At 40.3% G+C, this 144,179-nt stretch overlaps 1 protein-coding gene across 3 annotated transcripts; it reads right to left on the bottom strand.

The window, feature by feature from the left end:
• Window positions 1–25,984: 25,984 nt before the first annotated feature.
• LOC134532566 (ligand of Numb protein X 2-like) lies at window positions 25,985–136,385 on the bottom strand. 3 transcript variants are annotated; one of them, XM_063369094.1, is made up of 8 exons: window positions 135,969–136,385; window positions 78,267–78,342; window positions 49,737–49,898; window positions 37,086–37,993; window positions 36,404–36,627; window positions 34,955–35,643; window positions 28,466–28,598; window positions 25,985–26,757 (listed from the first exon to the last, which is right to left on the bottom strand). In XM_063369094.1, exons 3-8 carry the CDS (start codon window positions 49,891–49,893, stop codon window positions 26,700–26,702), a joined length of 2,169 nt encoding a protein of 722 aa, XP_063225164.1. In that variant the 5' UTR covers window positions 49,894–49,898; window positions 78,267–78,342; window positions 135,969–136,385; the 3' UTR covers window positions 25,985–26,699. The 3 variants fall into 3 exon arrangements, with proteins under 3 accessions (XP_063225164.1, XP_063225165.1, XP_063225166.1); XM_063369095.1 differs by having other exon boundaries at window positions 78,267–78,327; XM_063369096.1 differs by lacking the exons at window positions 49,737–49,898; window positions 78,267–78,342; window positions 135,969–136,385 and adding an exon at window positions 45,744–45,817.
• Window positions 136,386–144,179: the final 7,794 nt, after the last annotated feature.

The following is a 144,179-nucleotide window of genomic DNA, read 5'->3' as shown; positions in this document are numbered from 1 at the left end:
TGACGAGTTACCGGAGGCTGCATGTTCTGCAGTTCTGTCATCTCTGCAGATTCAGCATCATCGGATGTTTCGTGATATTCTATTACTTTCTTCTCGAAGGCGGGATCAATTGGAGGACCAATACCAATGGGTTCTTCAAGCCACTCGTGAAATGTTGGAACCCAAGCTACTCGTTCGTCTCTGACATGTGTTTCTGCCGGACATTCAAAAAAATCTCTGAATTGCTTTAGATGTTCAATTACTTCCTGCCTAGAAGCTGGATCAAGATACTCAGGCCTTATCTGTTCTTCCACCCAATCGGAAAAGTTCAACATCGCTACCTGTTCATTCTCAGTTTCCTGTTCGCTCTCAATTTCTTGGCTATAATATGAATTAGATTCCAAAATTTCCTCAGAAGACTGGCGATGTGCATTATCATGAAGAGACACTAGTGTCTGAACAATGTCCTCTATCTGTAATGGATCAACATGACCAAGATCTACGTGTTGCTGAAGCCACTCGTGAAAAGTAGGCACCCAGTCCCTTCGTCTGGGTTCAACGTCACCGGTGGCATGCGGACTGATTACACTTCGTTGTCCTTCTGGAATTTGTGATACAGCTTGCTCCAACAAATATAAATTGTCCATTATATCTTGATCAGCACGAACGATACCTAGTTGATCTGCGAGCCACTCAACTAATGTAGGCACCCACACTGGTTGTTCACGTTGTATTGCAGACGATTCTGACTGCACCTCAGATTCACTGTCTTCGGACATTGCGTGGTAGTCCATCACTTTCTGCTCGAAGGAGGTGTCAAGAGGAATACCTCGGTCTAAGTGGTCTTCCAGCCACTCGTGAAACGTGGGAACCCACGCTACTCTTTCGCCATCTTTCATCCTGGCAAAAGGTTCTGCTCGATGGTCGAGCACGTCTCCATGCTGCGACGGGTGTTCGGCAACTTCTCGCCCGAAGTCCAGATCAAGGTCCTCGGGACCTAACTGTTCCTCGACCGACTCGGATGATGTTTCTAGAAAAGCCCATTCTCGCTCATCTTCGTGCTCACCACAGGGAGATGTCGTTGCCGGGGGATCCGCAGTGTCGTCGGATCCACTGTCGTTGTACATGCTCATGTCTCAGTTTACGTTTCGGCAGAGCTCTCTAAAGTATCATTCGTACATACTTGTCGGTTTCTAGTTCATTCCTTCCGGATATTACGTTGCTGTTTGATGCGCATTGAGATGACACAACTGCTCTGCTAAGCCTAGATTTCTTGAAGAAAGCTGGTTGGTGATGTACTTCAATTTTCTGTTGCTATAGAGGTACGGCCACCTTTATTACTTATTAGTGAGGTTACTGGTCGAGATTGTGATCACTGGAAATTTTGACAACATATTAAATAGTGGAAAGTTTATCGCTGTTATGGTTACGTTGCCAATTGTTACGACAATGAATTTATGGCGATTAATTGGCATAGAAAGATTCTAAATAAAATAATATTTTAAAATACTGATAGAAAATATTCGTTATCTCTTCCCAAAATTATTTAACAAAAATAAAATTTAAAAATCTGTACACATATAAATCATTTTAGCATGCAAAGGCATCCGGATATCAATATTGGAGTGGTATATGCTACCAACAAAATATTGAATACAAAAAAAATTAAAAGAAAAAAATTTCGTAATTATTTTTATCGAAATAATGTTATTAGCATGATAAACGTCTGTTAACGTTTTCTGGCGTCTTTGAGATTATAATAAATTTTCAATAAAATAATAATTCGAAAAGTTATGTAAGCACTGTATTGTTCCAACAGGAACGACTCGATGGCTACTACACAATTAGCGCACATTGAGCATGTCTGGTAATTTTAATTGAGCACGCTTCAAAATGTGGCTGCGCAGACATGAAAATTTTCGGATCCCCGAGAAGTATGTTTAATTATGCACATCAGTAACCACGACAAACCATCTGATCCCTTTTTTTTCTCATAAAATTTCTTCCTCCAACCCCCTTCTCTCTCTCTCTCTCTCTCTCTCTCTCTCTCTCTCTCTCTCTCTCTCCGTTTCTTACAATTTTGTCTGCAAAGCTTTGCCGAAAGTCGCCGGCATGAAAGCCTCGTAGCGGCTCAACTATTGCGGGCGAAGGAGAGACAAGAGTTGCATGCTTGTTTGACGTTAAAGGCCCCGTTTATCTGGGCATTCACAAGGTGTGCTGAGCTCGGAAAAACCCACGCGATTTAAAAATTGCACAAAATAACCGAGCGCGGTCTGTTTGTGAAAAGCGTTCAACAAGGCTGATGAGTAGTTCTGTTTCCGTATTTTGTGTTTAGACTGTATCGTTAGAAGAGTGAAACGAGCTAAAACGCTTGTTTTCAGAATGATTTTTAGACATGAAACACCTGGTAAAGATTCTTTAAAGAACCCAAAGACCTTACATTACACCTTTATCTTCATTTCTTCGCTATATAACTATACGGTTACCGCTCAAATTGCATGGTTGCCCTATGCACTCTGTTCAAGAACCTTGCGCTTAGAGGCGATACCAAGCTAAGAAACACCAGTGAGCGTCGCACTTATCATTTTGCCTCACTAACAGAAAAAAAAACTTGACTAGGCGGGCCCCTTAAATCGAACTTATAATAATGTTCTTTTTTTTATCAACCTAGAATCCAGTTCCTTTTACAAAAAATTGAACTACTTGACTGTATAACCTAGCCTACTGATAATTTCTGTTATGCCTGAATGATAGTGAATCGAGACCTATTTATAATGTTTCGCATAGTATACCTGACGTCATAGATTCCTGCTATATTACAGTGATCACTCAGCTAATCCCTGCTTAGGAGCTGAATGTTTAGTGAACTTATTAAAGCAAGCCTTCTCCCAGAAACCCTTAACCCCGTGGTCAGAGTGCATTACTTATCATTCTGGAGTCGAGGTATCACGCTCGTCTTAAGGTAAGTTTGTTTTCACTCCATCCTGCGTTTCCATCAGCATGTTTATATACGCTTACAATAAGTTGCTGAGTCCATTCGTGTATTTGCGTGCCTTAACATACTCATAGCCAATAAATGTCTGTTGAACTATAGTAAAATAATCATTTGTGGTGTATGATTACCTACGGTGGTTAAAAAAAAATAGATATGAATGTTTTGGTTGAACTATATAGTTTCCTGTTATAGCATATGGTATTTATAATTTCTCAAGTTTGTTAACTATCGCATTGCTGACTTTTTTCTGTAAAAACTGAACGTGTGTTTTAACTTTTTCCAGTTGCAATGTGCTTTATGCTCTACCGCATCACTTTGTAGTGACTCGAGTTGCCTAACCATTAGGCCAACCTACGTTTTTGTACACTCTATTCAAAATTCTTTAAGACCTTAGTCATACGAAAACTTTCAAGTAGGAATATTTCCGTATGTGGGATCAATGTGGTAAAAGTTTTAAATTGTAAAAACATATTTGTTCTACTCAAATGTACGTCTAACGTCTCATATTTGTAATTTTGTTCAAAATAATAGAAATACTACAGGGATAGTTAGTAAATTAAAAAAATATATATGCAACCACCACATTATACAGTGTCAAAAACATCCTAAATGTTCTACGTTTACTCTCAAAAATGTTTCACGATGTTTGCAAAATAATCACTTTATTTAAAATATCGTGGGTCACTACAAAACTATTTGGCTTAGGCTACACTAAAAGGATTTTCAATCCTCACAAATTTTTTAGATGACCAGATGTCCTTTCTTTTATAAAAAAAATATAATAACTAGTCTTCGTAGCACGTTCCTTGAAATAAATTACGAGCATATGGTAGCTCAAGTTTTTATTGTTAAGGTTTTCTCGTAAAAGCCACGCCCTCCCCTTAAAAAACATGAAGGCGGTGGCTTGGTTTGAAACATCTCAACATCCCAGTTGTTGGTAACAAATCTGCAATGAATCTTATCTTGCAAACTAGTTTGGCTTCCGGGGAAATCAGACTTGTAGCAACTTGGTTGGAGTTTGTTTGTGGTTTATTGCTTTTTTAACGATCATCACATTACTTCACTGGTTTTATCTAATGGCATTATTATCCCAACCGGTAATCCGATCAGAGTAACGATGCTGAAAACCGGACGTGCGATGTCTGCTCAATAGCAATGGCGTAAGTACAAGTGTCTTTATCTGAGTACCGCAGGACCAACTATATAAATAAAAACAGTTTCCCCATCTTGCAGGTTTCATCGTAGGAGTCCATATCAAAAATGTATTCTTAATAAACCGACATTTATTGAGGTGTGAAGGAGGATGAATAGACTCGAAAACGCCACAATTTTCCTTTTTTTTATTTTCAAAATTTGTCCTCGCAAATAATTTACTTTAAAGCCAAAAATTAATAGATTGTGAAGTCATTTGCGTTTTGCATTGAATTTATGATTGCGAATGTCTACAACTGTAACAATATACACAATTTTATGGACTTTGAAAATCTCTTAATGTGTGATCTTTGCTTAAGGTTTTCGAGTGCCTTGGTGTAATCTTAGAGATTACACATTTTTAAAACATTCAGGTGCGAAAGAAACATACTTGCTTAGCTTTAGACGGTACTGGAAAGTGTGAAGTTTTAACAAAGGATATTAGATTTTAACTTCCTGACCTTCTGTCTTTTTTGTGTGATTATATAACTTGCCATCGTTCTATGCACAGTGTTGTCCTTAAAATTATTTCAAATTAATTCCAGGCTTGCAAGTGACTTGAAACTGGCCGATTTCAGTGAGTATTTCCGGGTGTGAGCTTTCGCCACGACGTGTCTCACAAGATGCGCGCACGCCATAAGTGAACGTCTCGAGGGAGACATTTAAATGCAGCAGAACAAGTTGTGCTTGAGTTATGCTAGGCTCACATAACCCCGCTGCATCCTGCAAGACTGCTTTCGGACCTAAATACGATTTCTAAAGGCAGTCCTATTTCGTTCACTGGCTTGCAAGCACCCAGCAGCTAATTGAAGCAGGCGTAACGTTAGAGGCGTCCGGGGACGTGTCTAACCACCGAGATATGAATATCATAGATGCACTTGATATTGCTCCGCACACCCAGGGTATTAAAAATGCTAAGCATCGAACGGCTGCATATATGTAAAGAAGGGCACTGCAGCGATGCGCGCCACATTTCACGCCTCAGAGCTGTTTCAGCGCCTGCAACTCCGCCGCTCCGCCGAAGTGAAAGCAACTAACTCACTAGCGGTACAGTAAGCTCGCTACACCCGTGTACTGTGTGGCCGCGCACTTGCATGAACACCAGTCGTGCTCGATGGATGCTAAAAGCGTCGCGATACTGTTGTTGACTTTAGACTTAGTAATATATAAAACAGAAAGTAAAAATTATCTTTCAACATATAATTTTTGATGTAACATCTTAGCTCTCAGTGTACGCCATTTGGTTGAAGTAATTTCGTGAAAATGGAACGGAAGTCGATGAACGGAAATAAGCCACAAAGATGATGGACCCACGTGTAGCAACATAAACCCATATATAGTTACTTTCTTAAACATTAGGGGACATCCCAGACGTATTCATGTGCCAAATGAAACTTTATGATAGTGAAGCTACCCTAGAATATATTTGGAAAACTAAAATAGCCATAGTAAAAATAATCACATGTTTTAAAAAACCTAATAAAACTGGCATTACAAATATTATAATACATATTATACTCACAATTCCCCAAGAGGTTTACTGCACAGTGTTAGAGGGTGCGCTTAGTAACATCAAGGGGCGAGATTCAAATATTGTCACTCGAATTTTTTATTTTATGTTGAAAACATTATAATATAATAATATATTTAATCAGCTCAATAAGGTTAAGATTTGTTTGTAGGAAGTATTTACATTCTGATTTCAATCTTTAATGGAAAAAAAAACAAATATAAAAAATATACTTAGAGTTATAATGTGTGTTTTAAAATGTTTCAGGTTAATATTTTAGTAGTCATATAAGTATAACTTCTAACGTGTGCTGAAACACTATAGTATTAACTGTTATTAACTGAAACATACAACTTAGAAACACACAAGATAGAATCTTTTAAGTTATGCCTGTTCTAAGCTGTGTATTTCTAAGTTATGATAGATCTAAGTTTTGTGATTCGGCGTTGTGTGTTTCTAAGTTACGTGTTTCTAAGTTGTGATAGTTCTAAGTTATGACGTTTCTAAGTTGTGTGCTTCTGCGTTGTGTGTTTCTAAGTTAACCTGTTTCCTAATGTTATGACCGTTCTAACTTTTGACAGTTCTAATTTACGTGGATATTTTTCGAGGTTTATAAGATATGACTGTTCTAAGTTATGTGTGGAAGGGTAAGGGGGTTGTGGGGATGTAGGGGGGAGGGTAGGGAAAAGTGTAGCACGGCAGGCGAGCCAGCGGCCGCGCAGGCCAGAGATGACGCAAGTATCCGGATACCCGGGTCGAAGGGTACAAATGCGTGGCCGCCACCGCCATTAGCGAGACGTGTCTCACTGGGGCTGGACGGGGGCGGAGGGGAATAAACAACGCTGCAGTGATATTTTTCCGTGGTCACCGGGGCAGCGGCGTTCCGCATTCTTCCCGCCAGGGCGCCGCGGGTGGGGGTTGGGGGGAGAGGGGCCGTCGTAAAACCAGGAGGCCGTAAGCGGTGTAATCAGTTCCCTGCCGGAATACGGAACACACTTGGCACGCAGTGGCCGGGACGTCCACTGCGTAGCGATACCTCTATTACCAGCTCAATACTTAGTTTTTGAACGTACGTGAAACAAAATGTCGAAAATGTAGTCCTCGTAAGCAAGTTAACTTTTAATTGAATTAGAAAAAATAATATATCCTTTGCTTATTTGTTTGCACAGTTAGCTTACAAGTTAGATTACCAGATTGAAAGCCTTCAGTTTCAAATGAAATAATATGGGCTACTTAACTACATTTGTTTAGTAATTAAATTCTATAACGTTTGTAACTTTCGATTCATATTTAAAATTTAAAAAAAAAACTTACCTGAAAAAATTCCAACCATACCATAAGGTATAATATAATTAAATCAATTTATGATTAACATCAAAAATGTTAAAATTAATAAACTTTGATAATTTGTTAGGCAAAAGTAAAAATAAAAAAATGCAAAAGCAGTCCTACAGAAAATCAATTAAAAAATCCCACCAGAGCTGAAATATGACACATGAAAGTGCAAGCAGTGAAGGGGAGTTCGTAAGATATAGCTTGAAGTATTTTTTTTAAATTACTAGCTACGGTACCCGGCTTCACAAGAGCGTATAAATTCTTAAGTATTTCATGTGAATTAAAAATCACAAAAAATAAAAATAGCATATTACGGCTTTTATTGTTACCCGACTACTTAAAATTGATGGTTGTTTTACACGTATGCCGTAATCGTAATTTTTTCAGTTTGTTCATCCGGTGCCCCAATTTAAATTAAATAACTCTCAATAATCTTGGTAACGTTTTTTTATAATCCCACTGAAACTGTAGGTAGGTACTTACATTTTACAGTAATAAACATTCTGTTTTATTTCAGGGCGCGAATCAACAACGCTAAAATGAAAAAAAAATTGGTTGTCTGTAAAGTTGGTTTACGGACGATAGTTTAACGTGATGATTCTATACTTTTATGAATAAAATTGAATATTTTTTATTGAATTATCACCATTTTGTATGGATATAAAGAAGGAGTGAAATGAAATCTACAATTTAATTGATAAATTTACTTTAATTTGCTCTCATTAATTCAAATATGTTTATTACTTTAACGAACAGATTATTTAAACTATAACTTTTAAACATGTTTGCTATTTAACTTCTTCCAATCTGTGTTATTCTGTTAAGGATAGGACGATGATAGGAAAAGTAGGAAACAAATGGGAGTGTTTCAAGTTTAATGTGCCTCGAAAAAGTCAAATCGATGGTTGCTCCAATCGAGTGGAAGAGAGATAGATGCGGTGCAAGCGTACAATGAGCGTAACGGGACGATGAGTCATCCTTTTTCGTGCGTGCAGACGGCGTTCATCGATTTATTAGACGTTGTCACGTCAAAAAAATCCGTTATACAATTACATAGTTACGTTTTATTACTATCCCACAAGAACTATGCATTTTTTTTCCGGGTTGAAAAGACCTTATGTCCTAATACAGGACCTAAATTAACTATATACCACATCTTATGGAATTCCGTCCAGCCATTAAAGAGTTGAGTGGTAACAAACACACCCACACACACACACAAAACTACCGTGCCTTGCCTCGGCAGTCCGCACGTAGAACACTCTCGCACCACTCTACGGCCTCACCTCGAATGAAAAAAAAAAATTATCAACCGATGGAATAGCTGTTGCTATGCAGACGCAGAAGGTATTAATAGTGAAACGGTCTTTAGCCAATGGATAAAAAAAATAAAGCTTCGACAATATAATAGCGAAATTTATATATCCCTACTAAAAAAATATATATAATAATAATTACCCTACTAATATATAAAAAAGGGGGTTGTCTGCAAAGTCGGTTTAAGGACTATAATTTTACGCGATGTCATAAGAAAACATTGATTAAAAATTGCATACTTCTTTATTTTCAAATTTTTATTACAGTTCTTTGCAAATTTAATTTAAATAATTTGTTTAAATATAATCACGAACAATTAGTTTAAAAAAATGCCCGCCTCAACCTTTTTGATATTATAGAAGATTTTCTCGCACGTTGGTTGGCCGGTTCTTGCACGCTCGGCTCAGGCGGAACGTGACAATTTTTTCGTGCGTGCAGCCGGTTGTTCATCGATTTATAAGATGTTATCACGTCAAAAAATCAATGTTTTGCATGTTTGTATTCTATGCGCTGACGCCATCGTTCATCAGTAGGGGCATGACTATTTCGCGAAAAGATTTCGGGACTAGATGAGAGTTAAAACACTGTAGCATCGTCTGTGTTTCGTGATTGGGAGTGTTTCTTCCAGGTACATATCGATTGTAACAACAGCAATCACAGCGATTCAGTGCGGAAGCAAACGCGTCCTGAGTGGCTCGGTCAAATAAGGCAACGACTTCTCTCACAGACGGCCGCCAATCACAAGGAAGAAACCACAGGCGTGGATATACCTTGTTATCTTTAAAAGATTTGTGCAATGGGAGTGCATGACTTGATGTAAGTTTTTGGACATACGCCATTGCTAAGAACTTTTTCTGTTGAAGAAAAACTAATAAATAAAATAAATAAATAAAAATACTCAAAAAAAGAGACAAAAAACACACAAAATTAAGCAAACAATTGCTGTTGTCAACAAGGATATGAACACCACAAAATATTCCGAAACAGGAATATGGTCAGCAAACAAAGAAAAACAAAGAAAAATGTACTAAGAGAACGAAAAAATCCCCACAAATGGTGACAACACAAAAATATTGAAACCCAAAATAATTCAGCACAAACAGTTGAAGCGAGACAAAAAAACATGACAAAACGAAAAGACAAACAAATACAATAGTTTTACCTAAACAGAAACAAGCTTGTTGCAGTCTAATAATATGTGTTCAGATCTTTTCGCGAAATCTGCACGCCCCTATTCATCCTATTGATTTGAAAGTGTGCCGCAGTTGACCTCCGAGACGAGGGAGCGCCAGGTAGTTGAGGTGCGGTGGTGGCGTGTGGCGGCTCTGCGCTGGAGGAGGGAGGTCTTGTGGTCGTGCGAGGAGGCCCGGTCAGTGTCGCGGTCAGCCGGGGGCGACATCAGGCAAGGTCGCCCGGAGGTCAGCAGCGCCTCTGAGGCGATGCGACGCGACGGGAGGTCGTGGCAGGCGTCGCGCCGGGGCCCACACGGCGACCGCAGGGCGGCTCCCGGGGAAACACGAGGACAGACCCGGCGCTGCAGGCAGCGGTCGGGACCCCGGGTCCATCCTTCCTGCACGCCGCGTCGAATAAAGCTGGCAGATGACGAGGGAAGCCTACCATTCACTCGTCCTTCTGGACATACCCGAATACTCACGTTGGCAAAGCCTTCTTTCAACAGACGAGAGAGTCAAACGTCCGATCGTGCATCTTCGAGGGTTTTTTTTTTTTTTTTTGTTCATTGTAAATAAATATACAACTCATGATAACTAATGGTCAATTAAGTTAGGTTTGCTACATTATTAATACTTTAAAACATTGTGGACGGTTCATTTGGTTAGGATAGCTACATTAAAAATACTGTGAAATCATGTAAACGGTTTCCTAGCCCTGGATAGCTACATATTAAAAAGTTATTTGCTAAGCAACCATAAAATGATTTTACAGTATTTTTAATGTATCTATACTTACCTAATATAACCAACCATCCACAATGTTTTAAAGTGTTTACAATGTAGCTAACCTATCCTAATCGACCGCAAAATTTAATGCCACACCGATTTATACAATGAGATAGAACGGAAAAAAAAAGCGAGCATGAACTTCGGGGAACTTCGGGTTTGGCTCTCTCGTCTGTGAAAAGAATGCTTGCCAGCGTGAGTATTCGGGTATGTCCAGAAAGAGGAGTGAATCGTAGGCTTCCCAGATAACAACGTCTCCAGCGCAGCCGTGTTAAAATATTGGCGGATGCGATCGGCCACTCCGAATCCGTGCCCAAGCGAAAAAACGGGAAATGGCAAACGTTTCCCGTCTCAACGTATCTTTAAAAAACACAGAAGTGAAATACCTAACTAAAATAGGCCTAATGATCGTTTGAAATTCGTATGTGAAATCATTTTGTGTGTTAAAAGGAAATTATGTTCCTGTAATTTCAAAAAAAAAAAATCACGGAACTTTTACTTTTATTGTGTAACTTATGGATTTTTTTATAAATGCTCCAAAAAGAATAACAAGTTCAAAAATTCCATTCAGCACTGTAATACTGGAATTAATTTCAAAATTTAAAAAAAAAGTTTTCTATAGCACAAATAAAAAATAAACTTTGATAGTGTGACATGATTTAAAACACATTTGACAATATATTTCCAAATTTATTTGACGGAGAAAATTGGAAGCCATTTCCTATCCAATACTACCCCTCCAACTCTGTTGTCAATTATATTGGAGACAAATATTTGACAGTGTGGCAGGGCCTTAAGGATCAGGCCATCACCTTGGAGCAAGAGCGTACAGAATTTCATTGGGGGGACAGAGGACCAGTTTGCCTGCTGCTTTTTTTTTCTCTCTTCAAATTCTTTCCTTTTGTTGGTCGGTGTGACAGACTTTTTTTTAGGTTTTCGGAAGTTGAAGAGGTATACCTCCCTCCTGCCTGGGAGCCTCTCTGCTTTTGCGTATGCAGCCAGGACTACCAAAGATAAAACACACCGAACCTAATAAAAGGTTCTACAGACGCTGGCAAAATAACTACAAACATTACAATTCAATTCGTATGTAAAAGAGTAATGTGTACGTTGTTAACGCTTTGAAGTACATTTCCCGTTATAGTATATATAATTAGTTTTCTTCAGCTCAATTTAGTTTTAAAACCTTGCAAATTGCAGTACATGAATAAACATCTTTCAGAATATCTATCGGTAGGGACCGGAAAAATTCGCGGATTCAATGACCTCTAAGATAGCTTCCATTATCCTCTGCATTTCTCAAGTAAACACGCGTGTTCATTGGGTACTAAATTGTGAGGCGTATCCACTGGGTAGCTTGTGATTCGACGTTTCTTTGGTCGATAGTCTCTCATTGGCCCAGAGAGCTCCAGTTAAACTGCGAGCCAATAGCAGAACCAGCAGAATTGTACACATGATTGAATTTCAGCCTATCACGAAATGAATCCGCGAATTTTTCCGGTCTCTATCTATCGGGCATTTATTTATACGTATGCATTCTTACAAACGTGTTGTGTCCTGAAGAATCCAAAAATCTTCCCACCAATTCTATTAATCACGTAGGATAATATCACTTAAATGTTTATATTATAAATTTAGATGCCCTCGGAAAAAAATATATTTATTTGTTTTTGTTGGCAAAGCTTTTATTTTGGTTGGCAGAGCGAAATTAGTTTTGCTATTCGGTAAAATTAATTCTGTCGGCAATAAACTTTGGTTTCTGCAAAAAAAAATAATAATAAACACGTTCGTCCGGCTTTGTGGCACGTTAACGTTTAAATTTTATGAAACCGTTATTTATTTATTTTTTTGCCCCACCAAGAAATGTCAGTTTAAAATAAGTGTGTGTGTCGGCGTGAGCGCGCAGCAAGCGGGCAATTAGCCCGGGCAGCGAACGTGCTCGAGGCATGACGGCCGCGGGGCAGCTTCTCCATGCTGTGGGACCTGTTCCCGATGCACTTGCCCCTCCCCCTCCCCCCTCTTCACATACCCCTCGTGTACACTCGTGTACACACACCGGCGGGCGAGCGGCGCATAAACATCGGCCCGCGCGCCTTGCGGGGAAACCGCCAACATTAATCACCGCGCCGCGAGCGACTCCCACCTCGACAGGGCTGCCCCCGCTGGGAGCCGCCAGCATTTCCACCTGAGGCGTCGCGCCGGCGCCGGACGAACGACCACTCCGCGCTGAACACTCATCACTTCTAGAGACCGGTAAAAAATCGCGGATTTATTTCACGACGGCCTGAAATTCAAATAGTTATACCTCAGTGCTGCCTCTGTCATTGGCTCACAACTCGCCTGGATGACTCCGGGCCATGTGAGAAACACTCAACCGAAGCTGTATCGAATCACAGGCCGCTACGTTGGGACACCTTCACAAGACAGCAGCCAATGAGAGGGTGACATTTGACCGAGTGTACGTAGAACTATGAAGTTTATCCTATAGAGGTCATTGAACCCGCGAATTTTTCCGGTCCCTACGTTATCACGTCAGCCTCCCTGCTCCGGCCAATCAGCTTCCTTTCCAGGTCTGAGGTCGACCATCCGGTCCATTGGCGAGCAACAAAACTACATTATCAACTGCGCACATACATAAATAAGCACGATACAACAGAATAAAATCAAATTGTTGAATATTTGATCATCCTTCCCGTTGTTTCAAAAAAAAAATATGCTTTAATGAAACATCGATTAAAATTAGTGATGGAATTTTCGATACTTCGATACCTCGATACCCTCGATACTTGACGGTATCCAAAAGTATCGAGTATCGAAACTTTAAGTTCGATACATTTTTTCGATACCGGGATGCTTGTTCATTTGTATTGAATTAAGTTTTGAGTCGCCATCGTACAAAATACAACTACATTAGAACCTCGATGATACGTTCCCGTTTCATACATTTTACCGTGTCATACTCCGATTAATTTTGGTCCCGCCGAAAGTACATTTACAATGGTTTACTTTCCCGGAACATACACTTATAAAATCATTAATTTCCCGTTTCATCCATTTTTACGAAGCGGAAAAGTCCAAAAATGCACAATTTTTTTTGTTATATTCATCCTTTTTAGTGCTTTTATTTTGAAAAACGTTCATTGTTTACCTTTGCAAACGTAAGAAAATAACTTTATTACACCATAGATATGGATAATATCAGGAAGTAGCATCTATGGCCAGCACCAAGCGAAACTAGTGGCGCAAACTAGCAATGATTATGAAAATGGTGCACGCGCTTTGCTAAGGCACGGATCTCATATTTTGTGCATTCATTAATCTTTGAACTGAATATACCAGTTTGTTATTGTTTTCTTACGATCGGATTGTTTTGTAATTTAGGTTTCTCAAGTTAAAATTTTATTGAAAATTGTTCTGTTGCATAAAGTTGTTTGTAAAATGAAACAAACAAGCAAAAATTTCTGATTTTCTTTTTACAATAGCCTAATTTTTTTTTATTTCTAATTTAGGCTTGGTGACTTTTCCCCCCCTCCAAGAAAGGACTTCAATCATTTTGTAAGACCACTGTTTCTCATTTTGTATTTCACTTCTATTTTTTTATATTGATTTTTATACTCAAGTATTTAAAGTTGTTTGCAGTTTGTATCTTTGTAATAAAGAGGGAATTTATATAGTCTATTTTAAAACTAATTTATGTTATTTGTAATAATTGTTACTTAATGGGAAAATATTTTTCCCTGGAGTATCGAAAGTATCGAACGTATCGAACTGAAAAAACAATACAGAATCGAGTATCGAAAATGTGGTATCATCCCACCTCTAATTAAAATATAAAATCATGCGACAATTTAAGTACGAAATACTGAGTATTAGCTCATAAAACAAAAATAATCATAGTCATATTATGTTGTACAAAGTTTCACATTTATTTCTTGTAGTATTATAAAAAATACTGGCACAATACTTTAAGTCGTTTCATTTTTGTTTACTTGCTATCACCATACGCGTGATTATCCGTATTAATACTTGGACCCTAGAAAATTAAAGTATAAAATCACTTTAAGTAAAGTCAGCTTTTTAATAATGAATTTCGGATGGAATAAAATTGTCAAAAAACGGGTATATACGTAATTGCTAACTCGACATTTTCTTGAGTGGCACAGTGGTAAGAAATAAAGGTTCCCGACGATTCACTGGTGAGGCGGGAACATAAGGTGCTTCCAGCGCAGTATCGCCTCTAAGCGCAAAACTCTGAAGAGGCGGGCAGTCTTCTCGTTGTGCATAGGACAGATATGGCATTTCAACGGTTACCATTACATTATATGGCAGAGAATTGAAAATTAAAGGTGAAATTGAGTCCCTTGAGTGTTTCAAGAATCTGTACCGGTTTTTTAAGTGTTCTAAAATGACTCTGAAAACACTCGTTTTAGCCATTTTCATTCTTCTAAAAATAAAGTTTGAAAACAAAAAATGCTGAAACAGAATTTCTCTCCCGCCGTCCGCGTGTTCTTGATCGCTATTCGTAAACAGACACCTCTCGGATATCTTGATCAGTTTTCAAAATGCGTGGGTTTACCAGAAGCTCCGAACATACCTGTGCTTCGGCAGGCAGGGTCCTTAAGGGGCTGCCTCCCATTTCAGGTCAAGATTTTATATTTATTTTAATCACTGATACACTTTTCGACTTTTTCAATAATTGTTTAACTTTCACGAAATGAAAAATATATATACAGCACATTATTTTAGCATTATTAGCTGTCAAAGTTATATTTTCAACGTTTTTGGGTTGTACAAATAAGGAGAATTTAATTTATTGCAGAACTGAAACTTTTTAGGTTTAACTGCAATGCCACTGGCTACTTCATGATATGGTTAGCATTTCTATCACAAAAACTCATTTCACGTTTCTTGGCTGTCAAAATCATAACAAATTTGAGAATTTGTAAATTCCAGGTAAAATTAATTAATATTTTCTGATAGAAATTCAAACCATTTCTTGAAGTAGCCAGCGGCATTGCGGTTAAACCCTAAAAAGTTTCAGTTCGGCAATAAATTAAATTGTCCTTATTTTATTTGTACAACCCAAAAACGTTGAAAATGTAACTTGGGCAGCTAATTATGCAAAAAGTATGCCGGTGTATATATATTTTTTCATTTCGTGAAAGTTAAACAATTGAAAAAGTCTACAAGTTTATCTTTAATTACTGTAAATATAAAATCTTGAGCTGAAATGGCAGGCACCCCCTTAAATAAATAAGGCATATCCAACCGCTTCTGGTGGGGTCTCAGCTGCAGGAGAGATAGCGAAGGAAGTGTGCGGCACGTAAGCGCGGATTACAAATCGCGCGCGCGCACGCGACGGTTCCTGTCGAGAGGAGACTCCCGGAATGTGTCCTGGTTACGTCACGTGATAAGGAGCAGGAGATACGTTACGCTACCACTGCGCTATGCGCTTGCTGTGTTTAAGTACGCCCAGATGGAATGTTCGCAGTTGGTTAACTCATCTTCACTAGGTCAGCTCGCTGCAACCCAGAGGTTCCATGTATTACGAACATGCTCTACGAATTCTCTTGATAATAGAAAATACTGTAGAGGGAGAATACAGGACAGCTGTGTACCAATAGCACAGCCGCGCGGGCGAAGAGCGTCAGCGCTGCTACCTAGCGGCTCGGCGTGATAACAGCACCCACGGCCATGCATTCCAAGCCTAAAATGTATTAAATTAAACTCGTCATTGCACCTAGACTAATCAACAGATTCTTTTGAAAAAAAATTGTGTTGACGCTCGTATTCTTTGCGGCCATGCAGATGTAAATTTATTTGCTGAAAAGTTAGTTGCTTTCGATGTAAAAAATAGTTAACAATGAACAGCATATTTTCAAGGAAAATTGAAGTAAAAATTTTCAAAGCATTCTTTTGCTAATCATCGTTCATTTAGGGGAATATCTAATGAATTAATTAAATTATCCAAATTTTTAGTCACTAAATACTATTGATTTGCTATCGTTCAACAGCCTATTGGTTAAAAGATTTTTTTATGAATATGTGCAATATAATGAGTACAGTTGTTCATATAGTGTATAATACGTATATAATAATTATATGTACAGTTAACAGAGATTTGAGCACGAAATTATGAAATTAAATATCATGGACATTTAAATAATATTGAAAATTAAAGGGAGATGAAAAAATACATAATTTCAGTATGACATACATATGTAGAAGTACTTAGCGTTTGACACAATGTAAATAAACAATATAATCCTAAAATTAGAACTTACAATTGCATCATCGTAAGCTACCATAAATATTAAATATGTATTAATACCTCGTTACTTTAAAATAATAATATTTAAATAAATGCATTATTACAATGGTACCAGAGCTCGAACAAGTTTTACAAGATTCACTTCCATTGTAAATGAAAAAGGCAAATAATATACAAGAGACGAATATGCTTGTAAAATTTTATCCATACAATTTACATGTGCATGACTTTTTTTGCTTTTTTGTTTTCTTTACTCCGGGTTCTCCCACATTCATCGTTTACACCTTTTATAAAACAATTGATTATGACATTAAAATATTTGTTAACAAAAATTTTGAAGCATTCGTCACATATTTCGATTTCAGTGGGTTTCTCAATCAATCTAATCATTTTTAATTTGACATTCCTGCAAGAAATATTCAAAATATTTACAAAACAATCATCAAAAATCGCACATATTCTTGTCGACAACTGAATAGGCTTTTTAGGGTACAAAATTTTTGCATAATCATACTGTTTCATAGCTATATGAATGTCCTCTAGAGAGTAAGAATTTTCGTTCGATGAAATTTTGACTTGGGGAAAAATTTTACGTTCTATAAGGCAATAGAATTTTAAAAAAAAAATATTTAATAGTAATTCCTTTCAATTCTGACGGTTACTCTTTGTACTTGAGCGAGTTTAGTTTCAGAGGTTTTCGTATGGCGCGGCCGTGGTCGCGGCAGCTAGGGGCAGTCATCACGCCGAGCCGCGAGAGCGCAGCACCATCGGTTTCTCGCGAAAACGAGCGAGCTGTCCTGTATTCTCCCTCTACAGTATTTGATAATAGACAGTTAATCGCCAAATAACTAGATTCGTGATAGGCTGAAATTCAAACATGTGTACAATTCTGCTGGTTCTGCTATTGGCTCGCAGTTTGACTGGAGCTCTCTGGGCCAATGAGAGACTATCGACCAAAGAAGCATCGAATCACATGCTACCCAGTGGAGACGCCTCACAATTTAGTACCAAATGAACACGCGTGTTTACTTGAGAAATGCAGAGGATAATGGAGGCTATCCTAGAGGTCATTTAATCCGCGAATTTTTCCGGTCCCTACAAATAACGTGAACCCGTAATCGCTATCGTTCATTATAACAACATTTTGTAATACTGACAATATAGGACCCTTTTCTGGGGGGAGGGGGGGAACGCGCGATAGAAGTGATGCCCGCGAACCTGGTGGCGTGGAGTCTACCTAATGCGTGAGACTATATATAGTTACAGTAGCGGCATGTACAGAAACGTGACTCGCGCTTCTCAAATTAACATTTTACGATATTTGTCTTAAGCAGGGCTACGTACTTTTCGTGAAAAGATTTCCAGACCACCTGTGAGTTAAAACATTGTAGCATTGTCTGTGTTTTTTTTTTTTTTTTCGGTTGGCTGGATTTATTTCAGGCGCATGTCTACTGTCGGCACACCAATCCCAGCCATTCAGTGCGGAAGTAAAGGCGTCCTGAGTGGCCCGGCCAAATGGCGTAATGGCTTCTCTAGCAGACGACCGCCAATCACAAGGAAACAATTTATGTCGCTAGTTATAATGCATGCTGCGCGGTGGGCTATTGCAAAGAAACAAGTGAATTAGTGAATTTGTTTTGCTTGTCCATGTTTTTATTATTTTTTAGGCTGGGTGCACAATCTACTGATTCACAATAGCTCACGGGACGGTCGAGGGTGACATGTTGTATGCATAGGTCAATGAATATATATTTATTCTACGGACGCATGGAGCAACAGCCAATGAGAGTAGAGTAGGAAGCCATTTTGGCGGGACTAGAGAACTGTTAATATTTATCAATATTTTGTGGCAAGAAAACATCGAGATGTTACTATGTTCAGTTGAAATTACTACTTTAAAAATTATTTATTGCTATTTATTACTTATGAATGTCAGCAACAAGTAATGTAAATAAAATGTTTCGTGGTTAGAATGGTTAACTAAAATTTTTACATAACCCAAATTAACTAATAAGTTGAAAAACTGCTCAGATCTGCAAAGCAAATTTTTTCACAGTCAAGTTGAATGACTTAAATTCTGTAGTTTTTTTTTTTGTGGTGTCGGGTATTTCCTTGTTGATCTTAATTTCAAACATTAACTACTGTGTAATAGCGTGGTTAAGACGCCTGCCTAAAGCTACGATATTGCGTCATGCGCAAAAAAGAAAAGCATGTTTATACAAAGCTTTTAAAATTTCAATTTAAGTGTCTAAAAGACGAAAAAGGAACGAAATTTTATCCAGAATACTTATTCTTACTTCACCCAGTTTTTGTGGTAGCTAGTCATAAACAGATGTTGATCTCTTGCTCTTGTTTCATGTTCAGATAGCCATTCTAAAAAAAAAAAGTTTATATGCCCTTTTTTAAACGTAAAAACATGCTCTGCAATCTGGTGCACAGCAAACCCTCGTTAAATTCTGTGGCGGGGCTTGGATCGAACAGTAAATCAACACGGAGTGTTAAAATGTTAGAGGATACATCTGCTAATAGCGTGCCACAACTCGACAGGACTGGTTTCTCAAACCGGTTTCCCCCTTAAGGCTTCTGCTCTATTTACGCGCTGTTCTCTTTGGAACAGAGCAGACCTCCTTGGTCGTGACCGATTGGCAAAAAGTAGGCATTGTGAACAAAATACTGGAAGAGTCCACACGAGGCATATTGTGCTAACGAAAGTGAAGCCAATCCAACCGGGTCGTTACCACGTTACCAGGCAACGACGGGACAGTTGCTCTTTCCTCTATGGTGATCATAATATTCTCTCAATGATTTCTTAAGGACAAAGGCAAAAAAAAAAATGTTTATGTCAGCATAACGTAAAAGCTCTCCTACCGTCATTAATAATCTGTCTATATATTAACGCTATGTGATTCTGACAATCGTATTGCTGTCCACAACGATTTTTTTTTCCTTTTTTTACACTTTATTTAACAACTGTTAAATTCTATATTAATGTTACAGTTACCCAGGTGTATCAATTTACAGGTAAGGAACCAGAATTAATTTCACTTTTAAAATAATTACATACATATCTCTGAACAAATACGTATTGACAACAGGGAAAATAATAGTCAAGTATTTGGTCGGCATGAGCAGTACATCTTAAAAAATAAAACGAGGGGGGGGGGGGGGAATTACATCGCTTACTTACACTGGTTCTAGAAATTGAGTCAAGTTTTTGTAGCCAGGCCGCTGTGTTGCTACTAAGTTCTTATCGCTATAACCAACCATGTGTTAATACTATGTTGATTGTGGCTGAGCCTTGAGAAAGCCTTATCACCGTCATATTGGAAAGAAGACAGTGGCTGATCCAGGAGGGGGGGGGGGGGCACCAGGAGCAAGTGCCCCCCCCCCCCCCCCCCCCGAATATCCAGTTGTCTGCTACATTGAAGGCCCGTCTACAATAGCAATGTCCTAAACTATGTCCGAAGGACACTCGTCGCTGATTGGTCCACGTGACCCTCTGACGTCATGCGTCAAGTGGGCGAAGGTCCGAACCTACCTGGTCCGAAGACATTCGTCAATTTGAACTTTTTGTCCTAACCTGTGTACTTCGGACACAGAAAAATAACAGAACACTCACGATATTTGAATTTCCGGTTCCCGTTTGAAAACGTGGTGTTTGTTTTAGTTATTGAAGAAAATGGAAGGTGTTGTAAGTCAAGAAGAGCAAGATGACATTTAAATTAGTGTTGTCCGATTGCTGTGATATAAGTTCATTTTTTAGCATTTACATTTGCCACTTTGCCTTACTGAATAAATATATAAAATTGAACTCCCACAACTTTCAAAAGTTCAATCTCAAACTACAAAGCATCAAAACAGTAAACAAAAACATTTGGTTTGGCACTGCGCTCTGGTAGCAAGGTTAGAAATCAATACATTCGGACATCGGACATCGGACATCGCAATTGTGGACAGGCCAGTTTTCGGTGAGACAGTGTGACGTCACTCACGTTCGGATAAGGACACGGACCACGCATAGGTTCGGACTATTGTAGACGGGCTCTAATATTGCCAACAAAAATGATTGTTTCTGAAACCAATAAAATATTTTAATATAATTAATTTCTTGTAGAATCATAAAATCTTGTGGTTGGATGTTATGTGTAGTGTGAGTAGATTAAATACAAATTTAGTAATTTTAAGACATTTTTTTTTCTGGCTATTCTGAAATCCTAGAGTGCCCCTTCCGAGGTGAACCTCTGGATCCGCCACTGGAAGAAGAAATGGCCGTTAGTTGACCGGCAATAATACGCATTGTTTAGCCTCCCGAAGTTTGTTAATTGTACCACAAATTCGGAAGATCAGTCTTATGTGTTTGGCTCTGAACTGTTTTACCGATAGATATTGCGGCTTCACAGCAGAGAGTCATGCACTTTGCAATAATTGCATTGACCTACTTACTGTAATTATATTTTTAAAAATGGAAATAAAACTAAAATAAACTTTTTTATCTGGGTTGTACCTAATGAATTATAAGCGATATAAAATTCTAAAAATATTTTCCGTATGGTTATAACTAAAAATACATTGCCATAACGAAAATTTATGTTCAGGTAATTCATTTTCTTCTAATTTTATGTGGCTATTAAAAATATAAGTTATGACAAAATAAATCTTAATAAGTATGACTACATACATTAAAAACTATTTTTTAAAATATTAAAATATGTTTTCTTATATGTATATTCTTAAACGTAATAACGATCATATTTTTGAAGCACTATAACAAATGTGTCTATCTAGTCATAATGGCTGGTTTCAAGTTATCTTGCCACTTTTAAAGGTATATAATTTTGTTGTAGAATTAACCTTCGCCTCACTTTTGCTAGCCCATGCTCCAGCGTTTGTACAGAACCAGTTCAATTGATGCGTACATAAATATCGCTGTCGAATGCTCGCTAGCACCTAAAACGCGCCGTGCGCGCACTCTGTCCTCCACTCGATAAACTAACACGTTAGCTCGCTATCTGTTGAGTTCCGAACGTACTACTAGATTTATTAACTACCACTACTGTATAGATAGGTCTGGCAACTTACTTTCATTCTCTATCACTTAGTGAAGCTTGCGGCGGCCTGCTAACTAACGGCGCTAGTGGTAGGTGTCCCCTTCGTTAACATTTGATTAAATATTAGTCATAAAAGTAAGTATATTTTTTAAAAAACGGTTTCGTTTTAAAATGTGGGTAAAGAATTGGGGTTTTAATTCATTTGGAAGCTTTGTAGGGTTTGAATACAGAGCAATAACTTGTAACTTTGCCGCAACTGTCAGTTAAAGTTTTAATCTATAGATAGTTTTTAATCAACATTTTCCCCCCTTAAAAATTCAGCGGCATGATGTAGTGGTAAAATACAAGGGCTGATAATCTGCGAATTCGGGTTTAGTACCCGTTTTTTTTTTTTTTTTTACATTTTCATTTTAATACTTCTCGCAAAATTAAACTATTAATTACAAAAATTAAATATGTTCAAACTGTAAAATTACGTACATAATCTCGAGAGGTTTCAAATAAAATAAACATTCACGAAAATTCTAGCTCGAAATTGTCTACTCTGCTTTGTATTTATTAATAGAAAAAACATTCTCTTTTTTTTTTTTTTTTTTTCCAATTAACTGCTTCCCTGTTCGTAACAATACCAATACCAGAATGTCATTCATATTCAGAGATGAATTATAAATAATTCTTCATAATGTGACTTTTAAAGAAACAATGATTTTACTTTCTTAATATAATTATTTTGACTAACAACATTTTAGTGTTGAGGAAACCACTTAACAAATGTTTTTAAAATAAAGGTGTGAATCAACATTTGTTACACCGACAGGTAGGAGTAATTTTTTAGGTATATTTTGAAGAAAGACTACGTATTGTAGCCATTACCATAGTGCGACTTCCAGAAAATTTCTTTTAGTTGTTTGTTTCATGGTCCATAGACCCCAAGACCATCGATAACTCATATATGTACTATACACACACACATACATATACACATCACATTTTTATGAATCACTTCCAAGCTGATACATAAATATAGTACATTAAATCTCGATCGAGTTCGTTAATGGGCAAAATTCTACCAAAGGGGTATAAATGGGGAAAGTTTTTTGAAAAACAGAAACATTTTTCTACCTCCCATAATATTTCAATAGTGCATATGTTTGAACATATTATAACTCACGGGAGTAATACCAAAAAACGTTTGTTGAGTTAAATTTTTGATATACGACCAATCATAACTGCAAGGGGTGGAAAAAAAAAATGGTTGAAAGTCAAAAAAATTCATAACTTCCATAGTAGGTACACCATTGAATACATTCCAATTGTTTGTTGATTGAATAATTTTTATCGAAAACTTTTGTCTGAAACAATTTTTGATAAAACGAACCATTGCAGCAAGGCAATTACAAAAATGGGCAGGATTTTAAAAAAAATGTATAATTTCCGCACCAAGTACACTATTAAAATCGTTATTATTTATTGTAAAACCTTAAAATATTAGCTACACCTTTTGTCCGAAACAATTTTTTATACGACCAACAATATTATAGCAAGGGGTAGAAATAAAACCAGGATTGAAGGACAAAAAAATTTGTAACTACCTTAGTAAAGAAACTATTAAAATTATTCAGATTGTTTGTAAACCTTAAAAATATTATCAAAAGCTTTTGTCAAAAACATTATTTGATACACCCAAGCATTGCTGCAAAGGGCATAATAAACAGGGGCTCAAGAACAAAAAAAAATCTTAACTCCCTTATTAGGAAAACTATAGCATCTATAACTATTGATTGTAAATTAAAAAAATTAATCTAAATCTTTGGTCTGAAACAATTATGATCAGACGAACCATTACTGCTGCAGGTTGGAATAAAAAACTAAATGAAATTTCCATACCATGTAGACTACTGAATCCATTCTTATTTATTTTAACTTCCTTAATTTGGTCAAAAACTTTTTTTATGCAAATTTTTATATAAACCAGTTATTACTGCAAAGGGTGGTTGAATGACAAAAAAAAAAATAACTTTTTTAGGACGTGTATTATCAAATACATTATAATTTATTGTAAAAACCCTAAATATTATCTGAAACTTGTGGCTGAAACAATTTTTGATGAGACAAATTATTTCAGTAAAAACAGTGTTGTAATTATTAAAAATTAATTCTTCCTTACCATCAAATTTGTTCAAATTTACTTTAAACATCTTAATATTATCACAATAATTAGTCCAAAGCAAATATTTATACACCCACGTGTTAGTGCTAGGTATAAAAAAATTGTGGTTGAAGATCAAAAATATTCACTACTACCTTAGTAGGCATAATATGAAAAATCATTCTAATCTGTTCAATGCTGGATACATTTACCAGTAAAAACATTCAAATAATTTTCGCTGCATGGAATATTAGAAAATGTTTCATTATTTTGCCATATTGGATATTGGAGAACTTAGGTACAGGATGGTATGTACATTAAGTTTTTAAAATGTTCCAGAAGTTTATAGAAGTTTCAGAATTACTAGTACCTACCTACAATATCTGCCTATGCCTAGAGGCTGTGCCGAAAGGGATTTTTAAATTGTGCGTGTGTTTTTCTAATGCCGATCTAATACGTATACTTATTTAAAATAATAAATATAATGCTTAGGTAACTATTAAATACAAACATTTACGTTAAGTTTTGTGTGACCATGTGCATTTGAATGTATCAGTTGATCCTTGAAGACACTAGTTAATGGTAAATATCTATTTGCATATTTGCAGTGTTTGTAGCTAGGTAGTACCTCTTAAAATAAAGCCAATTTTTGTGTGTAGTGCATTAGATGGGCATTTATGTCAATTAATATCGCAAATTTACGAGCCAAAAAAAAACTTGGTTAACCTAGACTACCAACGACCACCACCTTCAGTCTCTAATAATAATAATATTATTATAAAAATCATTAATTTTTATGTCATAAATATCAAGACACTAAAATACAAATCAGACAATATTTTATTAAAACTTATAAATGTATTAAAAGAGACCTAGATTCTGAACACAAAGAATACTAATAATAACCTAGATCCTGATATATTTATTGTGTAATAGATTAATATTAATATGTGGGAACATGAGGCACGCAATAAAAATATGTTAACATAACAGCTGATTTTTGTAAGTTTTTGGAACATTTCTTTTCAAATGCAGAAATAGAAACACAAAACTTGAAAGTTGACAATGCTTCCATTGTGTTCTGCAACTTGCACTTCTTGGTCTTGTGTAGTTTATAAACATGGTCCTGAAGTGCATCATCTCAACAGTCTCGACAGTTGCTTCCTCAATCCTCATTTGACACAACGTATAAAGCCAAATTTAAAAATCCCTTAAGAGAGATCATGCTCTGCTATCATCATTTTGGTAGAAAACTGACAATAATTTGCAGTGTATGGCGCATTATTCAATTTTTTGGTTCAATAAACGACAAGATCAAACTTTGAAACATTGTCAGAGCCAACGTTTGTAGACTAGTGTCTGTTAATTTATACCAGCCTATAACCACATAAATAATATACTAATATTTTATTCGGGCCTAGTAGATTCTTACAAAAAAATTTAAACCAATAATAACAAAACATGTGACATATAGCTTGCTTTTCAAACTTATGCAAACTCTTTCTATTACCAAAATGTTTATGAGGAACCAGTACTTATAACTCCCTTATTTGGTTATTTCTGAACAATTAAAAGAGAAGGATATATATTAATTTTAATTTTAAAAAAGAAGTCGTGTTATTTTTATAAAAATACATTTCTACAATGACTCGAACATAACTATAATAAAAATTATTTTTATTTACTATTTTGGTTCCCTACAATTTAGAATTTTATTTTTATCACCATCCCAAATTTTTAAGTTAAAAATATATCATCAGCACAACTATAAATTTGCATAAACAAACTAAAAAAGTAATTATAGATGACAATTTGTTTATTTAAGTATTGTGAATAAGTGATGTACCTACACAATCTTGAGAGGAATGAAAGTCTGTAGTTATCATTATCATACAATTTATTATAAACTATAAATCTTCATTGAATGTGTAAATATCATTATTTTACTATGTTATAAATGATTAGAAAAATAACACCCAATACTATGTTATGGAAAATGTCACATGATGAAGAAAAGTGTAAATATTTCCAGACTAGAATGAATTGACTTTTCTTTACTAAAGAGTATATTACAAGAAACAGTACTTTTAAAATTGTTATTGTTAATTTTTTTCTGTCATGAAAGAAATTGTTTCATTGGCTTTCATGCACTTAATACAGTAATTGTTCACCCTAACACTGAAACCTTCAATTAAAGGAAATTTCTTACTAATAAATAAAATTTCATTATAATTTTAAAAAAATATTTATTTACAAAGTCAGTTTCTCACTCAGACATTTAGGTCAAGTAAATTTATTGATGAATTCCCATAAATTACTAAGAGAATTAAAAAATAAAATAAAAAATTAGTTCATCAAATTTCAAATAAGAGCTGTAAGAAGGAAAACAAAAATAATGCATTTGAAATAAGCAGTTTCGTTTATGATGGTAACTGGTAATAAAATATTTTCATACAATTATAACACTAATTCACATTCACAAGCTGATTACGTAGAACAATAATTTAACACACAATTAAATTACTCATAATGTTAACAGTAACAAGTGTGTGGTCCATAACCAGTGAATGTTTCTAAATTTTTAATTACTAATGTCTTTTGAAAAAAAAAAACAGCATAACTTAACTGTACAATCCAAATTGCACAGGCTTTATGCTTCACTGATCAGCACACTTTCAGGACGTAGAGATACATCAGCAGGGTAAACTTTTCTACTCAGAATCCACAACATTATTGTGAATTATTTCTAGCTGCCTAGCTTATGAACATTTTACTTGAAGGTCTGTGAGAAATATCTCTCCCGCAACCCCTAATAGCACGTTAGAGAATGTTCCCCCACCGCGCCACACGGGGACACAATGTTGTTTCTTTGGTTCGACGGTACGCACATCTCTTCTCAAATCGGCTGCACATTCGTACGTAGTTTCTTCGTTCGTAGCATCGATGTCACTGCTCTGCATCTGCCGCGTGGATCAGGTCTGTGCACGACTTCGCTTTGGCCGATCTGCAACAAACACATCGCTCTATAACCAGTGCTCAGTTAAATACATGAGTAGTTCTTACACAGAATGGAATAGCAAAAAAAAATTAGTTAAAGTCAATATAATTTGAGCAGAAACTGTAGGTATATACTATGTAGAAATAAAAAATTATAAAATATATCTTGACTATCTTGTACAAATCTATACAATAGATTTAACTGTTTCAGTAACCATAATTTTTAAATATCTGTTATTTATTTCAAAATATTATTTAATTTTAAACAATTGTTCAGAAGTGAAGAATTTTTAAATCCAGATTTTTTTTGTACTAGCTTAAAAGTTAGCCTACTGCGAAAGTTAAAATGAAGCTTTGTGGAAGCTGAAGTTTTATTGACATTTAAATATTTCAAACATTTGAAAACTTTGAAACTCAAGACTTCATGTTAGTTTTGTGTGTAATATTTATGGATTTCCCATTGGAGCTTGGGAGTCGTAACCAGTAAAACATGGATATTAAGAAATTTAATATCAGACATGGATTCTACGAACTTAAACGACTCCAGATATTTATGGTATATTTTCGTTAAGTAGTAATGGACTTGTGATGCAGTAAGACTTGGTTGTCATCATGTGTTATTAGCAGTGACTCTTATTCGGCGATTAGTCATTCTACCCGACTACCTACAAGATTTGCGGCACTTCACATAGACTGGCAGAAACAACTCCAGTTGCAGCGACAGTACCATCTTGGATACCAGCTACATTAGTTCCCCACAACGGACAATTGAATGTACTTATTTACAGCAAAGTTCCCATAGATCGTTAATTCATAACAAGAAAAACACTACAAAATGTATGTATGTAAAGTTTGGATGAATGTGTAACCAGGTGACGTAACTATGTGACTTGCTTTAAATACAACGACCAATTTTCTCAAACTATTTGATAATTTTTAAAAAGTAAAGTAACTTAACTCAGTTTATTAAAACCAAGGTAATGGTCTAGGATTATTTGGTGGCCTGATCAAAATAACCGAGTGGTTGCTAGATTGTCATAACTTGTAATTATCTTTGCAAAAAATATTACTATTTTACTGGGTAATTTTATTTGAGGAAGCAGTGTATTAAGCTCCATACTTAAGTCCCTACATATATTCAGAAACTACCTTTTAATTACAGTATTCCAGAAAAAAAAATAAAAAAATAATAATCACTTCTTCAGTTTTTTGACTCGAAATGTGTAAAAAAAAACTGTCGCAGTAAGTTGGGGTCTTCCTGAATGTCCGATGCACTACAACAGTTAAATGAAAATACAGAAACAGCACAGCTGAAGTTTTTCTAATCAGCTCATTTATCTTTGGTTTGAACATGTCAACGTGTAAATAGCCTCAGGTGCTGCCCCGTTCTGCAAGACCGGCACGCGCGAGCAACATCCTTCAATGGCGGCTACAGAAGACTTTTCAGTAGGGGCTACCATATAAATAAATTATGCAGTTGCAACACATTACTTTAAATAAGTCACAGACTGGCCTGGGAATATTTCAAATCCATGGTCTCAAAAAGCTAAACTTTAATATTTTAATACAACTTTCAATGAAAGATAAGTACAACATATGAAATTAAGTATTTAATTAAACATAAATATAGACTACCAAAAAAAATTCAAAGTTCAGGAGAGGCTGCCGCCCCCCCCCCCCCCCCCCCAATTCGGAGCTACGCTCTCAACACTCACGCATCTCTGGTGCGGACACGGCGACAAACGTGCAAGGCCACTGGTCCAGACTTGATCTTCTTGAAGAGAGCCACAGCCTCTGCGTGCCTCAGGTCGTGGCAGACCTGGCCGTTCACCGCCAGCACCTCGTCTCCTGCGACACACAAGCCTCTGGTGAGGACACACGCTCTGGAGCTCTGGAGTGGTGAGGAGACATGTTCTGGAGCTCTGGAGTGGTGAGGAGACACGCTCTGGAGCTCTGGAGTGGTGAGGAGACATGCTCTGGAGTGGTGAAGAGACACGCTCTGGAGCTCTGGAGTGGTGAGGAGACACGCTCTGGAGCTATGGAGTGGTGAGGAGACATGCTCTGGAGCTCTGGAGTGGTGAGGAGACATGCTCTGGAGTGGTGAGGAAACACGCTCTGGAGCTCTGGAGTGGTGAGGAGACACGCTCTGGAGCTCTGGAGTGGTGAGGAGACATGTTCTGGAGCTCTGGAGTGGTGAGGAGACACGCTCTGGAGCTCTGGAGTGGTGAGGAGACATGCTCTGGAGTGGTGAAGAGACACGCTCTGGAGCTCTGGAGTGGTGAGGAGACACGCTCTGGAGCTATGGAGTGGTGAGGAGACATGCTCTGGAGCTATGGAGTGGTGAGGAGACATGTTCTGGAGCTCTGGAGTGGTGAGGAGACATGTTCTGGAGTGGTGAAGAGACACGCTCTGGAGCTCTGGAGTGGTGAGGAGACACGCTCTGGAGCTATGGAGTGGTGAGGAGACATGCTCTGGAGCTCTGGAGTGGTGAGGAGACATGCTCTGGAGTGGTGAGGAAACACGCTCTGGAGCTCTGGAGTGGTGAGGAGACACGCTCTGGAGCTCTGGAGTGGTGAGGAGACATGCTCTGGAGCTCTGGAGTGGTGAGGAGACACGCTCTGGAGCTCTGGAGTGGTGAGGAGACATGCTCTGGAGTGGTGAAGAGACACGCTCTGGAGCTCTGGAGTGGTGAGGAGACACGCTCTGGAGCTATGGAGTGGTGAGGAGACATGCTCTGGAGCTATGGAGTGGTGAGGAGACATGTTCTGGAGCTCTGGAGTGGTGAGGAGACATGTTCTGGAGCTCTGGAGTGGTGAGGAGACATGCTCTGGAGCTCTGGAGTGGTGAGGAGACACGCTCTGGAGCTCTGGAGTGGTGAGGAGACATGTTCTGGAGCTCTGGAGTGGTGAGGAGACACGCTCTGGAGCTCTGGAGTGGTGAGGAGACATGCTCTGGAGTGGTGAAGAGACACGCTCTGGAGCTCTGTAGTGGTGAGGAGACACGCTCTGGAGCTATGGAGTGGTGAGGAGACATGCTCTGGAGCTATGGAGTGGTGAGGAGACACGCTCTGGAGCTCTGGAGTGGTGATGAGACATGCTCTGGAGCTCTGGAGTGGTGAGGAGACACGCTCTGGAGCTCTGGAGTGGTGAGGAGACACGCTCTGGAGCTATGGAGTGGTGAGGAGACACGCTTTGGAGCTCTGGAGTGGTGAGGAGACACGCTCTGGAGCTCTGAAGTGGTGAGGAGACATGTTCTGGAGCTCTGGAGTGGTGAGGAGACATGTTCTGGAGCTCTGGAGTGGTGAGGAGACATGTTCTGGAGCTCTGGAGTGGTGAGGAGACATGCTCTGGAGCTCTGGAGTGGTGAGGAGACATGCTCTGGAGCTCTGGAGTGGTGAGGAGACACGCTCTGGAGCTCTGGAGCTCTCATCACTGCACGCTCGGTGCTCATGGTCTCTTGGAACGAGACAACCGCTTTGGCGTCATACCAGCTCTTTGAGTATACTGTCACACCTGTCATGTCAGATGTTTGTTATTAAATTGTAGAGACCTATTCATTAACGTAAAAGTCATTTACTTTAATTTAAATATTGGTAAAATCAATTTTATTCTTATTCTCATACTTTTAAGATGTAATTATATTATCAAAACCATATTTGACATTTAAATTTCCTGGTTGGCTTAAAAATGTTGTTTTAAAAAGTTTATTTTTTTATATTTTCTGTGACAGAGGGCCCTGCCAAACATGTCCTTTCACTGGGCGCTATTCCACAGCCCTCTAACCTGTCGAAAAGACTCCTCTTACCAACATAAGGGCACCACAAAAGTAAATGGTCCAGGGTCCCGCAAATTCTAGGGGCGCCACAGTTTCGAACAAAACCAAATACATACTCTCTCTGTCATGATACCTCTCAATTCATCCTTATGATTATATATGTAGTTTGGTGGATTCAGCACCACAATTTTGTGTTGTTTCATTGAAATGCAATGAAATCCTTGGTCAAACATAATAATTAACAAATTTTAGACAGATAAATGCAAAAATTTAAAGTTTACTACTCAAAACGAGATGAATGATATCACTGATTACATATTACGTATGTTATACCTATAAAAGATATATACAAAAAAAAGTATAATTTTCATATTTTTTTTACAATATACATAGTGTTAAAATTAATTTATGTAATGGCTTTAAGTTCATAGTCGTGTACCAGTTTTGTATTATATCCTACACTGTAGCTATGTTTGTTTGAATGTCGCAATCAATTGAAATGTCACAACAAATCTAATGGTTGAATTATGCTGTTATCAAACTACTGCACTTCTCTTATCTTTCTTATGACATAACTTTGTATGGTTCCATCCCATGCCAACCACCATAAAACTCATAAGCTTGCTTCAGAAAAGTCATTAATCACATCAGAGGACAATTCAAGCTGGAAAGCCAACATACATGCATAGTAATACTTAAATTTGAATTAATGGTATAATTATTACAAAAATATGCATTTATAGCCTTATTGATAGTTTTACTAATAATTTGAATTAATTTTGAGTTAGCTGCAATAAATTTTTAAAGAAGCTGTGAAGTACTCATACAGAATGTTTCAGGAAAAATCTGAACACTATTGTGTTAAATTATTTTCCTTAAAAAATTAGTAAAGTTGGTAAAGTTCTGCCTTAACACATATTTCAAAATTAATCATCACTTTCTACAACTATCTTCAACTATCTTCAGTTGGAAAAAAAAATCGTTTGAGGGTATGAATGTGATGATAACATTTGTGAATATTTAGTTTTCAGATATTTAGAAAAAACTTTTATTTTAATTTTAATGAAAAGTAATGGTACAATTATTTTATCAGCACATCAAATTTTTGGAGCTTAATATTTATTTGTTTAGTACAATTAAATAATTTTATTTGGACCCATCTATGACTACATAAAATCCAACTTATATATATTTTTTTTTAATTTCTGAAAAATATTTTCATATTATAAGTAATAGTACTGAATGTAACTGTGCTTCTAACAGCTGCAGATACATTCTCAAATTATAAGATTCTGGTGAACTTTTGGAAAAACAAATCTCATAAAACTATTGAAGTGAAACATTTGTAACACTGGTAGCTTAAGTTTGTTATGTAAAGATAAAAACTAAAACATTTTCTTATCGTCTTCATGGCTTAGCTTTCCACGTTTTGGCTGCGTATTACTGTTTAATATAATTCCAGTTGCCTTCCACCTGCAAATATGAATCTACCAACCACCTTTGTATCAATGTTCCAGCGCTAATGATAGGATTAAATTTATCGCAAACATATGTTAAGGTACATTTGAATTGTAGCATGCTAATGTTGTTGTGAACTCAATTCAATTGAGCACCTTCATACGAATCGCACTGCCAATATGGATGCCATCCTGGAGTATAGTGAATCGAAAAAACACAACAAGGAGGATTATTGAATGACCGGAGACCATAAATTAATACGCCAAGTAGTTTTAAAGAGGTCTTTAAGCACAAATTTTTGTTAAATATTTTATTATCTCTTGTACAACACCAAAAAAAAATTAATGTTAAATTAATGTGTTTGTTATAATCATCATTTTTCAACGGGTGTTTTAGGTGCATTACAAATGACTTTCATATTTATGTTAGAATTTGTATAAAATATTTGCAAACATTGTTTTTGTTCCTTAAGGGTAATGCAGGGACTGTTCGCAGGGAGAGTTCCCAGTGGGACGTGTTTTGGTTCCTTGAAGGTAATGCAGGGACTGTTTGCGGGGAGGAGGTCCCAGTGGGACATGTTTTGGTTCCTTGAAGGTAATGCAGGGACTGTTAGCAGGGAGAGTTCCCCCAGTGGGACGTGTTTTGGTTTCTTGAAGGTAATGCAGGGACTGTTTACGGGAAGGAGGTCCCAGCGGGACGTGTTTTGGTTCCTTGAAGGTAATGCAGGGACTGTTAGCAGGGAGAGTTCCCAGTGGGATGTGTTTTGGTTCCTTGAAGGTAATGCAGGGACTGTTTGCGGGAAGGAGGTCCCAGCGGGACGTGTTTTGGTTCCTTGAAGGTAATGCAGGGACTGTTAGCAGGGAGAGTTCCCAGTGGGACGTGTTTTGGTTCCTTGAAGGTAATGCAGGAACTGTTTGCGGGAAGGAGGTCCCAGCGGGACGTGTTTTGGTTCCTTGAAGGTAATGCATGGACTGTTAGCAGGGAGAGTTCCCAGTGGGACGTGTTTTGGTTCCTTGAAGGTAATGCAGGGACTGTTTGCGGGGAGGAGGTGCCAGTGGGATGCGTTTTGGTTCCTTGAAGCTAATGCAAGAACTGTTAGCAGGGAGAGTTCCCAGTGGGACATGTTTTGGTTCCTTGAAGGTAATGCAGGGACTGTTAGCAGGGAGAGTTCCCAGTGGGACGAGTTTTGGTTCCTTGAAGGTAATGCAGGGACTGTTTGCGGGGAGGAGGTCCCAGTGGGACGTGTTTTGGTTCCTTGAAGGTAATGCAGGGACTGTTTGCGGGGAGGAGGTCCCAGCGGGACGTACTTTGGTTCCTTGAAGGTAATGCAGGGACTGTTTGCGGGGAGGAGGTCCCAGTGGGACGTGTTTTGGTTCCTTGAAGGTAATGCAGGGACTGTTTGCGGGGAGGAGGTCCCAGCGGGACGTACTTTGGTTCCTTGAAGGTAATGCAGGGACTGTTTGCGGGGAGGAGGTCCCAGTGGGACGTGTTTTGGTTCCTTGAAGGTAATGCAGGGACTGTTGGCGGGGAGGAGGTCCCAGCGGGACGTACTTTGGTTCCTTGAAGGTAATGCAGGGACTGTTTGCGGGGAGGAGGTCCCAGCGGGACGTACTTTGGTTCCTTGAAGGTAATGCAGGGACCGTTTGCGGGGAGGAGATCCCAGTGGGAAGTGTTTTGGTTCATTGAAGGTAATGCAGGGACTGTTTGCGGGGAGGATGTCCCAGTGGGACGCGTTTTGGTTCCTTGAAGGTAATGCAGGGTGTTGTTTGCGGCGAGAGTTCCCAGTGGGACGTGTTTTGGTTCCTTGAAGGTAATGCAGGGACTGTTTGCGGGGAGGAGGTCCCAGTGGGAAGTGTTTTGGTTCCTTGAAGGCAATGCAGGGACTGTTTGCGGGGAGGAGGTCCCAGCGGGACATACTTTGGTTCCTTGAAGGTAATCAGGGACTGTTTGCGGGGAGGAGGTCCCAGCGGGACGTACTTTGGTTCCTTGAAGGTAATGCAGGGACTGTTTGCGGGAAGGAGGTCCCAGCGGGACGTACTTTGGTTCCTTGAAGGTAATGCAAGGACTGTTTGCGGGGAGGAGGTCCCAGTGGGACGTACTTTGGTTCCTTAAAGGTAATGCAGGGACTGTTTGCGGGGAGGAGGTACCAGCGGGACGTACTTTGGTTACTTGAAGGTAATGCAGGGACTGTATGCGGGGAGGAGGTCCCAGCGGGACGTACTTTGGTTCCTTGAAGGTAATGCAGGGACTGTTTGCGGGGAGGAGGTCCCAGTGGGACGTGTTTTGGTTCCTTGAAGGTAATGCAGGGACTGTTTGCGGGGAGGAGGTCCCAGCGGGACGTACTTTGGTTCCTTGAAGGTAATGCAGGGACTGTTTGCGGGGAGTAGATCCCAGTGGAACGTGTTTTGGTTCCTTGAAGGTAATGCAGGGACTGTTTGCGGGGAGGAGGTCCCAGCGGGACGTGTTTTGGATCCTTGAAGGTAATGCAGGGACCGTTTGCGGGGAGGAGATCCCAGTGGGAAGTGTTTTGGTTCCTTGAAGGTAATGCAGGGACTGTTTGCGGGGAGGAGGTCCCAGCGGGACGTACTTTGGTTCCTTGAAGGTAATGCAGGGACCGTTTGCGGGGAGGAGATCCCAGTGGGAAGTGTTTTTGTTCCTTGAAGGTAATACAGGGACTGTTTGCGGGGAGGATGTCCCAGTGGGACGCGTTTTGGTTCCTTGAAGGTAATGCAGGGTGTTGTTTACGGCGAGAGTTCCCAGTGGGACGTGTTTTGGTTCCTTGAAGGTAATGCAGGGACTGTTTGCGGGGAGGAGGTCCCAGTGGGAAGTGTTTTGGTTCCTTGAAGGCAATGCAGGGACTGTTTGCGGGGAGGAGGTCCCAGTGGGAAGTGTTTTGGTTCCTTTAAGGTAATGCAGGGACTGTTAGAAGGGAGGAGGTCCCAGCGGGAAGAGTGGACGTGCGGGAGGCTCACCTGCTCGCAGCCGGCCGTCGTCGGCGGCCTGGCCGCTGGGCAGGATGCTCTTGACGAAGATGCCGAGCGCGCCGCGGGGTGAGTCGCTGCCGCCCACGATGGTGAACCCCAGCCCCTTCCTGCCGGGGCCCTTCTCGAAGATCACTGTGTGGAAGCTGCAGACGGTGGAGCGCGGCCGGCGGGGCAGCGTGCAGAAGGTGGTGGACGTAGGGGTTGCCTCCGGCCCGGGCGTCGTCGAAGAGGCCGCGGAGGTGGTCGAGGCGATCCTGCCCCGGGCCGGGTCCTCGGAGCAGCTCACCACGCAGCGGCGGTTCTTCTGGAAGTGCTGGCGCCGCCGGACGCAGCGCGGGGTCGCGCCGGCGAACACCTCGTCGCGGTCCGAGCCGAGCCGGGGCCGCCGGTCCTCCAGCGAGTCTGGCTGCCCGCTGCACGAGGATGACACGCTGCTGCTGCCGCACGACGAGTCCGCCCGCTGCGCCGGCGGTGGCGGCAGCAGGACCACGTTCTCGTAGTCCACGGAGCTCTCGGGCATGGCGGCGGGGGGAGGGCCCCGGGGGCGGCGCGCGATCACCAGGTCCACCTCGTGGCGGCCGGCGCCCAGCGCCTCGCGCGCGCCGCCCATCGTGAGGCCGCGCAGCCGGCGGCCGTTCACGTTCACGATCTCGTCGCCGACCCTCAGCGTGCCGTCCCTGCGGCAGCGCGACCGTCCCGCCTGTTACCTTCACCCACCCACACGTCGTCTGCTAACCATCAGCTTACAACACTGCGGCCGTCACTGTAAAAGTGATCCTGCGTATCACATTTCTAGGGACCGGAAAAATTCGCGGGTTAAATGTCCTGCAGGATGAACTCCATAGTTCTACTTACACTTGGTCAGATGCCACCCACTCATTGGCTGCTGTCTTGTGAGACGTCCCAACGTAGCAGCCTGTGATTCGATAAAGCTTTGGTCGGGTGTTTATCATTGGCCCAGAGTCATCCAGGTGAGTTGTGAGCCAATGGCAGAGGCAGCACTGAGGTATAACTATTTGTATTTTAGCCTATCGGGAAATGAATTCGCGAATTTTTCCGGTCTCTACACATTGCTTGTGATGTTCCCTATGAATTAAATTTACAATAGACTAGTAAGTAGATAATCTTTGTCGTATCAGAGAAAAACCCAAGAATTAAAAAAAAAAAACTCGAAACCCAACCGAGGCGCCCTCGGGGAAGATAACAATGCCACATCATCGGGTTACAACATCGTTTTGATAAAAAAAAATCACCGTGCGATAGTTTAGGTGAGTTGGAAGCTTCTGATGGGCGAATATTCCCGTTTTTTTTATGAAGTTATCGAAATGGTACAATTTATGTCAAAACAGGCACTGTGTTGAAGCGGCACTGTGTTGTTTTTTTTGACATTCCCTCTCGGCGGGTGTGATCCAAATGAGGGAGGGAGGTGACGCCTACCTGTCGGCCACGCCCCCCGGGACCACGTGCGCCACCACGTAGCCGCAGGCGCCCTCGCCGCCGGCCGCCGTCTTGGCGATGAACACGCCCAGCTCCTCGGCCGCGTCGTCGCGCCACAGCCGCACCACCTTCAGCTCGCGCCGCGGCGCCGGCGCCTCGCCCGGGGGCGGCGGGGGCGGCGGGGGCGGCGGCTCGGCGCAGGACGACCTCCGCCGCGCCTCCGTCTGCGGCCAGTCGACACTCCTGTCAGGCTCTCTGCGGGCTCCACGCACTCGCCTCAACTTGTGATCATGGTTTATTGCCATTAAAACTTTGAATCACAAAGTTACCTACTATTACTACAAAGAAAAACTTATTTACAAGCAAATTTACTATACTTATCCACAAAAAATAACAATGTCTTAATACATTAAACCAAACACATCCACACCCTTGCCATAATCATATGATTTTTTTTGATACCATCTTTGATTTAACGTTAGATTTATTTATTTCGCACCAACATTTTTATTGATGAAGTGGTTTAGCTGTGGATGTCGTCAGCAGGCTAAATTAAGATGCCCTAAATGAAAATGCAAAGTCTGAGTTCGCACTGACTCAAAACTATTTTTTTTTTTAAATAAGAATAAGTTCTACGTGAATATTTCTTTTCCAACAAATGCAGAGAACAGTCGAGGCTCACCTGCGTGCACATGGACACGACGCGCCGCTGCTCCTGGGACGCGCTGCGCGCGTGCGCGAAGTCCCGGCAGGCCTGCGGCGGCGACGCCGACGCCGCCTCCAGCACCGACGAGTTGGCCGAGCCGTTGACGATGATGCCGCTGTCGCAGTCCTGCTCGCCCTCCGCCGCCTCCTCCTCGTAGTCGTCGTCGTCGTCGTCCTCGCGGTAGAGCGGGTTGTGGCGCCGCTGGAACTCGGCCACGCCCGGCAGCGCGCCGTACGAGAAGCTGCGCAGCTTGGCTCGCGCCGTCGTCGTCGTCGTCGCCGCCGCCGCCGCCGGGGTCGTCTTGCCGCGGCGCCTGGCGTCCCCCGGGTCGGCGCCCGCCTGCCGGTACAGCTTCGCCAGGAACCGGCTCGTCGACGACCTCAGGTAGCGCTCCGACATGGCGCGCAGCTTCGCCGACAGGCAGGACGAGTCCCTGGTTGCGCGCTGCCTCCACCGGGACCTGCCCGACCCCGCGGGGTCGCCGATGTCGACGGCGGGCGGCGTCGCGGGGTCCCCGTCGTCGTCGTCGTCGTCGGGGCTGAAGTACACGACGTTCTCGTTGGAGTCGGAGGGCTGGAAGCGCCCGCGCTGTCGCGGCGGCGAGGTCGGCTCCAACTCGCGGCCCAACAGCTCCTCGGCGTCGTCGTGGACTTCGCCCCGGGAGCCCGCCCCGTCGTCGGCCCGCGCCGGAGCCGGCGAGCGGAAGCACGAGAGGCGGGTGTTTTTGACGCGGTCCAGCAGGGGGTTGCGCTTCTCGCGCGACGCTGCCGCCGCCGCCGCCGCCGGGGGCGAGGCGGGGCGCCGGGCGCGGCGCGGGGACATCAGCGGGCGCTCGTCCCGGAGGGCGTAGGCCTCGCCGCGCCGCCACCTCACCGGGGACATGTCTGCAACACATGAGCAACACATCACCTGTTAGTGGTCAGGACTACTGCCTGGTTGCGGGTTCGATCCCCTGTCGATTAAGCAGTGGTTGAAGACAGCTGTTCAGTCGTCCCTTCGACACCATACTGAGGAAGGTGCCAAAGAATGATCTGAGGTCACTACGCTCATAATTCAGCGAGAGTAACACCCCATGATCGTTGTTTTGCAACGCGATGGCGGTCGACTACCGTGGAAAATGAGGTCAAACAATTGCGCAGTGACGGAATACTGTCGAAAACCCCTAGAGTCATCACCGGCAAAATCCACCACAGGTGAAAAATCCACGAAATAACTAGGGACCAAATCTACATCACTGAGATGCAGCAGCTGACACGAAATGTAGTTAGAAATGTGGTGCTGGCCGGCTGGCTGACTGTGAAGTTTTTAAGTGGGATTATAGCGACAGTTCCGCTAAGCTACAACTTGACAGCAAACCATTGAAATTCATTAACGAAAAAAAAGGGGGGTTACCAAGAAAACACTGCAAATGACATGTATATTAATACCATTATTGTTTCTTACCCCGCACCCATACTTGTACCAGGGCACTAATGGCCAGGGGGCACATAATTTGTACAGTTTTTCAACTCCCGCATATTTAAGGGGAAAAAAGAAAAATAAGCGTAACTGTGGCCATAACCTAATGTGTAAACTGTGTATTGCACAACTTACATATTAGAAGTAAACATGTACTACAAGGGTAAAATTTCGAAACTCATCCTGCCCCAATCTTTTTTTCCCCCTTGTCCCCCTTCCTCTCGAAGGCTGTGACTGGTCATATATAGATGGGTTCCGAACCACGTGATACAGTAAAGACTGTGTTATCACTAGAGACCGGAAAAATTCGCGGATTCATTTCGAGATAGACTGAAATTCAAACATGTGTACAATTCTGCTGGTTCTGCTATTGGCTCGCAGTTTAACTGGAGCTCTCTGGGCCAATGAGAGACTATCGACCAAAGAAGCGTCGAAACACAAGCTACCCAGTGGAGACGCCTCATAATTTAGCACCCAATGAACACGCGTGTTTACTTGAGAAATGCAGAGGATAATGGAGGCTATCCTAGAGGTCATTGAATCCGCGAATTTTTCCGGTCCCTAGTTATCACACTCTGGACCATTACAAACTCGTGTTTAATCTCGGACGCGTACTGCGCAGCTGACCAGGACATAAGAATGACAAGTTCTGGGTACGAGTGGAATAAAAAGGGGGGGGGGGGGGGAGAATGTTTTGGAAAGTAGCCGAGGAGAGACGGGCGGCGTGCCAAGCCGATAGATCGTCACCGCCGCACCCTCCAGAGGTGACATACTTCGACGCCGCGGCGCGGGACGTTCCAAGCGAGTGACGGAGACGGAGCGAGAGTTCAAGGACATCTGCATCTGAATTCCCTCTCCATTCCAGAGTTGGCTATTGTCTCCGCGCGCGATCGCCGGCGACTCGTCGAACCTACGGCTCGAAGCTCGCACAAGAGTACGACAACCGTACAGAAGCGGACCGCCTCGTTGTTACAAGTTAGCTGATGCCAGCGCGGTATCGGCTCTAAGCGCAAGGCTCTAGACTGGAGCGCAGTCTTCTCGTCGAGCATATGGCAACTATGATATATGAGTAGTGACCATAACTAGAGAACCGGAAAATTCGCGGGTTCATTTCTTGTTATGCTAAAATTCAAATAATTATACCTTAGTGCTGCTTCTGTCATTGGTTCACTGTTAATATGGAGGACTGAGGGCCAATTAGAAGACCCTTACTCATAGAAGTGTTGAATCACAGGCCACCCAGTCGAGACGACTCACAAGTCAGCAGCCAATGAACAGTTGGCATTTGCCCGAGTGTGTAGAGGGTTGTTGAGTCTATCCTGGAGGTCATTGAACCCGCGAACGTTCCGGGTCTCTAACCATAACATCAAAAGGCATAAATATGAAAAAAAATATATATTTAAAAAACTAAATCCGGAAACATAACCACCCATCCGCTTTCAGTGTATTCTTAAAATACTTTTCGTAAACAGACACCACTCGTATATCTTTGTTCAGATTTTAAGTCGCATGGTTTTTTCTCTAAGATCTACGCACCTATGTGTGCCCATGTAGGCGAGGAATTTAATACCAGGGTTAGGCATCCTATTGACCGAGCATCAATATGTGGCTCGCCCAAATGTTCTAAGACTGCAAAAACTGATAAGTAAATACATTTACCCAAAGAATAAAACAACTTTACAGACTTATTTCATTTAAGTTCACGTGGGTAAGTCCAGATGTAATAACAGAAATGGTAACACTATAGACACGTACACATACATTATATACAACCTCGACCCTCAAAATTGTTGCGCACCTTCTCATCCTTTTGACGAATTAGTCTCGAGATATTAGCTGGAGAAAAAAAAAAGAACGTCGGGGGGCGTTAGTCAGATAGTGTTAGAAAGAGAGAGAAAGCGAAAGCGCTTATTTTACTTCCACACTGCAATCTAAGAGTGGGACACTGTATAGCATTCGTCTCGCGCCCCGAGTTGCAGTCGTCTAACCACGATGTCTGCGACTAGAACAAAAAAATAATGTATGCAAGACTTTCCGCTAACGAGTGGCGATCTCACATGCCCGCGGTGTATTGGTTTGACCCCCCCCCCCCCCTTATCTTTTTTTTTGGCGGGATATCAAATTTAATTTTGGTATTGCAATTGATTGTAAAATTAACGCGATTTTTTTTCTTCGTATAGTTAATTCATCTGTGTTCAATGTTTCAGGAGTGACATGAAAGAATCTTCACTGAAGAAGAGCTGGGAAAACAATCACCTCGAGAACAGCTGCCACTGGACCAACTGAAAATCAAGACGACTTTCTTATTATATCCGAGATTCTGCTTGACAGAGGTGGCCGCCGTCTACGTTGACTCCGCCTATCGTCCCAGCCTCATGCTCGGAGGTTTCGTGGGGGTAAAACCACTAACTAGTATTCGAGCACCAATGCCGGAGGGCCCGCCTCGTCAGGGGTGTATGTGTGTTAGCTTTGAATATATATACTGTATAGAAGTCGCCAGCCCAGGTTAAAATTTCTAATACGGTTTTGAGGTAGTTGGTTAATTCACCGCCGCAATCGCCACCATCTCTAGGGCATCGACTTGTGGTGGTCCCTGGCGGGAAAGTGTCGAACTCTTCAAACACCCCTTCCTCCTCACGTTGAACGACCTTGAGCTGCAGTGAATGATTGGTGGGGGGTGCGGGGAATGACAGCGGGCGACAGTGTTGCGCTCTAACGTGTAAATAACAACTAAGACGATACAGGGCAATACGGCAGCGCACTGCAGCGGTGAAGTTCCCAAGCTGCTCATCATACGCTTCTGAAAAACGTAGAGTAAATCCTATCCACTCGCGACTTCTATACAGTATATATATTCAAAGGTGTTAGTGAGGCTGGATGATAAGCGCGACGCTCGCCGGTGATTCTAGCGCGGTGTAGCCTCTAAGCGTAGGGCTCGAACTGGCGCGCAGTCTTGTCGTCACAGGATAACTGTGAAATTTGAGCGGTGACCGTAACATTATATTGCGGAGAAATAAAGATAAAGGGGTAATGTAAGTCTTAAAGTGCTTTCAAGAATCTGTACTGGTTGTTTTACGCCTAAAAATTACTCTGAAAACATGCGTTTTAGCCATTTTAACTCTCCTAAAAATACAGTTTAAAACTTTAATCCGAAATCAAAAGTACTTTTCGGTCCTCGGCGAACTCTTAAATGATTTCCGTGAGCAGACCCCACTCGGATATCTTGAGTACCTAGTTATCAACTCGCGTTGTTTTTCCTGAAGCTCTGCTCGCCGTGTGTGTGCCCGGGTAGGCGAACTCAGGACTAGAGGCCGAACGCACAGACTCCAAGCCCACCCACGCCTGACGATGACGGTCGGAGACGTGTGTACTCGACACCGTGGCGCGAAGAGTCCATGGCTAATGTAGTGCGAGGACGCGACACAGACGAACATCACCGCAAACTTCCCGGCACTGACTAACATCCCTGACGCGCGGAGCGTGAATCACTCGCCTCTGACGCGCTGTTTACGCTCCGCGTGTCCACGTGAACGATTCCTGTCAACAAGCTGACAGCGGCGGTCTGTGCGCGAGGACGGGAACAGTGATCTCGGTTCCCGAAACATCGCGAATGTTTTGTCCTATAGGAAGCCTCCCGTGTTCGTCTGCGCTGTCTCTGTTGTTGTCCAGAATATCTGTGTGTTTTTTTTTTTTTTAACTTTGATGGGTTCGCCTGTGTGTCTGTATTGCCGTTGTGTTTTCCACGTTGTTTAGTATCATCGTTCGGTTCGTGTGTTTGTCGCTGTATTGTCCAATATTTTTTTTTGTCCGTATTGTGTGTTGTTGTTGTTGCAAATGTCTCGTCGTGCTGTAATGTCTATTTTCTTATTTTTTGACATCGGCTGATTTTGGGTGGTTTCTGTGTTGTGGTTGCATATTCATCTTTTTTTTTTTTTTTCCTGTTATTGAGTTTTCTTGTGACATACAATGTAACCAGCAATTGCGTAGTTAAAAAAAAAAATCTTAAATTAATTTTCCCCATTGCAAGAACCAATAAATGAACGTAGCAACGTCTAAGAGGAACAAAAAAACTCGTTGCGCTCGTTTGAAATTCCTACTTGAGTTATTTGCCGCGGAAGCAAGAACGCAATTAGAGCCTCGATGTGTCTTGTAAGCCGGGGCGATGTCATTTAGTCGAGCTGCGCACAACGGCTCGCTCTCATATGTCATGATAATTAACAGAAAATCCCTTTGAATGAAAGTATAGACAAGAAAATTAAACACAGGTCACGACGTGTGAGATCGTGTCCAAATGTTCTATAACCTGAACATTTCTAACATATAAAAAAATAAATAACAAATGCCCCATTTTCGCCGAATCAACATTTGCGAAAATACAAATTATCGAGTAGCAAAGATAAAGACACATATAAACGTAAGAGTAACGTTTGTTATGATCGCATGTTCTGTAGCGCCTGTGAATGGCCAGAAAGGGACGGCCCAGGTTACTAGTTACTAGAGACCGGAAAAATTCGCGGATTCATTTCGTGATAGTCTAGAATCCAAATACGATGGCCTTTTTACTGCATCAGTGATTGGGCCACAGTTTATCTGAATGATACTCGGCAAATGAAGAACCTTTAACAAAAGAAGTATCGAACTACGAGCATCCCAGTTAACAGGTGTCACGAGTCAGTAGCCAATGAGCAAGTGTTATTTTCTCACCTGCATAGAGGATCATGGAGTCTATCCTATAGGTCATTGAAATCGCGAATTTTTCCGGTCTCTACCAGTTACTAGTTTCTTGGCAGGAATCACAATTTTCTCTCCAAGAACACAGCGCGCCACAGCCGCTGGTCGCCAGGAAATCCACACACAACTTAGAAACACACCACTTAGAACAGTCATAACTTAGAATTCTCGAAAAATCCACATACGTTAGAACGATCATAACTTACAAACACAGAAACATAGAATTTAGAAAATTCGTTACTTAGAAAAGTATAACTAAGAACTACCATAGAAACACACAACACCGAACCACACAACTTAGAATCATAACTTAGAATCATAACTTAGAAACACACAACTTTTAACAAGCATTACTTAGAAAATGCTATCTTTTGTGTTTCTAAGTTATGTGTATCTAAGTTTGTTTCTAAGTTATGACAGCACCCCGTCGTCAGACTCTGGCCGAAGCCATGCGCGCCGAGGCAGGTTATACACTACGCAATGACGTCACTACACAACGGCGCAACAAGCAACCAACGCAAGAAAAGCACGGTCGTTTGTTTATAAAGCACAGCACTAAAGCCACAAGGTGTCAACAACCCTACAGCAGAAAACTAATCTAATTTCCCGGGTTTCTTTCCATAATTCCTGTTATCATGAAAATTTATGAAAGTGTCGATAATTTGATTCAAAAGTATTATTTCATTTTCCTGCGCGAAAGTTTAACAAGCGAAAACGTGATGCATATAATCTAAACACAACATCGTGGTTCTGTATGTACACAACGTCTGCGTATTTAAAAGTTTTCTGAAACGCAAGAGAAACGCAAGAAGTTGAAAGTTGATCTACACTTGAGTTTTTTTGCGGCTGGTGCATTTAATAGACGGATATTTGAAAACGGCGTAGTTGAAATGTTTGAGTAGTTCATAACCCCGGCCTGAGTCAAGTTCTTCAGGTAGGACGCCATCCCAGATGGGTGTGTGTACTTACTTACATATGTACGCGCGTTAGAAGTTATACTTATGTACTTGTCGTAGTAAAAAAATCTTTAATTTTGCATGCAAACAATTAATATAAATATAATAATAAAAGGACTGGAGTGGTATTATAAATAAGTACGGTAAAGTATAAATTCAATCAAATTAAAAAAAAATTGAAATAAATACCTAGTATTCGATATTAATATGAACACGTGTATAAAATTAATTATTTAATTTAGTAAAATAATCTAAATAAATTTTAATTAATAATGAAAAAAATAATACATACAAGAATAACCTCACTTATATACACTTGCAAAAGTTTATAAACAAAATTTATATCACTAATATTCATAATAAAACTTTTAATGCTATGGTCCAGAATTCAATACCAATCATTCCTACTTCCCTACTAATATTACAAATGTGAATGTAAGTTTGTTTGTTACGCTTTCACGCGAAAACTACTTAACCGATCATCATGAAACTTTGTTCACATTTTCTTGGCGGTATTAGAAGTAACATAGGATAATTTTTATTGAAAAATAAATATTTCTTACGAAAGATAAAAAAACGATTGTCAAAAAATCTCAATATCTAGCTACTTTTAACGCCATCTAGCATTCCAGTTATGAAGTTCCAACCCTGAGTACTGTAATACCGTTGCACTGTATTATCGACGGTCAAAATTCAAAATTCAAAATTATTTTATTTTTGTTACAGAGCAATATATTTTATTGATTCATTTATATTGTAATGATCTCTGATACTTATTTAATGGCTTCAATGCGAGCGAAGCCGCGGGTAAAAACTGATTAAAGTATAAAATTAATTTTTTTTTGAATGTAGACTTTAGTGCATTCTGTGAAAATTTCGTTGCAAGGTGCGCGCGCGTCGTAAAAATTCACACTCGTAATTTGATTCACACCGCGGCCAAAGAAGTACAACTTCAAGCACCGGGACGTGACGTGTCGTGTCCGGGGATGCACCACAACGCCGAAATACCACAACGCCGAAATACTACAACGCCGAACGTACAATAACGCCGAAAACCATAACGCCGAATGCCAATTTGACAACAACGCCGACAGCTAGAAAACTGCTGTGTACCACAACGCCGAAATACATTAACGCCGAAAAATGTCATTGCAGGACTGCCACAAAGGTTAGGTTAGGTAAGGTTAGGTTATGTTAGGCTAGGTTAGGCTAGCCTAGGTTAGGTACACAAATTCATTCAGTTGTTTTTAATTTTGCTCCTGTGCCCCCCCCCCCTCTCCACAGCAAAATTTTTCGGCGTTACTGTATTTCGGCGTTGTGGTACACAGCAGTTTTCTAGCTGTCGGGGTTGCGGTCAATTTGGCATTCGGCGTTATGGTATTTGGCGTTATTGTACGTTCGGCGTTGTGGTATTTCGGCGTTGTGGTAACGACCCGTCGTGTCCGAGCCGCCAGGACTCGGGCGGACTCGGGAGAGGCGTCGTACTCACTCCGGACAATCTGCATGGCCTCGCACGCGGCTCGCAAGGCGGCTGGACGGCGGGACACACGGACACACGGACTGACTGACGCCGGCCCGCGGGGAACCGCGCGATGATATACCCCCTCTCCCCTTCAAAGGATGTGACCCGGCGACCGCGGCCGGGGTGACGTCACCGCGGCGGCTGCAGCGTCTGGGCGAGTCGTCCCGTCTCGCGGCACGCGCCGCAGCAGGAAGGAAACCAACCAGCCGCCAGCCAATCACAACCGCCAGAGGGAAGCGGGAGCCGGAACTGTTCCCGACGCAAACACGTCAGCGAAGCTCTAAATATTTCCTCAAAGAAATGTTTTTTTCCAACTCCAGGCTTTCCGTTATCATGAAATTCGTTCAAATTATAAGAACTAACACACTGTCGGTTAACTATTTGTCGGCATGAAGGAAAATGACCTCGCTCATAAAGTCGTATATGTGTGTAGATCCCGAAAGGGGGGAGGGGGGGTAGGTAGCCCCCTACAACTGGAATTAAGAAGACCTTCACGAAGGGGCCCCGCTTTTGTGCTTGCAAAACCGTGACTGGGAAACGGGTTTGATAAACATAAAAGTCAAAACAATGTTTTATGGAAAACTTTAGGTGTACAGGCCAGAATAGGGGCAGTGTACAACGTTCGAGCACCGTATTCAGAGATGACATGTGTCGGTCAAAACCCACGGGCTTAATTCTCGGGTCGCTCAGCCCCCCCTTGGAAATTTCCATGGGCCCCTCCTCGAGAATACTACTGATTTGCGCCCCTGAAGTCGTATATGGTACTTCAGTTGTTGAAATATCAGTATATTACAGCGACAACAACAAAACGATTCAAATCACGTTCCTGAAAACAAATCACAATGAAATTGTTAGCCATGGCAGCATGCGCCCGAGATATTCAAAGCCCCTGAAGCAATTATTTGGACACGATTTTAATTAACTTAAAAAAAATTATCGTTGTCCATAGTTGGAAATAATTTAACTTGCGTTCTAAGTGCTATGAATCGAATCAAGTCACATGCAAATGAGCTCCGAAAATACTTCGCCAACTCGGTGCTCACGGATTTGAGACATGGCTGGATTTGGAATACGTTTGAGATAAAAAAAATCATGGCCGCCAAAGCCTTAAAAGACATGTAAAGTAACTAAGACGTCAATGTGGTGTTTAATATAACCATTGAATATATTCAATGATATAACTATCTATTAGCGTTGTGTCGGCATTACTGTAGTAGTGCTCGAGGCGCAATAAGCTAGCGTTAAAATTTATACGTTTTCTGTTTCTTCTAAATTAACAATTTACCTTTCAATCTGAATAATTAATTCTGATTTATGCTAAAAAAATTTGGTGGGGAATTTTTTCTTCGACTAATGACATGTCTACACATTTATCTTTTTAACGCGCTTTTATAGCTTCACTTATAATCACGGTCATGTAGATAGGCCCGGCAACTTACCTTCATTTTCCGTCGGCTTAGTGAAGATCGCGGCGGCATGCGAACTAACGGCGCTAGTAGCAGTGATCCCTTCATTAACATTTGGATTAAACAAGAGTTTAGTGTGAAAGTGGAGATATTTTTTTTTAATTTATTTGGGAACTTTGTAGGGGTTTAATGCATATCAATAACTTGTAACTTTGCCGCAATTGTCAGTTAAAAGTTGGAGTGTTGATAATGCGGATCCCATACAAAGTGATATCTCCCATAACCAAGCATATTTTAAATGTTAAAACTTATTTAAATCAAAAATATTGGTTTACTATACATTTTAATCTTCAAGCAAGTGTCTTTTTTTAAAAATATTATTTTAAATCCAGTAATTATTTTTTAATCTAACAAGGAGAGGGTTCGAGTTGGGCTCACCGATTTGGCTTAAACAGTGTGACTAGAAGCAGATAGGTGCCCCTTTCAACTTCCTAACATATCTCGCCTGAGTGGGCCCTAGAAAGCCAGGAAAAAAAATTTTAATATTTGAAAGTACAGTACAATAACAATTTTTTAATTAGTTATCCATAGACGTGGTGTAGTGGTTAGAAGCATGGTCTGGCACTCTGTAGAGTCGAGTTTGATACCCAATGGACTCAGAATTTTTTACAGTTTAATTTTTAATTTCTATAAATATAAAAAAATTAATTACAGAAATTAAATATATTAAACAATTTATTTAAATTATGCATTTTGGAGCTGTATTTACCGTATTCGTTCCGAACTGTTGCATATAAGTAACATTTTGTCTCAAATTTTATTTTTAAATTGGAATTATAATGAATAATTTGCAATAGAAAATGCGAAAAATTGCTAACCCAAAGGCCAGGGACCGCCTATCAGGAACTATTTTTGCGTATCTGAAGGCGACTGTAGCAGCCTATCAAAAGTAAAAGCACCCGTGCATAATAGGCGAAGGACTAGAGAGCAGTCTTTACGTGCAGCTATTTGATGCAAGGCGGTGGGCCACATTTGGAGTGTACTTTCTCCACCGCTGGCTGCGCTAGTCCCCGCCCACAGAGTTACGCCCCCTCGGCGGAAGTTCGCGAGGTGATATCCGTCGAGAGCTCTCGCGAGTGGCTACGTGACGAATGCTTCCCGGCGCGTGAACTCGTAGCGCTATTTTTACAAGTGACACACGTCACAGGGCTTATCAACTCTCGGAAGGCGAGTCGGAGAACGCTACGGCCCACGAACTAACTTCCCGGGAAGAAGGAAGGGGAAAAAAAAAAAAAAAAAAAAACGAGGCGGTCATGTAAGAGCTCTGGAAATAGTCTCAGTTGTTTAGCAATTCACTGTGATTTTACTCCTCTTTTCGCTATCACTAACAAGTATTTATCTTTCTTATCGATGTTTTACTGTAATTGTTCTTTGGGATTGTGCTTTAATGTTTTTCACGTTCTTTTTTTTACGAAAGCTATTTTTGATTTACAACCATTATTTGGACTTATGTCTGAGTCGTCTTATTTTATCCGAAGGTTTTATTTACTTGTGTTGTATCGTTCGTAATTTTATTTAATTGAACCTAAGCTAAATAAAAAATGTTTTATTTAAACTCACATCATACAAAAAATCCTCTGTAAAAAAACATATATATGCAGATTAACTAATACGTATAAGAAATATAATTCGGTGTGACGATTAACACAATCTGAATGACACAAAAACAACCACGAACTCAGTCACAATCCGGTCCTAGGACCTATACAACATACAGCTACGGGCCAATAACTCAGCAAGGGTAATGAGACGGCAGAGAAATAGAGCTGATTATCCTTCGGAGAACGCTCAGCATAATCAAAGATCAATAAGGAAGATAAAAGAGTCGCAACTCAGCGATATAACCAACGCTCTGATTTTCTTTGGAAATCAGCGAAGTGTGCGGTATTTATAAGCAAACTAACAAACCTAAAAGTCGTTAATTAAAATTTTCGAAAGTTAAATGTTGGCTGCCTTTGATTATTTTTTTTGTGGTCATTCGTTACTTGAAATATTCTCCATATATAGGGACAGGAAAAATTCGCGGATTCAATTACCTCTAGGATAGCCTCCATTATCCTCTGCATTTCTCAAGAAAACACGCGTGTTCATTGGGTACTAAATTGTGAGGCGTCTCCACTAGGTAGCTTGTGATTCGACGCTTCTTTAGTCGATAGTCTCTCATTGGCCCAGAGAGCCCCAGTTAAACTGCGAGCCAATAGCAGAACTAGCAGAATTGTACACATGTTTGAATTTCAGCCTATCACGAAATTAATCCGCGAATTTTTCCGGTCTCTATCCACATATAATGAACATTATTTTGCAATACGTTAAATTGCTTTTTTTTTGTTTCAAAAATCAAAAAATAACTGCTTAGCCGCAAAGTATCGAGTGTAGGAAATCATAACCTCAGTTTTAATTGGAAAAAAACACACACACACAGTGCACACGTCGTTTCCTCGACACAGAATGTGAAGTGTGCGAGGGGGGATGGAGCCATGGAGGTCTCACGTACCGGACCGGGAGAAGTGCTCCTGCGGCTGGATGTAGCAGCCGGGGTCGGGGGCGGCCCCCGGCCCCGCCCCGCCGCCTCCCTCGCCCGCCGCCGAGTAGCGCAGCGGCGACAGGCTCAGCAGCCGCGGCGAGTCGCACGTCTTCCTGAACCAGCGCATCCCGCCTGCAACACCACACGCCGCGTGCGATGTTCAACACATCTCACATGTCAACATCTGCTTGCTGGCATTTATACATACGTATGGAAAAAAAAAATGGGTGCGTGTACTTAGGTACGCGCGTGAGAAGTTATACTTCTTTGGCATCGTTAAAAAATAGTTTTTAATTGCATGCAAAAATAGTGCGTGGAGTCCCTCCGCGCGGAAGAAGTGAAACTTCGTAATGTGGAAATGAAAATAGGAAGGGGTAGAAATTGATTTTTAGTGAAATCATATTGTATCAAATCAAACTAAAAAAATTAAGGAAATAAATTTGTAACGATTCATAGATTCATTTTCAGAGAGATAGAGAGAGAGACACCTATTGAATGTCTATAAAACTAACTTTTTATGAGAGGAGATTTTCATGAAATAAATCATGAAATCATTCAACGATAAACGCTGCTTATTTAATTAAGCGGACGGGTTCGCCCCAAGGAGAAAATTGACGCGGCGAGACCTCGTGGACATAGAGAAATGACACACACTCACTATTTATGTGTCTATGAAACATGATTTTTTTCTGCGATTTAAAAAGAGTATTGAAAATTGAAACAAATATGGCGACACTAAAAACTGTCAGGATCTTTATTTTTTTCTTACTCTCTACTTAGTTCCTTACAATAGCATTCACTCTCGCTTTCTCTTTCTCTTTCTATCCCCCCTCCCCAGGAGCATTAAACGTTTAACGCAACCTTGTTGGAAGTCGCATTAGAAGTATAACTTCAAAAAAAATTCTGTACTTTTACAAAAGCTTTCTTTAGGAACCAGTAGCTAAGAAAGAATTTGTAATACTAAAAGAAATATATTGCTGTAACTTTGCAAATGGCCATGGTTATTTTTACACGTAGACTATTAAATACGTTTTTCTTAAGAAAATTGGTGCACAATTTTTATTATAATTGTTGTTTCATTCAAGCGTATTTTTTTTGATACCATAGAAATGATAATGGAATATTCAATAATTGAATTTAAATTTTTTTTATGCTTATAAATGTGCGCAGTTAATACGGAAAATAGATTCAAGGAACGGTTTACGTATAAATTTAACTACTGCGGGTACTGGGACAACACTGTACCGATCATGTAGGGGCTATCTTACAGCGTTGCAAGTCAGACAGTGAGCCAATAATGAGTCAATATATAGTGTGTGTATGTGTGTGTATATATTATATATAAGAATCTACAGAAGTTGAAACATAAACCAAACGAACGCTCCGATGGCACAACGGGATTCCACCGCCTAGCGCCCTCGATGCCACAAGCTACAGACACGTCGCGCCGCGCCGCGAGGAATCTCCAAGCCACGCGCGGAGACAAAAGCCGTCAGATTTGAGCTCTGTGACCTCGGGCCGTAACTGCTGCGTGATCCCCTGACCCCGGGGAGTCGTCAGTTGACCTCCGTGGGCGAGCAGGGCGCCGCCGCCGCACCTGTTCCCCGCAGCTTCGAGCTGCATCTTGGCTTGGGGGACTTCTGTAGCGTGCTGCATGTTTTATGTGTTTACTTATCACCGTGGGCTTGTAATTTTTGTTTTCCTGTCTAAAGTCGGTTTACGGACGATAATTTTACGTGATAACGTCATAAGAAAACACTAATGAAAAATTGCATGCTTACTTTTTAATTATCAAATATTATTTACAGTTTTTGCAAATTTAATTTAAATAATTTGTTTAAATATAATCACGAACAATTAGTTTAAAAGCCCGCCTGAACCTATTTGATATTATAGAATATTTTCTCGCACGGTGGTTTGGCTGGTTCTTGCACGCTCGGCTCAGGCGGGACGTAACAATTTTGCGTGCGTGCAGCCGGCGTTCATCGATTTATAAGACGTTATCACGTCAAAAAAAAATCTTATCGCTCATTAGAATGCAGCAAGAATGCCCGGCTTGGCCACTGTTTCCTTGTGATTGGCGGCTGCTTTGCTTTTTGTCCAGGACTGGATTTAGTGACCAGGGACGCAAGCGCCCCTGGAGGTGAGTGGCTACACTGACCACTCACTCCGAAATATGGTCCAGGAGGTCGGGGCAGGAAGCTCCAGGCATGCCGGGCGCGGGGCTCGACACCAGACAACACGCGGCGGGCCGACCGTAAAGGTCAGATGCCTGCCCCCCCCTTCCTCCCTAGCTGATACCCGGGTGACCTTGAGGCGCGCGTTTCTGCGATTGCCGCACGTTGCCGGGTCACGTGACCCCGCGCGCGACCAGACCCCGCCCGGGTGCGCGAGTCTTGCCCGCGAGCGAGGAAGTCATAACTAGGGACAGGAAAAATTCGCGTATTCATTTCGTGATAGGCTGAAATTCAAACATGTGTACAATTCTGCTGGTTCTGCTATTGGCTCGCAGTTTAACTGGAGCTCTCTGGGCCAATGAGAGACTATCGACCAAAGAAGCGTCGAATCACAAGCTACCCAGTGGAGACGCCTCACAATTTAGTACCCAATGAACACGCGTGTTTACTTGAGAAATGCAGAGGATAATTGGAGGCTATCCTAGAGGTCATTGAATCCGCGAATTTTTCCGGTCTCTAGTCATAACTAGGGACAAGAAAAATTCGCGATTTTATGGCCTTCAGGATATACTGCACATTCCCCTGTACACTTGGACAAATAACGCAAGTTCATCGGCTGCCGAATTGCAAGTCGTCTCAGTTGGTTTGTCCGTGATCTTTTGCTTCTTTGGTTGAGGGTTTTATAACCGGATGATATTTGTCAAGATGAACAGTAAGCCAATAGCAAAATCATCTAAAAGGCATATGTGTTAGAATTCTAGCCTATCGCCGAATGAATCTGCGAATTTTTCCGGTCTCTAAGTCATATCTGTAGGGCACGCATGATTCCGCGAAAAAATTTCCCCAGGCATGCTGACAGTTAAAACACTGTAGCATCGTTTATATTTCGTTATTGGGCGGTTTTTTTTCAGGTACACGTCTATTGTCAAGAACACAAACCACAGTAACTGAGTGCGGGAGAAAACGCGCTCTGAGTGGCTCGGTCGAATAGGCAACGACTTATCTCGCAGACGGCCGCCAATCACATGGAAGAAACCTCTGTAGCGGATATACCTTGTTACAGTCTAAGAGGCTTGCAGATTTTTTTGCGAAAAATTATTGCCTCTAGCTATACCCATTTTAGCCTTTTTATCACTCAAATAAATTTTAACGGCGTTTAAGAAACTGTCACACGTACAGGAAATTATACATTTTTTTAATGTTGTTTTAAAGTTAAACCCGACAGCATCATGTAACTGATCAGTAGAGACCTGTAAAATTCGCGATTTCAAATCCCTAAAGGCTAGACTTCATGATCCTCTATGCATTCGTGCAAATTACATCTGCTGATTGGTTACCGACTCGTAACACCTGTTGACTGGAATGGTCGTGATTTGCTAATTCTTCTGTTAAAGATTTTTCATTGGCCCAGAGTCCTTCAGATAAACTGTGGCCCAACCACTGAAGCAAAATAATGTCAAAAGTATTTGGACTCTATCCTATCCTATCGCGAAATGAATCCACGAATTTTACAGGTCTCTACTGATCAGTAATTGATAGGGACCGGAAAAATTCGCGGATTCATTTCGCGATAGGCAAGAATTCAAATAGTTATACCTCAGTGCTGCCTCTGCTATTGGCTCACAACTCACCTGGATGACTCTGGGCCAATGATAAAAACTCAACTAAAGCAGCATCAAATCACAGACTGCTACGTTGGAACGTCTCACAAGACAGCAGCCAATGAGTGGGTGACATTTGACTGAGTGTACGTAGAACTATGGAGTTCATGCTAGAGGTCATTGAACCCGCGAATTTTTCCAGTCCCTAGTAATTGAGGTTTCCAACAGCTCTGCGCACATCTCAGTGCCGAAGCATGAAAGAATATTTACAGTCTGGTCTCCACAACCGCTTCACCCGCGAACCGGTTCGAATCGATAACACAGAAATCCTCTATAAATTTCCCAATTGTTCTTCAAACTTTAATATAGTTCAAAATTCAATGAAAATTAAAAATGCTTCGTATTGAATATAGATAGTGAAATTAATATTTTTTTCCTGTAGTAACTATTAACGTTTGGTAGTTTTGACTGTGAGACAGTGGGTGCCCTCCTTTACATATAATTTGCTAATGCGCAAATTTGCGAATGGAAAGGAACTGGAAAAATTCGCGATTTCAGTCACCTTTAGGATAGACTCCATAGTTCGGTAAGAGTCCACCAAAGCATTGGTCGCTTATTTGATTAATTAGTTAATTACTAACCTGGGTTGCCAGTGATTCGATAGATTTATTTATTATGATAATTTTTCACTGGCTCAGGGTCCTTCACGTAAACCTTAAGCCAATCCTAGAGGCAAGTCAAAGGTAAACCGGTTTGGAGTCTAGCCTACCACGAAATGATTCCGCGAATTTTTCCGGTCTCTAGGAACGGAGAGTAGTGTCGAAAGCGCTGAGAAGTGTACTCGAAGCACGTACACTCATTGCCAGAGACGGTGAAAACATGGTCGCCTTTCACTCCCAGGGGCCGTTACGAAACAAGCAACCAAACACACAGCCGTGCGACCAACAACATGTCACGTCAACACGAACAGCCACGGACAGGACGCGTCAGTGCGGTAACGGCTACGCAGTAATCTATGGTCGCGACCAAGTTGGCAAGTTCTACAGAAAATAATCATCATGCTGCCTGATTTTGTAAACAAAATATTGAAAAATTCCAATAATACGGTATAAAATTAATACACTTTTCGCAAATCAGATTACAAAAATAATTTGCCACACGAGTTAGCAGGATCGTCAAACAACGTAAGTGTAATAAGTATTAACTTAAAACTTAGTGAAATCACTAAATTGCGTTTTAGAAATTGCAGTGTTAGCCAATTAAATTATCATTTTCTCGAAATGGGTTTGCACACCTATCAAACTGACCAGTTTATATTATTCAATATTTATAATGCCGACTGGATTTTTACTATCCACATTTAAAGCTGAAACCTGTCATGAAATGAGAGAATAGTATAGTCTGTACACATAGTTACTTGAGTAAGTATCCCGACACCCTTAAAATACCTTACGAGTGTACAGATAACATTAACAGTGTTTTCAATCCGTCTCACTCTCGATTTCAGTCTCGGAGGAACTACATACGTCGTCGCCTGCCGTCGGAGGCGAAGAAGGCAGGAGATCACAATTAAAACTGTTTTGTCGGCCTTGAGCGAACTTTATGACGGCTTGTTGACGCATAAAACGTTGAAGTCACGCGGATAAGCCATAAACCTGCAGATTTATGCCGACGATGTCAGAAGTTAGAGGTCGGAGGACTTGAACGTCACGATATGTTGAGGCCCAGGTGCTCGAAAGCTCTTGCTTGATGGACTTGGTGGTAAGTGGTAGGCCTTAAGGAGACACCTCCGAAGAGGACACGGCAATAAAAAAAACGCCCATCCTCCCACTCGCTGTACAATAAACATTAAAGTACTGCTTGATGAAGGTGCCCAGTAGTGACAAATATAAAAGACAACATCACCGAGGTAGCTGGCAACAGACTTTCACATTCCACTGGAGATTTTTTCGTGATTGGTCCAAATTTTCTGAAAGTTTTGCTGATTATATTGTCTTATTGTCTCATGTCGATGTAATATTGCTAAGGACCGGAAAAAATTCGCGGGTTCAGTGACCTCCAGGATGAACTCCATAGTTCTACGTACACTCGGTCAAATACCACCCACTCATTGGCTGCTGTCTTTGGTTGGGTGTTTCTCATTGGCCCAGATTCATCCAGGTGAGTTGTGAGCCAATAACAGAGACAGCACTGAGGTATAACTATTTGTATTTTAGCCTATCGCGAAAGGATCCGCGAATTTTTCCGGTCTCTATCGATATGTAATTGAAACATGTTGCTATCCGGCGTTTCTGTGGAGCCGCGGGCCCGCGCATCGGTGCGCGCGGTGCGCCGAACGGAACGGAGACATCAGCCGGACGGCCTTGGCAGCAGTGGGCGGCGACCAGACTCCAGTTCGCCCGCAACTGGCGGTGAAGTGCGGAGAAATGCGAGGAATTCCCAGCCGGCGGCCGTGAAGGGCGTCTCGGCATGCCGCGCCGGCCAGACACGTGACCGAGCTCCCGGCGGGGATCCAGAGTTAGGCCACGACGCTGTTCATTGCTACAGTGAAAATCCAACAAATTATTCGCGGATTCATTTCGTGATGGGCTGAAATTCAAACATTTATAAAATTCTGCTGGTTCTGCTACGGCTCGCAGTTTAACTGGAGCTCTCTGGGCCAATGAGAGACTATGGACCAAAGAAGCCCCGAATCACAAGCTACCAAGTGGAGACGCTTCACAATTTAGTACCCAATGGACACGCGTGTTTACTTAAGAAATGCAGAGGTCATTGAATCCGCGAATTTTCCGGTCCCTAACGATTAGTTGAGACATGCGTCGGAAGTCCACCGAGTACTGGGTGCTCACGGATGGAGAAGTGTGAAGGAGGGAGAAGGGGGAGAGCGGGTAAGCGGGCGGCCTAATTCATATCGCGGCTCGGCAGCTGGCGCCTCGCTCCAGCGGCGTGACGTGGCGAGAGTGGCCGGTGCTGCCCCTCCTCCTGGATAGCGTCCAAGGCCAAGGCGCGGCAACACGTGTTGCTCCGAGCGCCGATCGCACGTTCCAAGGAACACACGCACGCTGTTCAGAACGAAGCCTGACTTGAAACATTCACCACGTAATTAACAAAAACAACGCTGATTCTTGTAGCTCCACACTAGCTAATTATAATATCAATGTCAATTTTGTTAATATATTTAATATATTTAACCGTCTAATTCTGAACCGTCGCCGAATCTCTTGTCATAAAAAGAAATATCTTGGTTTCCAGCTCAATCTTCAGGCAATCCCACTGGTCATGGGCCCACTAAGGGCGGAATTCATAGTGGTGATATAAGCAATACTTGAAAAAAGTACTGCTTATATGCATGCTTAAGTATGGCATTAAATTCATAGCGAACAAAAAGAGCACTTCTTATTAGGGCTACTTCAAGTAATACTTCACGAAGCACTGCGTCAAATAAGTACTGCTCAATACGAATTCACAGTCATGAAATAAGTTTGCCTTGTTTCGCAAGTATTCATAATGAAATAAGCCATGCTTATTCATTGATATAAGTAATACTTCATGAAGTGGGCTATCTAGGTGACTCAAGTACTGGTACGGATTTGTTTGTTGTAAGGAATAGGTTATGTAAGGTATTAATTTCCGTTAATTTTTCCATATATTAAATTAAAATTGAGAGAGTAAACAAATTCAATTTGGGGAAAAGAAACAAATCGTTGCCGCTTAGTTTTGTAAACAATACAGGCTATGTACATAACCTCTTCTGCAGATAGCGTGTTGTTTTGCTACCACGTGGTTAACTTCACCCTCTTATAGATAGAGCTGTAGCAAACCGTATGTATTCGGTACTGAGTAACGGGTGCGCCATCTAGTAACGAGTAACGAAACGTTACGCACGAATGCATTTCGTTATTCGCATTTTTCGTATGTTTTACGCATGCGCGCGCATATTCGCTGAATTTACGTTACAAAGAACGATGTTTGTTTATTTTAAGTAAAGTATAATTTGGAAATTTGTCGTCCAAGTTTTTTACTGTTTATTAAGGTATTGTGTGTGTAGGCAAAGTTTGAGATTGGAACAGAAACAACGTAAGAAAGTATTTTTTACAAATTAGAAATATGTATGTTTTTGTTTTTTATTATCGCGTATTTTCACGTTTTTTTGTTCTTATCTTAAAATAGATAATAAAATAAAGCCCCTCTAATGAGATATAATTGTTTCTTGGTTAACAAAAACTGTTAATTATCAAATATTGTTAATTGTTTATATTCTATTTATTATTATTTACGCGACGTCATACTGATACTGTACGCGTACGCAATACGACTCGATTCGTTGCTGCAACATAACATAGCATGTTATGCGGTATCAGAAGTAACGAGTAACGTAACGATACGATAGTAACGAGTAATAATTGTTATAGTAACGAATACATACGGGTACGCTTTTTTTCGTTACTTTTACACCTCTACTTATAAATCACAGACACGAGATAGCCAACATAATTTAACAACACAAACATTCAAAACATATTTATGTAGTTGTAAATTCATTTTTAATACATGATCATATTTATGTTATTCAAGTTCACTATCAAATAAAGTATAAATATCATCTTACATATAAATTATAATATTTTAATCGCATATATGGTTTGAAACGTTGGCATTTTTATTTTCAAACAGGTAAATTATGTATTTACAGCTGTATATTTGCTTGCGTTACGTTGACACAAAATTCGTCCTTTACTTTTTGAGATACTTCATCAAGTACAGCATGGCCAATATAAGTAGTTTTTGTTCAAGTATTACTTCGTCAAGTATAGGTTTATGAATTCATTGCTGGAATAAGTACTACTTGAAGAAAAAAACTACTTTATAAAGTATTACTTATTCGCCAAACAAGCCTTCGACTATGAATCCCGCCCTCAGTCTGGTGGCCAGCAGGACAGCGAGCCAACTATACCGGGCGCGTGCAGACGTGTATTTGGCGCGCATGCGCCCGCTCCGAGTCTGGCGGGCTCGTAACTCATGCGAGGGCCGTCGCCGGTGGGAAATACAGTCGAGGCCTGTCCCCACGAGGAACCAGCCCGGTGGTCAGCAGGACAGCGAGCCAACTATACCGGGCGCGTGCAGACGTGTATTTGGCGCGCATGCGCCCGCTCCGAGTCTGGCGGGCTCATAACTCATGCGCGGGCCGTCGCCGGTGGGAAATACAGTCCTGGCCCGTCCCCACGAGGAACCAGCCCGGTGGCCAGCAGGACAGCGAGCCAACTATACCGGGCGCGTGCAGACGTGTATTTGGCGCGCATGCGCCCGCTCCGAGCCTGGCGGGCTCGTAACTCATGCGCGGGCCGTCGCCGGTGGGAAATACAGTCCTGGCCCGTCCCCACGAGGAACCAGCCCGGTGGCCAGCAGGACAGCGAGCCAACTATACCGGGCGCGTGCAGACGTGTATTTGGCGCGCATGCGCCCGCTCCGAGTCTGGCGGGCTAGTAACTCATGCGCGGGCCGTCGCCGGTGGGAAATACAGTCGAGGCCTGTCCCCACGAGGAACCAGCCCGGTGGCCAGCAGGACAGCGAGCCAACTATACCGGGCGCGTGCAGACGTGTATTTGGCGCGCATGCGCCCGCTCCGAGTCTGGCGGGCTCATAACTCATGCGCGGGCCGTCGCCGGTGGGAAATACAGTCCTGGCCTGTCCCCACGAGGAACCATCCCGGTGGTCAGCAGGACAGCGAGCCAACTATACCGGGCGCGTGCAGACGTGTATTTGGCGCGCATGCGCCCGCTCCGAGTCTGGCGGGCTCGTAACTCATGCGCGGGCCGTCGCCGGTGGGAAATACAGTCGAGGCCCGTCCCCACGAGGAACCAGCCCGGTGGCCAGCAGGACAGCGAGCCAACTATACCGGGCGCGTGCAGACGTGTATTTGGCGCGCATGCGCCCGCTCCGAGTCTGGCGGGCTCATAACTCATGCGCGGGCCGTCGCCGGTGGGAAATACAGTCCTGGCCTGTCCCCACGAGGAACCATCCCGGTGGTCAGCAGGACAGCGAGCCAACTATACCGGGCGCGTGCAGACGTGTATTTGGCGCGCATGCGCCCGCTCCGAGTCTGGCGGGCTCGTAACTCATGCGCGGGCCGTCGCCGGTGGGAAATACAGTCCTGGCCCGTCCCCACGAGGAACCAGCCCGGTGGCCAGCAGGACAGCGAGCCAACTATACCGGGCGCGCGTGCAGACATGTATTTGGCGCGCATGCGCCCGCTCCGAGTCTGGCGGGCTCGTAACTCATGCGCGGGCCGTCGCCGGTGGGAAATACAGTCGAGGCCTGTCCCCACGAGGAACCAGCCCGGTGGCCAGCAGGACAGCGAGCCAACTATACCGGGCGCGTGCAGACGTGTATTTGGCGCGCATGCGCCCGCTCCGAGCCTGGCGGGCTCGTAACTCATGCGCGGGCCGTCGCCGGTGGGAAATACAGTCCTGGCCCGTCCCCACGAGGAACCAGCCCGGTGGCCAGCAGGACAGCGAGCCAACTATACCGGGCGCGCGTGCAGACGTGTATTTGGCGCGCATGCGCCCGCTCCGAGTCTGGCGGGCTCGTAACTCATGCGCGGGCCGTCGCCTGTGGGAAATACATTCCTGGCTTGTCCCCACGAGGCCGGGCCCCGCGCGGCCATCACTGGAATTTATTTACTGTCACCAGCCAGGCGACGGCAGAGAGGGCATCGGACGACTTCTTCTCACATCTTCGATCGCCCAGCACCAAACCAGTGTTCCCACCCTTTTTTGTTTTCAATTTAAATCTGGTTATACGGAAAGTTGGGAGAGTAACCTGTGCGTTGCAAGTAGGAAATCTAAATGTTTTGAATTCAGCCTTGTCGCGGAAATTGCAACCATTAAGTGCCTTTCAGTTAATCTCACCATTATGGATTTGACTTCTCAAATTTATTCTTTGCATCCACTTAAAAAGCCTATCTTACAACTCTACCAGCTGAGAAAACTTAAGGAACAGAAGTTGCTAATAGCGTACTGTGTTGTTCATAGTTGTGAATAGTGCTATAAGTGTAGTTATAGTAGGTGATTGTTAAGGATGTTAATGAATCATCGATATTTACCTATTTTATGTTTAAAAAGCGCTAGTGTATTTATATGAAAGCTTAATAAAATGCGAATTATTGTTGTTTCCTGTGTACATATAGGGTTGTGGAGACTATCCTGGTGGTAACTGAAACAGCAGAATTATCCAGTCCCTATGAATAGATGGCAAAACTTCTCCTAGTTTACAACTAAAGACTAGAAAAATCACGGATTCATTCCACGGTATTCCGTCATTGGACGAGTTTTTTTCCGGTACATGTCGATTGTTAGAACACCAACAACGGTAATTCAGTGCTGAACAAACGCTTTCTGAGTGGCTCGGTCAAATAAGGCTATAGACGTTTCTTGCAGACGGCCGCCAATCTCAGGGAAGAAACCGCTAGTGTGGGTATACAGGGGGGGTTGTCTGTAAAGTAAATTTACGGACGATAATTTTACGTGATAACGTCATAAGAAAACATTGATGAAAAATTGCATACTTTTTAATTTTCAAATATTATTTACAAGTTTTGCAAATTTAAATTAAATAATTTGTTTAAATATAACCACGAACAACTAGTTCAAAATCCCGCCTTAACCTGTTTGATATTATAGAAGATTTTCTCGCACGGTGGATTGGCCGGTTCTTGCACGTTCGGCTCAAGACGGAACGTGACAATTTTTTCGTGCGTGCAGCCCGGCGTTCATCGATTTATATATAAGACGTTATCACGTCAAAAAAACAAAACGGGATAAATGCAGAGACACGCAGAGTCCCGGCCTGGAGTGGAACGGAGTGGCGGGACCTCGACGCACGCACGCAGGACGGACGACGCACGCGTGCCGCCGCGCGCGACACAGTGCTTCACTGACCCGCTTAGCGCTCCGCCGGGCCACGCATTCCTGCCCCGCGCCCCCGTGTCAGCGGGACACGCGGTTAGCGCCCGCCTCGCCGCGCGCTGGCAGTCGCTCGTGGCTGGTGGCTTTCGACCCGGGTCCCTCGGCAGTGCTTCCATCACTAGCGCTATAGTTATACACAACTTCTTGTCACTAAACTGTAGAATACTATCTGTTACATAAACGTGAACGTTATTACTAGAATTTAGTAACGCTTGTCTGATGTTACATTCCTAGGGACTGGAAAAATTCGATGTTGCAGTCACCTTTAGGATAGCCTCCATAGTTCGGTAAGAGTCCCCCTACTCATTGGTCGCTTATTTGCTTAATTACCAACCTGGGTTGCCAGTTATTTGATAGATTTATTTATCAGAATTTATCATTGGCTAAGGGTAGAGACCGAAAAAATTCGCGGATTAATTTCGTGATAGGCTGAAATTCAAACATGTGTACAATTCTGCTTGGTTCTGCTATTGACTCGCAGTTTAACTGGAGCTCTCTGGGCCAATGAGAGACTATCGACCGAAGAAGCGTCGAATCACAAGCTACCCAGTGGAGACGCCTCACAATTTAGTACCCTATGAGCACGCGTGTTTATTTGAGAAATGCAGAGGATAATGGAGGCTATCCTAGAGGTCGTTGAATCCGCGAATTTTTCCGGTCTCTAGCGATGGCGTGTGTCCAAAAGCTTACATGAAGCCATGCACTCCCATTGCACAAATCTTTCAAAGATAATATGTACGTCGCCGCGTTGCGTCACGGTCGCCGCGACCGCCGGGGAAACAGCGCCGGTGCAGGTCTCGTCGTCGAGTCGTGAGAGCCTTGGCACGAATAGAGCACCGGCGCCGACGAATGGGAGTAGCAGAGTTGAGCAACATCTGCGTTTATTTGCAAGCACACGTTCACGACGAGCAGCTGAACTATACCGCGCCGAACAACACCGCGCGCCGTGCAGCCTCTCCAAGGTGAAGGAAGAAACCACTTCACACGACAACTGTTACCCCCTGTCCGGTGAGGAGGGACGGGAGGGCAAGGTTTTCAATCATAGAGATGTGGTGCAAAAGTACGTGAAATAAATGTTTATTGTTAACAAAAGTTTTCACACTAAACATAACCCTTCAATGCACCAATTAAATAAGTTTGACATTAAACTTCGGAGACATTTCTTTGAGGAATAATACCATGAGAAGTGCCACGTTTCTGTGAACAAAAAAATAACAAAGGGTACTTACTGAACCAATCTTCCATTAAATTATTTTATTTGGAAATACAGAGAAACAGTGAGGATACATTCCCCCCCCCCCCCACCCCCACCACGAATTTTATAAAACATTTGCATAATATCAGCGAAGATAGTACGTTACGAGGGCGTATCAATAAGTAACGCAAATGGCAATTTTTAAGCAGAAATAGAATTAGGGTACAAATGTAATTGTTTACTAATACGGGAACCACGGGAAGCTACTCACTGGGCGCAGTGCAAAATCTCGTGATTCCACGTACCGATAGCGTTCGTCAGTCGCCGGTAAAATGGCGCTAGTGATTAGATCCGTCAACTGTGGAGGAGCAGCGAGTACCATCTGATTTCCATCTGAAGAAGTTCCGCGCATGAAGAAGTTCCTCGGCGGTAAGAAGTTTGACCCTGCCAACCGCGACATGAATACACGAAATTTTCCGGTTTATAGTCAAGAGTTTTCAACTGGGTTGCATGTGATTGGGTTAGAGACCCACATAATTTGCGGTATTTTTTTTATGCTTCCAGATTAGAGTTCTTCGCCAGTGAGGGGCTTCCTAATCCCAGAATTGGGGGGTGGGGGGGTTTCTGTCCCCTCCACTCGCATAAGGGTCTACGCCCATGCATGACAGGAACAAAACAAGTGTTTCAAACAAGCGCGGCGTAGAAATTAGCCTGAACAGGCTATAAACGCCTGTATACAAGTAATTAAGACCGTAATTATTATTTTTTAATGTCGAGAAATGGTGAAGGAAAAAAAAAACCTAATGCAAGCAGAAAATATGCCTGCTGTCGAAAGTGTTAAAATTAATCGCGAACCAGCGACAGGCATCACACTATCGGCGAGGTTGAATGTCGAAACACGTTGAATACGAGACCCTGCGGTCCGCTGATCAACATTCGAAACCGAGTCGACTTCTCAATTAACCGCGCGAGGCACAGGCGAAAAAACTGCGTCCACACCCATGGTTGACAGCTCAAGGTTTGCCCAGGAGGTAGGGGAGACTGTGGAATTGTTTTGCTTCTCAAAAAAAATATATGTAAGCGTCCTTCAACGGCAAATTAATAACCAGAAGATAATGAAAGTAGCATTGTGCCTTTAATAAAAATAATATAATATTTATACGTGTAGGAATAAAGAAATTAACCGCATTTATTAAGTCGCAACTTAGAATGTAAAACTTAACGCTCTTAGCCTGTGTTCATTTTGACACGCCCCTCTTAAGACAGTGTGCCTACGATGCCCAGCTAGGAGAGATGTAAGCGAATCAGGTGGTGCCAATTAACAGGGATAAAAATATTCTCGTCAAGAAATCAATGTCCGTCACGCTCGTCTGAAGTAACAAAAACACTTCGCAGATGGAGGTATGACGTGTGAGTACTAGAAACCCAGAAATTCCTCGAATTCGTTTGGCGCCAGCGTAAAATTCAAAGCGTTAATAATTTTGCTCTACTAACGTTGGCTTTTTCAAAGGTTGATTTCTTAACAAGAACGTTTTTGTTCTTCGTATCGGCACTATCTGATTCCCCTTCTTTTCTCCTCCCTGGGCTGTGTTGGCTCACGACTGTGGATGGGGCCGTGTCTAAAAACTTGCTCTCTAATCAAGAACACAGTGCAAGAGCACGAAAGTTTTCATTCTAGCTTGCGACGTTCAAGAATGTGTGGAAGTATGCAATTGTGCTATAAAGCCTACATGCTATCGAGCGGAGCCCCACCCCTCATCTGATTCAATACAGTTTTTTTACTACCGCCATTGCAGTTTTGCAGTGATTGACATGGGAAAAATATCATTAACGCAAAATAAGAAATATAAATGAAAACATGAACCCACAGAAAAACAGCCTAAATCAGCTGATGTCAAACAGATAAAACCAACGATGAACTTAAATATGAATTATGAACAATACAACAGCACAGGAGAACATAAATAACACATATTATGGGCAAAACACCGACGAGCACGGTAGGTTCCCTAAGACAAAACAATTTTTAAAAATTTATATAATATTCCCATGACAAACAGTTGCAAAACTTCAATGGCGTATGTAAAAATAAAATTTGTTTTTAACAACCCAAACCCCTCATCGCTGCACTTTTAGCTGCCACCCAAGTTTTACACTTTCGTCACGCTGTGATGACGTCATCACTCCGACTCACGCTACCGACTCGACTGTAACAGTAGGTGGCAACATGCAGGGCAGAGGTGGATTTGGAGGGGGGCGCGAGGACACGTGACAGATCACCCCCCCCCCCCCCAAGAAGGGTAAAATATTCGCTGGATAATACGACTTCTGAAGTAATAAACAGGTATAATACTAGGTACAGACTACCGGTACCCCCCCCCCCCCCCCCCAATGGAGGTAGCCGCTGATGCAGGGTGTCGTGACAGCCGGTAGCGAGTAGCGAGTAGCGAGTAGCGAGTAGCGAGCCGGCGAGGCGGATAAAGGCTGTCTCGGGTTGCGACACCCGTCACGTGCGACGACCGCAGCGCCCCTGTGGACACGCGGAGCTACTAAAGAGCGGCGGGACCCCGGAGATTAGAGAAAGTTACAGATGGAGCATAAACACAGTTTGTAGGTATCTCTGCTGAAGCCAGGGGACGTAAGGGGGAAGCAGGTCGCCTCCATATTGTGACATGAAGAAAATCGCATTTTCTCGTAAGTGATGTATGTATGGTGGTGGAAAAGTGCATGAATATTAAACAAATAAAGACTGTTGACTCGAGAAAAATGATTGTGTACAAGAGTATGTAGTAAACTACATTTCTATATAACTATATAAATAGAGCCACGGAATTTTCGCGCATTCATTTAGTCGCAAGCTAGAATGCAAACCTCCACACTGTCGCACTGTGTTCATGATTGGACCGCAGTTATCTGGACACGCCCCTCTACGACCGTGACTAGATCATTTCATTGGTTCATAGCTGGCTCAAGGTTGCCAAGGGCGTGCCGAGACCACTGCGGTCCAATCACCAATCGTTAAGTGGGTGCCTCCCAATTCAGATCATGATTTTATATTTATATTAATCACTGATCAACTTTTAGACTTTTTCAATTGTTTAACTTTCACGAAATGAAAATGTATATACAGCGCATACTTCTTGCATATTTAGCTGCCAAAGTTACATATCTAACGTTTTTGGGAGAATTTAATTTATTGCAGAACTGAAACTTTTTAGTTTTAACTGAAATGCCACTGGCTACGTCATGATATGGTTTGCATTTCTATCACAAAAACTCATCTCATGTTTCTTGGCGGTCAAGATCGTAACAAATTTGAGAATTTTGAAATGCCAGGTAAAATTAATAATAATTTTCTGAAATATTTTTCATTTCGTGAAAGTTAAACAATTGAGAAAAGTCCACAAGTTTATCTGTAATGACTGTAAATATAAAATCTTGACATGAAATGGGAGGAACCCCCTTAAGCAGATGCATGTGTGTTTCAAGTATGTACTTTGCTAGCCAATGAAATCTGTGAAATAGTCTATGGATTTTCTTGGCTTCTTCGAAATACAATTTGCATTTTCCTTTGGACAAATGTATTACATTTTCCCGGGAAACGCAGATCACGGGACGAAATTTCACTGGGTTTGAAGCGGGAGACTTGGGTTGAGATCGCGAAGTATCAGGAAGCGTCGGCGGATACTTCCCGACTAGGTCGGGTCCAGGCACGTCTGTACCCGCGCGTGTTCTCCGCGCGCTAGCTGTACACACCGCCACAGCTGTACACACCGCCACAGCTGTACACACCGTGTTACAACTGCGCTGCCAAGAGTAAGCCTCCACGCTCAACAATCATCGGCCAAAACTTACGTACCAGCCTTTGATCCTTTCACACTCGTCAAAATACACTGTTTTTTTTTTTTTTTTTTTTTACGTATTATAAACAAACAGGAGTGTTCGTGGTAATAGTTTTAGCACGGGAATGAAACGTTATATAATATAAAAGTAAACATTTTAGCCGTACTTTTATTACTTGACAGGTTTAATTCAATTTTTTGTCGTACAGTGATTGAAGACCATCAATGTGGTAGTTTAACATTTTGGTATTTATATTGTAAAATGCAAACAGGTTAGGATTTCAGTGTTCCGGGATCACGCTTCTGATTAGATTGAGACTATGTAAGTTGGCATTTGTTTTCAGAAATTTAGGCATGCATTGTAGCAGCCATTTTGTTAAAAGTTTGACTACATTTGTCAAAGTGGTCTCAACTCAGAAGCCAAGGCATTATTTACAATATGAGTTTACAATTATTGGCAGATACCTTTTATGAATGATTCTTACCCTGGGGAAGATAGATTTAAAACAGTTTCTTGGTCATACGCCATTGCTGGTGTACACTGGATGTCATGTTGTTATGTATTCACCTTTGTCTCTCATTCTTCAGGTCTTTCTATGACATTCAGTGTAAACAGGTAATGGCGTGTGTCCAAGAAATTGTTTTTATAACGGCAAATACTTCAACGAATCTTTCCAGTATAAAGCATGATTACCGAAAATTGTTACAAAAAACCCTAGCTGCACCAAAAAAAAAAAAGAGACATATTTGAGATTAAAACATAACTATTAGTGCAAAGGTTCTAGGGTGCTAAGAGCTATAACGGCTCTTGATCAAACATCTCTTCGCCTCTCCTCACAATTACATTAAAACAGGCACGCAGCTTAATCGTCCGCAACGCAATACAACCGCTTACGAGAGCAGGCAATCTGTAGTCCTAGTACGTTATATGTAGCCATACGTCGAAGTGAATTGTCACTGTTAAAATGCCTACTCTAACTTCAAAGATACAGAATTATGCAATGTCACGTCTACAAGGTTTAAAAATGCCACCACGAAAATATTAAATAATGGGCTAAGCTAAGCATTCTTAAAAGGGCAGAGTTAAGAAACGAAAGACGCCCCCTTTTTTTCGTTTGTTCAATACGTAACTTCCTGGTGCGCACTTTAAATTACCGTCTGCGCGCTCCTCTGTTGACCCGGTGGTTAACACTTCCCCGGGTTGCGAGACGAGCACACGAGATAAGGTGAAGTGAAGTGTGGCAACATTGCGAGGTGCAGTCACGTGTTTCCTCCCTACTCCCTACTTCACTAGTGCCGAGGGGAGTCTACTCGCTACTCGTCGGCGAATACACTCGCTGCTAACATCGCCGCCCAGTGCGATCACGGTGATTCGCTGGCTCAAGTCAAGTTCAGATCTTATACATATCTCTCTCGCTACTCGCGTGCCATCGCTGTAGTTTGATTGGTCGCTGACGTCTCTATAAAACAGCTGAATAACAAAACTGCTTTTAAAAAATATATATCCATAGCTATGTAGGTACTGTATAATATGATTTTCAATTAAAAATAAATAAACAAAAGCAGCTATAAAACAACTCGAGTGAAGATAACTAGACAAGCCAGAAAATCGGGGAAGAGGCGGAGAGACAACTGTACAGACCGATCAAGAGGTCGAGAGCCATTGGAGCACAACAGCAACTTACTGAGGGTACACTCAGATCACGAAGTTCCACTCTCAGACATCAGCGTGAGCTGCCAGAACTGCAGCTGCATCTAATGGCAACAATAACTTAGAATTCCCTCATAGCAAGTACAGAGCTGTCCACCAGAATTCCCTTCTAGCAAGTACAGAGCTGTCCACTATATCAGCGGGCGACACTGTAATTACGAGCAATATTTTACAGTCGGGCCAATCGAACGGTTGAACGTTGAACTCGCATTCCAGAGGATCCTGGTTCGAACCCAGAGCCATCTTATCGTGGTTTTGGTTTCTCCAGGGATTCCCGAAAAGGGTTTTCAAAAGGTATTGGTCGATGCATTCCCCAGTTTCCCAGACCTGCGTAATGCATTCCCCAGACCTACGTTGTCCAAAGATGTCGTTTGTATTATTGTTGTAAAATGTCCAATCGTTGTCAGAACACTCTGTGTTTGTTAAGTGCTGAATTTTTTTTTTATTCTTTCTAATTTTTTACGCGGAATTCTCTGTGCCGCCTAGTCGTTTAATATTTGACATCAGCTGGTTTTGGTTTGTTCTCTTTGTGTTTATGTATTCAATTTTGTTGTACATTCTTGAGGTTTTCGAATGACATCTAGTGTAACCCAGCAACGGGTTGTAAAACATTCTTCTTCACTGCAAGAATCTTTCAAAGTCTCTTATCTCAAAAACTGTCATAAAAAATTGGTTGTCTGTAAAGTCGGTTTACGGACGATAGTTTAACGTGACAACGTCATAACAAAACATTGATGAAATGATTGCATACATTTATGAATAAAATTGAATCATTTTTATTGAATAATCACTATTTTGTATGGATACAAAGAAGGAGTGAAATAAATCTACAATTTAATTAATAAATTTACTTTTATTTGCACTCATTAATTCTAATATGATTATTACTTTAACAAAGAAATTATTTTAACTATAACTTTTATACATGTTTGCTATTTAACTTCTTCCCATCTGTGTTATTGTGTTAAGGATAGGACGATGATAGTAAACGTAGGAAACGAATGGGAGTGTTTCAAGTTTAATGTGCCTCGAAAAAGTCAAATCGATGGTTGTTCCAATTGAGTGGAAGAGAGATAGATGCGGCGCAAGCGTACAATGATCGTAACGGGACACAGCGTAACGGGACAATGTGCGTAACGGGACACTTTTTCGTGCGTGCAGCCAGCGTTCATCGATTTATTAGACGTTGTCACGTCAATAAAGCAAATGTACAGATTGACCAACGAAGAATGGACCTCAAATAAACAAAGTGTTTTCGTAGTTCCACATGATAAACACGGAAGTGAAAGGAAGAAAAGTGCTTTTACTGTAGACTCAAAATTAATATTTTCGAAGGTTTAAACTTCTTTTTCTTTATTATTATTAATTATTAAATAGTATGAAACAATGTCCCTATCCGCGTCTCTCTTGTTTGTTCGCTTACTTCTAAACTATACAACTGGGTTTTGATTCGGTTTTCAACATCATTTAGAGAATTTATTCCGAAAGGTTTATGTGTATACAGCATTCATATGAAATTTTAAGATAGTAGAAAAAATCTCTTCCTTTTTTTTGTAATAAAGTTGTAAATTGCAGCTTTTAGAGCGCTTACATGACTTACGCTGTAAGAATTATCAGTTTTGAAAAGCCTATATGAAATTCTGCGATAGCATTAGTCTATCTTCTACAGATGTCTTATAGTAACAATATTTATCTTTTAAAATATGATTAAAATAATAAGTTATTTGCGAAGCTATTTTTACCTACATAGTATTAATCCTTATCCAATGAAATATGTTGGTTACCTAAGGCATTTAATTTGGAATAAAACTGAGCTTTGTACCACATCATATGCGAGCCATAAAACAGTGCTTTTTAGTGCGAAATTATTTAATAGGTACCTAATTATGTTTGTAGGTTCATCTGTTATACCTTCATAATTTATTATTTCAATTAGGTAGATAAATATAATTTAGGTGCTGTCAGCGCATCCTAAGTGATTTTTATTTATCTGTAAATTAAAGACGTTGGTTTTATTATAACTTTTGTGCTTTCAACACATTCTTGGTATTATGATTTAAAAAAAAAAAAAAATAACAGACATTTACAAGATTTTTATACTTATAATTACTTATTAGATCTAAACGGCGACACATAAGTAGATCGCTTCCGTACGAAGCCGGGGAGGGTCGCTAATCTAATATATTTTTTGTGGTCGAAGTTTAAGTAGTTCAGTTCCCGCAAATGTTATGCCTAGAGACCTGCAAAATTCGCGGATTCTTTCGGTGATAGGCTAGAATTCAAACACATATACCTCTTAGATAATTTTGCTATTGGCTTACTGTTCATCTGGACGAATCTCAACCAGTTATACACCCTCAACCAAAGAAGGATCGAATCACAGACAAACCAGCTGAGACGACTTACAAGTCGGCAGCCAATGAATTTGTGTTATTTGGCCGAGTGTACAGGGGTATGGGCAGTCTATCCTGAAGGCCATCGAAACCGCGAATTTTGCAGGTCTCTAGTATGCGTCTTAAGTAAATTTACGAAGATCTCGGTACAGTATGTAGCCAGGGTTGTTCAAACGTAACACGAGGATTATTGACAGAGTAGCAGGAGACTCGCAAGAGTGGGGTGTGACCATGGAGCTAATATACAGCGTGTGACGCGGTTTCTCAGCCATAACGGAATACCGACGAAGGGAAGGAAAACTGAAGTGTGTTCTCCGAAGCGGGAGGAAGCGCTCGCTACTCACGCCCGCCCGCGGGGAGACGGGAAGTAGCGCTGCTCGGACGTCAGCTACTTCCTGCCAGGAGGGACCGCCGCTGTCGTTTCCTGCCGCCTTCTCGTCCGATGCGGGCGGCGCTGACTCACATCGACAGCCGTCGACCACACTGTCGCGACAGTTACTCTCACGACAAGCCTTTCGTGTTCTTGTCACAGACCTCTCGCGACTTCAAGCCACACTAGGTAGCGCTCTCGTCAATGGCGGATCCAGGAAGACCTCTCGGGCAGGGCTCTCACACACAGGAGGATGCAGTTAACAATCATGGCATTGCACTTGGGATATCCACATAATATATGGTCTCAAAACCGAAATTTAGTATTTTCGTACAAATTTTGATTGAAAGAAGAGTTTAGCACATTAACGAAAGTATTTAAGTTAACATTAATATTCCCTACAAAGAAATAATAAGTAAAATTTGGGCTCGGAAGGGGCTATCGCCCCCTGCGCACTTCCTCTGGAGCCGCGCTTGGCTCTCGTGGGATTTCTTTAGCGCCATCTTTATTTGCTTTGTGTGGACTTTTTTTTAAGTTATACTTCTTTAGGCGCGTAATGAATAAAAAAGACGAGAGTAAATTTTTAAGATGTGCGGGCAACATGCAAAGAAATTTTCATAGAATGAAAGAAAAGGCTATAGGTATACAAAAAAAGGAGGGGGAGGGCCCATGAAACGAAAAAATATATAAATTTTTTTCAGAAGTCGCGCCATGGTAATGGTTACAATAGGTAGCCTTTCTTAGAAATATCCCGAAGTAAAAATGATATATGTGCTTATAAATCTTATACTTTAGTGATTGATACTGAATACTGGTCCATATCATTAAAAACATTTTTATTCTGAATATTATTTAGTGATAGAAACTGTGTCTATAAAATTATTTGAATGTTTTTTCTTGTGTATTTATAAAAGTAAGGTTAAGTTCCCGTATGTATAATTTATCTGCTTTATAAAGTAAAACGATATCTAAATTATTATTTAATAAATAAAAATGCATATTTATTGATTCTCATTACTAATTTTAAAAAAAATTCTTGATTATTTTACTAAACCAAATAATTAATTGTATACAACTATTGATATTAATATTTAACACAAGAATATTTACTAAAAGTTTTAAATTTGATTGAATTTATACCACAGTAATTGGAATATCACTCTAGTCATTTTATTATTTTATTTATATTAATTAATTGCATGCAAAATTAAAGTTAGTTTCTTATTACAAGTAAGTATAACTTCGAACGCACGTACATAAGTCGAAGCACCCAATTTTCTTTAATTTGTGAATACTGCCAAATTATCAAGTAACATATATGAGAGAAAAAAGAGAGAGAGAGACTGAGAAGGCTAACTCAGTAGCCACGAAAACAATAACCTGCGCATTTCTAACAACATGACTAGATACTGAAGTTCGGGTAATTCAAGTCCAGAGGCCCACGGACAATCGCAGTCATTAACACCGCCACCGCGCGTGAGAAGAAGGAAAGCCATAGCCGCTTCCATGCCGCACTAGTTGCTATGTAGGTTGTCATTGGCCGGGTCACTGCTTTAAGTGGCTGGTGGCCATTCAAAACTGTTGCGAGTATGAGAATGAGCTAACGTCTTCAAGTTGATGTCCTCGCTGAAATGTGCTGGTCAGGAGGGCTTTTAAACTCCCGGGTGTGACATAGGTAGAGACCGGAAAAATTCGCGGATTCATTTCGCGATAGGCTGAAATTCAAACATGTGTACAATTCTGCTGGTTCTGCTGTTGGCTCGCCGTTTAACTGGAACTCTCAGGGCCAATGAGAGACCATCGACCAAAGAAGCGTCGAATCACAAGCTACCCAGTGGAGACGCCTCGCAATTTAGTACCCAGTGAACACGCGTGTTTACTTGAGAAATGCAGAGGATAATGTAGGCTATCCTAGAGGTTATTTAATCCGCGAATTTTTCCGGTCCGCTAGCGCCGCGGGTGGAGGACGAGGTTTGCACGGTCAGCCCAGTGCCCCACCCCTTCCCCCCAATTCAGTCCCGGATGTGGAACCCGTGTCTACCGGCTGACCGCTACTGCTCCGTCGCGCGTAACACAGGCTCCTAGCCCTGGTTGGGGGGGGGGGGGGAGGGTTTGAAGGGGGCATAGTAATTAAAGGGACCCGCCTGTCTAGCGCGAGACCGCTCTGCAAGAAGTTCATAACTCAAGTTTTCACAGGGAAACTGTCGACCGTACCTACAATCCACTATCGCACACACAAAAAAAAAAAATTAATAAAATAAAAATACGCACGATGCTTAGTTTCAAGACATTTGGAGTTTGGTGAAAATTTGTTCTAAGCCTATCGGCATTTCTTAAATGGAATTTTCACACTGATGTAGTTAAAAATATTATAAATGAATGTACCTCCCCAAAAATGCTCTTTTTTTAATTATATTTTTATAAAACCTTCTCATAGAAACATTTTAAGAATAGGGTAGTGAATATATATATATACACACACACATTCATACACACATACACGTGTTTTCCCCCTACTGCAACTAAGAAATATTTAAAAATCACTAATGACCCAGTGGAATGCACTGTTCAACGTTGAATCGGCGACATTACAAGGGTGAATTATGGAACATACAATGAGACACCTACCCGAGACATAAAAAAAAACTGACAAGTGGTACTCAAACATAAGATTAATTTGATCAAATTATAATAAGCTGGTTTTCAGTGATTGCGGTACAATAAATTTCGTTACTCTGCAGAGAAATTTCTCTGGACTAAAGCAGTAATCAAAATGCAGACTGTTTGAACGGCAAAAAAAAAAAGCGTGTGTGGATCTGTACAGAAGTGCGTGGCTAAATTGGGTTCAACCGTCAATAGCTAGGGACTGGGAAAATTCGCGGGTTCAATGACGTCTAGCATGAACTCCATAGTTCTACGTACACTCAGTCAAATGTCACCCACTCATTGGCTGCTGTCTTGTGAAACGTCCCAACGTAGCAGTCTGTGATTTGATGCTGCTTTAGTTGAGTTTTTCTCATTGGCCCAGAGTCATCCAGGTGAGTTGTGAGCCAATAGTAGAGGCAGCACTGAGGTATAACTATTTGAATTCTAGCCTATCGCGAAATGAATCCGCGAATTTTTCCGGTCCCTATTAATAGCTTACCAAACGTAAGCCAAAAACAGGTAAAATTCACACAATTAAGGTTAAGTAAAAATACTTGTTACGTAATGGCCACTCGCTGTTGTTCTCAGCGCGCAGTGAAGGTCGTGCGGCGAGAGCCGTGACGCGTCTACGAAGGGGAAGGAAGCGACCAATCTCCTGCATCCTTCGAGAGTGAAGCGGGGACAAGCGCCAAGAACACCCGGGTGTCCTCAACCACTGACGTCACACGCGAGTGCCTCCATGGTCGCGAGGCGCACAACCGCGTGGTTAGTATTCGTCCGCCGCGCCGCGAGAATTAACATTCTGATGCCTGCATTGCATGTGTTTGAAATATTAAAAAAAAAAAAATCATACTACATTGTGGGGATAATAAAAATAACATAAATAAAAAAACTTACTTGAATACACATACGTCCTCGCGTGGGAGGAATAAGCACATAAAGAATTACTTTTGTTAAATAATTTCTAAGTTTATAATTTTTTAATGTCTGGAACATATGGCTATGGCTGCCGAAAATATTTCCCTCCTGTGAACTCATGTCATTGATGTTCCGTGTTAAAGAACGATTACAACTGTAAAGTCGTTTAACAAGTTGTGATATTATAGAAATATTAATTTTTTAATGAGAACATCCTGTTCCAACTAAGACAAAATTTTAATAATAAACTATAAAATAAATTGTTATAACTTACCCCAAAAAAAATTAAGAGTACACGATATATTTTCGTTTTCACTTGGCCGACTTGTATGAGGAGGAAAAAAAAAAAAACATGTTCGCTCTTTCACTGGCATAGTCACGTTATTAAAACCTAGAATAAATTGTAGCTTGGAGACTGCAGCGGATGTGAAACAGGGCCGCCAGTTGCAGTTAATAAGGGCGGCTGCAAGTGGGTTTTACGTCCCACGGTCACGCTCAGAGGCTTAAACCTCGCCCATACGGTGTGCAGAGATTCAGGAGAAACCACGGGATTTAAAAACTCAAGAAATATGAGCAGTGTCTCATCACGAATAACATTTAAGAATACGCTGAGGGCGATTGATAGTTCTGTTTCTAGATTTGGTTTATAAACTGTACTTTTAGATCAGGGAAAATGGCTAAAACGCGCGTTTTCAGAATACTTTTTAGTAGAGACCGGAAAAATTCGCGGATTCATTTCGTGATAGGCTGAAATTCAAACATGTGTACAATTCTGCTGGTTCTGCTATTGGCTCGCATTTTAACTGGAGCTCTCTGGGCCAATGAGAGACTATCGACCAAAGAAGCGTCGATTCACAAGCTACCTAGTGGAGACGCCTCACAATTTAGTACCCAATGAACACGCGTGGTTACTTGAGAAATGCAGATGATAATAGAGGCTATCCTAGAGGTAATTGAATCCGTGAATTTTTCCGGTCCCTACTTTTTAGACGTGAAACATCTGGTACAGATATTTGAAAGCATTTAAGGGGGGCTAGGCCCTGCTATCTTAGATTTTTCCATGATTTTACTGTAATTCCAATTTTGAACTATTTATCCTAATTTTTGGCATGTCAAGGCATAAATCATATCTCCTAGAGCTTCTATACCTAGTTGCGACCACATATTTAGCTACGGGAGGAAATAAGTTATTATTTCACGCGGGCCACTACAACTGTCATGATAATCACACCAGTTTACTAGTGTTGACATCAACAAGCAGCCATAGCATAGTCCTATGCCATGTCAAAACAAAAGATTTCCCACGGAAGCATCATTTGCAAGCGGTATCAAAATATTTGATATCGCAAGCTGGCGAGGCTTGATCCCTCCTTAATGGACTTGCATTACGCCTTTATATTCATTCCTTAACATTTATAATGTTGTTAAGGTGGCTGACCACGCTTATCAATGGGGAAACCCCGCTGCGACACAACTCCCCCACCCCCTCTCCCGCCACCTTTCCAAATAGTCTTGGCGCCTTACTGTCTGACTGGTACGTTCTGCGCGTTCCGAGAGCCAGTCTGTAGAAGTGACGTAGCTAGGAGTGTCAGGTCGGGAGTTCTGAAGGGCTACGAGACCATGAAGGGCTACGAGACCTTTCCAGGGCGGAACGTAGGTACGTAAGACGATGCCGACCTTCGGTGGAGAGAGTGACAGGGACATACGCCCTTAAGGGGCCCGCCTCGTCAGGGGTGTATGTGTGTTAGTGAGGCGGGATGATAAGTGCGACGCTCGCTGGTGCTTCCAGCGCGGTATAGCCTCTAAGCGCAAGACTCTGAATTGGCTCGCAGTCTTCTCGTCGTCACAGGATAACTGTGAAATTTGAGCGGTGACAGTAACATTATATGGCCGAGAAATGAAGATAAAGGTGTAATGCAAGTCCCTTAAGTGCTTTTAAGAATCTGTACTCGTTTTGCGCCTAAAAATTACTCCGAAAACCTGCGTTTTAGCTATTTTAAGTCTTCTAAAAATACAGTTTAAAAACTTAATCCGAAATCAAAAGTACTTTTTAGCCCTCAGCGAACTCTTAAATGCTTTTCGTAAACAGACCCCACCACGATATCTTGAGTAGTTTTCACTTCGCGTTGTTTTTCCTGAAGCTCTGCGCACCGCATTTGTGCCCGGGTAGGCGGACGGGACCATTCGGGATTATAGTAGACCCTGACTCAACCGGGTGCTCATACGGACCGGTAGAAAAGAAGTGGGGCGGGGGGGGGGGGGGGGGCGGTAGTAACTTGCAAATGCTAACTACAGTGCAGTGTGCGTCTAAAGATTCACTCAGTTGTGCACCAGGCGACAAGAGGCATCATATTAGAAGGCGGCTTCTGACTGCGCCACGAACCGCGACGGCCAATCAGCATTTCTGTACCTCCGAGCTCCCTCGAGAATTTCCCACGCTGCCTCCACTCCATAAGCTAATTGCACGGCGTATAATCATCACAGCGGCGAAACACAGCTAGATCACTTCCTGTCGCTGATGCGGGACTCTGGGAAACACGTGAAAAGAAAAAGAGGGGGAATTTTAAACGTTTCGCTACTTTGCAAGCACAGACAAGATGCACTCCAGACCAAAACTTCAACCAACCTCAAATATTTTTTGCAGGATTTCACTTGATTTGTACACAATTATGAAGGTAATGACAGGGAAAAAAAAACAGCATGGACCCTTATTCGAGGCTGTCCCTTACCGATAAAGGCTTATCAGACGGACGTTCTGTTGGTTTTATATATATTCAATGGTTTTAGAGAGGGTTAGACAACATTTAAGGGTTGCCAGACTGATCCTGTCGTGGCAGACAGCACAGGATTTGAACTTACCCTGACCACCCGGCCTCTCACCCTTCTGTGGTCTGGACTGGTAGTGGGTGGTGACGTCACCCCGGACTGGGCGCTGTTATTACGCGTTCGTTAAAGACGACATACGTAAAACATTATTCATTCATTCGCATGCAACTGTGGAAATAATTTAATAAGCTCGAATGGATAAATGTTTTTTGGATATTTTTTTATGTGTGTAAACATCGCGTCAAGAAATGTAGATAAAAAAACACATTTTTCATACATTTATTACGACAGGCATTATTTTAAAGAATTCTACGTTAAATTTCTTAACCAAATTTCGGATTATAAGTTTATTTCCAACATAAGAACACACGAATTTGCTCGTTACCGATGGACATCACTGGCGAGTACTGAAAGACTATATCACATTTTTATTTAACAGGTTCTTCGTCCATTGCCTTCTCTTCTTTTTTTTTTTTTTTCGCTTTTTATCATCACCAATTCACCAAACGCATAAATCAAGTATGAACAACTTTTTATGTTTTTGGGATAGTTGCGGATGGATCACACAATACAAGAGCACAGCTATTTATGAAAACTTGTGACGACGAATGCGTTCCCAACACCCGGCATGGTCTGAACCTCTCTGCCTGTCTGACAAGCTTGTCGTCTGTGTGTCTGGTCTGGTAGTGTGCAGGACTTTACAGGTTGCAACAATCATTACATACGCACAGATATTTCACTCATGCTTGTGTCACCCTGGTCTCGGCATATCAGATTGGAAAGTAAAGCTACTGCTAGGCCTAAGATGAACAATATTTTAATACACCACGTGCTGTGAGTGAAATGCAGGAACTTACGTTATTTTCTGTACTTCATGGGCAACAAGTATCCGGTGTCTTTCTAGATGAGGTGCTACTCCTTCAGACGAGCATCCTGCAAAAATATAAAAGTAAGTTCTTACATTTCCAAACAATACATTACAAAACATAATAATGGATAGACAATAAATACCAAACAGCGTCAGGCAACAACATAGTGGAAAAAACTTATTTGTCTGCAACCAGTGCAAAAACATACAACACTTATTAAAATTACATTAGATCACAAAAAAAAATTGTTTTAAGAAGTGCATAAAACAAAAAAAAAATTCCCACATCGAATCCTACAGATTTGCGCTCAAATAAATTATACATACGGGGAAATAACTCCACAAACTCTCCCATGTAAACGGCCAGGAGACTACTAAACCTTCCACATACACTCCCTGCCAGGGACAATGGAAGCTTACAAGCAACCTGACGGGAACATAACCTCACTTATACAAATACACTTCTATCACTAGCATTCCATTCACTATAAATAAATGGTTTTAATTATACGAACCAGTATTTAATATCAATCATTAAAGTATAAGATTTAAAAGCACATAAATATATATATTTTTTGTATGTAGCCATTTTCTTTCATCTTGTGAAAATTTCGTTGCGCGGTGCGAGCGCTTCGTAAAAATTCACTCTAATTTTTTTATTCCCATAACGCGCCTAAAGAAGTATGCCTTTAGAAATGAATTATTTATTAAATTAAAAAAATCGAGGTCTTCAGTAGTCCGACTATGATTTGAGACATCATTTAATGAAACTTCCGTGCCTCCAGTTCAGGCGGGATAAGTGTGACGGTCGCTGGTTATTCTAGCGCGATATCGCCTCTAAGCGCTGGAGTATGAACTGGCGCGTAGTCTTCTCGTCGTGCATAGGGCAAATATGAGATCTAAGCGGTAGCCATAAAATCGTATGGCGAAGAGATGCAAGTCCTTTGAGTGCTTTTAAGAATCTTTACGGGTTGTTTCGTGCCTAAACATAATTCACTGTTATAAAAATTGGTATATTTAAAAAAAAATACGGAAACGGAACTACTTATCCGCCCTCAGCGCATTCTTAATTGCTTTTCGTAAACAGACAACACACGGTTATTTTTAGAAGTTTTTTTTTTTTAAATTGTGTGTTTTTTTTCCCTGAAGATATCCCCACCGTTGATGTGCCCAGGTAGTCTTGGCCCTTAATGGAAGTGCGCCGGAAGATTGCGAAAAAGGGGTTTTTGGTCAGCAGCAACATTAACCTACCCGCGTGCTCTATTTCTGGTCACGAATATTCCACCGGTGTATGACGTCACAGAAGCAGCGAGGGCAAGCGCCCGGGAAGGGTTTTGAACCCTCGTCTCGAGGGACCGCCCTTCAGGAAACTCTCCCCTCGCCGCTGCCGTCTAACGGGCCACGAGGGGTGGTGGAAGTTGCTTCCCTACTCGTCGCCCCGCTAATGACTTGCCCCTCGGGCCTTGTGTCTGCACTTCACGCCACCTGCAGAGGCGCGCAGTCTGCTCGTCAAAGCACCCGCCCGGTTCACGGGGAAACTTCCTTTCGTCGCGTCGCGTCGTCCTCGCCGGAAAGAAATTCCCTGCGCAAAAAAAAAATTGTTGTCTGTAGTAGTATGTGAATGGCGGAACTGGAACATGGCTTCTGGCTGTGGATGGTGCGGATTGTGATTGTCTGTCCGCCATCTTGGATTGTGACGTCACGGCGGCCATCTTGGACTCAAAATTCCTCAAAATTCCTCAAAATTGACTCAAAATTCCTCAAAATTGACTCAAAATGACTCAAAATTTCCCGTTTTAAGAAAAAAATTCCCGTTTTCGAGGGAAAAATTCCCGTTTCGATGGAAAATTAGGATTTCGAAAAACCACAAATGTCTTTTGCCTTAGAAAGAACACAAATTCCTAAAACTGGCTTAAGCATCCTTAACTCAAGCCAGCGTTAAGCCATTTATAGGATTATGACGTCACCGTTGCAATTTTCGTTACGCCCGCCATCTTGAAAATCCGCAATTTTTATGTTAGAAAATCGGGAAAAATTTTAAAAATCATTAAAAAAATTATTTGATCGAATTAAATAAAAATCTTAAAAACCACTGTTGCAGTTATTGTTACGGTCGCCATCTTGGATTATATAAATGTTGCATATTTCGTTACACCCGCCATCTTGGTTGAGTACTATACCATTCTTACACTTTACGTTACGACCACCATATTGGATCCTATTAATGTTGCAACTATCGTTATGGTCGCCATCTTGAAATTTAGTCACCATCTTGAAATTTAGACGCCATCTTGGAAATCCGTAATTTTTATGTTAGAAAATCGGGAAAAATTCCAAAATTCATCAAGAAATTAACTTAATAGAATTCCGATTGATTATATCGATTACCGTCCTCGGTTCGAACCCGGTGAGGGCAAAAAATAAAAAAATCAGATCCTTCCACCACAGAAGCCACCTACAGATTGACCTACCTCCACCAATAACAAGGTATTTACCATCAGCTGGTATGACATCATGTCCATCTTGTCTTCGTCCGCTGGAGTCCACCATCTTGTTTTCGTCTGCTAGAGTGTGCTGACATCATGTTAATATATTGTTCTGTTCTCCATACCTTTAACCTTGTATATTATCATTAAACTTTGACCTTGACCTTGTACTTTGACCTTGACCTTGAACTTTGACCTTGACCTTGAACTTTGACCTTGACCTTTGACCTTGACCTTGACCTTGAAATTTGACCTTGACCTTGAAATTTGACTTTGTCCCTGAAATTTGACTTTGTCCTTGTCGGCCATCATGGATCCGACATTTTATGTTCATTACATGATACCAGGAGCCACCACCTGCCGGAGTACGCCATCTTGTGTGTGTACTTGTATTATAGAGGACATTCCCATCTGGATAGTTTTATTCTAACCCGCTACAGTGCAGTAATCATTTATTATGGAGGTGCTCCCCGCCATCTTGAAATTCGACCACCATCTTGAAATCATGTAATAATGTAGCTAGAAAAGCGGGGAAAAAATCCAAAATTAATTAAATAAATTTGTAATCCATATAATAATTGATTGGATCGACTAAGGTCCTTGGTTCGAACCCTGACCGATACAAAACATCTTTAATTTAAAAAAAAATACTAAAAAAGTGTTGGTTTAAGAAAATAAAAACACCACAAGTTCTTTTTAAAAAAATGTTATTACATAAATTCAATAGGAAACGAAACGTATACACACATTACACACAGGAAACGGAACGTACACACAGTACACACAGGAAACGAAACGTACACACAGTACACACAGGAAACGGAACGTACACACAGTACACACAGGAAACGGAACGTACACACAGGAAACGAAACGTATACACACAGTACACGCAGGAAACGGAACGTACACACAGTACACACAGGAAACGGAACGTACACACAGTACACACAGGAAACGAAATGTATACACACATTACACACAGGAAACGGAACGTACACACAGTACACACAGGAAACGGAACGTACACACAGTACACACAGGAAACGAAATGTATACACACATTACACACAGGAAACGGAACGTACACACAGTACACACAGGAAACGGAACGTACACACAGTACACACAGGAAACGGAACGTACACACAGTACACACAGGAAACGGAACGTACACACAGTACACACAGGAAACGGAACGTACACACAGTACACACAGGAAACGGAACGTACACACAGTACACACAGGAAACGGAACGTACACACAGAAAACGAAACGTATACACACAGTACACACAGGAAACGGAACGTACACACAGTACACACAGGAAACGGAACGTACACACAGTACACACAGGAAACGAAACGTACACACAGTACACACAGGAAACGAAATGTATACACACATTACACACAGGAAACGGAACGTACACACAGTACACACAGGAAACGAAACGTATACACACATTACACACAGGAAACGGAACGTACACACAGTACACACAGGAAACGAAACGTATACACGCAGTACACACAGGAAACGGAATGATCACACATACAGTAGCGGAAACACACACGCTTAGTTGGAAATCAGAATACAAGAAATAAAACATACTTTAAAATATATAATAATTTATTTATTTTTAAATAGTACACACATGAAAGTTAAACAATTTATTAGTCCATCATTTTTACAAAGTATTGTGGATCTACTGAATATCGGCTTGGTTGTATTCTCACTTTTCACGGTGTTGTTACTTCCATTAGTTTCAGTCTTCACGAAGCCATCAGCATCATTCAATTTATGTTCTTCAACATGATCGATCGATCTAATACCATCTCGCTCAGGTCAAGGAAAAATTATTGTTGTATTCTTTAGTCTAGTGGATCCATCGATGTGATCTATGACGTAAGTAGGCTTGGCTTTACATGTTCTACCATGTCTTTTTAATCCCTCAATTCGTGTTAACAACCTGATACACCGATTACAGCTTAACATTTTACGTAGTGGGTTTTTAACACAATCATTCTTCTCATACCGTTCAGCATTCTTTATCAAGGTAAATACCTTGCTACAGTATCTGCAGTGATGTTGTTTTGATACAGCTACATACATCGAAGGCTCCAAAAGGCTCCAATTGCTCCAACAGCTTTTTGTTTCATCAGCGCCAATGATATTTGGCTAGAATGCTACGAGTCTAAGAGACTATGAGGTCTCAAGGCTACGAGTCTAAAATGATCTAGCTGGTTATGACTTATACATGGCTGCGGCGAGTCTGCATGGCTAAAATACCGCGTGGCTACGTAAAAACATGACTATGAAGCTACAAGGATACAAGTCTACTCGGCTCCAAATAAATGCAAGACGACATGGCTACAAGAAAACTTGGATACAAAGCTTCAATTCTACGAGTCTACAAGACTCCACCAACTACCTTCGAGTGTTTAAAGCTCCAACTGCTCCATCAGCATTATGTTATAAGATTACAAGGCTACTTGCTTACGTAGCTACAATTCTATGAGGTCCCAAGACATCATGACTACACGACTACGAGCCATGAGGTTACGAGACTACACGCCTACGAATCTTAAAGTTTACGAGACTGCAAGGCTACAGAGCTACGAAGCTTCTAGAACACAAGTTTATGTGACTGCGAGGATACAGGACTTCAAGTCTGCATGAGTTCTTGACTACGAAGCTACTCGTTAGTGAGCATCCTGCATCCTACATAAAAGAAATAAATTTTATTTATCTGTAAGCAACATGTGACGATATCTGTTGTTGAAAAGCGGAACTACTTGCAACAAGTACCTTTGCATGAGATAAATTAACTCTCACCACTGAATGGTGCTATTTTAGTCAGTTAGAGACATGAAGTTTCGTAGCCATGGCCAATTAGTCAGGCAGTCTCGTAACCATGCGTTCTGTAAGCTTCATAGACCTATAGCCTCGAGATCACGTAACCTTGAGGATTTGCAATCGTATAGTCTCGTAGTCTCGCAGTCAAGATGCATTGGAGCCTCGTAGACTTGAAGCTACGTAAGCAAGTAGCCTTGTAATCTTATAACATAAAGCTGATGGTGCAGTTGGAGCAAAAGAGAAAATTCCGTCGAAGAAAGATACGGTAATTGGAGCCTTGTAGACGAGTAGCTTCGTAGTCAAGAACTCATGCAGACTTGAAGTCCTGTATCCTCGCAGTCACATAAACTTGTGTTCTAGAAGCTTCGTAGCTCTGTAGCCTTGCAGTCTCGTAAACGTTAAGATTCGTAGGCGTGTAGTCTCGTAACCTCATGGCTCGTAGTCGTGTAGTCATGATGTCTTGGGACCTCATAGAATTGTAGCTACGTAAGCAAGTAGCCTTGTAATCTTATAACATAATGCTGATGGAGCAGTTGGAGCTTTAAACACTCGAAGGTAGTTGGTGGAGTCTTGTAGACTCGTAGAATTGAAGCTTTGTATCCAAGTTTTCTTGTAGCCATGTCGTCTTGCATTTATTTGGAGCCGAGTAGACTTGTATCCTTGTAGCTTCATAGTCATGTTTTTACGTAGCCACGCGGTATTTTAGCCATGCAGACTCGCCGCAGCCATGTATAAGTCATAACCAGCTAGATCATTTTAGACTCGTAGCCTTGAGACCTCATAGTCTCTTAGACTCGTAGCATTCTAGCCAAATATCATTGGCGCTGATGAAACAAAAAGCTGTTGGAGCAATTGGAGCCTTTTGGAGCCTTCGATGTATGTAGCTGTATCAAAACAACATCACTGCAGATACTGTAGCAAGGTATTTACCTTGATAAAGAATGCTGAACGGTATGAGAAGAATGATTGTGTTAAAAACCCACTACGTAAAATGTTAAGCTGTAATCGGTGTATCAGGTTGTTAACACGAATTGAGGGATTAAAAAGACATGGTAGAACATGTAAAGCCAAGCCTACTTACGTCATAGATCACATCGATGGATCCACTAGACTAAAGAATACAACAATAATTTTTCCTTGACCTGAGCGAGATGGTATTAGATCGATCGATCATGTTGAAGAACATAAATTGAATGATGCTGATGGCTTCGTGAAGACTGAAACTAATGGAAGTAACAACACCGTGAAAAGTGAGAATACAACCAAGCCGATATTCAGTAGATCCACAATACTTTGTAAAAATGATGGACTAATAAATTGTTTAACTTTCATGTGTGTACTATTTAAAAATAAATAAATTATTATATATTTTAAAGTATGTTTTATTTCTTGTATTCTGATTTCCAACTAAGCGTGTGTGTTTCCGCTACTGTATGTGTGATCATTCCGTTTCCTGTGTGTACTGCGTGTATACGTTTCGTTTCCTGTGTGTACTGTGTGTACGTTCCGTTTCCTGTGTGTAATGTGTGTATACGTTTCGTTTCCTGTGTGTACTGTGTGTACGTTCCGTTTCCTGTGTGTAATGTGTGTATACATTTCGTTTCCTGTGTGTACTGTGTGTACGTTTCGTTTCCTGTGTGTACTGTGTGTACGTTCCGTTTCCTGTGTGTACTGTGTGTACGTTCCGTTTCCTGTGTGTACTGTGTGTATACGTTTCGTTTCCTGTGTGTACGTTCCGTTTCCTGTGTGTACTGTGTGTACGTTCCGTTTCCTGTGTGTACTGTGTGTACGTTCCGTTTCCTGTGTGTACTGTGTGTACGTTCCGTTTCCTGTGTGTACTGTGTGTACGTTCCGTTTCCTGTGTGTACTGTGTGTACGTTCCGTTTCCTGTGTGTACTGTGTGTACGTTCCGTTTCCTGTGTGTAATGTGTGTATACATTTCGTTTCCTGTGTGTACTGTGTGTACGTTCCGTTTCCTGTGTGTACTGTGTGTACGTTCCGTTTCCTGTGTGTAATGTGTGTATACGTTTCGTTTCCTGTGTGTACTGTGTGTACGTTCCGTTTCCTGTGTGTACTGTGTGTACGTTCCGTTTCCTGCGTGTACTGTGTGTATACGTTTCGTTTCCTGTGTGTACGTTCCGTTTCCTGTGTGTACTGTGTGTACGTTCCGTTTCCTGTGTGTACTGTGTGTACGTTTCGTTTCCTGTGTGTACTGTGTGTACGTTCCGTTTCCTGTGTGTAATGTGTGTATACGTTTCGTTTCCTATTGAATTTATGTAATAACATTTTTTTAAAAAGAACTTGTGGTGTTTTTATTTTCTTAAACCAACACTTTTTTAGTATTTCTTTTTAAATTAAAGATGTTTTGTATCGGTCAGGGTTCGAACCAAGGACCTTAGTCGATCCAATCAATTATTATATGGATTACAAATTTATTTAATTAATTTTGGATTTTTTTCCCGCTTTTCTAGCTACATTATTACATGATTTCAAGATGGTGGTCGAATTTCAAGATGGCGGGGAGCACCTCCATAATAAATGATTACTGCACTGTAGCGGGTTAGAATAAAACTATCCAGATGGGAATGTCCTCTATAATACAAGTACACACACAAGATGGCGTACTCCGGCAGGTGGTGGCTCCTGGTATCATGTAATGAACATAAAATGTCGGATCCATGATGGCCGACAAGGACAAAGTCAAATTTCAGGGACAAAGTCAAATTTCAAGGTCAAGGTCAAATTTCAAGGTCAAGGTCAAAGGTCAAGGTCAAGGGTCAAGGTCAAAGTTCAAGGTCAAAGTTCAAGGTCAAGGTCAAAGTACAAGGTCAAGGTCAAAGTTTAATGATAATATACAAGGTTAAAGGTATGGAGAACAGAACAATATATTAACATGATGTCAGCACACTCTAGCAGACGAAAACAAGATGGTGGACTCCAGCGGACGAAGACAAGATGGCGGACATGATGTCATACCAGCTGATGGTAAATACCTTGTTATTGGTGGAGGTAGGTCAATCTGTAGGTGGCTTCTGTGGTGGAAGGATCTGATTTTTTTATTTTTTGCCCTCACCGGGTTCGAACCGAGGACGGTAATCGATATAATCAATCGGAATTCTATTAAGTTAATTTCTTGATGAATTTTGGAATTTTTCCCGATTTTCTAACATAAAAATTACGGATTTCCAAGATGGCGTCTAAATTTCAAGATGGTGACTAAATTTCAAGATGGCGACCATAACGATAGTTGCAACATTAATAGGATCCAATATGGTGGTCGTAACGTAAAGTGTAAGAATGGTATAGTACTCAACCAAGATGGCGGGTGTAACGAAATATGCAACATTTATATAATCCAAGATGGCGACCGTAACAATAACTGCAACAGTGGTTTTTAAGATTTTTATTTAATTCGATCAAATAATTTTTTTAATGATTTTTAAAATTTTTCCCGATTTTCTAACATAAAAATTGCGGATTTTCAAGATGGCGGGCGTAACGAAAATTGCAACGGTGACGTCATAATCCTATAAATGGCTTAACGCTGGCTTGAGTTAAGGATGCTTAAGCCAGTTTTAGGAATTTGTGTTCTTTCTAAGGCAAAAGACATTTGTGGTTTTTCGAAATCCTAATTTTCCATCGAAACGGGAATTTTTCCCTCGAAAACGGGATTTTTTTTCTTAAAACGGGAAATTTTGAGTCATTTTGAGTCAATTTTGAGGAATTTTGAGTCAATTTTGAGGAATTTTGAGGAATTGTGAGTCCAAGATGGCCGCCGTGACGTCACAATCCAAGATGGCGGACAGACAATCACAATCCGCACCATCCACAGCCAGAAGCCATGTTCCAGTTCCGCCATTCACATACTACTGTCTGTAAAGTCGGTTTTCGGACGATCTTTTAACGCGACAACGTCATAAAAAAACATCGATGAAATGATTGCATACTTTTATTAATAAAATTGAATCATTTTTATTGAATTATCACTATTTTGTATGGATACAAAGAAGGAGTGAAATGAAATCTACAATTTAATTGATAAATTTACTTTTATTTGCACTCATTAATTAAAATATGTTTATTACTTTAACGAAGAGATTGTTTTAACTATAACTTTTATACATGTTTGCTATTTAACTTCTTCCAATCTGTGTTATTCTGTTAAGGATAGGACGATGATAGGAAAAAGTAGGAAACGAATGGGAGTGTTTCAAGTTTAATGTGCCTCGAAACAGTCAATTCGATGGTTGTTCCAATCGAGTGGAAGAGAGATAGATGCGGCGCAAGCGTATAATGGGCGTAACGGGACAATGTGCGTAATGGGACCGGGGAAAAAACAATCATCCGCAGACATTAATCAAGGAAAAAACACGCTTCGCAACTACTATTCTAAAAATATTTTATTAATAAAAAACAACTTTTTTCTCCTCTAGGTATATGGTATGTACGAAACGACAGAAGAGGTGTCTTTATTTTCGACAAATTTATACGACGTAGTTTCTTCTGTAGCGTATCTACAATCTACGTATTTTAATAAAAAAAATGTACACAAATAAAAAAAAAAATTATAACTTAAAATAATAAACTGAATGATTATCTACGAAAGTATCAATAAAAATATACAAAAGAAATAAGTATTTGACAGTCTTACTACGAATCTCCATCACGAGAATTTTATGTTCGTAAAAACAATATCAATTTAACTTTCCTTCGATAGAATCATTTAATTTTAGAGTCGAAATAAATTTTGAATTTTATTTGTGCAGAGATTTTTTAAAAATAATCTCGATAAACGATAAAAATAATTCAAATACATCTGAAAAATAAACAGCAGATATGGATCGAGGAATTTAAGTTTGTACCAACTCCATTGAATTCACTAATACCCAAAAAGTGTTTTCAATAAATTAATGATTTCACCTAATCCTGTTACAATAAATTGGCCTCCTCAAAATATTTAGTTTTTTTTAATTGTGAACCACCGACAAAAGTATCATTTATCAGGGCGAAGTTTCGATAATACTCTATGCTACTACAAATTTATTTATTTTTAATGAACGCACTTCTTTTGTCTGTAGTTCGTGGACTGGATTCGTATGAGAGAAGCATTTTACTGAGTTGCATTACTGATAAAAATTTTAGAATTCTTCAGCCTCAAGAAGAAAGACCGTGTTCTGCTTTGCGTGCAGGATTTCTTTTTTTTCGCATGCAGAAAACGAGACACACTGCATGATACGTGTCTCGCTACGGTTGCAAGAAGAAAGAAACGCAAGCTAGTCGCCGCGAGACGCAGAAACACTTTCTCCCGCCGCCGTCTCGGCCCGGAGGGGTCGTTAGGAGACGCGGGAGTCGTTAGAAGCGATGTTGTTCCGAGCGTCATTCCGTCTCCGGCGAACAGCGCTGCTGTCTCAAACACGAGCACTGCTGTCTCAGCCACGAATCCTGCTGTCTCAGCCACGAGCACTGCTGTCTCAGCCACGAGTTCAGCTGTCTCAGCGAAGAACGCCGCCGCTGCCTCTCTGAAATGGGCGCCGACTATAGCGTGTCTCAGAATTCGTTAGTATTTAAGCTTTTTTAAATGCTCTCTTTCCAATGCACCATTTATGCATAATTTATGCCATTAGCGCTATTCTTGTTTTGTGGTGTGCTCTGTTACCAGATATACCCCATACATAGAGAGAAAAAAAGGTTTTAGACACAACTTCATAATAGTATGAAATTTAAAAAGAAAGTATCTGAAACATTGTATGTTTTAAAAGAATATTTAAATTATGATTTCGGTAATAAATTTTCTTGTGGTTCATTACGAGCTTTATCTCATTATCTTAAAATTTTACATCTAAGGAGACGTAACAGAATGACGTCATCTTGCTTCAAACCATTTCTGTAAAAAAAAATTAAATTATTACTAATATTGGCGATGTTAGAGTGATGCACATAATTTCACGGAATGTCCTGTTTTGATTAGCAATTGATTGCTGCAAATAGTTTCACCTATGAAATAATAATTGTTTTTTAGCATTTAGTTATTTGTTTTTATTAGAATGACTGCAGGTGAAAGAGTAATGTCAATAGACACTATTTTATGAACTCGGAAAAAATAACATTAAAACTAATAATTAATAATGGCATGCAAAATAACAATCGTGATGACGACAAGCCGGGTGGAATGACCGTGGCAACAGCGACGCTGGAATCTGAGCGCGAGACACTGTTTTCAGGCCCGAAGGCCGGCTCGCCCATCACCTCCCCTCCTATGTCTGCGCCCTTTTAGGGTAGAATAGGAGTCGTCTTACAGATCTTATTTAATCCAGAGCCCAACATCTGGACTAGACTCGGAAGACAGGTCCCCTCCGCTCTGTGCACCTAGCGGACCGCCAACTGCCTGCGCAAGTCAGTGGACAGAGTTTCACAGGAAGTTAGCCTCAGGTTTCCGCCGCCCAGCAGGTCCAGACCCCACCAGTACGTACTGACTTCGGAAACTGGTGACCACCGAGGTCTGCCACCAGACAGGCTTCAACCAACTAACTGGTCAATCCGGGTAGGAAAACCAGAACCGTGCTCTAGAGATTAATGTCACTACACACCCCCTCCAAGTACACCATTTAAAGCGGAGGACAAGGATGGTTTTTCAACCAGGGTGATCGGTACAGACACCCTGAGCGCGAGACAGATTATTCCGACCTTCTCAGGTTCCACTCCCACGTATGCGCCCTATTAGGGTAGGGTGGGAGTAACTTCCAGTTCTCTTGATTGTAACATTCCAGAGCTTTTAAAGTAAACAGAACTGTGAGGGATCGCTCCCTGTTGTTGATCGGGAGGGTGTTAGAGCTTCGGCACCGACCAGCGGCTGGGGCCACCAACCCAGCATGGTCGACGCCTCAGCGCAGCGCGTAGCTGACGAGGCCCTGAGCTGACGAGGCCTCGAGACCCGCCGACTCGGGCGCTGCTCGCGTCAGCTCGCTCTGGTGCTTGCGCCGCGTCGGGGTCGTTACCACAACGCCGAACATACAATAACGCCGAAAACCATAACGCCGAATGCCAAATTGACTACAACGCCGACCAGCTAGAAAACTGCTGTGTACCACAACGCCGAAATGCATTAACGCCGAAAAATGTCATTGCAGGACTGCCACAAAGGTTAGGTTAGGTAAGGTAAGGTAAGCTTAGGCTAGGTTAGGCTAGCCTAGGTTAGGTTAGGTACACAAATTAATTCAGTTGTTTTTCATTTTGCACCTGTCCCCCCCCCCCACCCCCCCCCCCCTCCAGGCAGCAAAATTTTTCGGCGTTACTGTATTTCGGCGTTGTGGTACATAGCAGTTTTCTAGCTGTCGGCGTTGCGGTCAATTTGGCATTCGGCGTTATGGTATTTGGCGTTATTGTACGTTCGGCGTTGTGGAAACGACCCCGCCGCGTCACCTCGGTCCCAAGTCTGCGTCCGCCGGCAACATCTCCGGCGTCGGCTAGTCACTAGCGAAAATATTTCCACTGAACGACACTTACAAAAAAACCTCACACACGAGGTAATAAAAATGCAGCGTGGCGGTGTTAATAGAAGTCTACGGAGTTAACACTTCAGCAGAACAATATTGATGTTTATATGGCGAACCCAATCGCCAGAGTGGCTCGTACTGATTTAAATGACCATCGAATTCGGATGGCCAAGTAGTTCGGAGCCTTATTTCATGTTATAGTCACGAAGCCTAATGGTATGTCATTATATGTCCGTTTGCATTTTCAATACAAGTTCATCAAAATAATATTTGTTTGGTTAAAAACCTGGTAAGTATAGAGCAGATTTTATAAGATCAAAATGTTTTGGGGGAAAAAAATACTAAGCACTTCTGTACCGCCAAACAGGGACGTCTAGAGGGGTTTAGTTTTCGGAATATTTTTTATTGCTTGGGTTTGCCCTGATAAAGCGAAAATTGTTAATAAAAGAAAATCATAGGAAATTCTTACAAGTAATTAACTACACACATGTCACGTTTTGGGTAATGACAACAGTAAGATTTAGTCTTAAGATTTTTTTTAAATTGTGGGGTTTAAAATGTAATAAATAAATAACATGGTGCCGGGCAAAATTATTTTCCCTCGGACATATAGGTAATCAATCACTCTCTACGGCACTTACTGACAAATGAAATTATCAAGTGTGCATATTAAATCCCTCGGGGTGTGTTTCAACTTTACATGAACCTTGCACGACTTCACTGCAGAATTCACAAAGGAAAATATATTTCCAACAGCTGAAGCATTGTTCTTGAATGTAACGTGCTGGTAATCATCTCGGAACACGCTATTATTTCCCATGACATAACAGGACGTAAAACTTTAATTCCTGCGCCGCTTCCCACGCTACATGGCTGGGAGTCTGTGGCACAGTGAACCGGTGGAAGGTAACCCAAGTTTCCCGCGGCTCGGCGTGAGGTGGCGATCCCAACATTTTAATGACAGTCGCTACGCCACGGAAAATTTCCAGGGTAGGTGCGCTTCTGTGCTCCAACTTCCTCAATTCGTGGATTTCAGAGACCTGCCCCAGTTGCCATCGTAGTGGGCCGCTAAACGCCATGCTACTATGATTTCGGAGGCAAGAATATACTTAAAAAAAAAAAAAAAAAACACTGCTAGTGAGTTCTGATTGCTGCGTCACCACGAATATCGTTCAAGAGTTTTTTTTTATGGCCGTAAAAAAAACATTTTCAATGTATCGTTCCTTCGATAGAATCAAGTAATTTTAGAGTTGAAATATCTAAAAAGAGCGTGTTGACAATACATTTAAGGTAGACTACAAAGCAGTATCTTAAAATAAAAACTAAGTTGCCTGTTCCTCGTTTGAAGACAAAAGGTCATGGGCGTAGATCATGAAGGGCGGGCAAGGGGGGGGGGGGGGCAGGTGGGCCCGGGCCTGCCTGCATTTGCAAAAGTGACTGTGAAACGGGGTTGATGTCAAAACTAATTTTTATGGAAGAATTTCTGTATATTTTAAATGTTTTCTGTCTGTTGCATGTTGCCAAACACAATTTCAGCAATATTTTGGTCGGTACAATATTGCGATAGCGAGGTAAAAAAAAAAAAAAAAAGTGCCTTTAACTACGTCACAGCATACTGTCTCCTGACAATTCCTGACTCAATGGCAGGAAGCAACACGAAATGTTATTTTGCTGTTCTACCCTCGAGTTTTCCGAGTTTTTTTTTTTTTTTTTTTTTTTTTTCGCGGACTGGAAGATAAATGCACATGCGTGCGCAGTGAAACGCACGTTCTTCACGTGACACTGTGTGCGACCGGCCTGCGCCGCGCAATCCGAGCGATAAGATAGCCGGGGACACAGTCGGGCGCGAGTTTGCATGGAGCGGCAGGCAAACACCTCCCTAACTGCTCCGCAAACAATCACGTCACCGCCGACAAACACGGGGGGGTTGATAAAGCAGGCCCAGCAACCTGCTGCATGAGTCGTTCACGAATCTCAGTCTTTATCCGCGCGAGACAGCTGAGAGCTGCGGTGTGCGGAGCACTCGAAAGGGTTTAGCATTTATAATAATTAAAAAAAAAGGGGGGGGGGGGTTGTCTGTAAAGTCTATTTACGGACGATAATTTTACGTGATAACGTCATAAGAAAACATTGATGAAAAATTGCATACTTTTGAATTTTCAAATATTATTTACAGCTTTTGCAAAATTTAATTTAAAAAATATGTTTAAATATATTCACGAACAATTAGATAAAAATCCCGCCTTAACCTGTTTGATATTATAGAAGATTTTCTCGCACGGTGGTTTGGCCGGTTCTTGCACGCTCGGCTCAGGCGGAACGTGATAATGAGTCATACTTTTTCGTGCGTGCAGCCGGCTTTCAAAGATTTATAAGACGTTATCACGTCAAAAATAGTTGAATAATATATACGCATTCCGTTAATTAGGATAATTAAGCCTTAGGATACATATTTACCTATTGAAAAGAACACACGCACATAAAACCAAGGTAGTATAAACATTTGGCAGACGACACTAATGCTGACAAAATGGTCACGTTAAAATAAAATTAATGCGTATTTTTGATGTGTCACATCTTAGCTCTCGCTATACGGCAGTTGATGGGAGTAATTATGTGAATGAGACGGAAGTCAAGGAACGGAAATGTGTAACAACCACGGTGCTGCCATCTGTGGCGGATGACGCGAACCAAGTTCACAAAAAAAAAGCTAAACTTTATAATATTACCAGTTAATGAATTTTAATAAGCCGGGTGGTATTCTAATAAAATTCCTTGTCAAGAATCAAGTTCAGAGCCAGGGTTTAGTATTAAGTCTTTTCCGTTTTTATCGGAGCCATTTCATTATAGGATAGTTTGAAATCTCGCTCTGAAAATCGAATTATTCTATAAAATCGACGTAGCTGCTCTGGCAGCGAATTCTAGCGGCGGGTGCGGAAACTACGCATGAGTCACGTCAAGAAATGTAGTTTAAAACATGATTTGCGTATTATTATCACGCTCGGCATTATTTCAAAGAATTCTACGTTAAATTTCGTGTCCGAGTTTCGAATTAAAAGTGTATTTGCAACATGAAAACACACTAATTTGCTTCTTGCCGAGATTAGATGTTATACATGACTGGAAAATACTGAAATAATCACTCAGCATTTCTTTTTATTAATATACAGTTTACGCTTGGTGAAATTCAAGGCTATCAAACTTCGAAACCAAAAATAACTAAATAAATACTTAATCAATTTTGTCACGAATGAAATTCTGATCAAGTAGCCTACACAAGTATATACGTTGCATCGTGTGAGTTAATTTTTGATACAAACAGTTGAATAATTTATTATTTATTACACGAATAATTGTATCCGTGTCAGTATTGAGTCAATTATGCTAAGTAAATTTAAAATCACAAATATGTCACTTTACAATAAGTACATAATTAATACAAAACTAATACAATAAATTTAAAAAAATTAATAACTAAAATGGTTATTTTTGTTAGTATATGAACCATCTGCCTTTAAGTCGAGCGGAATCATTGCTGGCAACTTCAATAAGGTCCAAACCACTATTAAACTCTCAACGAAAATAAACGAAGAAGCAAGCCAGGCTCTCACAAGGAACACATAAATTAATTTTTCGATGTGGGCGGAACTTGCATGCTAACACGTCCTTATTTATTACTGCTGATATACGCCAATCCATTATCCCGTCGTTACAAGTGAACTTAACAAGGGAACATTATTTCCCTGACACAATAATTAAAGACAGCCTCAAACATATGCCTGAAGACTAACGAACACACGAGTCCAACATGCTAATAAGGACGAGAGAGAGAGGGATTCCATAACTAATGATGCAGCGAAAGGTCTTGAAAACTTTATAGAGTAATTTCCTCGTCCCACGACAAAACGAGAAACCTGCAAACACGCGCCCGGTATTTTTTTTTCTTGTTCGGTTGCTGGAGGTGTGTAACTTTTCTCATAAACCATACAGCTTCATATATGGGTCAGTCCTATTACACGTGCATTTATTTATCACATACGATATTACTACGAAGCAGTGATGAGGCGTAAACACGGTGCTCCATAGTTCAGACAGTATGGCATCATAAAGATTGACGTTAGCAGTGGCTAAGCCTTCTTTTGACGTGACAACGTCTAATAAATCGATGAACGCCGGCTGCACGCACGAAAAAGGATGACTCATTGTCCCGTTACGCTCATTGTACGCTTGCGCCGCATCTATCTCTCTTCCACTCGATTGGAGCAACCATCGATTTCACTTTTTCGAGGCACATTAAACTTGAAACACTCCCATTAGTTTCCTACTTTTCCTATCATCGTCCTATCCTTAACAAAATAACACAGATTGGAAGAAGTTAAATATAAAACATGTATAAAAGTTATAGTTAAAATAATCTCTTCGTTAAAGTAATAAACATATTTGAATTAATGAGTGCAAATAAAAGTAAATCTATCAATTAAATTGTAGATTTCATTTCACTCCTTATTTGTATCCATACAAAATAGTGATTATTCAATAAAAATGATTCAATTTTATTCATAAATGTATGCAATCATTTCATCAATGTTTTGTTATGACGTTGTCACGTTAAACTATCGTCCGTAAACCGACTTTACAGACAACCAATTTTTTTTTGTGGACACGAAGGTTATAATGTCAACGCTGTTTTCACACGTTTTCGGACATTTTTTTTCCAAACATGTTAATTAGCTCACACTTTGATTTCGCAAAATAATTAATGTTACAATTTGGCTACAGATCTGAGATGACTTTCGGTTAAAAACACGCCCAAAATTCTAGGGCTCTCAACTTCCCCCCCCCCTTTCCCCCTTGCGAATCCGGCAGTTTGGACCCCCCCCCCCCCCCTGGTGTACGCAGGAAACACAAACGTTTACCGGACCTTCTCATCGTTGTAATTAAGTCAGTAATCAGCATTGGGCAAAAAAAGATGACCAAATCATGTGCAATGTAATAGCGAAAAAGGAAAGGCAGTGCCTAGAAGTGGTTAGTTATCAAATGATACCCGTTGTCTGTAGGCTCTGTAGACTATAAAAAAAAAGCATGATTACAGGCAACGAAGAAGTAGATTGTGAAGTTTTGATATTCTCAATTCGTAGTAGTGCGCTGTGGCTAGCCTGGAATATAGTTGGTTAGTTCTGGAATATATGAGATTCGCGTGAGCGTGTTACTCGGGACCCAGATTTATCGCATGACAGTACGCAAAAAGAAAATAGCGGTAATTCTATTCCGATCGGATAAAATGTCTTAGTGTGCGAGACTATGCTTCATGATACATGGCTGTCACCATCAGTTCTGAAATGATACTGTGTTGCGCGGATGGAAAAAAAAAACATGCTCGCATAAATATCACTTGCACCAGGCAATAAAAAGGTACACATTTCCGCAAGTAAAATAGGTCATTAGTGTATCCAGGCGTTACTAGTAAATCACACCACCTTCCTTACTTGTTTCTCCTTAGTGATTTGAGTGCTTGCCAACTGCAATACGTTACGCCTTACGTATGTTAGCGGGGAGACAAAATAATGGGAACTTTAAATCTGAACACATGTCTTTTTTTTTGTGAAGAAAACTTTTTACCGTCCTTTATATACAGTTTACAGTATTTTTATGCGATAATTCATTACATAACGAACTGGAATATGAGTGCTACATCACAAAATGTAAATAATACCAAACAGAAATCTTAACTACGTACGAGCATAATGTCCTCATGAGGAATGCGTGAGCTACTGATATATTACACCAAAAAAAGAGATTCTTTCCACAGATATACACAACACGGATAAAAATCCATGGCAAGTAAACCTATGCATACAGAGTGGGTCAAAAGTCGCTCATCTTACTTGTGGCATTTTTTTTTCTATTCTAGCTTAGGTCCCTCTAAGGTATCAACACACCTCCGAATTCTGTTTAAGAAATTCAATCATTCAAAAATCTCATTTTGAGGTTGGAGAATAGACTAACAAAAGCCAGTTGTCTTATGTGGAGTCGGGTTAAACACGAACGCATTCTTTGTACTAGCATTGACTTAGGCCTCCTTATTTAGTTAGTTTATTATATATTTATTTTATTGACTTGATGGCGAAGTTAAGGCTTTAAGCCTTCTCTTACACTTAACCACAGTACTAAACAACTACACAAAATTCATACTTCGAAAACTTGTATTAAACTAACCAAAAACTAAACTCCAGACATTTTGCACAACTAAAAACATAAACAAAAATTAGTAACATAAAAAAATCAAAAGAACTTAAAACAGGGATACAGCAGATGTATATGTGGTTTCAAGTATTACACTAACACATAAACTGCTGTGGTTGTGGAATCATTGGCGACATGGAACACTGTATTCCGCAAACTCACATTTGAACTTGGAGAATGTTTCTGAGCCTCGCAAATCTGCAGAGAGCCTGTTTCAGTTGATTATTAGTTAAATATTTTCATTTTTATTTTCTGTCTACGATTTCTTTTTATTAGCTTTTTATGTTAGGTTCAGCCAATTTTTTTTTTAATGTTGGAATTTTCAATCGCTCATCAGTCGTATGGGGGATTTTGTGGTTGTCCCATTCATCGCTGGTGTTCGATACAAGTGTCCCACGCACGGAGCTTACACGGCGCTCGGCTGGCGACTCGCCCAAGGAGTATCGAAGTAAACAAAGATTTCACTTTCATGTTAACATGACTCCTTATTTGTTTTTCTCTCTGAAATCGGTTACTAACGATTCTGACACTACCAACCACACAGAATGAAACCAAAGAAATTTAATTTTGTTCGAGTGAGATCGAGATCTAAGTCTCGTTCAGAATTTTTCTGGTTCAGGATCTAGTTTTCATCAAAACATTACGTTTTAATAAATGTACATTTTTATAATATATCGCCTAATTTATATGTCCGTGTCTTAATATTCATTTAAATATTTAAAGATTGTCATAAGATTTATTACAGACTAAATATTGTGTTCGTTGATGGTCTTAAAGAATGTTAGATTAACCTAGCTGTTTGAGAATTCATTACCATCTTTGGCTCCTTACATTGAGATTTTAATTAACATAAATGTCCATCTAATGCAATACACACAAATTGGCTTTATTTAAAGTGGTTGCTATATAAACAGCAAATACGGAATTAGAAATCTACAATCAGTGTCTTCAAAGAATCAGCTGTTACATTCTAAAACACAAATGCGCACTAAAAATAACATAAATGTAAACCGGTGTGGCATTAAGTTTTGCGGTCGATTAGGATAGGTTAGCTACATTATAAATACTTTAAAACATTGTGGATGGTTGGTTATATTAGGTAAGTGTAGCTACATTATAAATACTGTAAAATCATTGTATGGTTGCTTAGCAAATTACTTTTTAATATGTAGCTATCCAGCGCTAGGAAACCGTTTACATGATTTCACAGTATCTTTAATGTAGCTATACTAACCAAATCAACCGTCCACAATGTTTTAGGGTGTTTATAATGTATCTAACCTAACCATTTACAATGAACAAAAAAAGAAACCCCGAAGATGCACGATCGGACGTTTGGCTCTCTCGTCTGTGGAAAGAAGGCTTCCCTACACAACAAGCGCATGTTAGGCCCTCTGGGCTCACCTGCAGTCGCCGCGGCGTTACGTGAGGTCGGGGGCAGAGGTCACCTGTGTCTGGGGGAACGGCCACGCCAGCCGCCGGCTCAAGGTCGCTAGGGGGCTCGGGCGGTGGGGAGGGGGTCGACCCTTGTTACGGCTCCGCTGGTTTATAGGCCCGGTGTGCGCCTCGCCGGGGCCCGGGGAGAGGCAGACAGTCAGTCCTCCAAGGTCCTGGCTCTACCGACCACCCGGGTCCACGCGCACACGGCGCGAACCGCTTCCATGCACTGCTCAACATAGCAGAGTGCTTGCTATCGGTTTACTGAAACGCCTTTAAAAAAACACGCTGAGCAAAGGCCTCTGTATGTTGTCTTAAACTGTGTTTTTTTTTATTAAAGTTAAAACGCGTGTTTTTTTTAGAATCATCTTTTTTAAGCACGGAACATCCGGTGTACACACATACTTGAAAACACTCAAAGTACATGGCGTTACACAATTTTATTCTCATTCACCCGCCATATCATGTTACGGTTAACGCTAAGATCTCATGCGACGGTATTCAAAGACGTTCGTGTAGGGTAGCGAATAAGCACTGCCTTTTTGGGATACTTGATGTAAGCTTTTGGACATACGCCATTGCTAAGCACAGGTATGTCTGTAGAAGAAAACTACAAAAAACACGAAAGACAAAAAACACAAATTAAGCAAAAAAATTGCTGTTGTCAACAGGATACCTATATACACCACATAATATTCTATAACAGGAATATGGTCAACAAACAAAGAAAAAAGGACTAAAAGAACGAAAAAAAAAAAAAAAAAAACACAAATGATGAATTGAACCCCAAAAAAATTCAGCACAACAGTTGAAACGAGACAAAAACACAATTGTTGGGATACTACTGTAACCTAACTCAAGGCCCGTATTCCAGAACGTGTCCACATCGAATCCCAGTAAGGAACCAAATCGGCCGCCGTTTTAATAAATGGTGCCCTCCGCGAGGCTGGAAAATAGTTTCAACGCATTCTAGCGGAAGTTGCGCAACCATCGATACAACTGTTTCAGCAAAAAAGACTAGTCTTCTTTTTTATTAAATCGCGTGGATATTTTAAGTAAAATCCTGGAACGTTGACTAAGGGTCGCTAACTGAATTTCTAAGAGAAAAAAACCGTCTCAAGAAACCCAATTACAAATTATAACCTAACCTAAAAGATATTTCGGGAAAAAATTGTAGTTCATTTTTTTTTTCAAATGAAGTAGTGAAGGTAAGATTGGTTGAAAAATGTATGCAAAAAAAATTACAAATAATTCAAGTTCAGAAATGACGTCAATAACCTCGAAAGAAATGCAGAGAAAAAAAAATAACGACAAATATCCAAACGCTTTCTCTCGCTAGTCGGCAACGACGAGCTTTCGCGAGCGTGTCGAGTGATTCTGCGTTGTTTTAAAAGTTACGTAACCGATAATGGCGGCCGCTGTTGCCACCCGCCTGTGGATGTCATCGGAGTATTCTCGTGTGCTACGTCACAGCGTTCCTCATGCAACACGTCAGCGCCTTCTCATCGGTCCACCAATCACGAGGTGTGAGAGCTGAAGTGGCCTTCCGGTTTTAAGAGGGTCACTAGAGCTTTCCGAACTCTCCCCAATAAACCAAGTTTAGTGAATACCCGTTTCCTGTGCCATCAGGCAAATAGTATAATAATCCCACGAGATGTTTGTATGCGTTTACTTTCTCGTAATTGATATTTGAAATATATTTAAATACATCCTCAAAAGCGGAATTTTTTATGTTTTCAAAACGACGTATGAAGAGTCATATGGGGAAAAAAGCATTAATATGAAATATGAAACGAAAAACACCCTTCTGAAAAATCTGGCCTAAAATAAATTGTCACAAATCGATATTAAAAGTTATCGTCTAGGATCGAAAGGTCGTTGTGCACCAGTTACAAAGACGAAAATGCTTTAAATGAAAACGTGTATGTCGACCTTGTGTTCCCCTGCCCTGTTCAAGGCCATGAGGCACTCCCATTTACACCTGCGACTGTCCGTACGTCCAGAAAACACTTATAAAACAAACTTGGGCCTGCATGCCAAACAGTAGGCAAACATGTGTAGTTTTTATTTTTAAATATGATGGAAATGGTAATATGTTACGACTATAATAATTTTAATGAATTTTTCCATTTCCTAACATCAGTGCACAACTAAAAATGTACGACAGGACAACACAACCTGACAAAAATTCACGTATATTTGCAAATAACATAGATTAAGGAAGTAAAACCTAGTAAGTAAAAAATTTTTTTTAAAAAATAACTGAACATTTAAAAATTGTTGTTTATGACTAAAACAAATTGGTTAGGCAAATTAGAAATGAAAAAAAAAAAGGAACCGCGGAGGAACAACAAAGTGAATCCAGACAAAGACGACCCAACAAAAATAAACAAACGAAGAAGGACGACAGAGAACAAAAAAACAAGGCTTCGCAAGACGACACAATAGCAGTCACGTGTTGTGTAAACAAACATTTCTGGAGGTGACGGAGCGGCAAGCCTTGGTGTTGGCTGGCACCGAACGACTGCGTGAGGGAAGGGGGGGTTGGGAGACCTTTCGTCACACCTGGGCGTACCGCCGTGACGTCACTGCGGGAAAACTCGTTCCGCACACACACACACACACACACACACAAACAAAACTCCTGCACTGAACAAGCATTAGTTCATCTCTTGTTAGTGTTGCACATCTCACATCTTAATTGCGTTTTTTAATGCCATCTGGTTCTACTTCATACTCCATATGTTTACGTAATTACTATACCATTTTGAAATTCAAAAAGGTCTTCAAAATTGTCACAGTTGATTATATTTTCAAATCAATAATAAAAATAGTAATAATAATGACGATATTGCTGCTACTGTTTATGTATGTCACAGATTTCAAGCTCTTGTAGGTACGGACTGAGATATAAATTCGTTTACTACATATATCATGGGCTTTAATGAAAGTGGAGGGGGGGAAACCGAACTGCTTAGAAGTTTTGAAATGGTTCTTATATAGCCTATGTAAAACGGGTGTCAAAAATTGCTTTCCTCTATCAAGATTAGATCTCGTTTAGCAAAATATGACTGAACATATAATTTCAATGAATTGAAAAAAAAACATAAGAAGTCGTCGAAGTTTTGCTATTTTAAAAAGTTAAGTTGTAAAACGATGATAATAATTGTAAAAATATAAATACGTATTTTCGATGTGGAAAGTTCACAAATTAATCAAGAGCGGAAACGTGTGAACGGATGAAACCTAGACAAGCAGAGCCGAGTCTCGTCCCACGTGACTTGTTGGTATGCTGCTATCTGTCCGGCGCGCGAGGCCGCGGGAACTGTTGTTCATGCAAATGAGGGGCGAGCGCGACACGTGACACTCGTAGCGCGATGTTAACAAGCGCGCCACAGCGGCGGGCAGCGACGCGATGTTCACACGTGGCAGGCCAGCACCCTGCCTCTCGGGCCTACTAGGCCTGATCTCTGGTGACGTCACGCTGCAATAGGCCCGTTTCATGCGTTAGCTCATGCTCGGCATGCGTTGCAATGCCTCATTCTATTTTTTTGACGTGACAACGTGTAATAAATCGATGAACGCCGGCTGCACGAACGAAAAAAAATGTCCCGTTACGCACATTGTCCCGTTACGCTGTGTCCCATTACGCTCATTGTACGCTTGCGCCGCATCTATCTCTATTACACTCGATTGGAACAACCATCGATTTGACTTTTTCGAGGCAGATTAAACTTGAAACACTCCCATTCGTTTCCTACTTTTCCTATCATCGTCCTGTCCTTAACAGAATAACACAGATTGGAAGAAGTTAAATAGCAAACATGTATAAAAGTTATATTTAAAATAATCTCTTCGTTAAAGTAATAAACATATTTGAATTAATGAGTGCAAATAAAAGTAAATTTATCAATTAAATTGTAGATTTCATTTCACTCCTTCTTTGTATCCATACAAAATAGTGATAATTGAATAAAAATGATTCAATTTTATTCATAAAAGTATGCAATCATTTCATCAATGTTTTGTAATGACGTCACGTTAAACTATTGTCCGTAATCTGACTTTACAGACAACTAATTTTTTTTTGTTATTTGTTTGAAGTATGTACACAAAAGCAAAGCATATCTCTATTTCACACTCTAATTCTCCAACTGTGTAAGTATATCTCTATATCTCTCTATCTACATATATCTACCTCATTATCTCTTTCTATCTCCCTCTATACCTATCTCTCTCCTAAATATACCTATATCTAAATATGTCTCTATACATGTTACTCTATAGCAGTAGTTCCCAAACTTTTTCAACTGGCGGCCCACCTTTCCTTATAGGAATACCTCCACGGTCTATCAGTCCATGGTGGAGTAAAAAACCTAATTTGTGTCGTATCCCTTCCTTATGTATATATATATATATATATATATATATATATATATATATATATATATATAATTTACCATCAAATATTGCAAAAATATACATATATATATATACTTTTTTGAAGATACCGATTGATTATTGATAATCAATTTGTGTTCTGATTTAAAAATGGTTGACAAAATATAAGCACTTTGTAGCAAAACAGTTATTTATTTAACAATAGATATTTGTTTGCACACAATTCGATTTGTTTCGATTTTTATTATCTTTTCTGGTGGTTTGTTCGATGGTTTTTGATAGTTTTAGGACCGAGTCGGGATCCACCTGTAACCCTTCCGCGACCCACTAGTGGGTCGCGATCCATCGTTTGGGAACCGCTGCTCTATAGCAATGAAAATATTAAACATCTATGTTTTTTCTATATTTTAATCTACCTTTTAACTGTCATAGTTGTGACATCCCTACTAATATTAAAAATGCGAAAGTTTGTTTGTCTGTTTGCCTTTCTTACACGCAGCAACGGAGCAATCGACTGATATGATTTTTTTTTGTATGTAGATAGTTTATGGGCCAGAGAGTGACATAGACTATATATATTACTAGAGACTGGAAAAATTCGCAGTTTCATCTCGCTATAGTCTGAAATTCATATACATATACCTTTAAGCTTCTCTTGCTATTGGCTCACTGTTAGTCTGGGCGACTTTGGGCCAATGAGAAACCCTCAACCAAAGAAGTAACGAATCTCGGGAAATCACCAGTTGAGACGACTCACAAGTCAGCAGCCAACGAACTGGCGTTATTTGCCCGAGTGTACAGAGGACTGTGTAGACTATCCTGAAGGTCATCGAAACGGCGAATTTTTCAGGTCCCTATATATTATTATGAAATTCCAAACCCCGTAAACACAATCTTGTTTTCTACAACTCGATCAGCGTCACAGCAATGTAACTGGGACCTAGCGCGGCACTGTGTCACTGTGTCACTGTGTTGTGACAGCGACCGACACACACCTACCGTGACGACTCCCCCAGAGATGATGTGCAAGCACCGATAAGGAAGCACTGGCCCCAGCCTCCTCAGCGCCGCCCCGTCCGGGGTTGCTGTCATAACTTACAAACACACAAGAGAGAATTTTATAAGTTATGACTAGAGACCGGAAAAATTCGCGGATTCATTTCGTGATAGGCTGAAATTCAAACATGTGTATAATTCTGCTGGTTCTGCTATTGGCTCGCAGTTTAACTGGAGTTCTCTGGGCCAATGAGAGACTATCGACCAAAGAAGCGTCGAATCACAAGCTACCCAGTGAAGACGCCTCACAATTTAGTACCCAATGAACACGCGTGTTTACTTGAGAAATGCAGAGGATATCCTAGAGGTCATTGAATCCGCGAATTTTTCCGGTCCCTAGTTATGACAGTTCTAAGTTATGACTTTCCAAGTTATGACGATTCTAAGTTGTGTTTTTAGGCGTGTGTGTTTCTAAGTTACGTGTTTCTAATTTATGACAGATTTAAATAGTGTGCTTCTAAATTGTGATAATTCTAAGTTATGACGTTTCTAAGCTGCATGTTTTGCGTTGTTTATTTCTAAGTTATTAACGTTCTAAGTTTTTTCTAAATTATGGTATATCTATGTTGTGTATTTCTTAGTCATGACAGGTCAAAGTTGTGTGTTTCGAAGTTATGATAGTTCTACGTTACGCTTTTCTAAGTTATGTCGTTTCTAAGTTGCTGGTTTCGTCGTTATGTAAATTTTAAAGTTAGAACAGTTCTCAGTTGGGTGTTTCTAGGTTGTGGTCGTTCTAACTTATGACAGTTCTAGGTTATATGATATTTTCAAGAATTCTAAGTTATGACTGTTCTAAGTTGTGAATTTCTAACACGTGGGTATCCCGCCCGCAGGCCGGACTGTGATATAGGTCATCTCCGGCTGCAATCCGGCGTGCTAGTAGCCGGTCCGGTTTCCTTGCCGTCCCGGACTACTGTGCAGCTCTCCGTGAATATCCACTGACTTGTGAGCAATGCGGCGCATGTAGGGAAGCCTTCATTTCAATACGAGAGAGCCACGCCCGAAGTTCCCCGAAGGTTGCTCAGCAAATAACTTTTTAATATTTAGCTATCCAGGGCTAGGAAACCGTTTACATGATTTCACAGTATCTTTAATGTAGCTATCCTAACCAAATCAACCGTCCACAATGTTTTAAAGTACTTATAATGTAGCTAACCTAACCTAATTGACCATTAGTTATCATGAGTCGTCCAAAATAAAAATAAAAACCGAAGATGCACGATCGGGCGTTTGGCTCTCTCGTCTGTGAAAAGAAAGGCTTCCCGCGCATGCAGCAACTTCGGACCCGCATTCGGGTGGGACCTGAGTTCGAACCCTGGTCCGGCCGTCTTCTTGTTTTTCGATTTTCAGCTGTTTTCGAGATCACTCACGGAAATTTCTGGGATGGTTCCACGCCGTGTGTCCGTCCCAATAAACTCGATGTACCTACATACATACACAGTATAAAAAAAATTCATGGTTGCACGGACACCACGCACTATCATCCTTTTCACGGACATCCACACATGAACAGGAGGTGGTGGACGGCATTCCGCGGCCTGGGACTCCTCGCGGGCCCTTGGTTCGATGCTCGGCTCCGGCATAAGGGACAACGAGGCCGCAGTGGCTGTGATGACAATACAGTTTGCGGCGCACTGTGTCGCTTTTTTGTTTAAGCACGCACTTTAGAAGTGAAATTTCACACACTACGTTAACTCCCTAACGGCGCCGCAAGCAGCGCTGTCATCTGTTTTTTTTTCCGTAAGTAACATCGTAGATAAAATATGTTACATTAATTCTCGATTCGAGGGGCTTTAGTGTTAATGCTGGTACAGTACAATAACAGGTGAAGTGATGTTTACGTGTTTTCAAACTTATTTAAACATGAAAATTCAGTTTCTGAAGTAAGGATGCTTCATAGTAACGTATGAAAGTGCAATTGACGTATCCGCAGCCTCAAGGCCTCGCCTCACCGCGATTGCTCGGTGTCGTCATAGAAGCGCAAGTGGAACGAACATGGCGCCAAATAGCAGTGCAGTTACACCACCACATGCCTGATCGTTACACTACCCGTAACTCCACAAGTGTTACAATTTTTTTTTCTTCCGTTAACCTACTTTTCGATACGATCTGATGACGATATCGCCTCGACTTACCATTGCCTGCTGTGAACAAGTTTCACTTCGAAAGGATTATGCTTAATATTAACTAGAAGGTTGTAAAGTGCCTAAGGCACCCTTTGAAAAATCACTATAACTATAACTAAATACACACAACATTTGTATTAAAAATTAAATTAATTTTAATAATGTGCAAAAAAATATTTCTTATATACATATATGAAATGATAAAAAAATATTCGAAAAATAATATTTCATAATATACAAAAAGTGTATCTGTGCGATTTACCGATATTTTTTTCAGCAAAAATTATGTGACCACAAAATAAGAATATATTTTTAAAATTCTACAGGGCGTAACAACAAAAAAAGCAAATGTACTAAAAAACTTTCAGGCATACAAATTTATATTTTTTTAATAAAATTATAAACTTTAAAAATATAAGCGTATTAAAAACAAAGATTTTCAAAAGGGTATAAGTACAAAATTCAAAAGATCATCAAAACATTCCCAGTGACGCAAACTTTGATTTAAAAAAAGGGACACATTTTCACCTTCTTTTTTCATTTAGTTCAACTTCCTGAGATATAAGCCTTTATAGTAATTATAAGGAGAACATTGAAAAATGACGAGTATTACTTACACTTAAATTTAACTATTAATGCTTTTTTTTTACTTATGTAGCTGTATTTCAATGGTACTCTATTTTTACAATTCCATTTTCTATTTTATACACATCTCTATGGAGCAGGCTAATATTTGTGCTTCATGCTACGCTTGTCTCCAAGGTATACATCTCTCTCTGGAGTTATAGAGTCAGTGAGTCAGTGATGAGCGTAACATAGTTAAGAGAAGCCTAAGATGTACATCAAGTTCTGTCCCTGCCCGAACACGCCCGAATATTCACCTTCGGTCAACCTCGGGATTTGTTTTATTTTTGCGCAGAAAAATGAATTCAAATATTAAAAGTGGTCGGTTAGGTTAGCTACATTAAAAAAAAAACACTTTAAAACACTATGGACGGTTAGTTAGGTTGGTATAGCTACATTAAAATAAACATAGAAATATAAATAGGCTATATATAAATAAACCCGAGGATGGCCGAAGGTGAATATTCGGGCGTGTTCGGGCAGGGACAGAACTTGATGTACATCTTAGGCTTCCCCATACTTAATCCGAAAGATTCAGGTAGTAAAAAAAAATTGTTTTCGACAAGTAAGTAAAGTTATTGTGGTTTGAACAAGCCGCGAGGCAGAATGATTCCAAATGCAGCGCGCCGAGTGCGAGCCAGGAGCCGGGGGCGGCCTGGAAGCGGCGGCAGCGAACAGCTGAGCGGCGGGAGGCGGTTAGCGAGTGTCTGCTCAGCTGGTTAGCGGCCGGTCGCCACCAGACGGGCCTCGACCTCCCTGCGGCTCACACACTGCTACCGTCGCAAGCACCAGCGACACACCGATAAAAAAAAAATAGTGCGTGGAGTCCCTCCGCGCGGGAGAAGTGAAACTTCGTAATGTGGAAATGAAAATAGCAAGGGGTAGAAATTTATTTTTAGGGAAATCATATTGTATCAAATCAAACTAAAATAAATCATGAAATCATTCAACGATGACAGCTGTTTATTTAATCAAGCGGACGGGTTCGCCCCAAGGAGAAAATTGACGCGGCGAGACCTCGCGAACATAGAGAAATGACACACATTCGCTCTGTCTCTTTCTATTCCCCCTCCCCAGGAGCGTTAAACGTTTAACTCAACCTTGTTGGAAGTCGCATTAGAAGATTCACTTCAAAATACTTTCACCTTAATTTATACGAACAACGCTGGTTGCAAACTATCCGAGAATCTTAGTTAATTCACGCTTATCTTCGTAAATCAACGGGCAGTGATCAGTCAGTGTTGGCTGATTTAAACCACAGTGGTTTAACACAAATGGTTTTTTTAAAGAGCGTACTTTGAAATATGTAAAATATTTAATAATAATGAAAGGTCTACGTCAACCGATTGAAAAAAAAAATTGTTAGGAGTTGTTGGGTGTGTGTGTCCTGTCAAAGGCATAGGTGTGTGTGACGTCACACACTGGGGTCACTTGGTGCATGTGCTATGTTGCCTTTATCATGCTTGGAGTTTTTTTAATCTCAAACTAGCACCGGTCGTTGGTGTTTCGTTAAGGTCGTTTGCGTAAGTCAAAGAGTGCAGTAAAGGTCGGTATACACCAGGAAGTAGCGAGTATTAACAATGTTCCTACTCGCCGACGCGAAAAGTACGGACATGAACGTAATACGAACAGTGTGGGCGAGCTAAAAGCTACCCCCCCCCTTTTTTTATCACTGTAGTGTCTCATGCCCCAGCACACCATTAAGAATTATACTTTTTTTTTAACTTGGCAAAACTGCAGCGAGCTGAAAGCCAAAGCTACGCCCCTAACGAATCAGGCGCTACGATAACGAAAGTTACTGGAGCTCTAAAATCAGTTAATTGCTCAGACGTGAAAATGAGATAGCGGGTCTTTAAGTAAAAGTTAGTTCTTTTCCCACCCCACGTTATTGCGTCGACCAACTCAAAGGCCATTGTAATTTGCCGTCATTTTCTCTTTGCTAATTGTGGCTGCTGCTCGTGGAGATTACGCCTTATGCAAAAGTCAAAGGTCACGAGTCCCGCCACATGGACGTAACGTTGGAATCTGCAGTAGTTCTGCGGTGGGTCCCAGAGATCCAGCACTGTACTGAAGACGGGGTCACAGATTGCTCAGCTCTGAGGGAAGAAAAGCTGAGGCTTTATTCCCAGGCATGGACCTGAGTTCGAGTCCCGATTAGAGCCCTAGCAAACCGTATGTATTCGGTACTCAGTACCGGGTGCGCCATCTAGTAACGAGTAACGAAACGTTACACACGGCTGCATCTCGTTACTCGCATTTTTCGTATGTTTTACGCATGCGCGCGCATATTCGATGAATAATTTACGTTACAAAGAACGATGTTTGTTTATTAAGTAAAGTATAATTTGGAAATTCATCGTCCAAGTTTTTTTACTGTTTATTAAAGGTATTGTGTGTGTAGACAAAGTTTGAGATTGGAACAGAAACAACGTAAGAAAGTATTTTTTACAAATTAGAAATATGTTTTTGTTTTTTTATTATCGCGTATTTTCACGTAATTTTTGTTATTATCTTAAAAGAGATAATATAATAAAGCCACTCTAATGAGATTTCATTGTTTCTTAGTTAACAAAAACTGTTAAGTATCAAATATTGTTAATTACACAGCGAAACGGGACAATGTGTGTAACGGGACACTTTTTCGTGCGTGCAGCCGGCGTTCATCGATTTATTAGACGTTGTCGCGTCAAAAAACTTTTATAAACAATTAAGTACATTTATATTGAGAACTTATTTAAAATAAAATATTGGAAGCAAACTAATTCAGAATGCTGATCCCTTAAGCTCAAACAAAAATAAATAAATATAAGTCCTTCCTACAGCAACAGCAGAGTGAAGAGCTGGGCAGTTCCACGAGTGTTAAAAACTGTAAGCTCGTGCGGGGTTCACAAGGTGACCAATGGTGTTCAGTGGATGCAAAGACGTAAAATAACTGAAACCGATCAAAAATCCCGCCAATCCTTCCCCCCCCCCCTAGCTAGCCTTATATGTAGTCCACTCCGGCGCATGAACCACTGCGGGGTTAAGACAAATGCCTGTTGTTGGTCCAGGGGGCTCTTGCGGCGACGCCGAAGACACAGACACTCTCACTGTTTATCTCTCAAAGGAGATCTATAACGTAGTTTCTGCTTCCTCCGCAACGCAGCACTGCTGTGCCGTTAAAGAACTGACGCGAGTTCGACGCCGGCGACGACCGTAAACAAAACTGCACCGGCGTTCCTAAAAGGAGAGACCCCCCTGCACTACACAATCACGACGGAGGAAAATTGAATCCCACGTCTGAGCAGTTAACGGCGTTATGACGTATTAGGATAGCATGACTCGCCTACGTGCCAAAGGAGAAAGGATTTTCAACATTTAGGTAGGTTTTTTTTTAATGCTCCCCTTCCACTCTCTTTGGTCGAAGGAAGATCAACGTGACGACGAGAAAACCTGCAAGTTCGGGGTTACACGCTTACCTACTCACGCACACAGTATGCAGAGCTTCAGCAGAAACCACGTGATTCGGAAAATGCTCAAGATGTCTGTTTACGCAAAGCATTTAAAAGTTCGATAAGGGCTGATGAGTAGTTTTGTTTTCATATTTATTTTTTAAACTATATTTTTAGGAAGGTGAAAAAGAAATCTTTTCAGAATAATATAATAGACATGAAACGCCCGGTGCATTTTCTTGAAAGTATCCAAGGGCCTTGCATTACAACATTTTTCTTCATTTCTCCGCCACATAATGTCGTGGTTAGGTACCGCTCAAATTTCATGGTTGTTCTTCGCACGACGAGAAAACTGCGCGGCAAGTTCATGCGCTTAGAGGCGATACCGCACCAGAAGCCCGGCGAGCGTCGCCATTATCATCCCGCCTAACACAAACACACCCCTGACTGGGCGAGACCCTTAAGGGGGGATTAGGCCCCGGCATCTCGGAAATTTTCCATCTTTTGCTATAATTCTAAATTTTGTACTATTTATCCTAATTTTTTTTTTGGCATGTCAAGGCATAAATCATATCTCCCAGACCTTCTGTACCTAGTTGCGACCACACATCTACTAACAGGCTCTAGTCTGTAAGCGCCGCGGGTGACTGCACTATCATGGGGAAGCCAAAGATAAACATCAAGTTCTGTCCCTGACCGATTACACCCGAACAATTCACCTTCGGCCAACCTCGGGTTTATGTATATATATTTATATTTCTCTGTTTTTTTTAAATGTAGCTATACTAACCTAACTAACCGTCCATAGTGTTTTAAAGTGTTTTAATGTAGCTAACCTAACCGACCACTTTTAATATTCGAATTCATTTTTCCTGCGCAAAAATAAAACAAATCCCGAAGTTGGCCGAAGGTGAATTGTTCGGGTGTAATCGGAAAGGGACAGAACTTGATGTACATCTTAGGCTTCTCCACTATCATGATGACCACAGTTCACAAGTGTTGACTACAACAAACAGCCAAATCTAAGTCCTATGTCACGCCAAACCAGTAAAATTTAGCACGGGAATTTTTTTTTGCAAACTGTATAATTTTTTTTAAATTGCAAGATCGCGAGGCCTAAGAGACAAACTCGTCGATATAAGAGCGCCACTAGAGCATATGCTCTCAGTTTGAATAAGCGCGGGCACTGACAACACTGATAACACCAATAACAAATACAGTACGCCATGCGTAACAATCCCATATTTTTAGTGGTATGTTTGGAAGCCTAGAAGAAATACAGCCAAATATCGTATTTTCATTTTCATCGAGGGGTTGACAAGCGAGTCCCGGACGTCTAGTAGTAAAGCAATTGGTTATCATTGGTCCATTCAAGTTCGAATACAATATGCTTATCTCTAGACTCTCGCTGACCACATAACAAATTTAAAAAAAAAAAGCAGTGTCGAAGTATCAAACACAAACGAGCAATTTATTGGTTCTTCGAACTGCAACTGTGTCAGATACGTAATACGTCATTTAACAACAAACTGCAAAATGATACAAAATGTCAGGTAACTACATAATTACAGTAATTAGAACTGCAAAAAACGCGTATATCACTCTTTAAAAATGTCCCAGTCTCGGCCGCTGCCTTGGCGGCACGTAATTCACTGATTCTGCAAGACGGAGAAGGGATAAAATTGCAAAGTGGCAACGAGCATGTCGTAAATCGTGCCATTACTGGAGGGCCTACGCATTAAAAGAGCCTCGATTTATGCTCGCGACGCGGTGCGGCGTGAATAGCTAATCGGGCTCTCATCAGTAAACGCTTCTCCCCCAGAAGGGACTGGGGAAGGTTAGGGAGGGAGGAGGGGTTAAGTAATGAAAACAAGCGAGGGACGGAAGACGTCGTGGGAGGCCGGGTCGGACGCCCATTGGCCCATTAGCGCGGGAACAAGAGCGCGGCAGACCAGACGCCACATCGCGGGGGAAGACGTCTTGCCATCCGCGCCAGGCGCCGCACACAACTCCCGACGGGCTTGCAAATTGACTGCATATAATAATATGTAGTCACCTCGCTCACCTGAGAGCCGACCGCAACACCATAAAAATATTTACCTTCCAGGCGGACGACAAAATAAGAAACTTATTTTTTTTTTAATTTTAATAAATTGCTCTTTTTAACTTTCATCTTTATATAACTAATGAAAAGTTTCTTAGGTTATATTGCATATATTTATTTATCAGTTATTAAACATTTACAAATGTTACAATCGTCAAAATACCGCATGCAATTTGAAGTGACTACTAGATGAACTCACATACAAGCTTGCTTTCGTGAGTGCTAAATTTCCTGCTTAGTTAAGTGAATATTTTTAACAAAGCGTAAAAAAATGGGAAATAAATTATTATTATTATTATTATTATTGGAGAATATTAGAGCCAAAAACAATTAAACAGATTCAAATATCAACAAAAAGAGCGCGTAGCAGCCACAGATATAGGAATACGAAATATTGAGACAAATGTACGAGAGTGCAAACGTACACGCGTGTAGAAGTTTGTACAGGCATGCAAGTGTATAAGAATGCGAACAGGAATGCGAGAGCGTTAAATAGTTCCTGAGTGAGCAAGTATGTGAGTGCGGAAGTATGCAAGTGCGTTAAGTACACAAATACTGAAGTATGCAAGTGTGATATAATGCAAATATCATCCATCGAGCGCTGTAACCGCCATGTTTTTTTTTTCATGCAAGCGATTCGGTAGCTAATAAAGTAGGCTATACGACGTGGGTTAACACCGGAGGTGCACAAATGTAACTAACATGGCGACGAGAAACCTTTAGGTAAATAGTCTCACAGTTGACTGAATCTCTACTTTATCCAATATTCCCACTTCCCCTCGCCATCTCGAGTGCCCCACTCCTGAGCGTTTTTTTTCTCCCTTATTTTTCTTCAGTTGTTCGTTACGCTATGATCTTGAACTACTCTACCGACTGTAAATAAGTCTCACTTCAAATATTGTTTCGCTCATACAACACTTTTTTTTAATTATTCATCTTGTTAAATATTTGTGCTGACAAGAAAATCAAAATGTAGTGACAACTAAACTAATTATCAGTGATCAAAATTAACACTAGCGAGTAGCTACTTATATTTAGGCCTACACTACAAAATTATTTTTTTATTACAACATATTTTGAGGCGGTTACGGGCGTTCTTGTCACGCGGACCCTGTGAACCAGAAGAGAGCCGGCAGGTGTAGTTTTCAGTGAAGAAACTTCAGAAACAGGAAAATTCGGTTTCTGAGCGGAGAAAGCGTCTCGTGGACAGGCGGGTTGCATAACGAGCACGACCCGAAGGGCAGTAGCTCGCCGGCCCGATCTCCCAAGGTCAGTTACGCCACGAAGTTTGGGAGTGTTCCTCCTGCCTTGTCGGCTGCTTCGTCTGCGCGCGCTTCAAGTTTCCCTGTCATCCGTGTTTCTCCTTAATGCTGTTCCAGTGCACGGATATTATTTCATTTATTTACCGAGTCTCTGTTGCAGACTGACACATGCAACTGACTAGTTATGTGACTGGGAAAGATTTCAGACGAAAAAATTTAACTCCACATTATTTTGTTTGTTCCATTACCAACATTGAATTACACAATTTACGATAGTTTGACATACGTTACTCGATAATTTATTTCCGGCAGATTGGTAAGTAGACTACGGTACTATTTAAACAGCAATATTTTGTTCTTATCAGTTGGTAGATGAGAGTATGGGTCACACCCAACTCTCAAATGTAAAGTGAGACATTACTTTGTAAAGAAAGACCACACTTATGTTTTAATTTGTGTAAAAAAAATTGGTAAAAATTCATATTTTTGTTTTGTTTTTGTAAAAGTATATTTAATGGAAATTTTCCCTGTTTTTCAAAAAATTCCAGTAAATACCAGAAAACGTTTTCCAAAATTACTTTTCCGGAAAACTAACTAGCAACTGTCAAACATTTGTCTCCAATATATTTGACAAAAGAGTTGGAGAGGCAGTAGTGGACAGAAAATGTCTTTCAATTTTCTCCATGAAATAAATTTGGACAGATAACCTTAAATATTTTTTTAAATCATGACACGCTATTGAATATTCTTTTTATTTTATTTTTAGTGTCAATTTGAAACTAAATAATGCGCGCAGACATTTCGTCGCAAAACGCAACACGCGACATATGTAACTCAGTAGTTTCTACAGCCGTTTTTACCCATAAACTTTTTAAAATAATATAAATATAAACGAAACTATAGAAATAATGAAAAATTATTTTTGCGCTTGTAAATTTTTCTTACACATTCAGCCCGAGCCAGCAGAGCTTCGGTTAAGTTAACGCGCCATTCTCAAACCGCTCAACATTTTTTGAAAGTGTCTGATTAAGAGTAGCATTTAAGATAAATTGAACTTGCCTTTACAAGTTTCGTTTCACGGTTTCATCTTTCATGTTTTTTTTGGACAGTGAAAAATGACGGGCGTTTAAGTACGAACAATTATAAAAACAACATTGTAAGTGGTATAGAGAAGTGGCGGAAGCCTATGTCTTTAGTATTACAGAAAAAAAAATAGTCGTTGCTTGATATCCCGTAGTAGACGAGAATACTGTCTGGCGCGTAGAGTCGTGTGATGCGCGAGCCAGTGTCGACCTTAGCGACCCCGCGCTTTTGGAGCTTGTACGCCAGAGACATTCAAATTTTGAAAAGAAAAAAAAAACCCACATAGTGGGCTACTAGCCACCTGGAACAGGTTCGACGCTCCATTAATTAATACTTCACGCCTGAATTAGACACACATCGACCCGTCGACCTTCGGCGAACACTGTTACCGAGAACATCCAATGGTAAAAAACCATAATGCAAACCGTAGCTCTAGTGCAGGCCTATTGTATGTAGACTAGCCTTTCGTGGAATAGGACGCAAGTGGTCGGCGAGGCTGCACGCACAGCTCGAGGCGTGCATTTTGGTCGTTTAGAAATTACCCTTTCAGAATCCACAAGCAGCGACTCAGGCGTACCACGTACTGGGAGTCAGCGACGCCTCGCGCGGAGATATGGAGATGTTTACACGTAAAAAAAGGAAAGGAGCTGATTATTTTTATTGTTGTCGGCACTGTTTTCCGGTCCGAAGGCCGGCTCACCTGCCACACCAAGAAAAAGGTTTGTTTAAATCAAACAATAATTTGTTTATATATGGCGAAACAAATATTTACTTGCTGCAACAAAATATTTTGTTAGCTTAACCAAACTTGGCACGTAACAAAAATGATTTGTTACACCTAACCAAATATACAGTTGAGTTGAAAAAACATTTTGTTGGGTCAACAGAATATTTGTTTGAATTAAAAAATTATATTTATTTCGCCATATACGAACAAATATTTTGTTGAGGCAAACAATCCTTTCTCTCAGTGCACCTCCCCTCCTATGTCTGCGCCCTTTTAGGGTGGAACAGGAGTCGTCTCACAGATCTTACTAATCCAGAGCCCAACATCTGGACTAGACTCGGAAAACAGGTCCCCTCCGCTCTGTGCTACTAGCGGACCGCCAACTGCCTGCGCAAGTCAGTGGACAGAGTTTCACAGGTAGTTAGCCTCAGGTTTCCGCCACCCAGCAGGCCAAGACCCCACCAGTACGTACTGACTTCGGAAACTGGTGACCACCAAAGGTCTACCACCAGACAGGCAGATTATTCCGACCTTACGGCCGGCGTTCTCACGTTCTCCTGCCACATATGCGCCCTAATAGGGTAGGGTGGGAGCAACATTCCCGTTCTCTTTGATTTTAACATCCCAGAGCTTTTAAAGTAACAGAACTGTGAGGGATCGCTCCCTGTTGTTGATCGGGAGGGTATTGGGGCTTCGGCTTCGACCAGCGGCTGGGGTCACCAACCCAGCCCGTTTACCGCACTGATTGTCAGCAGATGTTATCCAACCTTATGTTGGCAATATTTAATTCTCACACTTATTGCCTCTTCAAGATAGAAGCCCCCTTGGGGGTATACTTGAAGAATTAATTTCTGTAATTTATTTCTTTATACATATATACAATTCTTTCCTGTATTCTGAGATGATTTTCCGGGGTTATTGCCAGGTCTTCTTAATTGCCTGATTGTCAGCAGTTAGTCACACAGTAACTCTTCAGTTCAGACTTTGAATATATATACTGTATAGAAGTCGCGAGTGGATAGGATTTACTCTACGTTTTTCAGAAGCATATGATGAGCAGCTTGGGAACTTCACCGCTGCAGTGCGCTGCCGTAACGCCCTGTATCGACTTAGTTGTTATTTACACGTTAGAGCGCAGCGCTGTCGCCCGCTGTCATTCCCCGCACCCCACATCCATCATTCACTGCAGCTCAACGTCGTTCAACGGGAGGGGGAAGGGGTGTTTGAAGAGTTCGACACTTGTCCGCTAGGGACCACCACAAGTCGATGCCCTATAGATGGTAGCGATTGCGGCGGTGAATTAACCAACTACCTCAAAACCGTATTAGAAATTTTAACCTGGGCTGGCGACTTCTATACAGTATATATATTCAAAGGTTCAGATCAGTCGTGGTGTCGGAAAGTCTCGTCTCACGGCGGGCAGTAAACCCGGCCGAGGAAACAACGACCTCGCGGATTCACGCGCCGTCACCTCTCCCGCCCTGCCAACCCGGGGGGCAGGAAGAGACAGCCGCGGTGTGTGGCGGAGGAAATTACCTATTTTCCCTCCTTTTCGTCCCGCTATCCGGCGGCTCGCTGTACGTGGCGCCGCGCTGCGAGCCCAACTCGCATCACCGGACAGCGTGGGAACAGCCAGCCCCCATTGGAAACCGGCAACAATCACTTACATTCCTTGGCTAACACTTCCCTGTAATATCTGAATTATTTAATGTACCGTAACTAATTTTACCCGATCATAACAACCATAATTATTATAACCTAAAGAAGGAGGGGAACGATTTTTTTTCAACTGTCTCACTTACCGATTTGCAAATTAATTCACAAAGAAAAATAGAAAAAAAACAAAGGTTTTTATGTGCAAAAAAAATTGTTTTCCCAATAAAAAAAATCAGTCGAAGAGACCTTTTTTCTGTTTCTTATAAACAACATTTTTTCCAAATCTAAATATTTTCTTTTAATCAACTGCATACATAAATCGACTGTGTTTTTTTTTTTAATTGGGAAAAACATTTTTTTTTGCACATCAAAATTTGTCAGGCCAACAAGTTTTTTTGTTGCAACAGCAAAACCGAATGTTTCACCGTATGTGAAAGAATTTTTTTTATCAATGGCTGGGGCAGACTGTGTGGAGTCATCTTGGCGCAGCTTCTCCCGCGGACCACGCACCACTTGGCAACGCTGCACGCGCCGCGGTACGGATCCCGGGGGTCCGTTATTGGACAAACCACTTTCTCCTGGGCCGGCGGGGCAAATGAAGCTCTCAGAGGCCAGCTGGGGTGAGCCTCCCGGAAGGAAAGTGGGGCGTACAGACTACGGATCACGCTTCCCTCCTCCAGACGAGACGGCGCGAACCTTCGTCGATAATCTCCCCCCCCCCCCCCTCCCGGACACGGAAGCCAGGGCAGACCGCGGGGTCAGACGATTCAAGCCCCGCCCGTCGACCGCGCCTTCCCTGCAGCCGGCCGTGTGGTCCGGGGACGTTAACATGGAGGAATCTTTACCAATTAGTAGGGGCATGCAGATTTCGCGAAAAAATTCCGAGACTCTATGAAAGTTAAAACACTGTAGCATTGTCTGTGTTTCGTGAAGGGGCGAGTTTCTCCCAGGTACATATCGATTGTAACAACACCAATCACAGTGATTCATCGCGGAAGTAAACGCGTCCTGAGTGGCCCGGTCAAATAAGGCAGACGGCCGCCAATCACAAAGAAGAAACCACACGTGCGGGTATGCCTTGTTGCAGTCTAATAAGGGTTCAGATCTTTTCGCGAAAAATGCCTGCCCCTACCAATTAGATACCGCCCAACAAAGAAGTATCGTTCACTAGGGACCGGAAAAATTCGCAGATTCAATGACCTCTAGGATAGCCTCCATTATCCTCTGCATTTCTCAAGTAAACACGCGTGTTCATTGGTTACTAAATTATGAGTCGTCTCCACTGGGTTGCTTGTGATTCGACGCTTCTTTGGTCGATAGTCTCTCATTGGCCCAGAGAGCTCTAGTTAAACTGCAAGCCAATAGCAGAACCAGCATAATTGTACACATGTTTGAATTTCAGCCTATCACGAAATGAATCCGCGAATTTTTCCGGTCTCTATCGTTCACAGGTTACCCAGTTCAGACTCCTCAAAGATCAGCAGCAACTGAACAGGCGACTTCTGCCCGAGTATGCAGAGGATCGTGGAGACCATCCTGGAGGTCATTGAATACGCGAAATTTTTCAGTCCCTAATTATTGCTTGTCTTATTTGTGAAGACAAGATTACATGGTGAATAGCAATAAAACCGCATAATAATGTCAAAACACCGCATAACAACATATAGCACAGAAATGCAAGTTATATCAAGGATGTCATTTCCTGACAAAAAAAAATTGTAGTAAAGTGCATGGATAAAAAAGATTAATTTAATTTGCTTTATTGTTGCATATTTTATTGAATCTCTTACATACATGCCACAAATGCCATCTAATTAATTTAATTGTTTTGAATGTATATGTTTTAGATCAATTTATTACAAATTATTTTCTCGTCATTATCAGGGTACCTAGGTAGGTAGGAACTTGCTCCCTGATGATGGCCAAGGACACGGCTACAACCCAGAAGCCAAGCTACTTCATACAATGGCCGTGAAAGCCTGCAAACATTATTTATTTTGTAATGTTTTCATTATTAGGATGATAGAACACAAAAATCTCAGATATTAAGGTTTTTAATATCCATATTTAATTATTTAAAGTCTACAAAATGTATTTTTAAGATGCCGAAATGCGAGGAAAATATTTTTGTGTAGTCTAGAAGGCACAGGTCAAGCAGCACAGGCGCTCTAGGGGAGACATAGGCTCGTACATCGAATGTTGGTGGTCTTTTCACAGGCTTGCAGTCTTTCAAAAATAAACTTCATTTTATTTATATTAGGAAATAAAAAATATTACTATGCGTATTATATTATTCTGCTTCATTAAAACTGTCAGATAAAATTGAAATTCAGTTTTTTGGTGCCTTACAGCACCTATAAACGAACTATGACACATAAACTTAATATCAATAACTTTGCTACAGTACACACAGATATATAAAGGTTGATAAAGTTTATGTTAAATAATTGGCTATTTTGGTTTTCACAAAAATCGTAAACAGAAACTAAAATGGAGTATACAAAATAAATATGTATGTAGAGTAAAAACATTCAAAATAACGTTTTGCATAAGTTTTTTTACCAATGAATGTTTCTAGATTATTTAAAAAGAGTTATAATTGTTTACTCATTTTATAGTTACTAATGGTTTTAAGAGTGTCACTAATACCGTAATTGCAAGTTGGAATTCTTAATCCAAAACGAGAGATTATGTCTGAACCAACAAAAATGGTAATCAAATGTATATAATAAAAAGTGCATCACTGATTGAACGTCTAATAAATATAAAATGAAAATAGTTTATATAGGAATGTAGCATATTCAAATTAATTTAAATGCCTGAAATGTTTAAATATAAATTTAATATATTTTTTCTGCATACTTTCAATCATATCTTAATTAAAATTAGCTGATGCAGAGAAAGTTATAAAGTCAACAAGACCTAAAGATCTTCATTTGATACATGTTGGTGAAAAAAAGATTGACATCCACTATAACTCGAAGGTTTTAAAAGTGGATACCACGTTTATTGTCATTATTTCCTATGTGATAATTCTGATTAATTGAATTATTTTTTTTATTAAAGGTTATACAATAAATGCTATTGTTATTCAGAGATGTTTCTTAAAACAAATCTGGACAGCTGAAATATCTTGCTAAATAGTTTCAATAACATATTTCCCAATATATTTTTTCTCAGGCATCTTTTTTTGATCAATTCTGATTACAGTTGGAATATCATTTATTAAATATTAAAGAGTAGTTGAGATAAACTACTCCTTTACGGAACACCTAAAACCATGAAACTGTATTTGCAAATTTGACTGAAAAGAGTCTATTTGTAAGATAATTAAAACATATATATACCACGCATTGCTTGACGAGGCCTAAAATTGATAATTTTTTAATCATAAGATTGTGTCCAAAGATTTTGCTAATGTTGAAATAAATAGAATATTTTATTTATGTTTGGATGTTATACTGGTACACACACACACACACATATATATATATATATATATATATATATATATATGTATATAAAGACAAAGAAGAATACAATTCATGTGCCTATAAATATTATTTCGTCGAAAACTTCTAAAATAATACATAACAAAACAATAGTTTGTGACTAAAATTAAACTGTCAACAATACTTCAAGAAAATATCTACCGATAAATGGTTGAACACACAACATCGGTATACAACCATTCACTGACTGATAAACACTTAATTCAAATATATTATGTACAAAAGCAAAATAAAATATATGTTGGTTTGAGCTTTATTTATAATAATGTGGAATGATAATGCTACAGTTACTAAAAAAATATTTTTGCAAAACTCCGTTCCCCCGGAGAAACCCCCGGAATGGCCACCGCATGGGGAGCCCAAGAAAAGAAACGGGCTCCCCATTTGGAAGCCACCTGGAAGGTTTTTTTCTGTTCCGCCCACCGTTTCTTTGGTAGCCTGACTTGTTACAAGGGATTGTATTCCTACCAGAGAAAATGCCACCATTTTATCTGGGCAATCCGCCTTGGAGAAGCCGGGGCGCGAACCCGGGTCCTACAAGTCACAAGGCAGGCGCTCTACCCCAGAACCAGAGTGGTAGAGCGGATACGTGCAGTGTTCTTAACACCGACATGATGTTATTCCACGAGTTTACTGTAGTTTCGTGTCTCATCAACACGTGCAGTAACATCTAACCTTGTTAACGAACAAATTTATGTGTTCTTATGTTATTAGTTCAGCATGAATTATGTAATTTCATAATAATGAAATATAATTTGTATAACTAGTCTGGAAAATTTTTGTTGATTTCCTGCAAACAAACTTACAGTCCCGCTGTACTATAATTATATAGAAATATAGACTAGTAAAATAATACGTTAGAGCTTGCACTGTCGATGGTAAAGTTATTTTGTAATAAAGGTTAGATATCAAACGAATGTGTTTAGTTAAAATACGTGGGTACTTACAAGCATGAAGTTATTGTATAAAACTTTATTTATTTGGTTTTAAAGCTCAGAAAAATTAACGTTTTCATATCACTTTTGGCTTTATTTTGTTTTACCGTGCTTAATCTTCGCAGCTAATACTGGAAAGCTATTCAAACAACTGTTTGCAAATAGGCGTTTTCAAAATCTTAAATTAAGTACTAAATCTATGATAGTATTGGAGATGTCAAATAAAAGAAGCATTTTCATACTGACATCGCCGGAATTTCAGTTTGTGAAGACTAAGAATTTAGATGACACTAGTTTTGTGAGATTTGCTTACTTATTTAGAAATATTCACATTATTTGAATACAACTATATTTTATAGGAACAGAATTTTTTTTTTAAAATATTTGTGCACATCGTAGTGACATCGCTATTTAATTATTTGTAATTTTAATAGTAACAAAAGTTGGAATACTGTGTTTTAAATAATTTGGATGTATAATATTTCTACGTGTAATAGTATAAAACATGTTACTATCTTTTAACAAACTGTTACAGTATCAAAAGTTCATTTAATGGTTGTGTATGTTTATTTCCGTCCAAAAAAATATTTTGTACAGAGAAAAATGAAAAATAAATAATAGTTAAAAAAACACGCCTTTATAGAAAATCCAACTAAAAAATAGAAAATAAATTTTAATAGTTTGAATTAAGAGTCGTGTAAATAAGAATAAAATGTATTTTATTGTAAAAAAAGCGTGGGGTGCTTTTTAAGATATTATCAAAATGATAATCCTTCTACTCATCTGTCAATAAAATATTTATAACTATTGACACCATGCACCCCACGCTTTTTTTTTACAATAAAATACATTTTTTTTCTTATTTACGCTATTCTTAATTCATATTTATTAAAATTTATTTTCTATCTTTTAATTGGATTTTCTATAAAAGCGTGTTTTTTAAACTAATATTTATTTTTCATTTTTTGGTCGGATTTTCTATAAAAGCGTGTTTTTTAGTTTTTTAAACTATTATACATTTTTCATTTTTTATTTAGGTTTTGTTTATTACATTAATTTACTGTTAAAGTGATTTTGAGTTGATATTGGCTGCTTTAAAAATATATATTCGATATAGCGTGTTGAAGAACTATAGTACATAATATTTTCAATATCCTACTATGAAAATCAATGATTTTCAATAAAATTGGGAAGTAATTGATGTGTATTCTAAGTCAGTAACGTATCCGAAAAATGAGCGATTTGGGCGTCTGCTGCCTCCCTTGGATGAGATAGATGGTACTAAAGGGTTCCCTCTCCGAAAATTTCATCTTATTCAAAGTCGTTAAGTTATCCGAGAAATAGGTGATCGGCGCGCCTGGTAGTTTCCCTTCTTGGTCTTGGCGCAAAGACACAGGGTACCAGTTTTAGAAAAACAAGAAATCTCTAATCCTGATTATGCTAGTAAGGATAACGGGTCTAATTGTTTAAAATATTGAATTGTCATCGGTCCTTGATAAGTATGCCAAATTTCGAGTTAATCCGACGTTTTGAAGGGGGTCAAAATCTTGTGCAAAGTTTCCGTTACATACTAACATACATACGTATGAAGCTAATAACAGCGTGTTAATATCCTTCAACAAGAGATTTCACGTTTCTTATAACTTTGTTTTAAATTATGTTTGAACCTTTCGTTCAGTTTAACAACTTAAGTAGATATAATATTTCGCTACGAAATTAAATACTCCATACATACTACACTTGATATTTTGATATTACTACGAAAAAAAAATGTAATTTTATTTTAAATACTTTTTTTTTTGCAAACTTACGGGTTTCAAATACTAAATAAAATATTTGTTTTTATTTTTTTAATGGTTCTTGTAATAGGGGAGATTGATTATATATATAGTTTAGGACACACACCATTGCTGATTACAATGTATGTCATAAAAAACCTTAATAAGATACTAAGAATCAGAGAACATCAAAACATGTAAAACATAGACAACACCGAAAATTACGTAGAAATAATTGGTATTATTACAGCACAGACGGACAAAGTGGGCTAACAACGACGACACAGTAGCAACTAGAACAGTAAAAAAAGACGAAAAATACTTTGGACAACTCACAGAATTGAATTTTCAGTACTTTTGCAAAAGATTCTATTGGAAATCAGTTGACAAGGAACTGTTTGCAATACTAAAAGAAATATATTATAACTTTGTACTTCACATGGCTTTGGTTAATTTTGCATATATGACATACGGTTTATCGCGGTATAACTGAGTATTCCTTACAAAAATCAACTAATAATTTTGTACTTTAATTGGTGTGTTCGTACGGCACAACCATGGAAAAGATAATCGATCGAATATTCAACAATTTGGCATTATTTTGTTTTACCGTGCTTAAGATGCGCACCTAAAATCTATTCAAACAACTGTTTGGAAATAATTTCAAATTTTGGAGGTACTGGGGCAACACAAAGCATAAATGGTAACATTATTTTGTAGTGATACAGTTATTTTCATGTAACTGTACAAATTAACAAATATGTAAGTTTACATGAGTATTTCCATTTAAAAAGAAAATTTACCGTGCACAATGGCAAATAGAATAACTCATCGAGGAAACTTAACAGATAAAAAATTAAAAAAAAAAAAACAACGGCTATACAGAGGCGCACAGGTGAATCCTGCGATATGAATAAACAGTGACGACAGCACAGATACTGACTTTCTTTAAACAGATTTGTGTTTAGTGTGTATATTTCTTTACACTTCTGTTAATAAGGCACAGGCATTAGTGCAGAGAAGATTACTTAAAAGAGGAACCTGTTTCTGTAACAAGAAGTGTCTAGAGCGTAGTAAAAAAAAGGGGGGGGGGGAGTAGGGTTGCCAGATTTATTTGGACAAAGATTTTTATTTTATATGCCTTATGGGGAAACAACTCGGACGCAGGTTTTTAATCCCGGCCTTTAATTAGGTTATCCATGATTTCTCTGAATCACTCCACGAAAATATTCGTTGGTTTATTACCACGGCCCATGGCCAATTACGTTCCTGTATTTTCTTAAGTGTGTGTGTGTGTTTTTTTTTGTCTCTGATAAAGTCACTGTCGAGAAAGCGGTATGGTCTCAATAAAATAATCTTGTAATAAGGTTGGATGTGTATGTGGTACGATAGGAACACATGGACCTTATCCCTTCCATCACAAGCTCCCACTCTCCTAGGTGGGCGAGCTCGGCATGACAGAACCACACTCGTTTCCCTTCCTTTTGCTTGGCCTTCGCAGTCTGCTTCCGCGTGCTGAGTTACTTCTGTGTCGGAATAACAGATAACAGCGCCAAAGAAGGAGGACGCAGGGTCAGGTGGGGTGGCGAGTTCTGGCAGCTCTAATTCCCAAAATGGTGTGCTTGTAGGGGGGAGGGGGGAGGTGTAGCGCCATTCATCTCTGGGGCTCGGTTTTGGTTTTCCTACCCCGGATTGGCCCAGTTCGGTGGCAAAGTTAGTTGGTTGAAGCCTGTCTGGTGGCAGACCTCGGTGGTCACCAGCTCCCGAGGTCAGCACGTACTGGTGGGGTCTGTGGCTGCCGGGCGAGCTAACTTCCTGTGGAACTCTGTCCACTGACTGGCGTGGGCAGTTGGCGGTCCGCTAGTAGCACAGAGCGGAGGGGACCTGTTTCCGAGTCTAGTCCAGATGTCGGGCAATCTGAAAGACGACTCCTATTCTACCCTAAAAGGGCGCAGACATATTGGAGGGGAGGTGGCGGGTGAGCCGGCCTTCGGGAAGGAAAAAAAAAAAACCAGCTCTAATCCCCGAAGGTATGCGCGCATGTCAGTGGCCGTGAAAAACGTACTCACAAATAAATGGCCCCCAGATTCGATTAGGGACTCTGGACCCAGGATCGGAGAAGGCCCTCCCCCCCCCACCACAATTTTACAGTCACGTGCTATATTATAATTGCATGGTTATTTCTTACCTACAGTCTTTTTAGAATGTTATTTAAACTGAAAATACAGGGTATAATTATTACTATTTTGTAAGTCCATAATAAGCTTTATTTATAAAATATTCAATATGTTTTTATAGTTTGTAAAAAATTATAATAGTTAAACATTTAAAAACAAAAAGGTCTGGGCCCTGGGACCTGGACCCAGGGGTCCAACGAGCCCCACCCTTGTGGGGGGGCCATGCACTAAGATGTTCTTCTAAGAATCCAGGGGTGCTGTCATAACTTAGAAATACACAACTTAGAAATACACATCTTAGAAACACATAACTTAGAATTTTCTAAGTTATGACAGATCTAATTTATGACTTTCTACGTTATGGCGTTTCGAAGTTGTGTGGTTCTGCGTTGTGTGTTTCTAAGTTATGATCTTTCTAAGTTGTGTGTTTCTAAGTTACGTGGATTTTTCCAAGTTTTCTAAGTTATGACCGTTCTAAGTTGTGACTTTCTAAGTTATGCGGTGTTCCCAAGAATCCAGAGTGTTGACCAGCCGAAAACGGAACAGCGCCTACGGGCCGGGGAAAGGAAAAATGCGGCGACCTGCAGAGAATACCCCCGCGCTTCCTACCTGGGGGAAGACCATTGTCGACGCGGACCTCTACCTCCGCGCAGGTACGCGCTCACCTGTTCGGGGGTGCTCCCCCAGGGGTGGTTCATCCCCTCACAGGTACCACGGGGCGTCGCCTACCTGCGAGGCGGCGCTGCTCGCGACAGGCCCGAAGAGCATCGAGGATGTAAGCATTTTCATTTTCATTACCTAGGCCTACTGCTCTAGCCGTTTAAACTCACTCGCAATTGCTGCAATCATCATTATGCTAACTTTATGTAAGCTTTTGGACATACGCCATTGCTGAGCACATGTATGTCTGTAGAAGAAAACTACAAAAAACCAAAATACAAAAAACACAAATTAAGACAAAAAACACAAATTAAGCAAAAAATTTCTGTTGTCAACAGGATATGTACACCACATAATATTCCATAACAGGAATATGGCCAACAAACAAAAAAAAACAAAGAAAAAATGGACTAAGAGAACGAAAAAACCCCCACAAATGATGAATTGAACCCCCAAAAAAATTCAGCACAACAGTTGAAACGAGATAAAAACACAACAAAATGAAACGAAGTCATGCTCCCATTGCACAAATCTTTCAAATATAATATTATTATACTAAACGCTACAACAAAACATACTCTGTCCCCTGTAACTACTAACCGAAATACTGAAATAATCAAAATTACAAAACGAAGTTTAAAAATAACTATTTAAGGAATAAATTAAATAAGTTGAGAACAATTTTAAGGGTATTCGTAAATTAGAAAAAAAAATACTAACTTTGATTGGGTAAATGGGTAACACATAATTAACGCAGTTTACATTTCTTCTCGCTTAACTTGGCTTTCGTTAACATACAGGTAAGAAATATTAATATTTTTCTGGCTGTCAGTTGACATTACTTGGTTTATTATTTTCCCCTGTTTGTTCCCACCGAATTCAGACGTGTAATCTCAGGTGAAAAAAGTTCTTTAGGTACTTATAAAAATTATAGGTAAATTTTAACCGGATTCAAGTTTGCATGTTTCACACGTCCTGCGGCCTAAGTAACTCTTAAATTCAGACGATTCGGGCTGGCGATTTTAGATCGTCAAAAATGTAAAGTAAATTAATTTTACAAATTTTCTTTTCAGAATTTATGGAATGCTGTATTAACGGAGTGGCGTATTGTGTATGATTGCAAAATATTATATTTGGAATTTTTTTCGCAAATGTTGAATTACTTTGGTAGCAGTGTAATAAGCATGGCTACACGTGCACATGTGCAAACGTGTGCACGTTGTGCACTTTTTTTTTTTTTGCAATTGAAACTGAAATTATGATTTCCAACACTCATACTTTGCGGCTACGCAAACAAAAGCTAAGGCACTTCAACATAGTGCTTTGGTTGTTCCGTGTTGTAAAATAGATAATCTGAAACATTTATGGTGAATACTCCCAGCAACGAACGACAAAAAAAAAAAAAAAAAAAAAAGATAGCCAATATTTTTTTTTTCGAAAAGTTAACGACTTTCCAGGTTGTTAGCTTGCCGATGAACACCGCACAGTTCGCTTGTTCCAAATAAAACAAGAGCGTTAGCTACGGCATTGAGTTGCGACTCCATCTCCCTCGTGCTCGAAGGTTGTCGGACTGCCCACCAGGCCGCGCGACGGGCGCCCCGCGCGGGTATAACGGTACGCGACGACTCCCGGCTGACGGGGGTCTCCCGCACCCACGACCAGGGTCACGACGCGGCCTGGCGAGGCACGCACTGGCCGACTCCCGGGCAGCTGCCGTCAGTCGCAGGACTCGCGTGCCTTTCATCGTCTGGAGCGGCATGTGCAGGACTGCGATTCTCTTCCAGGACGGACCCCTAGAAGTTGCTTGTGGTTCGATGCTTCCTTCGTTGAGTGTCTTTTTCCACTGTCCCGGAATCCTTCCATGTAATAAACTGTAGTCCAATCACTAGGGACCGGAGAAATTCGCGTATTCAATGACCTCTAGGATAGCCTCCATTTACCTCTGCATTTCTCAAGTACAAACACGCGTGTTCATTGGGTACTAAATTGTGAGGCGTCTCCACTGGGTAGCTTGTGACTCGATGCTTCATTGGTCGATAATCTCCCATTCATTGGTCCAGAGAGCTCCAGTTGAACTGCGAGCCAATGGCAGAACCAGCAGAATTGTACACATGCTTGAATTTCAGCCCATCACGAAATTAATACGTACATTTTTTCCGGTCTCTACGGCAATCACAGAATAAGCATGAAAGTGAACGAGTTTGAATTCTGGCGTGACGCGAAGTGAAACCGCGAATTTTAACATCGTTCTCTAAAAAATATTTTGTATGAATGTGAGCGTTCTCTAAAAATTATGAATGTGACCCCTATTCCGATTATTAACCCATTATTATAAAATATTTCAAAATGAATACAATAGTAATCCACTCTGATATAAATACAGCGACGTACTTATCAGATATGACTGTTTACAATTGGGAAGCTTACAAAATGATTGGCCGTATCGCTTATACGTGGGCGCACACGGTGACTGTAGCGTCATGCTCGATACGAGCAAGTAGTTCATCACGTGTCGGTACATTCCTTTGATAACATTGTTCTTCATCCGTCCACATATACGATGAGTAATACGCTGTTAATTGTTAAGGAATTTTCAGTTCGTCACAGTACTTCGTGTCATTATTGGGAATATAACCCACATATTACATACACACTGCTCGGATTTGATCGGCATACGGTAATATCTTTCTTGTGGGTTGGTTATTTGGCTTCATGTCTTTCAAGACGTGTTAATAATCGCTAGGGACCGGAAAAATTCGCGGATTCAATGACCTCTAGGATAGCCTCCATTATCCTATGCATTTCTCAAGTAAACACGCGTGTTCATTGGGTACTAAATTGTGAGGTGTCTCCACTGGGTAGCTTGTGATTCGACGCTTCTTTGGTCGATAGTCTCTCATTGGCCCAGAGAGTTCCAGTGAAACTGCGAGCCAATAGCAGAACCAGCAGAATTGTACACATGTTTGAATTTCAGCCTATCACGAAATGAATCCGCGAATTTTTCCGGTCTCTACTAATCGCACAACCGTAAAGATAAGTTAAATGTACAAAGCCAATCCTCGAACAATCAAGCGAATTTGCAGGTTGCTACACATTAAGTACAGTTTGTTCCCCGTGATCTCACATTTTTAATGACATTTGACGATATCAGCTCGCCTACCGCCTTCTATGCGAACACGGACACATCAACTTTTAATTAGTGTGCGATTATAACGTAATGTTATTTTATACAAAGTAAGTAGTAAATTTTACTGTCAGTAGCTCTTATAGTAAGTAACTTGAAGAAATGAAAAAGCATCATTTTTGTTTTCAAATTAAAATTTTTCGCTGAAGTCCTACTCTACACTATTACCAAGTAGTAGGGACAAGATATGATGGTTTGGTTTTTAGGAAAATTTCGTTTTTAAAACAAGAGATTTCGGTGTTATTAGTTTTATTTATATACATTTTATTTATTCATTAAAAAGTGAATCATTCAATAAATTAAAAACTAAAATATTTCTTAATATATATTTCACCCAAATATTTTCATTTTCATGACACCTGAAAAAGTTATATGTATAGTAAAATCATTAGTGATTAGCATGTATAGAACCGACCAACTCAGAAAAATAACTAAAAAAATCAGCCAATTTTTGTGTGTTTGAAAAGTGTGCCGTCATTAATGTAAAAACGTGTTATTACTAATGTAAGAGATGCAAGAAAAACTAACAATATAATAGTATTTGTTTCCAATTTATTTAGATCATCGTTATGGTACAAAATTCATGCTAAATAAATTACAATTCAACGAATTAACCATGATAAAAGATACTTTTTTTTTGTAATTTGATTTAAGTTTTGTGAAATTACTGGTTGATTTATTGTTTTTAGTTACATTTTCTGTGCTAAATGGTGTATGCACTTGCATTTCGGTGTTACATGGTTGCATTGACATGCTTTGCGGGGTCCTTTCGGTTGTATCGCCATTCGCCGTATAATCTTGTGCCCAGGGGCGCAACAACAAGGGGGGGGGGGGGGGCGGCAAGGGTATTTTGCCCCCCCCCCCCCTTCTGAAACCTTGAAGTGGGGGCAAACGGGGGCAAAGAAAGTGCTGTGTAATCAATTTTTAGATAATAAAACTGCTTAAATAGCACCATTTTCCACCTTGAAATACAAATTTTCCCGGGGGAGGACCCCCGGACCACCCACTTCAATAGGGGGGATCGATGATTCTTTATAAAAAGGTATATTGCCCCCACCCCCCTTTGGAAATTTAGTTGTTGCACCCCTGCTTGTCCCTACCAAACCATATTTAATATATCGAGTGACTACAACTGCATTTAACTCCAAGGAAAATCAATGAAAAGTGGGAACTCAACCGTAGGGCGAGTGAAAGATGCGAGCGGTTCTCAAATAAAAATCTTTTAGCTGTGATTTATTAAGACAAAACGATAGGAAAATCAGCCTGTATGACATTAGAAGAGAATTTAGAGTGGGAAACAGTTACAGCAGCCCACACAGATAGCACACACCCTGGTTTGTTCCTCGTCAGCACGACAGATGTCGCGGTCTGCCACCGCGCCAGGGGCCGGCAACTGTAGCAACTTGTCGCCGCGCGACACGAATTAGCCGGGTTTGTAGAGTGGCACCGGCGGTAATTACCGCCGCCCTGATTGGGCGACAAGAGCGTAGCCGTTTGCGCCGTGCCGGCCTTATTCTGTCGCCGAGCAGACACACGTCCCCCCCCCCCCTTCTCAACACAGCACAGACGGGTCGAACCAACCGAAGACACAGAATAACAAACAAAATCACTCGATAAAGTATAAATAAAATGATTTGTACCTAAATATACTTAAATAAGTAAAAATAAGTAGTAAAACATCAAAAAGCATCAAAATAACCCATTATAACGAAATAAGTGTATACTTTAATAGAAACGAATTTCAATGATTAAATGCATGAATTGTAACGAAATAAATCATTGTAAAGGACTGAAATGTGTGGAAATGTTATCTACTTGAACATATTTCTGTGAAATAACCGAAATAATCTTAAACGATACGAATGGAAATGAAATAAATCCACATATACCGAAATGATCCGGATACCTAATACAACAAACAAAATCACTCGATACAGTAGAAATAAAATGATTTGCACCCAAATGTACTTAAATTAATAAAATGAATTAAAAAAACATTGACTCCTACAGTGGGAACTGAAACCACGTTCTGCACCTGACATGAGAGATGCTTGATAATATTTGGAACAAGGTGACTTTTGTTGGTGCATTTGGACTTCATAGCGATTAATAATTAATTTTAAAATTTCGCAAAATAACCAGGGTCAATTACTTTAATTAACAAAACTAATACAAATATAAACCTCAATATTACTTGATAAAGGATAATATTGATTGTTAAATTTACGAAGTTTAATTAATAACTGAAAGATCATTTTAATTTTAGTAAAAGCAATTTTATATTTCTAAAGCACACGTTTCCATTAAAATTACAAAGTTATAAAATTGTTTCATTATAAACACGTTAAAAAAAATTTCCTACCAAATTTTTAGAGTCAACTCTAGAAAAGTTTAGTACACTTTTAATACGTCGCATACCTAGTATAATAATGTACGCAACAAACAATGAGTTTGGGACGAAATCATGAAAAAAGGGCATTCAAACGTTTATCTGAAAGGTTACAAAGTATCGCTTTAAAATCTTCACATAATTACGTCTACTTTTATGCAAGAGTGTGACAAGCGCAGCTATGTAGAGTTTATTCTATTATTGCTGTCGATATGACTTTAGCTGTTTTTAAAAAAATATTGTGTTAGCCGCTGTAATATCACAGTATTTGAAAGTAGTGAAACAGTGCTGATTAAGTTTGTTTACGTTTTGCATTACCGTCGCCTAGCGACAACAACGTCATAAGTGCTCTATTTACAATTTCAAGATGTTTGTTTACAAACAGTGTTTTGTTTTTAAACCGTATTTAATGGCTTTTGAGGGATTACGACAATATAAACTTTATTTAAATTATTACTTTATGAACATTTTCAGTCGTTAAAATTCGGTTACCCTTTGATTTATCGGCCCGGTGCTTCGTGATTGGCTGAGGCTTTCCGGAGCCTATAACGAAGCGCCTGGCGCGGAGGATGATGGGAAATGGAACGTTTCTACCGCTTGGTCAAGTGAGCCTGCCCGTCAGGAGTTCCTGGCGGCAGAGATAATTTTAAGTGTAATTCGCGTGTGCGGGCGCGTTCGCGGTATTGTGTTGGACCACGACACTCACACGGACATCTTGTGATAAAAATCGTAGCGAAATTCTACCGCAAACGCCTACAGTGAACTGAACTGTAACTGGTCCCGAGACAGCACCAGGTAAGTAAGCAGGCCATGTTTGAAATGTCCGTTGCAAATCCTAGTGACGCCAACGCATTTTTTGGCCTGAACACATACTAGGCCAGTAGTCTAGAGTGCACTGTTTTGTGTGATACCGGTTTTGAACTCGTCTGAAACTTTTTTAATATAACCTGAAAACTGCGAGATTTAAAGTGAGACATAAACGTTTGGTTGCTAAATCTGCCCAAACTATTCGGAGATTTTTAGATTTTACCTATTTTTTATTATTTGTCTTAACCATTTTATTTTCTGAGAAAAATAATACATTGGTCTTTGGCATAACTGAGAGTTGTATTTTTTAATTAACAGTAATTAAAATCTGGCATTTATTTTCCCACATAATTTTTGTTCTCCACCCACTATTACAGAGTCACAGTGCTATTGTTTTACGATCTACAATATATTGTATTTTTTTATTGCACATATTATTATTATTATTATTATTATTATTATTATTATTATTATTATTATATCATAGTATTTTTAGATTGATGAAAAGAGCTCACGTACCACCTTTTCAGAGTGGCACTGCGGACTAGATATATAAATAAATATATATATATATTAATAATAGACAAACAATATAATTATATATATCAGCCTCCTTTGACACACCATTTTGGCTTAAAATAGTAGGTACGAATTTATGCAAGTCTCTTTTTTCCTTCGTACACAGTGGTAATAGAGTCACAATAAAAAAAAATTGTTATGGATGTAAAATACCATTGTTTTAATTCCTGCTCTGACGATGAGCCCCTACTATCAGCCACGCGGGCTGCTATTCTCCACTGAACATAATCCCTGCATCCCTGGGTGCACAGGCTTACAAGCTACCAGCCAGAGAACAATGACACCTCTGCCGGGTCAATCAGACACCCACACGCGCGCACGACCTATTCAGCGAACAATGGACTCTCTCCACGAATCGTAAAAAGTCAGCAATTCCGCGGCGTGCGTGTTGGATGGAGCCGTTGGCATCCCGACTGCGTGTGCAGGGTTCGAACTGGTGGGTTCTCATTGCTAAACAATAACGTATAACCAAAATTCTTGTACAATTTTGTTTTACACAGGACATCTCCAAGGGCGTACACAGAGGAGCCGGGGTCTGGGGCCCTATCTCCACCCCTTCCCCGAGATCCTAAAAAAAATCTATCATTCCCACCAACACAAGGAAAGAATTTGAAAGCAAAGAACCGATAAAGAAGTTATGTACCCCCTGTACGCTCCCAGAATTGAAAGTTAAACCGAGAAGAGTCTATAGGACAATAAACGACGGTTGTGAATAAAAAAGAGTAGTTTTCGAGTTACTTTTTTTTTTCTTTTCCAAGTTTCAAAATCCTCACCCTGCACCAAATTATAAGGTATTATGAATACCATTTTCTAAATCTTACAATTCTAATTTTTTTATGCAATTAAATTGATAGTAGTTCAAAATAACTAATTGCTATACCTTTTGGGGAAAATGATTTTTCTTCGGACGACTTACTAGACAAATAATTTTACTTGAGTAAATTTTACTATTCGTGCTGTAAAAAAGTATTAAAAACACACACACACATACACAAACACATATATATATTTTTTAAGGACTCGCTCATTTGCCTTTAAGTACCTAGGTTATTCTGTACAAAACTGTGGGGTAGTATGAGATAGTAAATAGTGTTATGTGTGATTATTAATATGTTTTAACTGTCGTCAGATTTAATATCTGATATGGACTCTGAATTATCATGTTGTGACATAAAATAAAGCGATGTACAAGGTATATTAGGCCCCGCCAGAATTTTTTTTAATATTAAGCCACAGAAATTATTATAGTAGCTACATCTTGAAAATCAGCTACTTTATTATACGTCATGGCTCGACATGGCACGAGGTCTAGCTTCGAGCACTTGCTGATGTCAACATATGTGGACTGTGGAATAATGATGACATCTGTAGATGTTACCGTGAATGAATCCACACACTTGGATAAATCACGCAGAATTGAAACTGTAGCAAAAAAAAAAAATAGACACTCTCGGGGGAATATGTAAATTTTACAGGTGTATCTTCATGGATAGGCCACTAATTTACATTATTAAAAAAAAAAATCACTAAGGAGGAAGGGAGAATGTTATGAGAAGCTATAGTGTGTTACTAATTAACAACATTTCTGATAATAAAAATTATAATAATATTCTTTAACGCCGCTACTCGTTCAATTGAAGTTAATATTTACAAGAGGCCAACTAAAAGTTATTCAACGAAATCAATTAAAAACAATGAGCTGCCTATTTAATTATTAAAAAGCAAAAATCGTACATTAATGAACTAATTTAACTCAGGCCTAGGTGCAGTATATTTCTTGTTTACGTTAGGTCTAAATATTTGTGGATGTTGTACTAAATTGCTGTGTTACAAATCATTGGCATGTCCCCAAATACATTAGAAACCAATACCGGCCAGCTCTATGCTGTAAAAACAGACAAACTTGCGGCAAATAACCTAGTTGAATGGAGTGACACTACAACAATTAATTATAATTAGGCAATAGTTGAATAACGTATTTCATTACATGACGACAAATATTTTTCACGTGTATTAATAAATCACAAGTGCTGGAGTTTTATTTTGAGAAAACAAATTTGTATAACGATAAAAAAGGTTTTGGTAACAGAAAATAAATTTCTTTTAAGACTCGTAATGCTGGTAAATAAAAATATATTATGTACTGTGCATATCTTGCATATTGTTGCACATAAATACTAATTGATTTTTCTCGTACTTAATGACACGTTAGTTAAATAATAATAATAATAATAATAATAATAATGCAATGTTTTACTTTGCACGGTTACGCGATAACCCTCCAAGATTATAGTTGGCTCCACCAACCAATGGAATACACAATGCACTCTTAACAAGAGTTATGCCGTAGGCTGGAATCGAACTATCAAACCCTTGCCACGTGAGCAAGACTTCAGTGGCTAGTGTACAAATGACGTGCGCATAGTTAGGATAAGAAAATTTAAGGGATAGCCGCAAATATTTATCATTTCGGTATCAGACAACTGATAGCATTTTTCTTTCACTATATCTAGTGCTTAGTAATTTCGCTTATCGTATAACTAAACAAGTAGGAATGAAACTGAACGAAATGCAAACAAACATGCCCATTAAAAAAAATCCTTACATTTTCCGCTCCTAATTATGATTTCTTGTACATTTTTTTATTTTTTTATTTTTCAAACGGTTATTTGGCTACTCACCAAACTAGTGGCCGGCAATTTGAAGACACTTCAGGAATCCGTAATCCATTGTTAGGCTTCCGGAGTTTTTTTTTTTCGAGCGGACGTCACCTCAGTCGAAGTCACGTGACAGCAGTTATTCGCCAAAACGCCCGAACACGCGTTAGCTCACCGGCTGAGTCAGCGTGATTACTCGGAATGCCGCCGAGTCACGGCAACAGACACTCTTGAGCATCGGAGAGCGACCCAAAGACGAGGAATAAACGTTTCTACATCGAGCGCGGGAAACGAAAAACTTTCAACAAAAAATAAAAATAAAAATTCGGTCGATGTCGGTTATTGTTCGTGGGGGGGGAGGAAAAATCGTGGCGTCACCCGGCCCCGCTCGGAGTGTGGCGCTCTTCCGCAAGAGCGCAGCACATGCTCCCGCCGCCGCGTCTGAGCACACACTGACCGGTCGACGGCGGCGTCTTCTGAAAAGAGCCCGCGCGATTGTTCCGTCGAGGAAGAGGGGGGAAGGGGGAAGCCAAGCTGTGACGTCACGGAGTCTTGACACCGCCGGCGGGAAGTTGTTACAGGCACAACAGAATATTTATTTACAGGCTTACTCCAAACGAAGTATCGTTTTTAGGCATTTCCGACAGTCGCCATACATAACTTTTTCTTACTTTTTTTTTTAAATTACCGTGTCATTTATTTTTAAAGATGTTAAGACTAAATAAAAACGGTTCGGTTTACCATAAAAGTATTACACACATTTCATATCTCAAAAGATTTACCCCTAATGAAAGTGATTCATATGGAACAGAAAAGCAGAACTAGATAATCGCTGTCAATTTTGGTAATTCTTTAGTTACTTTCTATGGATTGTGAGAGTAATACTTCGTTATGGCACTAAATGTGATTTATCCGAATGACTTCCAGTCCATTACAAACACTTATTTTTGTCTTTGTAGCTTTGTTAAACGAATATATTTGGCGAAGTAAACCTAATCTTAGCTCAAACAGCCTATCAATAAATTCTGAATGTGGCTACACAATATGCTAGACTGGCTTGTATGGCAGTCGTTTATTAAGGTCTTATTGAACTGTTTCACCATAAAGAAATAAAGTAAGAACCATAAATTATTAACATGTACAAAATAATATTGAAATAATTGCACATCTACGTGGTCTAGTTAACAGGACTACGTGAAGCGCTGAATTTTCACCTTTGTAATCAAAAGTACGTTTAAAGGCCTTGGCACGCCGCTCATTTAATGATGATTTAGATATATTGTTACCTAAACATACACAAATCCATTCCAGATAAGCTTGTGCAGTTTGTGTAGCCAGAAGCGTAGGCAGATTTTCATTTCTTCGGTTAGGATGGGAATAAAACCTCTTTGCGTGCAGTTAGCTTGCAAATTCTTTTTCTTTTTGTTGGTGAGAATGATATTTTTTTTCTTTTTTTTTCTCCTCATGCCCCATCTCGCTCCCATCTTTTTACGTGCGCCCTTGTGTGTGTCAAAACAAAAGCGAAATTTTTCTTTCTCACTCGTGGTCTAAGCACCGCCTGCTGTATAATGTCAAACAGGTTTCGTTTCACAAAGGTATGTTTGTTCAGCTAACATACGTCGTTGTACGTAGTCTACGCCCTTCGAACTTGTGAGATAAGAAAAGGGAACGAACGTTTTTATCTATGTGACGACACGATAACACTAGCTCTTTTTTTGCCATTGCGCTTAGAGGAAGGATAGTGTGAGTCAACCAAATGCTTGTTTGAATAGTGTCAAACAAATGTATTATTTAGATTATCTTATGGTAATTAAATGGCACATAAAATTGATTTTGTTCTGCCAATCACATCCAAAAAGTTGAGCCGATTAAAAGTTTGGTGCTACAAAATCTTGAGTGAAAACCAAATATTGTATTGAAACATAATCTTGCGGTTGATTTGCACTACTCAAACAAATGAAGGCAACGCCGATGATTCCCGATCTCAAAATGAAGACAACTAGACAGTACGCACGCGTGCCGCGTACTAACGGCTTGTTTATTAGGGGTGTGTCTATGGGAAAAGGTGGTAAATCTGTACACAAAACTGCTCAAAAGTGTATATTTGGAAGTTATATTGTCGCGGGTTGAAATTTTGCAGGGTTGTTGAAATCAAATTTAGGGACTTTACTGACGGGACTCTGGGCTGGCTGCTCTGTTCACTCGTCAGCGCAAGTGGCGTGACCATGTAATTGGGGCACGGGGCCGGCGCGGCGCGCTGCGGGCTTGCAGAATTTTGTTTGTTTGTTTGGCCGCGCGCTGGCGCAGCCACGGGCCGCAGTTACTGGGGCGCGCTGTCGTAACAAGCCGCGCGGTGTGGCCTGCACATCGGGGTAGAGGGGGGGTAGTCTTCCCAGATGTTCTAGTTAGTTGTTTAGTAAATTTGACTTCAATAACGAGCTTTTGTTATGCTAGGCGCGGCAGGGCGCGCGAATTTAAGCGCAAGTGATTGGTGACTCGGGGCTCACTCAGGCGGAGGCTATGCGTCTCACCTGTGGTCACGAGTTGTTAGTTCGTTCGTGATGTAGGAATTCAAGCTTTCGGGCGGAAGCTATGGTCGACGCCAGAGGCCACGAGTCGTTTAATTTAAGTTAGGTCATAATGTAGTCGTCAAGCTTTCGGGCGGAGGCTATGGCCCTCGTCAGGGGTCACGCGTCATAGTTTTTAAAATGTAATGTTCGTTCGGGATTTCAAGGGCAGGAGAGGCCCCTACGTTATTTTTTTAAAGTAATCGATCAAGAAAGGCTTTTCGGAAAATGTGAGTATGGACTTATCTTTGTTTTAATTTTAAGTATTAATTATGATTTGAGGTATTCGGAAGGACTAGGGAAGTGTTTAGTGAAGTTCTCTCATTCTCTCTCTTGTAAGGTCGTTCAATCGTTAAGGAAGTAAAGAGATTATTGTTTTAAATTGTAATCCCGCTATTTAAATGTTCTTTAAAATGATGTTGAGTATTTGACTTTAAGAATAAAATAATTTTAATTAAGTATTATGTTATTTTGCAAAATCTCCTTAGTTCAGCTCTCACCAGACATCCTGTACGGGATGACGAACCTATGATCCTAGGTACAGTAAAGTATTTTATGAAGTTAAGACTAGTTGATGCCAAGCGAGTTGTTTCTATGTCAAGAGCTACGATTCTCTCCCCCCTCTGAAAGTGAGACGTGACAGAAATGGTGGTGGCACCGGCTAGGTGCCACGTGACAGAAATGGTAGAGTTCGCCGGATAGGTTCTATTTCTGGAGAGAGAGAGAGGTAGATTTTTATGTTTATTATTAAGTTAGTTTCAGCTTCTGATAGCAGGTTATTAAGAGTTTACTTGAGGAGAGGATTACGGAATTTAATCTAAGTGGAGGAAGTCTTTGAGATTTTTTTTTGACGTAACATATGTTTATTTGAGTATACTTGTAAGGATAAAGTTTATAGTGATAAGTTGTTTTAAGTCGTTGAGTTTATCAGGGATTTTTACGTGAGGAGAATACGTTATAATTTAAATGATTAATAGAGATAATGCAAGTGGTTTAATTTAATTGAAATTAATTTTAAGATTGTAGGTTAAGAGAGTTAAAATTTAAAATAAAGTTTTTTTCGTAAATAGGAATTATTTTCAAGTGAAGTTTGTTTTGCTGTCGTGCGCGTAGGAGACGAGACGTACGAATTAAATCAGTCGAGGGAAGGATAAACGTTAGAAAGGAATTAAAGAGAAAACGAGAGTTTATGTAAAAGAGAGTTATAGAATTTATAGTGATGTTTTGTTTTAATTAGAAAAATGTTGAGAGTTGTTTCAGAACGACACGTCAGTGGACGTGGCAGAATGAACACGAGACGGGGAGGTGCTGAGACCTAGCGGAGAACGGAGGAACCGCAAGCGAGGGTTGGCGCACCTGATGGAATTCGGTGACGTCACGGGCTCATACGGAGACGTGGACAGGCCGTGACCTTGTTTTGATCAGCTGTACGGTAACTTAGCGATAAGAAAATAGACTATTGGTTAAATAAATTTAAATTTAAGTGTGTTTTAGGAGAAGAGGAACTTTCAGTATGTAAGTAATTTAATTTAAGAAGTGTATGATGTATAGGCTAGAAGTGTTTCGTTGTAAGTTGTTTATGTTTTTGTTAGTTAAATTCTACCTCGGTTTTAAAAATATTTTTTTGGGATTTGTAAACATTATTAAGGAGGTACATTATAAAATCGATAAGCATTGAGAAAAGTGGGAAGGATAGTTTTTGTGTGTAGAGGGAATTTACTCCAAGGGAACAGAGAGACAAAATTAATGTTTTCTTTAGGGCGAGGGACCCTAAGGTGAGGTGTTGTGTCCCTGGGAAGAAAGGGAATTGTAGCGCAGACCATAGGAGATGGGCTGACTACGTGAATTAAGGGTTAGGAGAATCCTGAGAGTTGTGAGTAGTTTGGGGCAGGAGTTCCCCATGGTAGTACCGAAGTGGCTATCCTGTATGGGATAGGGTACCATTTCAATGAAGGTTGTTGGTGGGGTTAGAGCCCCCTGTGTAGTGGGCCTATAGCAGATAGGCACTACAGTGAAATTTTTGGTTATTTTGTGAGGTAAATTCCCTGGAGGTTAAGTAAGATTGGATTCAGTTAGGAAGGAGGGAAATGAGAAACATTGCTGTAGAGAGTTAGTGTACTTGCCTAATGTGAAATTGAATGTTACTAAATTAATTTAGGAGAAAGTTTTGTTCGGTAAATAAATAATAATGGAAGATAGCTAGATAATTAATTAATTTTTTTTGAGTAAGGTGTTTTAAGTAATGAAATAAAATAAGGTGAAGTAATTTGAATAATTGGGGAGGAGTTTCTTTAAGAGTTTAGATAATTGTTTTTGAATTTATTGAGATATTCAGCCAGTGGAGTTTGAGTATGAGAGATACAGTGAGATTTCAAGGAAATTGGTTGTTTATTAATTAGGACGAATGAGATTTTATGATTTAGAGTCAGTAAGCATAGTTAAATTTACGACATAATATTTGTTGACAGTTTACAGTTATTAAGGAGAAAACAGAGTAATCTATTTATTTTTATTTTAAGGGTTTGAAGATAAGATTATGAATTTTTTTTTTGAAAGTTTCTTGGGCATGTTTGAATAATTTTTATTTGGATTTTAAGAAATTACAGAGAAAATTTAATTGATTTACATTAGTTTGGAAGTATGGAGGTTTAGTGTTCGATTAGCCCTAACTTGATGGTCGGATCCCAAAAGAATGCCGTAAAACCGATAGCCAATTGAGAGGAATGCGGTAGGCGCTTGTGTAGAGAGGGGTTGTGGGAAAACTCCTTGGGACTGATGGCAGATCAGGGGCCCTAAATAGTGTGTGATGCTGTAAAACCAGTGCAGAGAAAGCCTGGTATGCTTAAATTTTTGGGCACAGGTTATGTAAACCTGGGGTTCCATGGGATTTAGTCATGTTAGCTGCTGTGAGACATTAAGATTTCCAGGCTCCATAGTAAATTCAATGTAAATTTTTGTTTTCTTAAAATAATAAATTTGTTTTTAATTTTTTTTGAGATATTTGATTTGTAACAGTGAATACAGACCCCGAGGAATAAGAGTTGTCATGCTGTGAGAGGAGAAGGTGGTAGGCCTAAAAGGGTACAGGCACCACAGAGGTTATTTGTATTGCATAATTTAAATATAAGGAAACTTGAGAATTTGAAATTTTGTTGTTGGGTTGGACACCCATAAGAAGAGTATAGGCAGAATTTTTATTGTTATGAGATGTCTAATTTAATTGAAAAGAAGAAAGTTTAAAGATGCAAGGTAACATTATTATTGTAATAATTGAAAGAGATTAAGAGGTAGAGAGAAATAGGCAGTTTTTGTTTGTAAGTACTAAAGTTTACATATAGAAATTTAGTAACTAAGAATGAATAATAAGTTAAGTCTAGTGTAAAAGTTTTTTTTAAGTTTGTTAAGTTAAGAGTCACAAGTAAATTTTTTTTTAGAGAGAATGTCTTTGATAGGAAGTATTAGAAACTTATGGGAATTTTAGGGTAACATAAATAATGTAGGTAATGAATAATAAATAGATGGTAGGTCTTAAGTTAGGATTAACATTTGAAGCAGAATTTAATTAAGAAGAAGGAAAATAAATAGGCCTAATGAAAAGAACAAAAAAGGATTTTATGGTAAAGCATTTTTTTTAAGTAATAAACAATGAATAATAATGTTGTTTCAGGGTAATGTGTACTAATAATACAATTTTTTTTTTAGGACCAAAGAACAGGAATTATGTAATTTAAATTAACATGTATTTTTGAAACTGTTACAGATTCCTTAAGATGAGCTGAGCAGCAGTCCAGTTTACAAGATGACAAGAGTTCGAGAGACAAGATACAAGATCACTGAAACAAGAGCCAAGACTGAAGATTCAAGAGAAGAGAAAGCTGGCAGCCATGGACTTACAAGTGGAGATTAATAAGGTCATGTAAAGTTTTATTTTTTTTTATGGAAGACAGTAACTGGAGTTTTTTTTTGTTATAAACATTATTTACAGAACTTTTTAGGTTATAGTAATGTAATGGAACTAGTGAGTTGTGGTAGCTGTCAAAAAGAACTAATACCTTAAGTTTAATTTTTAAAGTTAATTTTCTTAATTTACAGAGGGATTAGTAGTTTTTTTTAAACCTTATTTAGGTTGGAATTTAAATACAATAGCTTATTATAAATGTGTACGAACAGTTCAAGTTCACAGTACTGATAGGTAGGTCAGATGATCTTATTGATTTTGATGATTTGTTGTTTTGAGTTGATTTTTAGGTGTTGTGAATTAGACAATGAAATAGTTTTGAAAACTTAAATTATTTCAAGCTAAGAAATAGTAAATTTAATTGTAACTCAAAGGACACCAGAATTTAATTTTTTTTTGAATTAGTAATGTTTGAAAATTTTATACTTTACCAGAAAGGTTATAAACAAACAGATCGGATGGAACAAGGATGCAGTAAATCACAATTTCATTTAGAATTATTGATTTGCTTTTGAGGTTATGAAGGAAAAGTAGCTATAATTTAAAAATTTGAATAAAAATGGTTTTTTTTTATTTGTTTGAAATAGAAAGTTTAAAAGTTAATTAGTCATGATCTAGGTGGGTGATGGGGTGGGAATTGGCCACTCTTTTTCCCTATAACCTCCCTAACATGGCCTTCTATTACATCTAACAGAAGAAAAAAAAAGAAGAAAAAGAAGACTTAGTATTAGTTAGAATGTTTTTTCATGAAGATACCTGATGAACTTTTTTTTTATTGTTGGGAAGAATAGTAGCAAGATTAATCAGATGTTTTACTCAGAAGAAGAAGAAGAAGAAGATAAAGCAGTTTTATGACTCGACAAGCCAGAGATTGGTGTTTCCCCTCTGCGCTTCTATTGACTACGTTGTTTACTCTCATGGGATAGCTGGTTCGGCACCATGGAGAGAGATTGGTGGGCATTGTGGTTGCCCCCAGAAGAAAAGAAGAGTAGAAAGGTTATGGGTGGGTCATGTGAAGTGACCTTCAACCCAGTTACTTCGTGGGGACTATTTGCTGTATAGAGAAGATCAAGACTCAAGAGTTAGGGAAAATCATTGGAGGTCATGTTTCCCTTCCTTAAGTTTTTCCTATCAAATTATTTGCCTGATTAGATTATGCTAAGGGTGGGATACTTTATGTTAGCAGTTGAATTAATTAATTTTATTTTTTTTGTGTGTTTGCATCCTTGCCCATCGATTGCAGTTTAGTAGTTAGTTTTGTATTTGTCAGGCGTGATGGTAATGCCTGTTGATGATGTTTCAGAATTGTAATCTGTTCGTGATGAGGATGGCACAACTCCGAAGCAGATGTGGGGAGAAGTTGTGAGCTGCCCTGGAAGCCAGTCCAGTAGCTGTTGGAGTTGAGTGGTGTTTGCTGATGGCCAGCCCAGGGAGCTACTCTTCTCGACAACACTGACTTCGAGGAGTTGCACCAACCTTCACGAGATAAGAGTTTAATTAATTGAAACACTGTAAGGACACTTAATTTTTTTTGAAGAACGAAAGAAGTATGGTAATAAACGGAAACCGAAAAAAAAAAAAAAAATAATAATTATCAAGAATTTGCACATTGTTTAACGAATACTGAGAAACTAAGAACAGTAATTTAATTTGTAAAGAGAGCTTCACTAACAGAACAATTTTTTTAGAATTGAGAACTCGAGCCTCTGA

This window comes from Bacillus rossius, chromosome 6, assembly GCF_032445375.1.
Source record: "Bacillus rossius redtenbacheri isolate Brsri chromosome 6, Brsri_v3, whole genome shotgun sequence".
In the NCBI taxonomy this organism is placed as follows: Eukaryota; Metazoa; Arthropoda; class Insecta; order Phasmatodea; family Bacillidae; genus Bacillus; species Bacillus rossius.
This window is presented reverse-complemented; position numbering and strand designations above follow the sequence as displayed.

What these genes read in the sequence shown, in the direction of transcription:
- LOC134532566 (XM_063369094.1), bottom strand. Translation starts at nt 49,893, where the DNA reads ATGCGCTGGTTCAGGAAGACGTGCGACTCGCCGCGGCTGCTGAGCCTG. An exon ending in GGAGCACTTCTCCCGGTCCG is followed by an intron (nt 37,994 to 49,736) that starts GTACGTGAGACC and finishes CATGTGTTGCAG; the next exon opens with ACATGTCCCCGGTGAGGTGG. An exon ending in CGACGGCCGGCTGCGAGCAG is followed by an intron (nt 28,599 to 34,954) that starts GTGAGCCTCCCG and finishes TGTGTGTCGCAG; the next exon opens with GAGACGAGGTGCTGGCGGTG.